At 38.3% G+C, this 141,464-nt stretch overlaps 5 protein-coding genes and 2 long non-coding RNA genes across 14 annotated transcripts; 2 read left to right on the top strand and 5 right to left on the bottom strand.

Moving 5' to 3' along the window:
• Positions 1 to 15,729: 15,729 nt before the first annotated feature.
• On the bottom strand, positions 15,730 to 18,094 carry LOC110068802 (forkhead box protein B1-like). The gene has a single exon (XM_020776212.2). The coding sequence runs from the start codon at positions 17,819 to 17,821 to the stop codon at positions 17,021 to 17,023; it is 801 nt and encodes a 266-aa protein (XP_020631871.1). The 5' UTR covers positions 17,822 to 18,094; the 3' UTR covers positions 15,730 to 17,020.
• Positions 18,095 to 29,053: 10,959 nt separating this feature from the next.
• LOC110068872 (apoptosis regulator R1-like) lies at positions 29,054 to 34,827 on the bottom strand. The gene is made up of 2 exons (XM_020776285.2): positions 34,248 to 34,827; positions 29,054 to 29,330 (listed from the first exon to the last, which is right to left on the bottom strand). The coding sequence occupies exons 1-2, from the start codon at positions 34,692 to 34,694 to the stop codon at positions 29,205 to 29,207; spliced, it is 573 nt and encodes a 190-aa protein (XP_020631944.1). The 5' UTR covers positions 34,695 to 34,827; the 3' UTR covers positions 29,054 to 29,204.
• Positions 34,828 to 40,650: 5,823 nt separating this feature from the next.
• Positions 40,651 to 56,414, top strand: LOC110068877 (uncharacterized). Of its 4 annotated transcripts, none has more exons than XM_089295828.1 (7): positions 40,651 to 40,919; positions 45,213 to 45,304; positions 45,740 to 45,810; positions 45,958 to 46,025; positions 47,682 to 47,753; positions 47,885 to 47,951; positions 50,460 to 56,414. In XM_089295828.1, the coding sequence occupies exons 5-7, from the start codon at positions 47,708 to 47,710 to the stop codon at positions 50,791 to 50,793; spliced, it is 447 nt and encodes a 148-aa protein (XP_089151954.1). In that variant the 5' UTR covers positions 40,651 to 40,919; positions 45,213 to 45,304; positions 45,740 to 45,810; positions 45,958 to 46,025; positions 47,682 to 47,707; the 3' UTR covers positions 50,794 to 56,414. The 4 variants fall into 4 exon arrangements, with proteins under 4 accessions (XP_089151954.1, XP_089151953.1, XP_089151952.1 ...); XM_089295827.1 differs by having other exon boundaries at positions 45,737 to 45,810; positions 47,685 to 47,753; XM_089295826.1 differs by having other exon boundaries at positions 45,737 to 45,810.
• On the bottom strand, positions 56,348 to 65,341 carry LOC110068807 (uncharacterized). Of its 3 annotated transcripts, none has more exons than XR_002298810.2 (4): positions 64,822 to 65,341; positions 63,555 to 63,614; positions 62,211 to 62,327; positions 56,348 to 61,418 (listed from the first exon to the last, which is right to left on the bottom strand). It is a non-coding gene; the product is annotated as an uncharacterized LOC110068807 (long non-coding RNA). The 3 variants fall into 3 exon arrangements; XR_002298811.2 differs by lacking the exon at positions 64,822 to 65,341 and adding an exon at positions 64,351 to 64,472; XR_002298809.2 differs by lacking the exon at positions 64,822 to 65,341 and adding an exon at positions 63,724 to 64,326.
• Positions 65,342 to 65,647: 306 nt separating this feature from the next.
• Positions 65,648 to 67,010, top strand: LOC110068144 (uncharacterized). Its single transcript, XR_002298724.2, has 2 exons — positions 65,648 to 66,152; positions 66,435 to 67,010. It is a non-coding gene; the product is annotated as an uncharacterized LOC110068144 (long non-coding RNA).
• A 1,238-nt stretch (positions 67,011 to 68,248) lies between these two features.
• On the bottom strand, positions 68,249 to 76,267 carry LOC110068866 (uncharacterized). The gene is made up of 9 exons (XM_089295825.1): positions 76,005 to 76,267; positions 74,227 to 74,458; positions 73,197 to 73,366; positions 72,761 to 72,847; positions 72,238 to 72,285; positions 72,028 to 72,086; positions 71,808 to 71,876; positions 71,197 to 71,375; positions 68,249 to 69,282 (listed from the first exon to the last, which is right to left on the bottom strand). Exons 1-9 carry the CDS (start codon positions 76,122 to 76,124, stop codon positions 69,074 to 69,076), a joined length of 1,173 nt encoding a protein of 390 aa, XP_089151951.1. The 5' UTR covers positions 76,125 to 76,267; the 3' UTR covers positions 68,249 to 69,073.
• Positions 76,268 to 77,242: 975 nt separating this feature from the next.
• Positions 77,243 to 111,196, bottom strand: LOC110068865 (ATP-dependent chromatin remodeler CHD1-like). Of its 3 annotated transcripts, none has more exons than XM_089295822.1 (34): positions 111,112 to 111,196; positions 110,226 to 110,427; positions 102,011 to 102,227; positions 101,449 to 101,535; positions 100,393 to 100,490; positions 99,274 to 99,588; positions 98,666 to 99,028; positions 98,302 to 98,402; positions 96,910 to 97,448; positions 96,125 to 96,214; positions 95,576 to 95,766; positions 94,473 to 94,614; positions 93,915 to 93,967; positions 92,974 to 93,127; positions 92,297 to 92,449; positions 91,834 to 91,905; positions 90,449 to 90,598; positions 88,021 to 88,172; positions 86,717 to 86,813; positions 85,907 to 86,002; positions 85,186 to 85,380; positions 84,503 to 84,702; positions 84,343 to 84,384; positions 83,825 to 83,967; positions 82,714 to 82,840; positions 82,310 to 82,460; positions 81,911 to 82,027; positions 81,303 to 81,560; positions 80,281 to 80,466; positions 79,433 to 79,531; positions 79,052 to 79,131; positions 78,829 to 78,934; positions 78,214 to 78,527; positions 77,243 to 78,103 (listed from the first exon to the last, which is right to left on the bottom strand). In XM_089295822.1, the coding sequence occupies exons 2-34, from the start codon at positions 110,417 to 110,419 to the stop codon at positions 77,725 to 77,727; spliced, it is 5,661 nt and encodes a 1,886-aa protein (XP_089151948.1). In that variant the 5' UTR covers positions 110,420 to 110,427; positions 111,112 to 111,196; the 3' UTR covers positions 77,243 to 77,724. The 3 variants fall into 3 exon arrangements, with proteins under 3 accessions (XP_089151948.1, XP_089151950.1, XP_089151949.1); XM_089295824.1 differs by having other exon boundaries at positions 101,461 to 101,535; XM_089295823.1 differs by having other exon boundaries at positions 110,226 to 110,535; positions 111,112 to 111,173.
• Positions 111,197 to 141,464: the final 30,268 nt, after the last annotated feature.

The following is a 141,464-nucleotide window of genomic DNA, read 5'->3' as shown; positions in this document are numbered from 1 at the left end:
TGATCATGATCAGCTTGATTTAGCGAACCTATTCAAGACTAGACACTGAAACCCCTCCCCTATCCCAGACTAGATATTTTCCAAGTAGACACTTAATCACTATCCAAGTCCAACATACACTAACTAAACAAACATCATACAAAGTCACTTTCGAGTTTCAATTTCTATCATAGAACCCTGGTTAAAGAACCCTATTTTACACTAAATTATGTTACCTTTCAGGTAAATTATATCCTACTCTAGATAAAAACTGCCTGGTTTTAGTCCTATCCCAGACTAAACTGTCCAAAAACCATACATTTTACAGTGGCATATACCCACGTATGTTATATATGGTAGTACCTTCTGGAGGGGGAGAGGTTATATCAATTGCGTTGGATGACAGCGCCATGTAAAGTATACAAAATACTTGCCGAGTATCGGACGTAATTTCGAACGATTTCTAACTTGAGGAATAATCTGCTTTAGTTCAACGTTAGTGCTATGCAATGCAAATTATTTTTCATATCAACTTGAGTCATTTTTTATTCAGTGACGTCATGCTTGGCGCCCAAGCCTTCAACATGGCGGCCAAAATGGCGGACATTCATCGAGTTCTCGCCACGAAGCTTTTGCTATCACAATCTGGTTAAAACGCAAGTATAAACTGTTGCTCACACGCATTATAGACATTATATGCTCTCATGAAAAAGAATTTTAAGAAAAAACTGCAAGAGCTTTTAGTAAAATAATTACTGAACTGGCAAAGCCGCACACTGTAGCACTATCTATGTAACCATATTGTTACGTACGAGGTGGCCTCAACTAAAAGCCTGATGGTTTCTAGAGGTCACCTCGCCTCACATTAAAACATTTATAAATACTGTAAATTAAGTAAAAAGACAAAAATAAACAGAATATCAAAATTAAACAGAATATCAGAAATTGCTAAAACTTCGGTCTTTTTAACCTTCCGTTTTCTTTCAAAACTTGAACCGCAAATAGGCCATTTTGCAGTTGTGTGCTCAGTTACCTGGCCTTTGAATGCAAGCGAGGCTGGAGGTGACCTTGCTTTGATACAGACCTCTCTGCTTTTCTCATTCAAATGCCAGCTAGCTAGCATGAGAGCAACTTGATTTACACAACAAAAGTGGTGAGGTGATGGCGATGCCTGTATCAAAACAAGTTCGCTGCCATTCAGAGGCCAGGTCACTGAGCAAACAACTGTAAAATGGTCTATTAGGGAGTTCAAGGCCTCGTCCACACGTATCCAGATATTTTTGAATCTGCAACTTCTTCTTCCCGGATTCAAAATTTTTCTCCGTCCACACGAAGCAAAAATATCCGGATTCGCTGCCGAATTCGCCGGATGCTTGTGGACGGAAGCCGTATCCAGAAAGAAAAAGTTGCGGATTCAAAAATATCCGGATACGTGTAGACGGGGCCGAAGACAACGTTGATTGAAAAAATGAATTTATACTTTGCCTGCAAGTTTCGCGATACTGGAGTCTAGAACCAGTCTGGAACACTGCGATAAATCTGAAATAAAAAAAGTCAAAGCAGAATTTGGTCATTTCAAGTTGTTGTTTTGCAGAGAACGGCAAAGAAATTTATCAAAAATTATAACGCACGCACAGCGCCATTGTTCTGCACATTAAACCTTTAGTTTAGCGACGTTCCCGTTTCCGTTGCCGTAGTGGTTTTCTTTAACTCCCTATTGAAATACGCCGCGTGCCAAGAGATCCAAACCAGTATCAGTGTAACTGAAAGTAAATTTTAAGCTGAACCTTTTTTAGCCTGCTTCTCCTCGATCAATTCCACAGGCGATAGTAAAGGGATTCAATGAGGGACTTGTGATTAAGCGCCGAGCGCAGGTGTTGAATGCACGAGTGGATGGAGGTTTACTCACCCACCCCTCCCTCCCGTGCATTAACGTGAAAAATATTTGTCCCTTCTTACTGCGACAAGAATTGGCCTTTTCACTAATGGTCTATTATTGTGTCCTGATTAATCATTTCCCTGATGGACAAGGTGTCTATGGAAAACACACTCGTGAAATCAGAGATGCAAGGTTCCTAAAACAGGATCTCATGACGATGGGCTCGTCATGACCCTTTTGATTTGATGTTTGGGAAAACTAATGTCGGGTACGTCGGTAATTTTCTGCCCGATCCCAATGAACATAGAAAACGCTTAATCATTGATAAATGGTAAGCGTGCAGTGGGCAACTATCGACCTTTTACGATACCTGAAAAAATTCTCGCGCGCTCATTGGCTAATTTCCCGGCATTGTCAATAAGCAGACAGACAAATGAATTTGTAATTTGTGCGATGCGTCAACGAGCGAGAGCGGACAATTTGACAATTTGTGTATTGTAAAAAACCAGAAGCATATCACCTAGTGATATGCTTTTGAAAAAACAAACTGACGTCAGTTTTTAATGCGTCTGTCCTGTTATTGACAATGAATTTCGTCATAACATTGTCAAAGTAGTCTGCGGATCCACGAGGCGATAGCCGAGTGGATCCACAACTACTTTGACATTAGCGAAGCGCGCGTTCTGATTTGGCTATTACGCTCGATCCATTTGCCCGTGGGTTGCACGCTGACACCAGTTTGTTTATTTGTACTTTTTCTCGGTAAATTTTTTCATCGATGTTGACACTTTGTAAAACATAATTCCTATTTTTCTTCTCCTAAAATATGGAAAAATCTAATAATTCTTCCGGAGATGAGGAATATTATTCCTGTAAGCTACCAAATTTCGAGCTTAAGTTTTTTGCTTGTTTTTGACTTCTTGCTCAACTTGTTGAACAAAGGCACTCCGTACTCGGAGACGGACCACAAAAACAACAAACTGGTCTGTATCAGCCTTTCGAAGTTAGCAATGCATTGCGAAAATTTTAGACAGAATTTTCTAGCGATTTTACGACAATAAAATTCAGCACAAGCTTTCACTGTAAAACTTTCCTGGCATCGAAAGCCACTTAAATGCTTTCGGCAAACAAAACTTGAACATGAGAGCTTTATTAACAAATCTCTGTTTTTGAAGTCTTACTTACCAAATCCTTCTGTTCCAAAAACGTTATAAAGGTAAGAGTTTTTCTGAGCTTTAATAGAGGAAGTTTTATCAAATATTAGTGGCCTCTGATGCATGAATTATTTCAGTTCCCGGGTTTTAGTTCTGCTCGAAAGCACGTTGCTCGATCGTAAATTGAACTCTTGAAGAAACAGCCGCTCGAAGAAAAGACTGCATTGTGTACAAATATAAGCTTACATTTTTCTGACATTTTCCTAAGGTCCCAGTCTTCTGTTCATTTAAAGCTTATTTTACCAAATCACGAAAATGACAGAGATCATTTTTAAAAGCCATTTATGTGTTCAAGTTCAGCCTTAGACGCGAAACTCATCAAATATTTAAAATGAAGTGGAAAGGAAAACGTAACCCACAAACCTGCTATTGAATAACTGACATCTCAAACAGCTCAAAACCAAGGGTGTTTGTTCCCTTTCTTCCCCACTCTCGCTTTCAAGAAATGTCTGGTTCCATGTTGTTCTTTCCTTTTGTCGAAGAGGCCGTGAAGGACAGAGAGCTCAACCACCAAAAGCTTCAACCATGTGCAGTTTGTTTCCAATTCTTCGGAAGACTGATCCAAATTTAAGCTTAACCAATTTTTGACAACTGCTTAGACCGACTGTAATTTTCGTTTATTGTCAGCTTGACATTTAGGTTAACTCAACATTTTGAAATTGTTTGTTTGAATCGGCTTACATGAAGTCAAAAGCGCGATAAACCGCGCGAAAAATGTTCATTCAAAACTCTGACAAAGCGACACATCAAAATTTCTCTTGGATCGCGCCGAGGTTGTAGTTCTCGGGCAAACAGACAATCTTAATCGAATCAGGTAATCTAAATATCAAGCTGAAAACAAACGAAAATTGCAGTCGGTAAAAGCGTTTCTCAAAGATTGGTTGAGCTTAAATTTGGATCAGTTTTCCGAAGAACTGAAAACAAACTGCACATGGTTGAAGCTTTTGGTGGCTGAGCTCTCCGACTCGTCGGCAAAAGGAAAGAACAATATGGGACCAGACATTTCTTACAAGCGAGAGAGGAGAAGAAAGCGAACAAACACCTCTGGCTTAGAGCTTTTTGAGATGTTCTTATTCAATAGCAGGTTTGTGGGTTACGTTTTTCTTTCCAGTTCGTTTTAAATTGATAAGTTGCGCGTCTACGGCTGACCTTGAACACATGAATGGCTTTTAAAACTGATTTCTGTCACTTTCGTTATTTTGTAAAATAAGCTTGAATAAACAGAAGACTGAGGCCTAAAGGAAAATGTCAAAAATGTGAGCTTATATTTGTGCACGATGCAGTCTTTCCTTCGAGCGGCTGTTTCTTCAAGAGTTCAATTCATGATCGAGCGCCAAGCATTCGAGGGAAACTAAAACCAGATAATTCATCAGAGGGTACCAATATTTGAAAAACTTCCTTTATTAAAGCTCAAAAATATTAACTTTAACATTTTTGAAACAAGATTTCGTATGTAAGACTTCGCAAACAGAGATTTATTAAAGCTGTCATGTTCAAGTTTTGTTCACCGAAAGCATTTAAATGGCTTTCGATACCAGAAAAGCAAAACCTAAACAGCAGTTGAAGTTGACGGAGCGGCCGGGAACAAATATGTCGTAGGCCTCTTTAAGGACCATGATTTTGCTTTACCAATGGATATTGGATGTATTGGATTAGCTCGATATCTCTAGTAAAATTCTCGATCACAAACTGTCCAAACTTAAAAACTTGTGGGCACGATTTAAAAATTGCCTGCTCATGTTGCAAGAGATAATTAGCGACTGATCACCAAATTCAATATGGCAAACCCTCAGTAAAAGAACAAATTAATCTGGATCGTTGGTGAGAAAGAGATCAATTAAAGTTAATGAACTTTGTGTAATTCGTGTAGGCTTTTGGATAAGCTGAATTTCTTTTCTTTTTTCTCTTTTTTTTTCTCAGAGCTTCAATGAGCTTGCCGAATTCTCTGAACCTTCCAATCTGATTGGTTCTAGGAGAGGACGGAAATTGACATCTTGCCCGCTCACACCACAATTGCGCCCGGGTTGATCGTGCCAAGGTCGACGCGAAGAAGTTCAGAAGTTTCCACCAGTTTATCGCTCTGTTACCGTTGTTATGTTATGGCTTGCAATTCTTCAGAAAGGTGAGTGTTCGTTTGATTTAGCCGATAAAATTTAGTTTTAGTGAGTTCACTGTTCGTGTTGTTGTTTAGAAAATCTTCCATGCCTGCCGTTTTCAAATTGTAAAACACCATGGTGGTTAAACTACACTACTCAGTTTGAACTGTTTATTTTTCGTTTTTGTTTTGCCCGAAACCAAATGTCTCTCAAATTTCCTTCAGCAGTCATCGAGTCTAATCATTTGAACATTTGAAAACAACTGAACCAAAAATAAATATAAATTAATTAACGACCTAATTAGCGACTTTGGACGACGCCTGCATGGTACAGAATACGCGCATGTTAGAAGATTTTGCAAAACAACTTTCCAGGCACTTTAAGGTTTAATTTCTTTAACTACCGAATAACCAGTCCATGTAAGGTATATTGGTGCACCAATATTCACTGCATATCAGTCACAACTGACGTGAAGATATCATAACATAGGAAAAAAAACTTTTATAAATCAACTACAACTTTCTCCTACCTGCCCTGCTGAGACATGCGTGTCTTGTTTTTCCTATTTACGTTTTCTACAGTTTTCACAACGGAAAACCACAATAGTCTGTATGAAGCGTCGAAAGGCCCGCCATGATTTCAAACGTCTTAACGTAGTGGTAGTAGTGGACAACTGCATTCCAGTCAGTTCCAACGTACTTCAAGTATGCAAGTCTTTCTTTACTCTGAAAATCGTTTCCAACTATCTGTCCTTTGCGCACGCAAGTGAAAACTTCCCGTTTTTGTTTGTTATGTTCCGTTCTAAACGTGAGGTAAACTTTACTTAAATGGATCAACCTCCTTTCAAACGTCCGGTGAATGTTCAACGAGGAGCAAGTGAATGTCTCAACGACTCTTTACGCTGATACAACGTAGACCACAACCTTTCGGGTTATTCCGAATATGACAAAAAAAAACTCACCAAATAATTGCTTTGACAATAATGATTAAAAGCTAGTAATGATAATAACATCAAGAGGCGATGTGGTCACGTGGTTAGAGCCCAGAATTCCTGGTTTAAGTCTATCTTATCCGCCAGCTGGTGCTACATTTGACGGTCTCGAATATCAGTCTACCTCTTGTTGGAATTTTTGCTATGAAGACCGTGAGTTCATTGTGGCCACGTCAAAAATGAAGATTGGTAATACCGATAAATATGGGTTATTGACCAAGTGTAAGGTCAAGATGGCTGGATATTGGCCAAGTTCTTTTTTTGCGTGTTTATGGACCGAGACGGAGTCGAGCTCCATAAACAAGCAAAAAAAGAACGAGGCCAATATCCAGTCATCTTGACCAAACAAGCTTGCTCAATAAAGGATTTATTATACGGCTTTCGGGGAAATTTTTCTTGCGGGACACGGAGGGTAGTCCCGAGCGGGCAAGATAGCTCCATCTTGCCCGCTCGGGTAGCCAATCACAGCGCAGGATTTGAGCGACGGAACAGGCCATATAATAATACACCTTATTCGTGTTCTCGGTATTGGGTTGGACCTAGCTTACAACTCAGGCTAATGTTGGGAGTCTTTTCATATTACAATTGACATTAATAAGAAATAAAACGCAAACTGCGGGGATAAACATGGCAATAAAACGCATGTTAAAAAACAAAGTTCATTTACTTGACGTTTCGTATGTTTCAACATACATCTTCAGAGGTGACCGTTAGGAATAGAAGTAACAACTAAATTTCAATTTAAAATAAGAAACTAATTAACAATGACAATGACAGAAGCTGAGAAAAATTTGCATATGAACAATGCAAACTAATAAAGATAAAGCCTTCGCTGCTTACATTATCATTTTGGGCGGGTTTTAATTGCCTTGTTAGTGCGTGTTATTTCTTATTAAGCTACGATGGCCAAAGAAAAAGAGTATTAAATGACATTAATCTCTTTTTAATGATATTCACCCACACGACCCCCCATTTTCAAGCTAGTTACAGTCCAATACCGGGAATATTGCGATATTTAAACAATGGATTAAATATATTCTAAGAAAAATTACAATTGGAGTAATTGAAAAGTGTTCCCTTTTAGAAGGTTAAAACGTAGACCGCAAATCAAAATACTTACTCGAGGCTAGAGAGGATGATGGGTGAGAGGGTTGATCCCCATACAGACCTTTATACAGAGTTATTTTTAGATCACTTGAAATCCCAGGAAGCCAATCATGTGACGAGGATTCTGATCACGTGGACAACCCAAGGCGGCTTTACACGCATTTTCACCCCCCTCGAGGACGTCCACGCAACGGGAGGACTGGATACTGTCTCTTAAAATAGCTTAAGAGGACTTATCTAGGGAGTAAGGCCTGTATGGGACAATCACTCTCAGTTAATCTCATCCTCTCTTGTACAAGGGTATAACAGCAGATTGCTAATAAACATGATATCAGCATGTTTTTCTTTTTTCTTTCCAATTGATACCTGGACTTGAACTATTAATTTTTAAAGTTTAAATTATTATATTGTTTTTAATAATTACCGCTATGATTAAGCAATAATGTTGAATGTTTTTTTTTTTCGTCTTCTATTTTTTTACCGTTTTATTTTATTTTATTTACTAATTATTTTACACATTTACAATTATTCTGAAACTTTAAAACAATCAATTATTCTGAAATTGTTCTTGCAAATGCATATTTCGAAGACACTTAAACGCGCAGTGATTTTCGGCTAAACTTCGTTGCTCGGGTAAACTTCTGCAGTCCTCGGTAGTTTTCGGCAGCTATGTTAGTTATTGATACCTTCTGTTTAATGCGTAAGCTCAAAATCAACCTGCCCCTTTCAAATTCAAAAGACTTGTTTGAACTTAATTAATTTTGACATTTTGAATACAAATTGCTTTGACTAAACATCTCAAGAACGTTAATCTTGTCTGTAGCCTTGCGGCTAAGAAAGCGGACTATAGATCTTATGAAAATTTAAACTAATTTTTATTACCAATATTTGGCGGCAAGAAATTGCCACAGGCCATCAACAGACTTTGTGAAGTGTGTTCCTTCTGTTTTCCGAATTGTATCATGTGACGCACGAGTGGCAAGTAACAAGTATGTTATTTCACACTTCTATAATTCTAATAACTATGGAATAAAAGCGAAGCGCTGTAGCATAGTGTAATTAAGCACAAGTTTATTAGTATTTGAAATAACTTTGTAACATATATCTATGCTTTTTTCAGCAGCAAAGTTTGAGTGAATTGAGTTTGATTCTAATTCTATAATACGTAAAACCGGAGCAATAAATGAATAAGATCTAAAGAAGGGTTTCTTTTTACAGCAAGTGTTTTCGGCGCGGCTTTTACAAGATGAAAATTTGTATTATGAAATTTCCAACAGGGTTCGATTAGAAGCGGCACGTTCAAAGGAGTCTTTCTATCACCGTTTAATAACGCAACAAAACCTGCCGCTCTGCATGCAATAGACGCACAGAAGAGGCAAATAAAATCGTCTTTCACTTAAGCAAACAAAGCCTGCACAATGAAGATGTCAGCCGACAGTACGAAAAGTTCTAAAAACAAACTTTCCCGCTGCGAAAAACTGTTAACCAAATAACATGTTTACCGAATACTTTGATATACCTGCGATAGGGAAAACTTATTCACAATCTTCGGCAAATTAGTTTGAATAAGCCTAAGCCGGTGTCTCTTTAAAATGTTGATTTTTTCCGCGCGCCGGCCATCCACACAAGGCACTTTTATTAGCTTTTCTAATAATCAATTTCAACATCCTTATTTTAATTAACGTGGGGTGGTGTAGATTTTTGGAATTAAAGAGCGCGCCCCATAAAGAGCCGATATTGATTTTTATTAAGTAAATATTTTCCCTAGGAATCTTGCCGACAAATAAAGCGTCAAACATTGTCAAAACAAGTTTTCCGTTATCATTTTGGGGAAAAAGTCTTGATATTATCAGACAAGTGTTGTCGTTTAAAACCTCGGTCTACGCCGTTTGTTCAATACGGGAAACCGAGTTGAAAAAAGCACTATTTGATTGCAAATTCATAGTTAAATCGTTCCTGGCAGCGTTTTCCGGCTGGTGTGAACACAAAACCAACGCGGCTTAAGACTGCCGTTAAGCTCGAGGGAAGAAATAAATCTTCTAAACATGACGGCTTCTCACAAAGACTGGTCGGTTGCCGTATTGTCAATTACCGCCCCCACATGATTAAGGCCTTTTTAATTAAACTGTGACCTGAATTTTAGCTGTTGATTTTTCAAGATTTGTTGGTTTTTTTTAGTTTCGGTCAGCTTTGTAGCTCGAGCGGCAATCCACTTTAACCGCGTACCGGTTTCGATTCTTACAAAAGCAGGTATATTTTCTAACCAAATGTTTAATGTGTGGTCGTTTTATAGATTATCCATTAGCAAAAAACTCTTGATGTATGCTTTCTTTTTCCAAAGAGGAATTTTCGAACATTTTTGAACGATTCCTCTGAATGCAAATTAAAGTGAATACGGCGTTGAATGGCGTTGTAGTTATTATATATATGAGGCTTTATTCTCGAAATCCAAACTTTCCCCTCGTTTAAACTGTTGCATTTATTTTTTCGCTTTTCATATTCTTTAATCGGCCCTTTTTTAGCGACCAGATCGAGCGATCGAGATGAATATATTGTTTTACAAACGACAGTTTTAGAGAGCTAAACGCCTCACCTCTCATCTTTTAAGGCTTGTTTTTCGTAATTCTAAGACAAATAATCTCTTTGAAATTTAATGACTGGTCTAGCTTTCCTGTTGTCACAAGACAGACTCATTGTCATCGTTTATAAGAACTTCATAGTGCCAAACTTTGATAATCCTTTTCTTTGTGACAAGCGAGCTCTCAATTCAGGTCCATTCACGCCAGTTGTAAGACATTCATTAAACTTAAAAGCCTGTTGAAAGGAGAAATTAAACATTTACGATCATATCCGTGTCATATTGACCCTTGTTTAATTGCTGCAAACCAAATCGATTATCAAATCGTACTTTCATAAGCAGACCGAAGAAAAGCCATGTAAGATTACTCCACTTACTATCGAACATAAGTATTTCCATTTTAAAGTCGAATATGCCTGGAAAACGCGAACCTATTTCTCCAGAATTGAAGCAACACAGACGCAAAAAGTATATATGAAATACTCGTCGACTCAACGCATGCGCTGTAGGACTGTACTGCAAATAACGTGACCTGCCGCGAACTTAATTGCTACTTTGTTTAAGAGAGCGTTAAAACAAACTAAGTTCAGTTTTAATGTTGGCAATAACGGTTTCGTTTATGAGACTTTTCATGTCGCTTTATTACAGTACCTCGAGGGGTTCTTTCCTAATTCGGTGTATTTCTGTGATAATTTAGACGTATTCTTTCACTTCTAAACCGGTCACCGATGCCTTCCTCGCATTAAAGTTGGCGGCATTTGGGTTTTTTACATCGGGCCACCAGACGGGTGGTCGATAACATGTTCTTTTCTCACTAACCGGAAAATAATTTGAATATTTTTCCCGAAAAGGAAGAAAAAAGCAATGTTGCCTTTTCTGAAAAATAAATGATTGACGTTTTCCTCCCGTATTGTAAATGTCTGCTGTTTATGTTTGCTACCAAGCTGATTTTTCGGTTGAATGAAATTAGTTCGTTCTAATCTGTAGTGCATGTACGTGCTTGATCAAAATCTCAATAGTGCTTAATTACAACCAATGACAGGAATATTTCGGCCGCGTTTAGTTGGTTGAGTGACACTATGTAACGAGCATTTTAACAATTTCAAGTTCTATCGGTCTTCCTGAAGATCACTCATGGTCGAAGAAGGTGTGTCTAACCCAAAATGTGTGTTTGTTTTCTTTCTCTCTCAGAAACAAAGTTCACAAGAGCAACTTCCTTTCGCTCAATAACATCGGTGGCTTTCGAGCCCTTACGCAGCTCACAAAACAAAAGCCCATATGGGTTTGAGGCCCTGCAAGGGTTATTAAGATTACAGTCGGCGAGAGAGCAAGCCATACTTCAAAGTAAGCCGCTGGTAGGCAGGGACAAAGATAGCTATTATTAGGTTGTCCCCTGGTCGGTCTACACTGCACGTCTGCCAAAAATCCCATTTAAAATTTTCACGACTCTGACGAAACAAACACGTTACAAAACGCGTGCACGTTCTCCGTGCGTATCTAGCGATCACGATAATATTTTATAGCGGTTGTGTGGTTACTAAAGCTAAAGGCATAACGACCAGAACGGGGAGAATTGATTAAATTTTGTCGGGTATTTTCATGTGCCCCGAAGCGCGAAGCTACAAAAGATTGCGACCGCTTTTTTTTAATCAAGTGCTCGCTTATTACTTCAAGATCTTGATTGGGGTTAGCGTCGCCGCCTCGGTTTATGGCGAAAACGGTTAATGAAAGAATGGACTTGATATTTGCGCTTCACAAAAGTCTTCAGTTCTTCCAAAACTGGGTACCACTTAAGTGCTTCACTGTTGTTCGAGTATTGGAAGGTTCGTCTAGTTCTGTCGTGCTTTGATGATTATTCGGGCAGTTAAACAAATGTTTGGTTTATAGAAAGTGAGCTCCAATAGGTTTCTTCCCGCAAGTTTGCTTCAAGAAGAAGTCGTACAATCAGTTTCTAAGGTAATTATTATTAGCAAAACTGTTTACCAGCGCTGTATTTTGCCAAGTTATGTTTGACCCGTTACTTCAAATTACCTCCGAAAAAGTGATTACATTTATCGTGTAACTCGAACAGTTTGTTGTACTTTTGCTATTATCTCTAAGGTTTTTTTTTTTTTTACCAGAATTTAGAAGCAATTGTAAGAAAAGGATGAATGTAAACGCGCCTATTTGTACTGAAGACTTAGACTAAGAGGATTGTTTTTTGAAGTTTGTTTCCGTCTCTTGCACGACTGGATTTTAGTGATGCCTCTTTGTATGTACTTGTGATTCATCTTTAAAAGCAATAATTTCTTTACACTCGTAAGTTTGCTCATAATAAAACCTTTATATTTTGTCCACAACTTTGATTTCCTTGCTTTTTTTCTGGCTGTCGGCCTTGTTTTCTTATAAACTTCCCCAGCTGTCTTCACAAAGAGGAGTACATGAAATATAAAATCCCGTTTTCCCACTATACATCTGTTGACATATTATACACAACTTCTCAGAAGCCATAACAACTCGAGTTTCTACTATAAATGTATTTAAACCCAATTTACTGCACGCGAAACTTGTTCCAATAGATAGGCAGATCGAAAGGGTTTCGTTTATCTGGTGAACACATTGATCCGTATTCCGGAATAGAAAGCCCAGCTGCTAAGGAGGGGAGCTCATAGACAAAACATCCACGGCAAATAAAGGTTATTCAAGATTTCTGACTCACTCGCTTCAGGTGTTTGTATTGTTCGGCAATCCTTGAAACATCAAACAAGGGGCGCCTTTTTAAATCCACTCTGTGCAGCTGAAACTGTCAGTAGGGTTAATTTTCATACGTTAAGAAAATGTATGGACGGAATTGGCCAGTTGTGGCATTTTATTCGCCTCGTAGCAGGACAAATGACATCCGTTGTCTTCAGCCCTTCGGGCATTGAGATATGAAATCTCCCGGTTGCTTTTTTATAAATGTTGGAGCATCGTTGACAATATTAAAACATTTTAATTTCTCATGACAGGTGAACCTTCCTATTTTATTAATAGGCAGCTAGGAATTTTTATTTTCTTCCCTGTAAAAGTGAAGAAGAAGTTTACTTTAAGATCAACACGATTACCGTCTGCTTGTCATATTTTCACTTGCTTTGCAAACAAGAAAGTGGGAAACTGACCTCAGTGGATGTCAACACAATGTAGCAAGCTACAACAACCGTTATTTCATCCGCGTTTGGTTTTGTTTAGTTTGAATTAAAATCTTTTCCTGCCCAAAATCTCAACTGTCTTGCCTTCTATTATAGTTTTATTCGCTAAACTCCTAAGCTAATTTTTTTAAAGACAAATGTGAGGAATGTGCAGTTCTGTCTGGCAGTTTATAAAGAACTTCTGAGGACAAAACATCATAAAAGCTGCAGTGAAATAAGACTTTTATAATATGTAATGTGGACTTTTTAAACGACAGACTGTAGAAGTTAGTCACAACAATTGTGAAAACTTGAATAAACAGTTCGAAAAAGCTATAGAAACAATATAATGAATGCAACAATAGAAGATACTTGGCCCAATCTGAGGTGGTCTCAAAAAAAAAACACCGTAAATACTTAAATCTTCAAGAATTTATGTTTACAAACTAAACATGAATTTTGAGGCCTGCGGGAGTGCACATGACTGGAGTTTATAAAGCTTAACGTAGTGAATACGGTGCCAATGAAAAATTGCACAAACGTTTTCTGATATCGAGTTTTTAAGCTGATTTTTCGTCTTTAGGTATGATTTCTGCTTGCAAAAATGCAAGGCAAGCTGACAGAATGTTGATTTGTATACTAGGGGGAAAATAAGCACTCGAAAACTTGGATGAATGGCTTACAGTTGTCTTATTTTCACTTCACTGGCTTTGTTCTGGTAAAAATATAAGAGCTGACAGTCGCTGCATAGTTTTAATATTGTCATATTAAACGTTTTCCTTCTAATTAAATATCTTTTATTCAACTGAAATATCGATATTGCTCATCGCTCAAAAATAACGTCTTAATACTTAAAACTTATTTACCTCTCAGTCGGTTTTGACAATATTCTCATATATCGCGCACTTACAACGATTATAAGTTGCAAATTAAAATGTCCATAAATCACGTGCAACCAAGATAGGGCAAAATTTGTGACTAAATCAATATTAGTTTTGTTTAATTCCACGACACGAATTAAGTTTTCCCCACTAGGTGGGATTTGCTACTAGTTCCATCTTCTGAAATTGGGTTGGATATCAATATTTTCGAACTGAACAGCTTCCCAAGATAAAATACAAGTTAATATCTGAGCAATATATGAGGAAACTAGTGTGACGTCCGCGCGTCTTGTAAATTTAAGGTTGACACACCGCCGATAAATAAATCATTTCATTGGCGCCTTGTTCAGAATTTTATGTTTTTAGACAAGAACACGCATCTAGCGGCCATTATGAAAATTCTGTCTGCTAGCACTCGATTTAAGCATATGAGATAAGCGGAAAACGTTCAGTTTTCTTGCAACGGCAGAGTTTTCGCGGCAAAAAAAAATCAAAGAATTAAACCGAAGGCTTAAATCAGGGTCGCGTGTATATTTTCCGTAGCAACGCCGGCGCGTTTATAAATCGTTCTCCGCGTGTTTAGCGTCGAAGATGAACGTTTTAATGACAAGTTAAGTGTTTTCATGATTCCTAACTCCACTGGGTTGTTGAGGCAACCTCGTCGACTTGGCTTTGATAATCGAAATCAATTGAGATTCTCTTCGGGTCTAACTTTTCTCTTAGCAACTCTGTGTATGCTCGTTTTGCAATACGACTCGTATTTCTCGCGTTGGATGCTCGGTCGTAGCGGGGTAGCTTTGAAGATTTAAAAATACTTATTGCGCCATTGTGCCCTCGTTCGTTGAAACGCTCGTTTTAATAAGAAAACAATTTCGTCAAGTGCGAAGATGCCAAGTTTAATACATCGTCTAGGAGGGTTTTACATTGACTGAAAATTCTTTCTGACTGTAGAAACCTTGTTTTAAAGTAAGCGTGCTTTGATCTTATAATCAAGTTTAATTATATAAAGGCACAAACTCAAAAGAGAAATGCTCTTTCTATATTACAATAAATAGGTGCAAAGACGAATGAATTTTCCCGACAAAGAGGCGAGGCGTTTGAATAAGAATTGTGTAAAATTTTTCGCGAGATGCACAAAGAAAGAACAAACAGGAAGATATCTTGATGAAAACGCGCGAAAATTAAGAGATCAAATGGCTCTCTGAAATTTCAGGCAATGAATTTGGATTAAGTGCATGATAGTCCTAGAAGACTTTCAATTTGACGCCAAGACAACTAGTCTCCCGCTACTATTCTGTCACTAACAACACAGTCACAAAATTATTAAGTTACCTTAGGTTTTTTGAAGTAATTTTCTCGGTCTGAGAATTTGAGGTTTTCTTACGCTGGCGCGCGCGGAAACTCAGACAGTTCTTTGGAAATCCAATGCTTTGGAGCAAGTATTTCTTTCATAATAACCGCTTCATACAGGAGGAAAATAGTTTATTCTTTCGCCGCCGGGTGGCCAAACAGTTTTACCGCACTTAATTCATATGCAGCTTTCTTCTTTAGTGTTTTCCGACTTTTTAAACAATCAATAAGGTAAACAAGTTTCGAAGCCGTTTAATTCCTGACAGAAGCTGATCGACAAAAGGCTTTAGAGAAGATGTTCTGTGTTTGAGTGGGAAGAGCCAGTGCTTAAACGATCTATAGGTGTGTAAAAGAGCTCCTGTTTAAGCATACCCCCTCCAGTTTCCAAAGAGGTTCCGAAAGCAAACCAATGTGCATAAGTAATCAAGTTTCATGACGCTAAACGCTTGGCAGTTAGCTTAACCCTTCGAGTTCGTTTTAACAGTTCTTATAAAGAAACGCGAGGACATTTTTCAAATACCTTTTAGATTTATTTACTCAAGGTTAAACAGCGTTCTCGTTAAAAACCAACAGAGATGGAAAATGCATACATGCTAAGAAAACCTTGCACAAATGTTTACAATTCGAAACTAGTTAAATATACGGTATAATCTAATAATTCAAATACTATTTAGATCTTTTAGAACGTGTACAATAAACACTTAGCGTTTTACCACGGTGGTCTGTAAAATGAACGAAAAAATAGAATAAAATGTTTATTCGACATCTATACTTACGTAAATGTTCGTAAATTTAAGTAACTCTGAAGCTGCTAAATCTAAAAGCTATATCGTATGTTAAAACTCAACTAAAATCATTTAACTCGGAAAGCTGTCTTCATTTCAAACACATCAATTTATATACATACAATTTTTGATTCAATGTTTCCCTTAAGTCGTATATAATTTCTTTCTCCACGAATCAAAATTTTTACACGATAAAAATATGATTTTTTATACACTGTGATTTGGAAGATGAATTTGTTTGGCTTTTTAGAATTACGCACATTACAAGCTTGCCTTCCATATGTTTTAGCTTCTGAATCTGAAAAAAATCTCGTGTTGTAGCAAAAATAGGCCTCTGGAGTTGTAATCTCGGCTAAGGAAGGCTTATTTAAGTTATTTCTGGGCGAAATAAAATTAAAAGAGACCTTGTCACCTAGTTGTTTTGTAACAAGGACCAATTTAAAACTGTCACCTTCATATTTCGCATTTTCACTGGTACCTTTGTGTTTCGAACATTTTGGCAGTTAAGGCACTTCTTCTCAAACCTGGCTTTATGAGCCTCTTAGCTTACAAAGAGACACCATTTCGCTGGATTTTTTAGGCGAAATAGTGCTTCAATTATGATTGAGTACGATCGCAAATGCTCCCAGAACTGACCAAAGTGAAGATATCAAGTGAATGTTGAAAGACCAGTAAATTGTAATAAGTTTCTTGTGATTTTCTCCAAGACACGACGTCGGGTTTAGAAAAATTGCCAGACATTTTCACAATCTGAAGGCAAGCTTGAGTTACGTAACCCGCAATGACTTTTCTTTTACATTTTCAGTTCATTTGATAGTAATTTTCAATAAAACTCAACCATTATCACTGAAAATATACCTGCAAGGTTTTAACTATTCGAGGTCATTGATGCTCACAACACCCCTTAAATTTAGCATGTGAGCTGTTCTAACCATGCCGTGTTACACTAAATGTTTCGTGGCGAATAAAGTTCCTTTTAGTGCGACGTTGCAGGCAAAATGTCCATCGTCTCGGTCACCGGAATATGGCTTGAGGAAGAACTGCCGTCGACACAGGAACTGCTCCGTAAAACGGCGCGAGTTCGCCGGCGTGATAAAACTGTTGTCCAAATCTTGCGATCTCGTATTCCTTTAAACGCTCGTGGTGAGTGCACGGTTTGGCGAAATACGCGCTTGGAACTGCAGACCAGAGTTTTCCTTGATAGCCCGGTAGAGCTGCGCTCGGAGGCGTGTTCATACAAGAGGGACATGTCGGAAGAGAAGGGATGGGGGTAGTCATGGCTGGGAACGACTGTACACTCTTGATGTCAGATCCAATGAGATTTTCTATGTTAAAAGGATGCTTAAAGCCTGACTGACTGACTTCAACGGGCGAGACACAGCCGCGAACTGCACTGTCATCTGTCATGTGAACTGCGCTATGTGCGGGATCTTTGGTCTCGTCTGTGATTAGCTTGGCCAACTTTGTCGTCCTCTCCTTCTCGGATTTGAAGCGCTTTCTTCGGCGCAGGAAGCTTCCGTTCTCAAACATTGCTCCGCAGTCTGGATGCAACGCCCAGAGGCTGCCTTTCCCAGGCTGATCAGGTCTTCGGGGAATCTTCAGAAAGCAGTCGTTGAAGCTTAGATTGTGTCGCAGGGAGTTCTGCCAGCGTTGCGTGTTTTCCCTGTAGAATGGAAAGTGATCCATAATAAACTGGTAGATCTCGCTCAATGACAGCATTTTCTGAGGAGAGCTTTGGATAGCCATGGCCGTAAGCGAGATGTACGAATAAGGTGGCTTTGCACTGCCGTAGCTATTCCGTAGAGGCCTCGGCATCGCGAGATCTTTCCCGTCCTTAAATGATCGCTGACACAGACGTTGGTTGGTCTTAACCGGCGGACGAGTACTTCTTAATCTTTAAAAACAACCTCGACACGTTCTGAATAAGCTTTGGGACAGATGTCGGGTTTTTGTACGCAGTTTACTGTGTACTTAAGTTATCGAAATAAATGGCACTGACTAAACACACCGACAAAACTTCAAAAATTTCCTTTGTTCGTCGCCGATTTGAGGGCTCGCCGTGCTCCAGGTTTCGATGTCATTCAATGTTGACACAACAGGTCGGCGGACCTGAACATTTCTATTAAATACAGAATAACTAATTAGCACATGCCTATCAAACCGAAACTTATCCAAATTACTCGTTAATTTTCTTATTGAAGTTTGGCCCACAACAAAAGGCCGGCTTTTATAATAGTTTAAATAAAATATTCAAATTTGGTTTGAACTTCTCTCACGTGTCACCGACCACAGCAGCTCACAAAGGCACCGTCGGCTCATTCTCCGAGGCAGGAAGTTTGTCATTCGTCGGCCTTGTGAAGTAATAAAATTCTCGTAACACGGACCGTTGAGTTCGTTCTGATTTAGCGTGCCGCTTGCTAGTTGTGGTCATTTTGTATTGTTGACAAGGCTAATTAAAAGCAGAGAGAGAACGTTGTAGTATTTCAGCTTACAACTGAGTCATTGATAAAAATATGAACCAGTTTATCGTTCAAAGGCAGTTCACTGCACTTTTATTACAATACATGTGAGCTTTTCTTTCCATTGTTGATCTGCCCTCTAGCTTTCCGGACACCGAACGCCGCTTAGATTCCTTTCCTTTAGGCAATAACACTCTTTGTGTAATAACTGTGGCCGGACGTTTTTCTGCTTGCAGTTGTATCATTGTCTAACGAAAAATTGAACACCAGTCCTAAAGTACATTATACGTTTTTTGCCTTATTACTTTTTTCATATTAGCGTGCACTAAATTGAGGGCTCATTTTGTAAAGCGCAAAGAAACGTCTATGTAGACTTTATTAAAGTTTTCTTTTGGCCATTTCGGGCATACTTAATAACTTGAAAGGCGGGCTGCGGCAAAGACCCCGGCAAAAATTAAACTAATTTTCAAAGTCTGAGAAATTGAAAAATGTTTCGCGGCTCGGCTGTTATTACCTCTGTATTCTAAGATGTAATAATCTGAATTGTTCTCGCCGATGTGAACGGCCCTAAATGTCCGCTCTTTACAAATTTGAGATAACGAAAACGTTTTCTATTTGTAAAGGTTTTATTTTGTTAAGGTTTTGTAACAATTACTTTAACAAAAGCATAGAGGCAACCCGGCACTCGTTAAAAAACGACAGTGGTTTCGCCTTAATGGTTTTTCGTTTAATTTCTTTCTTTAAAAGTGCTCAACCTGTCATTAAACATGGCGTTTCTGAGAGTAAATATTTTGAACAAATTCCGCAACGAGAAACTTACATAATCACTTTAATATCTAATGTCAATTTAAAGTGTCAATACCTCTGATGATTTTTCAAGAGAGTTTTAGCGTTAACATTTTATTCACTTATACGAAGAGTATTTATAATTTAGAGACTTCCCCAAGAAGAACTTAATGAAAAAAACACAAGTGCGTGCAACAAACGTGTTCCCACGACGTTTCATAATCTTAAGCTAAACACGACGTTAACATTGTTATAAATTGCTGTCTGTTTCGGCGTAATATTGTTCCTCTGTGGCTGTTGGCTATGTCACTACCTTGTTTAGTAATCAGTGCTATTATTGAATGAAAAACCTCTTGAATTTGCCGACAATTCTGTTTTGGTCTCGCAGGTGCCAGCATATATGAAACCCAAAATGAAAAGATCTATTCCCAAAACAATTGTGCAAAGCACGTTTGTTGTTTAGATTTAAAATGTAAACAATATTTTTTTTCATAGTTCGCGCGTATTGTGTTGTGAGACCGAAGTGCTTTGTTTTGAGAGGAAATCAATAGCGGAGGGGCTTGGGGACTCGTCATTAATGAATGGGACTCATAAAAAACACTCACAAAGCAAAGAATAGTGGAGCATCAAAGTAAACAACCTTTAACTTACATATTAAAAAAGATGAAAAGAATAAACACGTTTATTGCACCTTCCAACACTAAGCAATTTATCACTTTGCAGAAAATTGAAATGAAGAAAAGTTCATTTATAAGATCGGCGTTAAGTCGAAAAAGAATCTCTTTGATTTGTAATAACAGCACGTTTTTGAAGACGTAAAAGGCGGGTGGCAAGCTTTATCATAACACAATAAAAGATATCACGATTCTTAAAATATATTGAACATTTTGGAAAAAGAACACAAAAGTAAACGGAGAAACCATGACATTTGAAGAGGTTCTGTAGAGAATGCTATTATGTACGCTTTCGATTTTAAAACATCACCAACTGGGTTTATTCTATTGCAGATTTGATCAAACACGATAGCGAGTACATTTCTGAATTAAAATAAATATATGTTACTAGTTCAACCTTAAAAATGTCTTGTGTACTATCTATCATTCATGGTCAAGTCATTGTAACTAGTTTTACTTTGCCAGTTTGTAAACCACACTTGCTTGCGGTCAATAATAAGTGCGCTTGTTTAACAAAATGCACATGTTTAATACAGCTCTGAAGCTACAGTAATCTGAAAAGGCTTTTTTTCGGTGCAGACTATGAATCTACATTTTACGATGAATAATGGCCGAATTTGGGAGAGAATTGCTGAAATATTGACCAAGAATGAATGGGTTCGGATGTGTGTGCTCGTATTACGTACCTATCCGAAGTTTTTTGAAACGATGTCGTGATTTTAAAACCTATGAAAGCGCTACACAGTCTTTCAGAACTGTGCATAGTGATTGTCACATCTATCAAGTTATTAGCAAAATTGAGAAGTTTGCCAATAGATCTTGCTGAAATTGCCTTAGATCAGCCATTGTCTAACAACTTAAATGCTAAGAAACAGTTTCCCTTCAGTTAGAACTGTTTTTGCATGATACTGCCACTGTAGTCAAAGTTTCTCAAGATCTCGTGCGACCTCCGATTAAACAACCACTGTATCCCTGCAATTAGAAGCCCCATTTAAAATTGTTGATTTTTTGAGAGACAGGTCTTTATTTCTTTCCAAGTTTATTTGAATTTACTGATCTTGGTGGTTTTTCAGTCATATATAGCTTTATATGTGCTGATCTTTTGATAGTGAAGACAAAATTGATTGATGGGTCCACCGAGTATAAACATGGTGGGTTTAAGTGTTTGTACTTTTCCATTACAATGGGTGAACTTATCGCGTATTCAAAATTCAAAATCTTGAAACGTCTGTCGCCCCGTTTTAATGGCTCGTCTGTTTGAGATTACTTCTAAACACAAAGCAAGATTCTATAAATACATATGCATGTTGTACCATTTGCAATAAGTACTCGCTTTTTATGCACTTGGACAACCGAAGGTCAGCGAAATCCCTCAGGCAAACAGGTGATGAAAATAAAGACAACTCTCGACTAAGGGATATTATTTTGGTAAACCTAATATTGCAAGGAATTCTTGGCATTAGGTGTGGAGAATTCATATATCAACCTTTGGGCGTGAAAGAGTGAAAGCACTGCAATTGCAAAGGAGTGAAATTAAAGATTTTTTAAAAAGAGATTGAAAGAAGAAGAATTTCGTTCTAAGTAAGTGTATCTTTTAAGTCTACTTCAACATCCAACTTTTTCCGCGTGTTTTTCCGTCATATTGAGTCAGCTTGCAGTTATAAATATATTCTATTTCTTTATAAACACCTCACGTGTCTCTATAAATACATTTCAACCCACCTTTGAATGTCAACTGTTTTCAACCAATCAGAGCGCGCGTGTTGTACTCCAATGCTATTAAGAACAGAGAGTATCGTGGAAGATTTTAAATCTCCTGCAATTTTTAAGACAACAATTCACGCCAGGCCTGCTACGTTGAAAGTTTTCTTTTATGAACGAAATTTACCGTTTGAAGATTTCCTCACTACTGCGATGGTTAAAAATTTGCTCTCGTTGTAAACGGTACATGTTGTGTCCACTTTCATCCGCTTCCAAGCCGTATCGACTTTTTCAATTTTATACCTTTTCGTTTCTCGGATTTCTTTGCTACCGGCCCCAACTTGAGGATGAAACAATTAGGGTGAAAATATGCAACACAATCACGTGTTATACTAACTTTGGTTGAGAACTTTTAGAAAAAGGTGTAATTTTGTGCGTCTCATTAGAGTATCGTGTCCTACTCTGTTTGTCTGACGAACTGGAGTCTGTTTAATAGTGATGATAATAACAATAATAATAATAATAATAATAATAATAATAATAGATATTTTTTCAAATAATAATAACCCTAACCCTAATAATAATATCTGTTTCATCAGTCTTGTCTTTACAGTGATGCCCTATGATGTTAAACTAGTCTTAATTTCATGACATTTTCTTAGTTATAACCTATGTCGTCGCCCGTCACGATAAACACGGTTAATAATAGACTATTATTTTTAGTTTTATTTGAAGGTATTAAATAAAAACGAATGGTTCCATCAACATGTTATTCAACAGTTCGTTTCGTTGGATAAGTTTTTGCCAAAGATTTCAAAGTTTTACAATGGACATTTTAGTATTGCATCATTTATTCATTGGAAACTTATATAGTTTATTGGTTTATTTAACTATGTTTCACCATATTTCATAAGGCATACCTACAAAAAAAGGCTAAGAGTTGATACAAATAGAACTGAACTTACTTTACAAAAGGGTAAACAGAAAAAAGCGAAAAAAATACAAAATACGTTATTTTGATACATACAAACAAAGACGAAATTAAAATATAAACTATTAGCTAGAAATGACCACTTTTGTTACTTCCCGATCGATCTAACAAGGTGGCAATAAACGTTAACAAAAAGACATCAGAAAGTCACGAATAGATTGAAGTTAAAATACACGTGTTTTAGATAGTACAATTTATATGCCGCTTTTGCGGTTTTGCGTAGCTCCATTTGTTTGTCAATTTAAAACGGTGCTAGCAACTGAATGGTATCGGTAGATCGCCAGAAAGGAATTCATTCAGTAGTCATTCACAAGCACTGTGTCCCTCGTTTTGACGGCTGAAAACGCCCAAAAAAAGCAGAGGATAACCTCTTTTTGTTGTAAACTCACTGTAGAAGGGCATAATTTACGCTTAAGGACGTTCGCGCAAAAATTTTTCAACATTGTTTTCTTTTTTTCTGAGACTTTTACCACTGTTAGATAATGAGTTGTTTATGTCAGAAATGTAAAAAAAATTGGGGTCACCGACTTCGTTTTGGAGAGAACATGCCCGGAAGAACACCGTAAATCTGAAAAATTCGGGCTTGGTTAGCGAATAAGGCCACAGTGTCTGTAAGCCCAAAAATATTGCAATTAGAACTTTGAAGTGAAATTTTCTCTGCCCAATATTGTTTAAGTGGACCTATTAAGTGAATTTAGTCAACTGGAGAGGTTCCTTAAAGAACAAGTTCGCATTCAGCGACCATAGTTTCACGCGCCTTGCAGCCGCAAGATGGCAGGATTCGATGTCCCGTGGACAGAAATCTTGAAAATTTTTTTAACTTTCCACATTAATTTTTTGTTCATTTTTGGACAAAGTGGAGATAATTGTACATAAAATCTAGAAAGAAAGATAGGGGTCACCGAACGTCCAAGATCGTTAAATCCAGGCAAAGCTGTAGCAATGGCCATCTGCCCTATCATTGTTCATTTTATTACTTAGCGCGCGCTCATGCATGACGTGGCGTGTGAATTTGCGTGCGCAGTACGGATGTGCAGAAACAATTAGCGCGAACGTCCTTAAAGAATCGTTGACGCGCACAAATTGCTTTTAGCTGAAACCATTGAACTGTCCGGGGATCTTAATTTGTGTCTGCCGTCACGTGCCGTCACCGCCCAACTGATTTATAGTTCACTCACGTTCTCTTTATGATGCGTATCTAGAACTGACATTCAAAGTTCTTACCGCATTCTATTTTTATTAAGCTTTTGTCCGCAAGGAAACAATGCGAAACCACAATGGGCAAGGTCAAATAATTGCGATTACAGATCACGCGATGTGAAGATCACGGAGTACTTGGTCAGCTAGTTTTGGTTGAGCCTCTTTAATCTTACTACACGATTGATGTAATTGATTCACGCAACCTTTGACGCGTTTTAAAATCATTTACAGGAGATTCTAGATTGCATACATGGTTCTCGATATTTTAGACCACAATTATCTGCATTACATCTCAGCGATTTCAATTGTTAAAGCCCTGTTAGAAATTTTTTACGCGATCAAATCTATATTCACTAATAGCTGTTCTGAATGCAATCACCACTTCCCACATTAAGCATTTTGTTATTCTTAATTTCTTCAACTAAAACTTCTCTTCTGTAGTGTTTTCTTGGATAGACTGAGATAGAATAATACTGCACGGCTCATCGACCAATTTTTGTCTCATATAAGTCCTCTATCTTCTCATGGTGAGTTTTAGCGCTCGCTCTTGCATGAACTCGATCTCCTGACTAAAGAGGTAGTACTCCGTAACAACAATAGCGCCATTGTGAATAACAATCACGGTCTATACATCAGGGGTGGCGAATGGTCCTTCAAAAACCATGGGTCTCGCAAAATTTTCGCTAAATTTCACGGGACTCGCAGTCTCGTTTTTTAGCAGTTATGTGTGTCTCGCAGTCTCGATTTTTCTCACAAAGCTGTCTCGCAGTCTCAATTTTTTTAAGGCTAAGAAAGTCGCGAAGTACCGATTTGTTGATTTGTTGTTTGGTTAGAACCTGAACGTCTTCAGTTCGCATTTAAAACACTTCAAAGTCTCGGTCTCGGAATTGAAGAAATCAAAATGTCTCGGGCTCGCAAAGAAAAACGCTAATCTCGTCGTCTCGCAAGGTCTCGCATTTACCATTCGCCACCCCTTACATTGACTAACTAAGTAGAATGATTTCGTTGTTGGTCTCAATGACACAGTCCTTGCTTTAATTTATACACACTGTTGATTAAAAATGCAGCTTAATTTCTGTAATTGTCTTGTAATCAGAAGTGCTGCTAAAAGTTCTTGCGATCATGATTTTTGCGTTCCAAACGCTCAACTGTGTGTACGACCTATAATCTAAATCACACAAGGCTAGTTCGTCAGAGAACGAACAGGGGGCCCACCTACACTAAAACTGGCTATCCGCGAGCCAGTCTAACTGTAAAAATATAAATAGGAACGAAAAAGAAAGATCGACTGAAAGGTTGAACATAATTACAATAAAGGACGTAGGTAAGCGCAAAATAAACTGGATTCTCGATACCAGCTCATTCACTTCAAAAGAAAGAAAAGTCCGTCTCTAGATATGAGAATGGTTACCAACCCTCCTCGATTAGTAAACAAAATGGCGGATGAACCTGCGATCTTCCTCTTTGCATTGCTGGTTGCGTAGCTCCTCGCAAGGGTAGGATATTATCAAACCTTGCGCGAGTTTGGCTGGCTCTTCAGATGATTACTTGAGGTAAACTAACACCAAATGTCCTTAGTGCCCCTGCGTGCAGCTCATTAACAGTGCTGAGTGTGGTCTCAGATCGTTCGGCGGTCGCGCTATTGTTTGTGACGTTTTCGTAGAGGTCTGGGCGAAAATGAGTCATGATTGGCTAATGCTTGTCCGGCAAGAAAATGTCGCCGATGTTATCACTGTGACTATGTACAGCATAAAACATAAAAGGAACGAAACGTTATCCTTATGTCTATGCTTGGGCTTGTGCTTGTGTTCTGGCAAAACCGCAAAGCCTGGCTATCACTACGACATAAGCCAAACACAAGCATTATCATAACCGTAGTGAGGATACCCACAACACAAACATAAGTACAAGCAAGTGCACAAGTATAACAAAAAACTTAGTTGTCCTTGAGCATGTGCTTATGCTTATGTGAAGTGAGAACGCGCTGCTGTAAGTATAAATATAAGCCGGCATAGACGTCGTCCGCCATCTTGTTTTGCTGTATCAAGGGGGTAAGGAACAGATGTTTATGCTTATGCTTGTATTTAAAGATTGATTGAAGATTCTACGATTGGCAACCTTTCTCATTCCCAGTGTCAAACATTTTTATTTTTTATTTCTATTTTTATGTATGCCCATATGTTAATGTTTTATACTTGTCGCTCGCTTATGCTTATACTTGACCGAGCTTTCGCTTATGAGTTAGTGAAAACCAGTCTTTGTGTATCAGTTTAGTGTCGCGTCATGCAAAAATCTAACCAGAGTGTATCAGCTCTCGTAAGCTTTTAATTCTGTTCGTGTCAGTGTGTTGACAACCGAAGTCTCTAAAGCCTGGTTTTCACTAGCGATGCAAGCACAAGCGCAAACACGAGCGCAAGCATAACAGCTCTTATTTAACCGTGTAACGGCCTCGACGCAAGTATAAGCACAGATGCAGGCACAAACACAAGGATCAAAAGTTTTCTGTTTCTTACGCTTGCGCTTATGCTTGCGTTCGCTTTATGCCGCGTGGAAAGGAAACACCACATGAGCACAAGGAAATTTACGGCGTCTGGCCAATTAAAACACTTGTTCCAGATTGCCCCTCGTCTGAGCATTTGAACAAAATGGCGGGGGCCGCGGTTGATTTTGATGAAAGGTTTTCCGAGGTTGTTGGAACTATGGAATATTTTATGACAAAGAGTGTGGGAAATCTAAAGTCAGAAATATAATAGCGCAATTAAGTATGAAATAAAAGTCACGATCTCTAAGTCATAACTCCTGTACGAGGTTGGAAAAATCACCTTGGCTTCTTCTTTGTTAAAAAAAAATCCCTAATTCAAAAACGTGTCGTTTTACTTTTTTGCAGTCGCTTCCGCTTTCTTCGTCGCAAGAGTAGAAGAAAAAACAACACCCGACGCTTGAGAGTTTCTGTTGCCTTACTGGCCGAGTCGAGAACGGAGCGTTACAACTAGTAAACATCGTGTTCTCATGGTTTGTGATTTGCTTATACCGACGTTCGTTTCAATGACTTGGCATAAACCTCTATGCTCACGCTTGTGCTTGCGTCGCTAGGCTGAAAACCCGTCTTAACCAGCGCAGGCGGACAGGAAACAAGGGAAAGCATGAATCGTCTTCATATAGAGCCTTGATCAACATGCAAGCGTCGTAGAAGACGATTTATCGCTAGAGTGGATGAAGAGTGAGGGAGTTAATCCACCCATATCACGTTATTTTTAAATATGGTATCCACAGTCCTTCCGAGAATGATGTTATCAAAAGTGTCGCGTAGATGCTTTAACGGAGAATGAAAATGCGCGCGAAGTCGCTTGGGCTGTACCACGTGAGTAAAATCCGCGGCTGTTTTCTAGTGAGGATGGGTGCACGACACTGTGGGGTAAAGGAGGGAATGTCGTCTCAAAGAAATGAAACTAAAGGCAGATTTTCAAATCATAAGTATGCAATGATATTTTACTAGCAGCATTTCTCATTTTTCTTCGTGTTATGAGAAGTAAATTACAAAATAAGGGCCCTGTATTTAAAATCACCTTTGGAAATATGCGGCAATCCCAGACTGTACTATATACATTGTACATAAATATGTCTTTTGTATTGTTGTCTGCATAAATCATGATCAAATTCCTTGTAGAAATATAGAGTACGAAAGTACCAGACCTCGCGTATTTGTCTAATTACACAATTAAGATTATACAATCGTATTACAATATATTAAAAGCCAAATTGCATATACTAAACGCTTTGATAAAAAGTTATCGTACATTATTTTATGTACTCCTGGGTTCTTTTGCTGCCCAGTTTTCGATCATTTATTTCTTCTGGAGTTACTGTACTGTTTTGAGACATGTTTCAACGAAAACTAAAATGTAAGTCTTTTCAAATTCTAACGCAATCGCTAATTATGATTTTATAGGTGACCTATGATTTAAGAACAATGCATTACCAAATAAAGTCACCTTCGCAGACCATATTTGGGTCGTCACGTAATAGAGACAAATCACGTGACGCCACAATAACGACAGCGAATTAGATTGTAGAATTATGCTTATGAAATCTAGCTTCAAAAAAGTAACATTTAATAATATCTAGTAATTTCGTCCAATTAAGCAATAATTCGTTGAAGTACTTTTGCTTATAACTCCGATGACAATTGCATGTTGCATGAGAAATAGCATCAAATTTTGCCGAAAAGCAAGATCAATAAGATTATTATTGTGCTCAATCAGAAGTCCATCACTAGAGCGTGCAACTACCCCATATTCCTGTAACGGCGTTTTCACAGACCGATCTATTTTTAGTTTAAATTTAACGCGAATTTAGACCCACGCAGGAACCTCAGTGACCAATCACAAGCACGGTCTCAATTTTTAACTGACGTCATCATTCTACCGGAAGATTAAGTCGACATGTCTACCTGAAGTTCCTTACCGATGCGCGCTCGTGTAGACCAGAACTGGCGTATTTCGAGGGAAAAGAAGCCTAAAAATAGACCGATCTGTAAAAAAAACCGTGAGATACGCTTAGTATGGGAGTTGCTCGCTCCTAATGATTGGCTCCTGTCTCAATGTTCTTTGGTTAAATACTGGTACATTTGATATAAACAGTTCAGTATAAAAAAATTAACTTTGGTCGTAGTAGAATACCTCTTGCCCGGTAATAAAGCTTTTTATATCCCCTGGAATTCTTTTCTTGTTTCAGTTTTCTAGATTTTGAATAAGTTCTTCTAATAAATAAAGCTAGCTCACCACACAAATAATCGCATCAAGAAAAGCTATATGTTTCTGATTGCTCCAAGAAAGTGGTTAAACTATTCTGCAATTAAATCGTTTTTAAACAAGTGACTTTTGAACGCATTGAAGTAGAAACTCGCTAAAAATCATGCTCCAAGTTTATCAGATATATCTAAATATTTTATCGATTTTTTCAGCTGTTGTGTTATCTGTTTTTGTAACTTTTACTCTTTGAGATCAACGTAGCCGATGAAACTGAGTTTCAGTTCACAAACTCGATATGCCGTTTCGTGGTTGTTAAGGTATAAGCTTGCGTATAATTTAAGAACTGTTTTCACCCCCACCTAATTTTTGCAAAACCTCATAGTTTCACTAACGACGCTTACCAAGTGTTTTTTCCCGCCAAAACGACGTGATCACTCGCACAGCGGGAAATATCACTCTTCCTACCAGCTTGAACCAGCTTGTAAGATCTCTAACCCCGCTCACTGCCTAAAAAGTGTCCCTTTAGAGTATCAGTTCTCTAAATTTGAATACTTGCCAAACTGTTGTTAACTATAAGAACTGTACCACCGTGGAATAAGTTGCAAAAATATCGCGGCGATGTTTTTGGTATGCCAGTTAACTTGATTGTTGGTAGACCAGTGTTGCAATTGCACCGACGCCCACTGCTGCAAGACAGAGCTTTTTCCACCATGTTTTCTCTCTTTCCTCGCAGGCCTCTCCAAAGATCTGATTAAATGCTTCCTGTTGAAGAGAAAAAAGGAAGAGTAAATTTCTGTCGCATTAGAGCGAAAGTAATCAGGCAATTAGTTTGGTTTTGGTTTCGTTTTATTACGGTTTAAGATTGGCTGAGTTATCTAATTGGTAAGTAATTGGTTTGGTTTAGGTTTTGCAACATTGAATTGAAAACCGTTTCATATGTATGACTGGATTTAGAAAACTGTGTCTACGAAAACTTTGCGTTCCTTTGCACCAAATGTATACTCATTCTGATTTCACGACTCCTAAAGGCCGGCCTAAAAATCACTCCAAGATATAAAAATTAGAGAAGAATACGAAAAAGAACATGATATAAGAGAGTGGAGGGGAAAAAAAGATTGACATTCCGGCATTGAATTTTTACATCGTCTGCTTTGGAGAGTCTCTTGCGAGAAAAAAATACGCAAGAGCCGGGGCGAGATTTACTTTGCACTGTTTTCATAAATCCAGACTTGTGTATTTTCTTCATTTAAAAATTACAAATATATGTAAAGCGATTTAATACAGTTCTAGAACTTAATCATGAAGACGAAAAGGAAATGCGGTTTCGGCTCAGCGTTACTTGTAAAGCGCAATTTATCATCTTTGTTAACTCGCTTCACCCAGCCCAATCGTGCAAATACGAATACATTGCAATGCAATGCCTTGTATTGGTCTTGCAGTGCCTTACATCGGTGAGACGGGAACAACAAGGCCTAGTCTGTCTCCAAACTTTTCAATCTTCTGTGCTATCAGTTAACAATGTTAGATTAGGAACTCGAGATTTCTATCGCGTTATAGTTGATTCTGGCTGCGTCCTCGTCAGCTATCACGCTTGGAAATCGATAGCGAATAATCTAATTGTTTTAGTATAAATCTACTAGTCGTTCAAAACTTGATCTAAATCCTCTTCACAGACTCCTCAAAAACGAAAAGAAGCGGCTGTCATTTTTTTAACAAGCGCACACAGCTACGCTACTCACTTTCTTCAACAGAATAGATAGTGAGTAGCGCAGCCAATCGGAGAACGGCATTCGTGACAGAACGCTGGTAGATTTATACTAATCGCTGAAAGATAATGATCGCGCGCGCTGGTTTTGAAACTGAAAATTATTCTTAATTTTAAGCTTGAAATTGCAAAAGTTGTAGCTTTTGTGCTGTAATCCGTTAGAGTGTGTACTAAAACAATTAGACTACTCGCTCTCGTTTTCTCTGAGCAAATATTCAACTCGAGTTCTTAGTGTAATTGTTAATTAATGCTCCATCTTTTTATAGCGCTAAACGAAAGTTCTTTGAGGTATATACCCCTCGCAAAGTTAATTGCTTTTCACAAGGTCATAATTACCACTAGCTGGTTTTACAAAATTGTACCTCATGCCAGGACAATAAAATTTTATCTTAACCGTTATGATTAGTCTCCGAAGAGCTGACAAATATTTTATTATCCATAAAAGAGAGAAGTTTTAACCCAAAGATTATCGTTGTGCTCCAAGCATTTTTTTGTTGGGTCTTCACTTAAGAGAGAAAAAATTCTGAAATCGCGTGTATGTTACACATTTACATATAAGTATCAACAGATTATATTTATTCTTTTAGGCACTAACTTGCCATTGTTAGTTTTAATTAGCTTTTGCTTTTAAGCCAAAATCGACGATATCTTATCTTCACGGAATGGTTTAGTCTTATTTTTGCATAGTCAGCAATTACTTTTAGCTGAAATTGAGACGAACGGTATGTTAATCATTGATGTTGAGTTTGCTATTTTTGTATCTTCGCATCTTCGTTTATTAATTTATTCTGAGAAAACCGCAATGACATTATAGCAACGGGAATGTTCAACGAAATATCTGAGAAAAGGGCATTGATGCAATATCTTAATTCTGCATATTTCCGCGAAACACAATGGCAAACTTGTATGTTTGTTTTACAGATTGAACAAGGTTTTCAGTTACAAATTCTCTGTTAAAAAAGTACTTTTTCAAGGGATAGATGTACTTTGTTTCGGATGATTGCACCTTTCTTATATAACCAATTTTAATCGAATTGGTGTTATAAGACGCTATTGCAAGCTTCAGTTCCCTGATCAAGTGTTTCTCTCTATCATTTTCACATTAAACGTGTTACTCGGAGCGTGCGAGATCAATATCGTTGGCGTTTTCGTGTACTTGCGATATGCGTTGCGACATTTGCTATAAAAAGGCGTTTGTATCTGTATTCAAGGCACGTACTGGGCAGGTCTATAGCGTAATGAGTTAAATTAAAACAAACAAACAACAAGTCACAGTGTTGCTTTCAGTAAACAGCGAAACCCACAACATGCTAGTTCACGTAGATACAAGTAACAACCAAGAAGGTAACGATAAAAAAATTTGAAAAAAAGACTAAGCTAATTTTTCATGGTACCCAGTCCGTGACAGTTGCCTCCTTAAGACAGAACAAACCCTTCTGAGTCAATATTTACTAAAAGCAAGTCGACATGCAAAATAACTCCTTTCTTGTTTACTTTGATTTAAATCGTTGACATCTATACATGCTTACGTCTTTTATTTTCTCGCCATTGGAGACCTGTTTTATCAATTCAAAATCTCCCTCACGCGACATTTTTGCCGTGTCAGCAATTTAATAAGATTTTTTTTCATGAAACTTTTCCTTACACGTTTATTCTCTATCTTCCTGGTGAACTGAACTGATAATTACGATATCACGTTTCGTCGAGACGTCGACAAAGCGTGACTCCACTCACGTTTCTCAATTCTGAGTTCACTGAGCCGTTTATGCAATTCTGTACGTAATTCTGTGTTAATTTTATTTTCTTCCAGAAAAAAATACGCTACTTTGAGAAACGCAATTTTGCTCGAAAAATGATTTCAACGAACCGTTGGAATCTTGATTTTGTCTTTTTCTTTTTTTATTATTATTATTATTATTTTTATTATTTTATTTTACTTTTCAATTTTTTGGATTCAAGTTTAAGACCCAAGAGACCTTGTTAGCTTGTTCTCCCATTACACACCACGTGATATTCTCTGGAGAACTGTTCTTTTATCCATCTAAACATTATTCATTCGTATACGAGGGGAACGATTTTTTTGAAAATTTGAAAGCAGCAATTTTCAAGAGTATCATCAAATGCTCTTAAATGGGGCAACAAAACGTACAAGCTAAACTGATCTATCGCAATGAAAATCATGGAAAACGAAAAGATGTCCATTTGTTGGAAAACGGACCGGCGACGAAAATTATGGCTCTCCATACCAAAGAAACTAAAATGGAAATTTCTTATTTGCATTTTTTCTCTAAATAAGCCATTATCTCATAGCGTGTTTGCCGCCCTCCAGTGAATAATAACTGATCCAGTTTCAGTCTAAAAATTTTGCAAATGTGCAGTTTTCTGTGGGTATCTAACTACTAAATTAACAAGTTAAAACCAATTATTGCACGCAGCTCCCCTATGCCGGATACCCACCACTACTGTCATTACTTTTGTCACTTTTTTTCGGCCTTGTATCCAGTTTGTCTCATACTGCCATGAAATAATTAACCGTACAAATTTTTTGCTTTAACTTTGAACCGGTAACCTAGCAACGGTCGAGCGATCCACTTTTGTGTGTGGGTGATTTTTTTCTCATTCATATGAGACTTGCACAAAAAAAAAGGCAAGAAGCAAGTTGTCTATCTTGAGGTTACATTTTCCTTCCAGAAATGCAAGATTTATGGCGCAAAATTGGCCTTTGTCGAGTACTAGTGTCTGCACTCAATGCAAATGTATTGTATTCTTAAACTGTTTGGGTTTTTACCGGCCCAAGCACTTTTCGTATATGACAACTTGTTAATATAAACAGTGTGGTAAAGCTATTTATGTAACTGATAATCTTTAGCCTACAAGCCAGAACGTGCTTTGCAATCTTAATTCCCAGTACAAAATTAAACCTTACGTACCACTACATTTTGCTCCAACGCTTTTCCATATTTATACCAGGTTAAACCGAGGATATCTTCGAGGCGTTTCGCCTTAAGCGCTAGGTTTAAGAAATGGAGTTTCTGGGAACGAAGTGAGTGAACGGGCGAATTAAACTAAAACAACCTCGAATCAATAAATTCCAACTGTTTAAATATTGTCACTTTCCTTCATGTTCAGGAAAAAATATTTATGCACGTAGCCTTTTGAATAGTGATTTTCTAAAGGAGCTTGATATAGTAAGAACTCTGAGATGGTTTGTTATTTCCCTCAGTGGTAGAGTTTTCGCTGTTTGAGGCCTTCCGCGTTTTTTTTGGCTCGACAAATAAAATGATTTTGTCAGTTTTTAAAATATTTAAAACTAAAGCAACAGTTCCGAATTGCAGAAAACTCTTGTCTAATATGAACAGCGTCCCCTGCTCCTACTAATAAGCATTTTGGATACTAATTTGCATTTTGTATTGTATGGCCGAATTTTCGTTGAAAAATCAATATTGCCGGAATATTGCAAGCATAACTTATGCTCAATATAAAACAGGAAGTTTTAAGCTCATTGATGGAAAAAGTTTGCTTTTTAATATCCCCACTGATTGCTAATTTTTAGAGCAAGTAAACGCGTCTTGGAAAGGTGACCTTTAAGTTCGATAAAGTGGTAACAAGCAATTAAATAAAAGCAGAGATGATTCTGTTAGGCAGGACCTTGTAAATAGTAATTTTTCCGCGCTCGCTATAGAGATTGTAAAAACTCTGAGAGCAGTTTCTTTAAATATCTCCGTAAGGAAATTTCTCTCAAGCTAGAAGTAATTCAAAAATCTAGAAATGTAACTTTGGCAAGGCTGCGAATAAAATGTTGAAATATTTTCTTAACAGCTCTAAAATGATAATATTTTCTAAATATTTTATAATTTTGCTAAAGATAGCGCTTTTTGGCGTCTGTGAGTCAGACCCTGTTACGGGTAACTTACCCAACCGCCATGGGCACAGATCCATTCTGATAAGCTTGAAATATAATTTCCAACCCAGTCGACTATCTGGTCTACATCTTGTTGCAAGCCGTTGCCCATACAGTACTGCGCCAGTTTCGCTCCGAACGCAAAGATAGCCACAATTCTACCCCAGTTCACTCCATCGCGGAACACCTCGTCTGCAACCTGCACGAATTTCGAGTGCGCCGAGCCACTTAGAACATTTAATCTGCCGCACATGTTGGCGAGAACCCCTGCATGACGTTCTTCGAGCTCGTCGGAAAGTTTCCGTAAAATTGCAGCGCTTCGTGTCGGTGGAGGACTTCCCTTGCCTATACGATACTTAACGAGGTCGTGTGCTAAGCTGTGTGCTTCCAGGCTTACCCGTCGTATCTCCTCGCTGTCCGAATCTTGATGCGACAATCTGCTTTTCTGCGAGCAACTCATACCTCAGAATGACCGCTTCAAATGTACTTTGCTGTGCTTTTTCTTCGCGTTACAAGTTAATCAGTCATTCGATTTTACTCTTGTTAAAGCTGTACGCTCGCTTTCATTAAGAATGATTCGTAGAATTATTATCTTGCGAGGTAAACCCTTAACTCGCCACCTGTTACATGCACTGAACGGGTTTCCCAATTCTAACTGGTTCTTTCCATGGAATCAACGAACGTGATTGGTTCACGGCTGATAGATGTGTAAATCACTTTTCTTGTGGGCAGTATTCATGTTAAAATACACTGATGAAGTAGGTAAATATAAATTCATTCAATTTTTTTTTTTGACTGACATGGACTCGAATGACCTGTCGTCTTATTGGCTTGCGCGATTTTTAATTGCGCAAATTCTTTGAGTGGAATCATTCGTCTTGCGAGTTCTGTAAGAAATTATTAGCGAAATAAAAACCTTCTCGCGGGTAAAATTTTCATGTACTATTTTATCCCGTCCTTGGTAGATTTTAAGCGGCGGACAAAAAAGCATCTTTTGAGACAATCGATAAAAATTCAAATTAGGGAAAATGTCAGCGTTGGCGCGAGATTAAAATCCGCCCACCTCCAAAACTCGCTCACGTATAGAAGAGAAAAAACTTACCACGCAAACTAAAATCGTGTTTGTTTTGTTTGTTTTAACTCTTTACTGTGGAAAAGTAAACGACTAGAAACTTCAACTGTTACAAAGACTAATGCGATTGAGACAATTGCCCGTTCCTTGGGTAACGTTACTTCGAGTCAAGGCTGCTCCATTCATGAAAATTAATCGGGTTTCTTTTGCACGGAAACGGGAGAGCATTCGTGGAAGCTCTTTCAAGCATGCTGTGAAAAAAGAAAATAATGCAATTTAAACTGAATATTAAGTACTTTTTTGCTTAACGTATTCATGTGCAAAGTGGTTCTTAAAACGCATGAATAGTCTTTGCTGGTCAGTTGTTTAAAAAACCATTCTTGAGCCAGACCTTATAGTTGCGAAATATCGATCGCAAAATTAGCATTTGGAATTCACGCAAATGGCACGTGACAGGAAGCATTTGCACTTGACGATTCTGGGGGAGGCAAAGTCCTTTATTTTTCCAAGGTCATGAAAAGGGCTATTTTTACATGGGGCGCCATATATAGCTTGCTGTAGAGATTGTTTGCATAAAGAATCACTATAGTGAAAAACGATTAGTTACTGAATGGCGATGAAAACCTTTCGTGCTGAGAAATCTATGCCAGCCTTGAGCGTAGTCTGGAATCCAGTTGGATGTAAACAACTTGCACAATATTGCCCGAGTGACAAGGGTTAATAATCCCGGGTTAATAACACCTTCGTATAAACTGGCAGTACGTGTAAGGGTGTAAGGAGCCTGTCACGGAAAAATGAGTAAATTTTGAGTTTGAGTTGTCTTCAAATAGTGGCAAACTTCAAAGATAAAAAAAGCTTACCTCGGTGGAACGAGCAGTAATGAAAAATTCTTAGAGTGCGATCGGTACCTTCAATACATTTGAGAAATAAGTTTTCTTTTTGGGCGGGGGGAGGGGGGGGTGGGGAAGGGGGCGCTACATTCCGCCCGTTTATTTGCAGAACTCAATTACAGTCGAACCCCTATTAACCGGCCGCCTGTTAAGCGACCACCCCCTATTACGCGGCCATTTAGTCCCGAAATTATTGTCAATAAAGTATTGTAAATAAAACTCCTACTGACCGGCCACCTCTCTGAAGCGGCCGCGGCCACCTTCTGGTTGTCCCGATGAGGGTTTTCTATTGTCCTTTCCGCTATTAAGCGGCCACTCAAAATTTAATGCAGTACACGTAGTTTGGCCTTGTTTTGGAAAAAGCGATGGCAGATATCAGTCCGCAATTGAAAGCGACGACTGAATAAAACATTCAAACACACGTTTATTATAATTGTTCCATAAATTTATAACTTCAATAGAAATTTATCCATTTATTTATTTCAAACTTCATACGAAGTAATGCTTATAAAAAAAGTGACCTATTTGTAGCAGACCAAGTTCTTATAATATTATCACTCAACAATTATGAGCAATAAATTTATAAAAAGTAATTTTTGAGAAAATGCGTGCGATCAAACTTTTGACAAAGTCAATTGAATTAGTGCGCATGCAAGTCACAGCAGGTCACATGTTTTATGAAGGTCTTTAAATACATGAACTTAAACTGACCAGTTATGGCTTATATGAATACCTTTAGCATTTTATATTTAACAATTAGATTTCTAGCTCGAGATTTCAGTTGCGTAATAGTTGACGAAAGGAGAAGCCTTAGTCAACTATCACGCATGAAAACAAAGCGCACACTGCTACGCTACTCACTATCTACTAAAGAATTAGATTATGAGCTCGAGATTTCTATCGCGTGATAGTTGTTGAGGGCGCAGCCCGAGTCGACTATCACGCAAAGGAATCGAGAACGAATAATCTAATTGTTTTAGTATAAATCTACTAGTGGTTCTTTATCTAAATCCTCTTACGCTTCAAAAATGCGAAAAAGGGGCCGCCATTTTTTTTAACAAGCGCACGCTACTACGCTACTCACTGTCTACTAAACAATTAGATTATGAGCTCGAGATTTCTATCGCGTGATGGCTGACTCCGGCTGCGCCCTCTTCAACTATCACGCATAGCAATCTTGAGCTCATAATCTAATTGTTTTAGTTTAAATCTATTAGTCGTTCAGAACTTTATCCAAATCCTCTTGACAGACACTTCGAAAACGCAAAGAAGCGGCCGCTATTTCGTCAACAAGCGTACACCGCTAGGGAGTAGAGTAGGCAATAAGGGAACAGCATTCATGATAGAACGCTTGTAGATTTATACCAAAAGGTTATAGAAAAATTATCCTGGTTGAAGCAATAGAAGTGATGGCTTTGCTTTACTGTTAAACCAATCTGAGTTAAAAGAAATAGAATTAGAGAAAATAAGTCTAAATTACATGCGCTGGTTGTAGTATAGTGGTGACTGATGATGGGTACATTTGATCATGAAAAATTAGAAGTATATCAGATAGATATGAAAGGTAAAAGAGGATGGTACTTTTCAGTGAAAGTCACAAAGTCATTGATATTTTATTTTACAAATGACTTCATTCTTTTCTACGAGGGGTGGGTAAAGTTAAAATCTACAGTTAGTCTCACATGGTAAAATTTAGTGTGTGGCTCCCTTTATTTCAGCTAGGTTCACTTCAACAGGACATTTGATTTGATAGAAGTGGAAAAACACAGTGTGAACCTTTTGAAGTGAGTAATATTAAAGTTGTAGCCTATTTTGTGTACAATGTACTTTGATGCCATTATTATTATTATTATTATTATTGTCGTCGTCGTCGTTGTTGTTATTATCATTATAATAATAATAATAATAATTATTATTATTATTATTATTATTATTATCATGGCCTTTAACATAGGTCTGAACTAGGGAACTAATTATAACGCAGGTTTGAAACAGGGTATTGATTCAGTTAAGGATCAGGTCTTAAATGGAGTCTCCAAGTTTTGGTCAGGTCATAAATAGGGTAGGGAAAATCGCAGATTTTGGTCTTAAATAGGGTAAGGGTTTTGGAAAGTGGCCCCCACACCTCCACCCGATGCTTTTTGGAGTATCCCCCGGATATCCCGCCTGGTATAATCTTGAAGTCAAGCTACTCCAACCTTGGCTACCAAGAGTTTTCAACAAATCTTGGCAGGAGTAACTCATGCTGAGATCTGACTTTGAGATTTGATACTGACTTTTTGTTTGCCATGTACATGCATGATCAGATAATTTGATTGTTAACTGTTCAGAAGAGACATCATATTTTCTATTGGCTGCCAACCACATTCAAATTTCAATGCAGATGGAAACAAGCAGCCAGAATAATTTGAGCTCAAAGGAAATTTGATTGAGATGTATAACTGTAGGGGACACACACAATGATAAGCTATAATTGCACAACATCCATGAAGCCAGCTGCAACAAAAACAGTTTCGAAACCAGCAATAAAACAATGGTTTACCCTGAACTCATCTAAAAAACAACAAGCTATCTAGCAAATAAGAACTTTGATCTCAGTGCAGACCAAATACACAATTTGTTTTTCTATAAGAATATATTTTATGAGAATATCAAGGCTGAAATTTTCGAAATTTTAAGAATATTTTAAGCATAAACCTGTGTTGTGTGCTGAAAATTTGTTGATACAAACTGCTCGAATTGCGACTTCGTGTGTTGTGGCCAAAGCAGGACAGCTGTTAAACCTCCGACTCCGCTGCGGGTATGCCTTCTAGGCTTTCGATATCAAAGAAGGTAAAGAAGCAAAGGAACCTCGGCCCTCGCTGTGTTTTAGTAGATTTCGGAACTTTAATAGGAGGTTAAATAAAAGGCAGATGTCCCCTGACCAAACAATAAAAAACTAATGAACGGCAAAGAAATGACTCGCCAAAGAGCGCAACCAAACCTGAACAGATGATCTTAAGTGTAGAAAGACGCAAAAAGGAGTTAAACAACGACAACAGCAACGCCAAGGACAACATCAATTAAAAAATGACTTTATATTCCTTCGAATCTCGCAACAATTTCGACTCATTCAGTTCGTCCATCACTGTCAGAACTATCCCAAACTGAATGTGTAAGACAGCGTCAACATTTGAAAAAGAAATTTTCCGTCCTAGTTCACGCTCTCTGGAACACTGCATGCAGAACATGGTCCGGCTTGTAGGGAACGGCAAAGAAATGTAGCAAGAATTATAACGCACGTGCACAGCCATTGTACTCGTTGCCGTTGCCGTCGAGGTTGCCCTTGTGGTTTGCTTTTGCCCCATCCACCCTTCGCCGGAGAAATTTGAAAACGGCGTTTTCATTCGGCAAACGCGCATCAAATGTTTCCCGTCCACACAGCGCTAGAAATATTTGAAATCGCAATAATCACCGGTCATTTTGCATTTGCGTTTGAGTAAAAAACTCCGGCGGCGGAATATTATAATTATCGTAACGTCATCGCTCCGTATTCAAATTGCTTTCCGTCCAAACTAAAGCGCAAAGCCGGCGTTTTCAAATTCCTCTGCCGGTTTGAACAGCGTTTTCGAGAAGCTCTGATTTCTTACACCCCCAAACGAGTACAGAGCAAACTTAAACCCAGCCTAACAAAAAGACCACCGAGGGTGCAGAAAGCATCTGCGTTATGAATGAGTATGAATACACTCTTAACTGAATAGGCTTGATCGAATCATTACAGTAAGCTAGTAACGTACATTTAAAGTGTCCAGTTTTTACTATGCGCAAATAGTTTGATCACCTTCCCTTTCAAATCAGCGTGGTTGCAAAGGTTTATGTCAGAGAATAACAAGTGATGTGTCTTCACAGCGTCCTTTTCTTAGCGCCAAGGCCCCACCGGCTAAGAAAGACAGGCGGCCCTGGGACTTAACTTGAATTTGCATTACAACTAACCCACTCCTTTCCACGAGGTTCTTGGAAGCTTCTTCATTAGTCTGCAGTGCAGGCGTTATTTTGGAGCGGAACGCTAGATAAATCGGGTTTTCGATGCTGGGGCCCGTTTCTCGAAAGTCCCGAAAACTTTTCGGGCCCGAAAAGCCATTTGTGAACCTACCAACCGCTTGTTCAGGAAAGCCGATTTTTTAAACATGTTTTGAAGATAACAAAAAGCAAACTGACCGTAAAGTTTGACGACTTAAATCCCCTCCGTTCTTGAGATACAGAGGGAATCGTGACACCCGAAAATAGCCCGTAAAGTTTCGGGACTTTCGAGAAACGGGTCCCAGGACCGGTAGTGGGTTGGTGCAGAGGGTGAGGAGGCAGCGGCGCCGCCGGAGGGGGCAGCGGCGGCGGTGGCGGGGGGGGGGGGGTTGGGACACTTTTTTCCACTTAACACCTACTCCCTCGGCAAATATTTCCTCGCCCCAATTCTCCACAGTTACCAAATCCAAGATGGCGGCTTAATACGAAAATACGAGAATGTGCACTTGCGTGCCCAAAATACGCCTGCGCTGCAGGCTACTTCTTCCTTCAAACCTTTGCCTAACGGCTTAAATTGTCTACATTACAAGAAATGTTCCCAAACGTGTCCCAGACACAAACTTTTGGTGGTGGAACAAACTGGAGGGAAATTCGCTCAAACTGCCAGAAACACAAGAGAAACAGCAAGCGAGCTCAAGATGAGCAGTGTTGTCAGTTGACTTCGGTATGTATTGCTACTTTTGGTTACTTAAATGGTTGAAAAGACTTTTACATGCTTTGAGACATTTATTTAGCCAAATAAATCAACATTCAATGGCAACATTAATTTTTACAATAACTGTCTAATTTCTCGCACGCTGATTGGCTCATTTTTATCATCAATGAGAGTACAGACGGATAAAATTTTAATTTATGCAAGCTTTCAAGTTCAACGTTCAGCTGTCAAACTGTAAACTTTTTAACCAATGAGATTTTATGGACTTTTTTAAGTAGCCAATCAAAAAGAGAGAAAAGCTAATGACAATGTTCGCATCATTTGAATAAAATTCACTTATCTTTGTTTACAGCAAGTTTACGGCATGTTTTCCCCTCATTTATTCCCGGCTTTTGACCATTTTGAGGGCTTGTTGTAAAAAACAAATTGATGTCAGTAAAATTATAGACTTCTACTCAGAAGCTGACCGCTTTTCACTTAGGTCTAAGTACTTTTTAACTTTGAATAAGAAATATGCCAGATTTATGTCTTGAAGTATAGTTTTTTCCATGGAATAACTGACATGTGGAATCAACTACTGTTAGATATTTGTTGCTTTGATAATGTAAATATTTTTAAGTCTAGAGTTTAGAAATTTCTTAGCGATATTTAAGTACTTCTTTTTTTTTTCTTTTTTTTTTTCCATATCTCAATGTATTCTTCGAATTTATTATTTTTTGCATATTTATATTAGTTCATAGGTGATCTGTTTTTATATGTTTTTATAAATATATTCCTGAATTAAAATCTCGGCAAAATTAAATCTTAGCCCATATTGTGGTTTCAGGCAAGGTTTATGTAGTTCAGGAGGGGGGAGGGGGACTCCCAAAATAAGCTATATGGGTATGTGCCACTGTGAAGCGTATGGTTTTCAGGCAGTTTGCTGTAAAATCAAGCTGATCATGGTCTAGTATGGGGTAAGGGTTTTGTTGTCCAGGCAGCACACCCTTACCCAAAGATTTACACTGCACTCCCCCAATGTAGCTCACCGCTTTATTACAGTTCACTTGAGATGATTTCAGTTCATAATTTATGATGTCACAGTCAACTTAATTTGATGATGAACAGCTTTTGGACTTCTTATAACTAGTGTCTCACGAACAATCATACAAAGCAAAATTCATGGCACATTTAGTACAATACCTGGAGTGGTCAATCAATAAAAATCGGTAAATCAGACTTGATTGATTAATGATATTGATTGTATCAATCAATTGGTAGAAATTGATGTCACACTTGTTTTGTTTATCGATTCATTTTTATTGTTGCCGATTTCATTGATTTATATCACAAGATTTTTTTGTACCAGTGACATCAGCTAAGCATTGGAATTTTTGCTGTAATTAAATGACAACCAACATCATGTAAATAGTACTTTTATTGGCATAGGCTTATTCCAGAAAAAATCCACACCTCCCTAGTGGATTGGTTTCTGGAAATTCTCTCAGGAGGGAGGGAGGGGGGAGAGGGGAGGGGGGAGAGGGGAGGGGGGGTCAAAGGTCCTGGAAATCCAGGCAGAAAGGGGTTTGAACCTGAAAATGTCTTCTTCCTGGATCATTTCCAACCAAGTGTAACCTCAAACTTATAGATGTGTGACACGTGACAATTGAGCGCTCTCTCTTGTAAATCTGAAAAAAGTTGAAATCTTTCAGTTACATGTATATCTTTCTTTCATGATACACTTCAAGTTATCTACATAGGTTCTTCCATAATTACAGTAAACACACAGAAAGCATATGAAAAAAAGAAGAACATGACAAACACTGTCGTGACAAAGCTCGCTATGAGTGTACAATGCCTGACACTATTTGTAATTAAAAAGTAGTGAAAAACATTCTCTGGTCAAAAAGAATAAAACAAGAGCTTTTGGCTATCAGTCTGTAGCCTTAAACGAATGAAAATGTTGGCACACGAATGAAAATTTATATGAAAAGTGGTCCAAAAGGTTTATAAAACTAGAAGACAAAAGACGTGGGAAAAGAGCTACATGTAAGAGATAAAAATGTAAATGATGTGTGATTACAATAAAATGGAGTATTGCCTAGGCTACTTTTTTATACTGTTTCTATACAGATGTTCTTCACTGCTTTTGTTTTGTGTAGTTTGAGATTATTCAAACTCAAAACAGAAGGCTGAAACAATATACAGAAAACCTCACCGCAAAGTTACAAAACTCAAATCAAATTTCTCACTTATCCTAGGTTACCTTAATCGAGCTTTGAACAACCTGGCCCAGGAACTCCACTTTTAGGCTTTGCTAAATCTACATGTATATATTAGGGTGATTTTCAGAAATAGCTGTTTTCGGCTGTTTTGTGAGTGGAGAGAGACTTTGTTGTTGTGACTTGGCCCATATTTCTGGTGACAAAATCAAAATAAGACCAGGGCAACTGTTGTTTTCAATTTAATTTATTGTGTGACTGATGTTTTGAACAATTTTAAGAGAAACATCCCGGCTGCTCAGAATGAACGGTAGCTTTGTACGATCGATGATGATGACCGGTGATGGTTGAAAGGCTTTTTAATGGGAATTTTTAAGCTGGTGGAATAAAGTTACAGTCGGGAATTGCTTGTAATTCCCAGATACAAGGAATAAAGTCATGTGACAGATTAGATGGAAATGAACACTCCATGTTTAGGCACCCACTCTCTCCCGCACTCCTAACTTAGGTGCCTCATGAGACCGGGAAATCGTTAGGCAGCAGCCTTGATTAATTTATTTGTAAAGGTGGATCAGGAGCGTGTAATGCAGAATATTGAATGTTCCCTTTTAGATTTTGGAAATTATTAATTTAAATAACTATTTTCAGTTCTTTTCGGTTATAGCAGTAAAATGTTAAAAGTGCTCTATGAGCAAAACTGTGAATTTCCCATTAAATCATGATTGACATAGTGTAATCTTTGCTTTATATGAAGTTTCTCTTTTCATAAAACACCCCACTAATCTCTTAAAGAGGAAAACTTACGATAAGCAATAACCAAAGTTTCTTTAACCCATTGACACCTGTGCCGCCCATAACTGCTTGTGATGGGTGTTGGCCTTTGTTCCACTTCTAACGTCATCACCTTTGACCAAACTTGGCTTCACTTATAATCAAGTTCTGCAGGAGGAAGAGATCTTTCCAATGATACTTAGGTTAGAGTGATTGGGTCAATTGAGCTTGATATATGCATGAAAATGCTTAGAAATTTGAGTGGAAAACTTGGAGGAAAATTTCCCTCAACAACACCTATTGCTATTGAAAAGACACTAAAATGGCGTGAAACACATGATTTTCATGTACATGTATAACCAGTTTGTCACTTTTTTCTAAAATTACAAGGAAAATGGCCAAATGAAATTCTTTGTTACTTTATTTTCAGACTACATGCGTGTTTAAGGAGAAGTATAGTTTGGTAGTCAACATTTATTCCACTCAATCAATGAGTACATGTATGAAAATTAAAAAAAAAAAAAAATGGAATCAAGATATCTCACGAGCCAGCCTGGCAACCTGCAAGTGTGAAAAGTTAGTTGCCAGTGAAAAAAATCTGCTTGCATTGGCCATTCTAGTGGTCGCAACGTCAAGCTTCTGGCCTGAGCAAAAATGTCATAAAATGCAATGCTAGTGGAGAGAAAGATATGCTTTTGTATTGCAAATGAATTTGGGAGCAGATTGGAGCTAATTTAGTCTGTGTCCATGCTGGAAATGTCAAAAATGTCTAAAAACTGCAGTTTTGCCAAAAATCTCCAGGTGCTAATGGGCTAACTGAAAATAATGTTTCTGACAGTAAACTTTCACAATTATAAAGATCTTTTTTCCAGACTTTTTATCCACAACAGAAGGGCTATTTAAAAATCTTTTTTACCAATGCAGTAACTCAAAATATTAATTGCCAGACAGATATATGCCAACCATTCCGTGGCTTGAATTAAACCTTTTACAGCTTCTATGTCACCTTTGCCTTACATACACCTGAACAACTGAGATTATCACTTACCCCGACCAGGGGTAAGCTGGAAATTTTTTCCAGGCCTGCCCGACATTTTTCCTCCTGAACTGTTTTGGTTGTCTTTTCTGTGAATTTTTCCAGCCACCTCCTCCCCCTCCGAACAGTAATCTTAGTAATGGATTAACTCTTATTTTAATTTACACTTTCATTGGTTTGTATTGACATGATTGATTTATGGTTGTTTGAACGTTGTGGGCATATTGTTAAATGTACGTATTAAAAAAAATTAGACAGCACGTCACTTATTAAAGTGTCTGTATTACTTATCAGGTAAAACATGAAGCACCTGAACATAAAGTGAAGGGCCTGGAGAACTGAAAGGCCAGTGGTGGATGTGAGATAAAGCTACGTGAAGTAGAAAGGTAATTTTTTGTGTATACAATGTATATGGGAGTTAACAACTCCACATGGCAGCTACAGTAATACAGGTAGTATTCGTGTTAAACTACTGAATTTAAGTCTATGCTGTAGTCAAGTCAATGATGCCATGGATCGGCAAGGGCTTGGCAGAAAATTGGCTTGATTCATTACTGTAGTTTAAGGCCTCATTCAAAAGAACGCTGGATTTTTTTGTTTGTTTGTTGAGAAGGTTGAACGATGAGCTAATTTATCTGGAGAATGCAACACATCATGGGTTGCTGGAAAAATGTAAATAAAGCTGCTGTTCAATTGATCACTTTTATTTATTCAGCATTTTTAATGCAATTTTCAATGTTGCATGTAATAACTTCTACTCAACAGTAAACAGCAACTGTTAGATCTTTCACTGATTAGAAATATTTTCATTCATTTAGCAGGCTAACAAGAAGCAAACAACAACGTGGGGCAACTAAGATCAATGGAGGAGTCAGATACAGCTACAAATCAGGTCAGTTTATGTTTCTGGTACATCTGCGATGTTGTTCACAAGACAGTGTACCTACATCAGTCAAATGTACGACGCTAAAGCATACCAACAGTAAGAAATTGTAAGAAATTGTAACTAACTCAACAATATGTTTGTATCTCTTATCAGGACAAACAAGAAACACATTAAACACCAGATGAATTAGTGGAGGAAGTGAAATAAATTCAACATGGCAGGTCAGTCAAAGTTTTTCTTTACTTGTAGTCAGTGGACTAGTGTATCACTACAATTTTAATTTTATTACATAATCTTGGTGTACAAATTATCCTCTTTACATTACAATTTTTTAAAATTATTTGGAAGGAAAAATATATAAATAAAAGTGTGACCAAAACTGTTAATCAAGGATGGAAATTATGAAAACAACGACTTGAGGAGTGTTTTGAGTCTTGCCCTGGGTAGTACACGATGTGAGTGAAGACATTGTACTGTGATATTTTACTTCATATGTAGAAAGAATCCTGCTTTAACAAATCTGCAAAGTTCTGTGATCATTTGCTGTGAATCTGACAGAAGGCACTGCATAGATTCTCTTGTTCATCTTAATGCATCAAAGGAACATTATCATTGCACACTACAGTTAGAACTTGAATTTAACGCTACATCCAAGGACAACTAGACTTGAGGTCTGGACAAGTCAAATGAGAACTTCACTAATGTCCACTGGACAAATGAAGTTCAATTTTTTTTGTACCCTGAAGCTTGGAAAATTGAGTTGTAGTTGACTAAGACCTCATCCTAAAGAACACTAGGTTATCTTGGTGTGTTGAGAAGTTGAACAATGAGGTAATTTATCTGGAGAATGCAACACGTCATGGGTTGCTGAAAAAATGTTTGAAAATAAAGCTGCTGTTCAATAGCCCTTTCCACGGTTACCTTTGCTCATTTGCATTACAATAAAATCTAGCATGTATGCGAGGCAATTTCGGGCTATTTCGCAGTTTTAGCCCCAAATTGCCTCGCATCCACGTTGGATTACATTGTAATGTAAATGAGAAAAATTAACTGTGAAAAGGACTATTGATCACTTTTATTAATAATATAGTTAAATGGAATTTAACATAGTTAACGACTAGGAGCTAGTCTGGTCAGTAGCGTTTTTATGGGCGGTTGTCAGTGTCTTGGCCGTCTGTGAGCGTTTGGTTAGCGTTTGGTGCGTTTTGTAGCGTTTGATATAGTTCAATGAAATTTTACATAGTTTGTGACCAGGAGCCAGTCTGGTCAGTAGCGTTTTTTGTAGGCGTTTGTTAGTGCCTTGGCCATCTGTTAGCATTTCTTTAGCGTTTGGTGCGTTTCTGTAGCGTTTGCAACAGTCATATGGTCGTGAGAGCCCTGGGGCTGACATTGTCCAGCGGTATATTTGGTTAGTACATGTGTTGTCGTCCCATGTGCTCGCAGTGTGTTCATCGCTCTGTTAGTGTGGCGTTGTGGATTGAATTATAGTTTAGCGGTTCTCGGCGTTCCCTCCCTATCCCCCCCTTTCTTTTCAGCATTTTATTTTATTTATTTATTTATTTATTTACTTATTTATTTATTTATTCATTTATTTTCCACCAATGCCGTCTGGCTTGAGTGTGACGGGTGCCTGTAGGGGGCTTGGCGTGGGGGGCTCGTGGCTTGGTTGCGGGTTGGGCAGGCCAGTCGGGTGTTCTAGCGCCTTGGGGATGTGACTGCAGTTGCAGCCCCCGGGCTTCGTAGGTACCTTCCCTCCACTAGCGACTTGGGCGTTAACAGCATTTTTAATGCAATTTTAAATGTTGCATGTAATAACCTCTACTCAACAGTAAACAGCAACTGAAAGACCTTTCACTGAAATATTTTCATTCATTTAGCAGGCTAACAAGAAGCAAACAACAACATGGGGCAACTAAGATCAATGAAGGAGTCAGATGCAGCTAGATCAGGTCAGTTTATATTTCTGGTATCTGCAATGGTGTTCACAAGTTTACCTACATCAGTCAAATGTACGACCCTAAAGCATACCAACTGTAAGAAATTGTAAGTAACTCAACAATATGTTTGTATCTCTTATCAGGACAAACAAGAAACACATTAGACACCGGAAGATTAGTGGAGGAAGTGAAATACATTCAACATGGCAGGTCAGTCGAAGTTTTTCTTTATCTGTAGTCAGTGGACTAGTGTATCACCACAATTTTAATCACTTTGAGAACAGGTACAGTGTACATGTACCATGTATTTTGGGGTGTGAGTTTGAAAATTAGTTTATTGTACAATAATTATTTCCTAGTTGCTAATTTTCTCTGTTTTCATCATTTATCTGCTTGATAAAGTATTGAAATAATTTGCATGAAGAAAATTATTGACAACTGACATATGGCTCCAAATTTTTATTGACAAATCATGCTATGATGTTGTCATCTTCAATGACAACTAACAAATGATTCCAAATTTTATCTCACAAAATAGTACTTTGATATCAAAATCCTTCCTGATGACTGACAGATGATGTCAAATTTTAACTGACAATCATGCTTCAATCTTAACATCTGCACTGACAACAGACCAATGATTCCAAATTTTATCTGACAAAATCCTGATTTAATCTCAAATCCTTCCTGACGACTGACAGATGATTCGAGATTTTCATCGACAAAATCATGTTTTAATCTCAATGTCCTTAATGAGAAATCCTGTTTTTATCTCAACATCCTCACTGAGAAATTGTGCATCAATCTCAACTTCCATATTGAGTAGTTCCAGAAAATATCCGTACCTTCCCCACGGAAAAGATTTTTTCCAAGATCTCCCTGCCCCACCCCTTTGGATATTCCAGTTACCGCTAAACTTGATACGTATGGGTTATTGACCAAGTGTGAGGTCAACATGGCTGGATATTGGCCAAGTTCTTTTTTTTTTTTTTTGCGTGTTTATGGACTGAGACAGATTTGAGGTCCATAAACTCGCAAAAAAAGAATGAGGCCAATATCCAGCCATCTTGATCGAACAAGCTTGGTCAATAAAGGATTTATTATATGGCGTTCGGGGAAGTTTTTCTTGCAGGACACGGCAGGTAGTCCTGAGCGGGCAAGATAGCTCCATCTTGCCTGCTTGGCAGCCAAACACAGCGCAGGATTTGATTCATCTTGCCTGCTCATGGAGCTAGCCATATAATAAATTTCTTTACTGAAATGTTCTGATCTTAGAGAACCCGTCTCCCCCCAGAAATTTCCAATCCCTTCTGTGGGTGGAGTACAGTACATGTGTATCCATGGATATTTTCTGGAATTGCACAGCGACAACTGACAGATGATTCTAAGTTGTAAGTGAAAAATTGTGTTGTGATATCCATGTCCTACTGACAACTGACGGATGGATCCAAATTATTTTTTAACACTGATCTGTAATGGTATTGACCACTGATACATGAATTGAATATTTAAGCGGCCAATCATATTTCATTTGCTAAATCCTTCCTGGGACCTGACAGATGGCCTGAGAGTAACTGACGGGCAAGTCCTCCTTTGATCTCAGCATCATTGTTGAAATTTTAACAGACAAATCTTGTCTCAATAACAACATCCTTACTCACAACTGACTGATTGGTTCAAATTTTAAGATGATTCCTCAGAAGTGCATTGCACATCCTTACTGTGCAAGATTTTCACACAATATGGCATGTTCTCAAAAGCGTGTACATACACACAATCAAGAGATTTCCAAGCTAAGCTCTGCAGTGAAATAAATGCTTGTTTTCTCTCAAATGACCATGTTGACCTATGTTTTTTATTGCATAATTTTGGTGTAAAAATCATCCTCTTTAAGTTACAAATTTTAAAAAAAATTCTTGGATGGAAAAAATATCTGGCTAAAAGCATGCCCAAAACCGTTGCTTGAGGATGTACAGTGTAGATATTAATATGACCTTGAAAACAAAGACTCGAGGAATGTTTTGAGTCTTTTGGTTCCAAATTGTGTGATTGTAGTAGAAACTATTTATTACATTGTACCATGTGCTTGAGACTTTCTACCTATCAAGTTTTTCCTCAGAACACTTTGCTTCCAGCTACTGTAAAATGTAACATGAACCAACAAAATAATGCATGTGATTAGGCATAAATGGGGTAAGATTGGCCTATTGTATCGCTTTTGCAAGCATAATGTTTTTTTTTAATTCTATTTTTTTTTAAACAATGCTTGGTAGGAAAGGTTGAAGGAAAGTTTTTTGAGAAATCACCTTAAGATACATGGTTCATGTTTTTATCTCAACGTGTTTTCTGACAATTCATAGTTGTCTGCAAATAATTGTAATTGAGAAATGATGTTTTAATGTGAGAATTCATTTTGACAATTATCAATTGACTCCAAATTTTACCAACCAATCATGCTATCATTCTGCCTTGGCATCCTTGATGACCTCAAATTTTAACAATAACAACTGGTAGCTCACTGAAATCAGGGAAAAAAGCAGCGTTTTCTTTATGTATTCTCAAATGAGGAAATTCACTTTTTTGCTGAAAAGTTTTTTCCTGTGGGAACTCCTATATAAAAAAGACGGGGGTACTCGTGGTACCTTTTAGGTGTTAAAAAAGCGGTTTTGGAACCTCTTAGGGTCAGTCTCACAGCGGGAGCTTTTCTGTACCTTAAAGGTTCAAGGATGAAGGACAGAGGACCCAGGACAGAGGACCCAGGACAGAGGTCCCAGGACAGAGGACCCAGGACAGAAGACCCAGGACAGAGGACCCAGGACAGAGGACCCAGGACAGAGGACCCAGGACAGAGGACCCAGGACAGAGGACCCAGGACAGAGGACCCAGGACAGAGGTCCCAGGACAGAGGACCCAGGACAGAAGACCCAGGACAGAGGACCCAGGACAGAGGACCCAGGACAGAGGACCCAGGACAGAGGACCTAGGACAGAGGACCCAGGACAGAGGACCCAGGACAGAGGACCCAGGACTCAGAACAGAGGATCAAGGATAGGACTGAGGGCTGACAACTGGGGATCAAGGACAGTGGATGAAAGCAAGCCTTGAATGATGAATTTTCATAAGTTGAATTATATATATATTAAGGTACATGAGATATTACTAGCAGCAGAGATGGCACGGTGCACCTTGCCCTGAGGGTTTTTCTCCGGGTACTCCGGTCTCCCTCACTCCTGAAAAACCAATATTTCCAAATTTCAATTTAACAAAATTGCGAACACATTGCTGTGGGCCAATTGAGATGAAAATTTCTTTGAGTACTCAAGGTAAACATTAGGTGCACCTTGCCCTGAGGGTTTTTCTCCGGGTACTCCGGTTTCCCTCACTCCTAAAATTCAATATTTCCAAATTCCAATTTAACAGAATTGGCGACACATTGCTGTGGGCCAATTGAGATGAAAAATTCTCTCTGTTTATTTCCTAGTTACATGTGCACATGTGGTTTCACAGTCTCCTTTGCAGCTGTTATTTAAGTCAATGAGCAAATTGGGAAGTCACTTTCTTTATCTTCTGTCTTTTTCAAAGATATCTATTTTAATCATAGGTAAAGGGAAATTCCCAAGTCAATCAATCAATCAATCATTCAAACTCATTCAATCAATCAAACAATCACTCAATAACTCAATAGTTAAGATAAAAAGCCCAGTATATGCAGCTAACTAAAATTTATAGCAATTACTGACCTTTAAATTTATCTAGTTGCAATTTGAAGATCTTTAACAGACATAAATTCCAATACCACTTTGATGCACATGTAACTAGTACCCATATAAACAGAGTATTGAACTGACCAGTGTGTTGTGTGGGTGTTGTTCATCTGCAAATAAGTGGCTTGCTTGCAGATTCTCTCTAGGGGTATTCTAAGACTTTATTGTCACATGTTCCATGAATTATATAATTATTTTGAAACCAAAATATATTCCCTTTCATTATACTAGAGCCGGAAAATTTTGCCAATAGCAATCATTATTACTACAAATTAATTGAAACTCGAATACTGGAAAATCTGTTTCTGATGATTTATTTCTGTTCCTAAAAGAAATTGATTTCACACTTTTTTGGCATAATTATGTACAGGCATTTTGGTGTACCACTAAGGCAGTCAGACATGGCAGGATATAATCATTACAGTAAATTTGATTTTACAGAAGCCACTTATTTGCTCTTGAAAACCTAGTTCCTTCTCCTCACAAGATTCCTATTGAGCAGCTTTATGGTGAAATCTGTACCTTTTTTGTATTGTTCACTTCCATTGGTTTTCCTCAGACTTGAAAAGCAACATCTTTTGCCAACATTAACATAAGAAACCTTTTAAGGGGTGATGGGGGATTGGAATGTTCTCTTCATTTTGATGTCTGATTTTTAAAATATATCATATTTAAAATACTATTGCCACAGTGCGAAGCTAATTACCTTTCCTAACAAGAATTTTTCCTGTTTTTAGTGTTAAAAAAAAAACATTCTTGTAATCCAAATTGTTTTGTTTTGGGAAAGAAGCTGCTCATTAGGAAACTTGTGTTCAAGACAATATTTTACTTGTTTTTTTTGTAGTTTCAATGTTCATCATGCGTTAAAATCATCGGCCAAGTCAGTTTACACTGATCACAATTATTTTCTTTGGACAGGCAACATTTTAATTTTTTTTTTGAATTATTTTGTTTTATTTAGATCAATAGCATGATGGTGCTTGGAACTATAGTATTGCTTATTATCACCTTTGAACAAAGGAAGCTTCCAAAAACTATCCTTTTGTGGTAATGCAAGTAAATTCAATTGGCTGATCAAGAAATTAATAATTAAAATTGAATGCAATACCAATTGGCAGCTTTTCACAAATTTATTCAGTTTATTTAGTTTTATACAAAATCATTATTCTTCACTTGATCAGTCAAAAAAATTAGACTGAGCTAAGTTTTTCCAAAATAATTTATTTATCGTAGATTCAATTATTGAATTAAGAAATCATAAATCAATGCTTAGGATTTTGCAACTTTATGTTATGTTTTCCTTGTCATACAAAATTAATATTTTTTACACGATCAGTTTTAAATGACATGTTTTGACTTAAGTTCTGCTGAAATAATTTATTCAAATTAATTCAATTGTCTGATTGAGAAATAATTGACTGCAATACCAATCGGTAGGAGTTCACAATTTTATTCAATTTATTCAACGTCATCAAAAGCTATGTTTTACTCGATCAGTTTTAAACGACAAATTCTGAGCTTAGTTTTTCTAAAATAATTTCTTTGCCTCCTTTGTTTAAAGGTGCCACAGCAAGCTCATTAGCACAGAAGTAAACAAGTACTCAGCTAAGAAAACACCACAAATTTTGGTGTCATAAAGTCTTCACATTAGCATTGACACTAACGTGTTAAAGATGGCCAAACGTGGGGATAGTTAGAAGAACAGGGGTGTAGAACAGACCCTTCAGATCTAGTGGGCGTTCCTAGTCAGCCATAATAATTGGTATCATAGTACATGTATAATAGAGAGAAAATTAACCCTTACGGTTATTTTCGTTAGGGTTTCGATGCCGTAGTTTTCAGTAGTTTAAATCACTCAGGGAATCAGGCTTTTCAATCCTACTTTTCTCCAAAAGTGTTAACTAAGGCAGATTGAGTATGTCTAAGTATTATTACTACTTAAGTATCAATTCAATATCAGAACTTGTTAGTTAGGGTATAAGTTTTTTTAATTCAAGTGAATAGTTTTTTTTTACTGTGCTAATGAGCTTGTTAGTTTTTTTCTTTGCGGATTTGATATTTTCCTCTTAACTTAGTATATTTTAGATTATTTTCAGGAACTGAGATGGCCCATACACCCGCACACAACACAAATGGTCAGATTTAAATCTAGCCGATCGATGTCCCTGCAGGGTTGTGAAAACTCTTGCTCTGAGGACGGTGTTTCTGACGTTCCTCTGCAATATTCCAACTGAGAAATCCTGGTGAGTTTATCTGTTCCGCTCATTTTTGATGGAGGCACTTGGACACTTTGATGGTGTGGTCGTTTGCTCTCAAGTGGAGAAGGCATCATGGGGGAAGGTGAGAGTTTGCTTTTCATGTCTTTTCGGCTTTACTTGACTATGTCAGAAAACCACACCTTTATTCCAATTGGCTTGAAAGATGTTTGTTTTCAATCAGTGTTTCTAGTAGTTTTCTGTTGTCGAGGACGTAAAACAGTTGTGCTTTTTAGTGCAGGTCATGGGTAGTACATTTCTAGGATGCTGGGGTTAGTTTTGAACAATGAAGGTCACTGATCTGGCTTGACTGGGATTTCACAAGCAACGCTAGATTGAGCTGATAGTCATCTGGGATTCTCCTGAAAGAGCTGATTCTCGTTTAGGGCTTTTCTTAATTAAAAATAATAATTTTCTTTTCGTTTTAATTCTGAAAATAAAAAACAATTTAGGTATCGAATAAAAATAAATTAGTCACAATTACCTTAAGAACAGAATTTATTAACACTATCAGTCCACAGCTCCAAGAAAAATTAAGATTATTGATCGCTTAAATATAAATTACAATTATCTGGAATTACAATTTTGGTTTTTTTTTCTGATTAACTCTAGGAATTAGTTAACCTAAAAGAACTCAAAAGCAGTCTCCTGCGATGGCGTTACTTGAGTTGTCACGCAACACTTCTTCCCGGAGTGTTGCGCGACGATACAAATAACGCCTATGAAGGAAGCTTCTTTTTGGGAAATTTTAATCTTAGCTACTAAACATATAGGTACATTTTCCGTGATCAAAGTTCAAAGCGTGGGCCAATTGTTCATTTTGACTTCCAAAACGTTTAACTAACCTCGTAAACATTTTTTGTAACCAAGCATAGTTTGATAGGAATTTTGTACGCCTATTGTTTATCTTGTCTTCTTTAAATTACTTAATCTTAGGCCAATTGCTCATTTTGATTTCAAAAACCTGAGATTTACGGCGGAAACTTTATTATTTTACGAAGTACATAACTGTAAGCTAATTATCATTAGTATCATCCAACTAGTGGACTAATGCAAATCCTGCATTTTAATTGGCTACGCTACTAGAGGACTATTAGTAATAGTCCTCGAGTAGCGAAATTGGCGCAATCGAGCGTGACGCTTTTTTTCGTTTTATTCCCAAATAAATATTTCTTCAACTTGCATTTGCTAACTTTATTATTGCCTTTTCTGTCCGACTAGTTGGGTGATACTAAAACAATTAGACCCTTCGCCCTCAAGGGCCACGGGTCAATAGCCCATGAGCCTCATGGGCTATTGACCCGTAGCCCTTGCGGGCGAAGGGTCTAATTGTTAAATATTGCATTCCCATACTATAAATACAGCTTTTAAAACCAAGCATATATTTCGTTTTTTTTTTTTCTTAATTTCGTAGGTCAATTGTTCATCTTTACGAACCTAGGAAACGTTTCTCATGGTTTTTACTCTAATACTTGCTCAACTTCGTTGTAATCGTCGGGGATGCAGCGGCAGTTAATCGTGACGAGACGGAGTAAACCGAGCGGTAAAACCTTTCGTCGGGTCGGTTTTGCCGCTCGGTTTACGTCGACTCTTCCGACTTACTGCCCTAAGTTTCCGAGGATCCTTCGTTGTTTAATGTTATTCAAAGCCAAGATTAGCAATAACAAAAGCACAAATAGATTTCAAAATTCCACCGTGTCTGCTTTTTTTTTTTAGACGATTTAGCTGTGAATATTTAATAAGGTTACTATGAATATTTAAACTACGATTCTTTCGGAAAATATTTGGATTTTTTGTACAAATTAGACTCGATCGATTTTAAATAACTGAAATTAAATATCAAAACAAAGTTAACGCAATTCTAGGTGATGTGAACGGACGAAAATCGCCCGTTTGCTTTCGCATTAGTGTTTACTTACTTTAGCATTAGTGTTTATTTACTTTAGCAAAATACGCTTAACCCTGAAAACAAATTACTAGTCTTTCATCGCTTTAACTTTGATCTTATTTGAACATAAGCGAAGATCCCTAAACTTGTATCAGCTTGGACGGTAGAGTTTCCAGTGACTTGTGTTCTTTTGGTGAAGTTTGTGGGAGAACAGTCGGCAGGAGGTTTGGTCGGAGAGTCAGGTCAATGATTTTTTGCGTTGGATTCTTTTTCTTGGCATCCATGGGAATTACTAAACATGACTTGTACATTAGCACTTCCGTTTTTCTTGTCCTCCCAAAGGAAATTTCTAGATACAGTGCTTGGAACACGCATCTTAAATTTTACTATTTTGGCATTAACCTTTTCGCGCATTACTTACGGCTCTCAAAGCTAATAAAAATTCAAATTCAAATGGTGTGGTATTATGACGTAGTTGAGTGAAACCGAGGAGGCATGGGGAGCAAACTCTCACTTCCCTCATTATGCCATCTCCACTTGAGAGCAAACGGCCATATCATTAAAGTGGTCAAGTGTCATCATCAAAGATGGCGGAGCAGATAAACAAACCAGGATTTTAAAGTTGGAATATTAATGTGGAACAGAAGAAACACTTCAACTCAGAGCAGAGTGAAAACAACCCGACAAGCAGGGACAAGATCGGCTAGATTTTTTTTTATTAATTTTTTTTTCACATAATAAAAACGCAAATAAAGAGACAGAGATAGTTTTGTGTGTTGTCTTTTTACCCGCAATCCATCATAACTAACCAGGTAAACACTTGTGTCTATGACAAAGTCCTGATATACAGTGTAATCTGTCACGCAACTCGTCGCGCAATCTTCTCGAAAACGGCGTGACAAGTAAATGAAACATCGAGCCGTGTAACACAACGCGCAACGGACAAAACTTTTGTAAAACAAGACGCTTCAACGGTTACAGAAAGTAGAACTAAGTTCCAACTTTCTTCAATCGCTGTAGCAACTGTTTCGCATAAATTCTGTCCGTTACACGGTATGATAAACGACCCAGTGTTTCATACAACGCACTTGTCACGCCGCCATCGGAAACATTACAAGACTAGTTGCGTGAAAGATTGCACTGAATAACAGGACCACAAACCAAGTTCTGCTTATTAGAAAACCACTACTAAAAATAATGTCTGTCATAAAACTCTCTTTGTACCTCTATTGTGTTTTCGCTGTAGTATTTGCGAGTTGCAAACTGTACTTAGTTGCTCAAGAAGTCGACTTTAAAATGAGTTGGCCCTTCCCTACTTCACGTAACTGTCAAAGAACGTCTTTAGTAAGCGTGACGCAAGTCTTTCCAATTAGGCAGTCCTAATTTAATAGAAGCACGGGCGATTGAAAATCCCCTAGAGTTTGCGAGATGTGAACCTGTACCTCACTGTAGCTCCTTGAAAATAAACAACAAACCCTGCGATGAAATTTCAGCATGTAAAAGAAAACGCTAATTTTTAAAATCCGCGCGGAACGCGACAACGACTTTTTTGCCCGATGTTGCCGTCAAAAGCTTTGGTCCCGAAAAAAAACTAATAATCCGGAAAAGCCATTTTCCAAACTGAGCAACTAAGCACATTTTGTGCCTCACAAATACAGCAATGAAATGAGGTATTAAACACAAAGACGCACTACAAACGGGATTACAAAAACACCGACTGGATAATTAAATGCAATTTTAAATGGTGATAGTAAATTTCCAAATAATTTTAAGAATTTTGCAATACTTCGAGACAATTAATTTTGTAAAATATGAATTAAAGATTAAAATAGTATCCAACTTTGGAGACGACTACATCCTCAAGGAAATTAATGCATGTTTTTAACTTTCTTTGTAATTGTAAATTTTCAAATACTTTTAAGAAGTTTCAAGTATTTCAAGAAATTCTTTGAACATGAATTACAAATTAAATTGTATCCAAGTTTAGAGACGGCTAAATCCTCAACAAAATTAAGTGCCTTTTTAAATTTTTTCTCTGTAATTGTAAATTTATAATAAAGAATTTTGCAATATTTCAAGAGAATCTGTAAATATGACTTCGAGATTATATTGCATGGAAATGTAGAGACAGCTACATCCTGAAGTAGTGCATCTTTGTGGTTCTGAGAGCTTTATAACATACACTGCATTTCAGCAGCGATTTCCTTGTACCCTCATATCACTAACTTTACAGTAGCCCATATCATTTTGTCAAGAGACTTCACTTAAAACACAACCGAAATGGGGTGTAATTATTTTCATGGATTTTCTGGACCATAAAACAACCAAGACTTCATAGCCTAATTTCACAGGGATTAATAAATAGAACAGGTAATAGACATTTATTTTGTACTTATCACTTCAGCAAAAGTTCAAACAAAGTTATGAGAGTTTAGTTTAAAAAATAAATAAAATATCTAAATCACACAGTAAAATCCCAATTTTGATTTCTAAATTCATCAATAATGCATTGTAATAAATCTGCATAGTCAAAGAAATGAGAGTTTGGCAGAAATGAAAATTAAATCTTTTTGAAAACTTGCAACGTTTTTGAACTCCATAAAAAAAACCAATGATAAAACCACTGAATAGCAAAGTGGAATCACGATTTTCATTTTCTACTGATCAATAATTTGTTTTGATAAAGCCTTATTGTCAAAGTAATTGGAATTCAGTAGAAATCGAAACTAAATCTCTTTGATTGAGATGATACACAATTGACATTTTGGAACTTGAAAACACCCTGTAGAACTTTTGAAGACCAAAGTGCAGTTACTATTATTATATATATATTTTTTACTTCATCAACAATTCATTTTAACACTTGCACACTGCACGTAACTGGTGATTAACAGATTGGACAAATCAAAATATTTCAAACTTTTTTCATTGCCAGTTGTAATATTTTCCACGTATTTTACAGATTTGAATAACTTGTGAAATGTATTGTTTTCGAACTCATGCTGAAGGGATAAGTGTTAATAAATAACTGAATGGTGAAGTCACATTTGTACCAATGGGCCACTGTACAGTAACTATCAATACCACAGACATGCATAGCCAAACAGAAGTCAAATGAAAACTAACAGACCACAAACAATAACATGCATTCTAAATAAATTTGTTAAAAGTGGATAACACCTCAGAGAAGAATGTGAATAATAATGTGAATAAACATAAACAAAGAATTCTTCAAAAAACAGCTTTTCAAAGAGTAATAATATTAGTTACTCAGTGTTACTCCAGTTGTCAACTGTAAAAACCGCTGCTAAAATCAATCAGTCCTTAACATGTTTTGATGAGGAGTCTTCAATTTCACAGTTACTCAACTATCAATTTGCCAAATTATATTCACTTTCTTAGCAATTAATTTATCAAGACACTGTGGCCACTACAGCGGAGTTTTTGCTCAGCATGTCAATAAAAATTCATTGGACAACAAAATGAAGTCTCTTGTTTGTTGTTTTGAAGTGGTTAAAAAAGACGTGATGTGTTAAGACCAATCGTGCACGGCAAAAATATTTGATGGATTACAATTTAAAATATACATACACATGTAGAACAAGAATGAATGAAATGATAAGTCATCTACATTCAGAAGTGTTCTCACTCTCCTGAAAAATTACTGTATTTCCTCAGTTGGTCCCTTCCCTCTGTAAAGAGTCCTACCTACCCATTTATTTTTACTTGCTGCTCAGTACCCCTTTAAAGGATAAAAGCAGAATTATACACTCCACCCTCACCCCCCCCCCCCCCCCAAAAAAAAAATCATAATATTCTCTCTGTCTCTGTGTCAAAGATTTATTGACCCATCCATGGAATTCCTTCTTGACAACCTGCCTTAAAGTTTATCTGCAACCCTTCAACTATAAGAAATTGAAGTTTTGTAGTTTTTTCTGACGGCAAGAAAGCATACAATGTACATAACCCCAGGTGTACTTTGTTACATGTACCTATGAACTGACAAGATTGCCATGATGGATGTTGTAGTATTCTTCTCCCTCCCCCTAATTACTCCTATGCCAATCTATTTTTGATTCTAATGATCTAAATGATCTCCAATCTCTTTCACTAATCCTCAGGCCTATCTTTATAAGAGCACCAACCCAACGGTCCCTGGTCCAGTACAATTTTTCAACAATGATGAAAACGTGCAGTTTGCGTAAATGTTTTGGAAGGGGAGAAGGAAGGGGGAGGGAGTGTTAAATGATGAATTTTAGTCAGAATTTCCTTTCACCTCCTTCTATCCAGTATCCCTCATAATTAGCCCCAATGTCTTTCTTTTTCCTGTATTGATCCATATGATGGGTGATCATATTACAGTGTAGCGGTGAAACAGCAGCTCAGCACTCTTTCAGCCATAAATTTCTAAGCCCTTCCAGTTGAGGTCAAAAAGGATAACGATAAATTGTCAACAATAAATTTATACAGATCATCTGATTGTTTTGTGCAATCCCAGAACTTTGAATCAGAAGTATTGATTATATTGAGTCTCCATTCTAACAAGTCTATCCAAATCTCCTTTTCAACCTACAAAATTGCAGTTTTGATATATATGACTATTAAGCCCTTCTTGCAAAGAGCTTCCCCTTCTTATACATGTACATGTATGGGCAAAAATCAGGAAGTCCCACAGGGGTTTCAAGGAGGAAATACAGCAAAAACATAAAATATAACCAAATGAAATGTTATCCACTTTAAAAACTAATTTACTTACTGAGCCAATGAAAGCATTTTAAATTATTTACATGTCTGTGGTATTTTGAAATTAAAAGCAGAACTTGGTTTACATCGAGGAATGCAATGATCAACTCAAAACTAATCCTTAATCTGGGAAACCCTGGGAAATAATAGCGAATCATGACAAGGTTGGAGATTGGCTTGGGGGGGGGGGGGGGGGGGGCGGGTGTATGGGAGGGAGATTGAAGAAGTCATTATGTCCCATTCTGAGGTGCCCAAAGGAACAACTGTCAAACTGCCGACCACAAAGAAAAATAGTGGACAAGTTTCATGAAGTAGTTCGTCTAGTGTGAAAGGACTGATGCTTTGAGAACCTGTCAAGTCATTATGAAAAGGGTAGTAATCAGTGACTGATCAGTTATGGTCTGGTTCACCTGGTTTATTTTTGGTGAAGTTTGTGTTGAGGCTAGTTGAAGAACATCATGTGAGTTCTGTTGAGGTCAAGAAATACTGTAGTGACTACTGTAGGGGCAAGTAGTTGTTGGTATAAGTTAAGTAGTGTCTGTTCTTAGTTAGTTCGATGGTCACTTTTTGAAAGTGTGTTGTACTATAGACTTTAGTTTGAATGGAGGTAGTTCAGTAGTTTGGCCATTATATTTTTGTTTTCAAAGGTACAGTACAAAAGGGAACCTTCCCATTTTCTCCATTTATTCCCTGAACTTTCCCTGATTTTGAAAAATGAAAATTTCCCTGACTATTTTGGATCCTGCAATGATAGTGCATCAATTAAAAAAGGTGCATTTTAATTTTTTTCTGTTGTCGAATTTGATGACTTGGGTACCCTGTAGGGATACCCTTGGGGGATTCCCCCTGAAGGAACCAGGTTAAGTTTTGATTTGATCATTGCATAACAACACAAGTGTTTACCTGGTCCTGGATTGCAAAAAAATATATATATATCATTCTAGAATAAGCTTATGGATAATAAAAATAAATGGATTATGAATAATCCATTCTCCTCCTGTCTTGTCCTCAGGTATTTTGTCTTCAGCTGTTCAAAAGAAGAAATAGAAAAATTTATTTATTTATTTTGAGATACTGTACAATTTAATAATAATAATTTAGATACTGTACAAATGTTTATGGTGTAGTGGCATAACACCAGGTGAAATGGTCCCCAGATTAAGAAGCCTTCCCAAAGTCCTTGAGTTATGATCCTGAACACAGCACTTTACTCAAACAGCAACTTACATCACCAAGGATTATAAATGGATACCAGTAACCTACAGGGGAACACTGTTAATACGGTCACCAACGTGCCATGAAAATTTGGCCGTATTAACAGATTGACCATATTAATGGGGTAGGGTCAAATTTCATGACTGATCTAAATCAAGTGACGTCTTAACAGAAGTAACAGATATTAATATCGCAATTGCACTTCTGAACCACTGTTCCTTTATAAACATCCAGAATGCAGATAGAAATTTTAAAAAATTGAAACTTCAATCGGTTCATACAATATTTAGCCTGGAAAGATGAACATAGCCCTCACCCAAACAATCACACCATACAAACTACTGATACTTCTAGGTTTAAGCCATATACTATATAACTGGCCGAGTGGCCATGTAAACAGGGTAAGATTGTAAAGGATTATACAGGATGGGGTTTAGAGATGTGGCAGTTGGCCGTATTAAAGGCTGGCTGCATTTACAGGGTTTTTCTTCAGTAGTGACATTCCAAAAGTAAAGCCCTGGCCAAACGGACCTGCAAGTAGAGGCAAGCTCAAAACTTGTTGCCTACTTGTGACTTCGTTTGGCCAGGCCTCGGGTGAACTTACGTTGACCTGCGATGACTTGCACTCACTGTGGCCAAGATGACCTATGCATGCAAGTTGATGCAAGTTTTCACAGTTGGGCCGCCCACTGTAGTCAGCTACGTGTATCACATGTGATCACTGATGGAAAATAAACATAAAGCGACAATTAATAAATACCATATGACAGATCATCAATTATTCAACGTGAGGTGCCAGCACTTTTATCCTTCATCTCTTTGGTTACATTTATTTCTCTGTCAAGTTCTGGCATCAACTGATTTGTGAAATGTGTTGCAATTTACTCTACCACTAGTGAAAAATTTTAAGTGTTATTAAAAAAATTAGGGAAAACTAGTGGAATACATACGGTAGTTGGCAAAATTTCTTACTTTAATTTAACCTATCTTGATAAAAAATTGGCTGAAATGGTAACATCGCTTGCAAGCTTTACCTTGTGTGTACAAAACATTCTTAAATGTTGCTAGGTCTGACACAGCTAGAGCATTGATTTAAAGGTCAGGGCATTAATAGGGAAGGGAAATCATAACAGAAAGAAGTCGATTTTGCTCCTTAATAGGGTAAAGATTTTCGGAAGTGCCCCCATCCAATCTTTTTGAGAGTACCTCCTCCCCTGTGGGCATAGGGAGGAGATGTGGTGGTTTCAAATTGACTGATACAAATATGTACAATACAAGTAAAAGCGAAGAATGATCATCGCAGTTAATTTTCCAATTTAAGCAATTGGAAAGAAGAAGCCTGAAAAAATCAGGGCTTCAACGGGATCCCGTTGAAGCCCTGATTTTTTCAGGCTTCTTCTTTCCAATTGCTTAAATTGGAAAATTAACTGCGATGATCATTCTTCACTTTCATCTACAACTGCAGTTCATATATGCATTATTTCATATAAACTTCACATCACAAGTAAAAGCATTTAAAACAAACTAATTTCCAAAACATATAGCAGTTTACACATAAGCTTAATTGCCATGTGTTGTCTGATTAAACAAAGACAAATAATTCAGCTAAGATAAAATTATTCACCTTCTAAGGCAGATATAGCCATTCTGTTTAATTTTATCTTGTCTGCTGTGTGTGTGTGTGTGGGGGGGGGGGGAGGGGTGGGGTGGCAACACTCGCGAGAATACTGAAGATAGCGCCGGTGAGGGGGCAACACTCACGAAAATACACATATGGCGGGGGGGGGTGGGGGGGGGGGCGGTGGGGGGAACATACATTATGATGTTTCAGCAGAACGAAGCTAACTTAGAAGCAAGCTGGAACCCGATCAAAAGGGGAATAAATACATATTACTACAGTTAACAATGTAAATAAATCAAATATATTTTGTTTGTCCAAAAAGCTTACCTGCAATCCGAGTTCAATCGCTCACCAACAAAGCTCTCCAGCTCCAAGCGAAGTTCTTCCCTGAGTATACAACAGGTACACTGATAAGGAGAAAGTCCTTCATACGAACAAAGCATGAAAGCAATACAAGGAAAGATACTAAATACACAGTAAATAAGAACAAATTAACCTTTTAGTCTGCCTTTTTTCAGTCTCGTTCAACTTTCGCGGTTGAACAACATGGACGAACTGTTGTTGCAGAGAATGCTGGGAGCGTTCACTCATCTCGCGCGTTACCCGCGCGAGTTGGTGTCGTGACAATATCCATATTTCAACATCCATATTTTGCCCGGGTAGCGAAATCATTCATGCCTTCACGGATTGATATTTTAGTGAAATCTGTTGTGACCGGACCGAACCTCCCTCTTCGTACCTTCTGGCAGGAAATTTATAGGTAGTTAGGTAGTCAGCCATTAGGCATTTTTACAAATAATAACAACTTGAGTTTGTTAGCACGCGAGGGCAAAACGCGCGGGAATATTCCTCTCATGGCTAACAGTGAATTGAAGAAAGCTACAAGAACGAAGAATTCTATCGCACTGCTAAAACTCTTCAACCTGGTTGTAATGGCGTTTTGCTGCCTCGCGCTAACAAAGTGGGCTATCTTCCGGAAGGGGGTGTTCCACGAACATTTGGGTGACGATGTGCGGCGCGTCGACACTGTAAAACCAAACAATTCGCTATTTTCCCTACCCTTCAGATCAAACCTGATCCTTACATGTAAATCGGCATACAATATATTCAGACAAAGCCTTACCCAGCAAGTGCCGCGGTTTAGAGATCTTCAGACAAGAGACACATGAACTTAGCTTAAGTTAGAAATATTATAAAGTTCCACACTCTCGTATTCTCGGTTTCAGACTGGAACTAGCTTACAATGGAGGCTCCCCGCGTTAGCCTCAGCTGCAAGCCAGTTCCAGTCCAATACTGCGAATACAAATATGGTCTAATGCTGACCGGAATATGCAATCATTTATCAGGCCAAAATGAGCAAATTCAGACCAAACTGGCTTCAAAACTACAGGTATACCCTAACCGATAAGTCCGGTCTAACGAAATGTCCACAAAGAATAATTTTAAAACAGCTTAAAACGGCATTCAATAGAATCTACTGCCGCGGACTGGCTTAAAACTAACCTCTAATGCGCATTTTCATGCGACCAGGCAAACAGTTATAAATCACAAAAATGAATTGTTAATGTTATGTGTGATATGATCAATATCTTACCTTACAATATGCCATGCCATAGACAATTAAGCCAATCAGAACACAGGAAAGCCGTCGTACATTTGACAGCATTACATTCAACCTTCTCATCATGCGTCCCGCGTACGACGCATTGATTAAGTTAGCCACTGTATGTTCTATGGTATGGTTAAAATAGGAAGGCTCGCAAATACTGAAGTTCCTAAAACCCAAATGCCACCGTGAGATAAGAAAATTCTTGGGACCGCAATGAGCCGATTTAAAACTAACATATAATGCGCACTTTCTGATTATAAGCAAACAGGTATAAGTCACAAAAATCAATGTCAATAAGGTTCAAATTCAGGGTCAGATCGAGGCAGATCAAATAACGAAGCGCGCGAAGTCTAAAAATAGAATGCAAATTAATGAAACCCCGCGGGAGTCAGACAACATAAGCGTGTTCCGAGAGAAATAGGAGGAAAACGAACGCCAAATTTTCGTTTTAAAAGTTGTTTTAGGAACACTTGCTCAAGCGCTTGAAAAAGCGTCAAATCTTGTCTGAGTTTGTCTTAGTTATGACGTCACTCGCGCGCTTGGCTATTGCAAAATTACCGGAAGTGAAAATCCGCTCGTGTCTACGCTTGCATTACACTTGTTTGGTTGGGCAGAGGATTTCTTCGCAATTTAAACAAGTGACGCAGGACAGCAATGGGCCTTTAATCAAGCTGGTAACCAATATGCGGAGACAATAAATGAAGTGTCTTGAATCAGTACAGCGTGAACTTGTCTTTCCAAAACGCGGTCATTTCAACGTTTTATGCTTGGTTTTCAAAGCCGTAGCCAAAATTATAATTAACCCGCGAGTTGCCAGGGCCACCTTAACCACCAGGAATATTACATTGAGCATACGAAGAATCCTTACACAGGAATGCAGCAAAATTCGTGTCTGGTCACGCGTACATGATCGTTTTAGCACAAAAAAGAGCTTCCTGCGCGTGACACAATTTTCTGAGAAATCTTTTACTTCCTGTTAAGAACAAAGCAGTTTAAGGAAAGTTGCCTGTTCAAAACAAAGGACCAATCAACACCCGCCCGGTCGTGTTAGCAACGAATCAGTGAGCGTTATTTTCTAGTTTGACGTCAAAAGAGGCTCAGAAGGGTTTTCCCTTGACTCTTTCGCAAGGAACAAAGGTTACATGTAATACGTGCGTCCCGTCAAATGACGTAAGGGTCGTCAAAAAGGAAAGTAGATATAAAGGTCACGTTTAATACATTCTGAAATATACTTTGGCAAGAAGCACTAAGAACTTATCAAAACACAGTCAATCGAGGCAAAACGAAGCTCTCTGAAGCGATAAGCCTTTTTTCAGGTCAGTGAATCGATGTTATTACTTTGGCATATACTTGCACGATTGTTTGCAAAAATTATGAAGGTGTCGTGAAGACATTCGACGTGAATCTGATCTTTTTTCTTCGAACTTGGTCATTTTGCCATCAAGGAATTAATTTGTCTCACCGAAATTACAGGGTTACTTTGCTCGATTTTTAGCTTAAAACTAGCCGATATTTCTTCTCTCTAACGAAGATAAAAATTACAGGCTTAAATAAGTTACTAGTAACATCAACATTGATCTGTTATTTTCATCAAACAGGTTTAATGGGGTTCAAGTTTTTCAAGCGAACTAACAGCACAAGCCAGCCCCAGGCGAGGAGACGATCCTTAAGCTTTAGTTTCCGTCGAAGAAGCCGTCATGGCAGAGAGGAACGGAGTACAGAGAATGGAAACACTTTAGCAGTTCGGCAGCGAACAAACTCCGAGAAAAGGAGATCTAGAGAAGTTGGCGAAGCTTTGCGAGCTATCGGCGATGATCTCAACAACAGCACGTTGAGTCTTCACACTGCAACGTAGTGGATTAGTGGACGAGTGGAAATAGATTAAAAAGGAAATACTTCGCGGCCTTTATCGCCAGCTTTTGCAGTATTGAGCAAACCAAGTGATGAAAGATCTAGTGCGGTGCAGCAAGCAGAATTTTTACAAACATTGAAAGTAGAAACATGGACGAAAAAGCAAACAGTAACTTGTACTGAAATGGCCGCTTTGCCTAGAATGTTGATCGGAATGGATGTTGTAAAAAGTAATTTATTGTGAAACGACACACAGTGGATTTGAAAATGCTTTATTTATTGTATTTATGGTAAAAAAGTGAAATTAAACGTGTGGCAATTCACCTGACGTGTCATTAATTAAACATACGTGTGACGTGATGCGTGTCCACAAATCACGGGACATGTTAATACGAGTTTCCGGTTCCGGTTCCCTTTCCTGGATTGTTTGACTAAGGAGTTTTGAGTCACGAACGTTAACCAAGGCCCTGTTTCCCGAAAGCCCCACAAAATTTTCGGGCCCGAAAAGCCATTTTTAGCTAACCGGTATTTAAAGACAGATAGGTGTATACGCCTGAGACTTCTTGTACGGAATGGAACCTAACGTTCATATTAAGAATATGTAAATAAAACAGCTCTGTAATCGTATGGTTTGAGATTTTGCTACGGCTTACTAGGAGAAAATTTTTCGGGACCTTCGAGAAACGGGCCCCTGAAGTCGAAAGTTTCCTCCTTCTGTTGCGCGTATTGAGCATGAAAGCCATGGACCGCGGACGATTGAAATGAAAATTTAAAACCATCCCTTTTCTGATTTCAAATGGCGTTTTGATCTTAGTGGGAATCCATCATTGATTCGGAGGAAGGGGGGAGGGGGGGTTCTTTCTCCCTAGCTTGTTGTCAAAATGTGAATGAAAAGTCTGCCAAAGACAAGAATATCGCTTCTCGTTGCCCTTGCTTTTCTTACGTATGGTTCTCCAATCCTTGTGTAGCACAGCTCTTACAAGACTTAGAAATCACCTTGGGTAGTGCTAGCAGGCTTGGTTAACTTGTAATAGAAATTTCCCAATTATTTCGTTGAAACGTGTACAGGCATGCCAGTGTTATAAGGTTTCAAACCCCGTCCACTTTATTGTATTTCTTTTCTAATGGGAGAGGGGGGGAGGTTCCTTGTCCTCAGAGTGTTTGCCAAGGGGTAGCCTGGCAGTACTGACTTGCATTATTTAGAGGAAAGCTGTAGACTCTCTTCTGGGGCCATTTGATAAGAGTTTGAAAATTCATCCTTTAAAACCAGGATATATAATTATAATTATTTTCCCATGCTCACCTAAAAGCATTTGACATAAATTATTTCAAGTAAAAAAAAAACAACAACAAACAGACAAACAAACAAAACAAAGCAAAATAAAATTTCTATCTCCACTACTGAGCAAAACAATAATTCACACCCTTCCTGCCTCCCCCAACCCCTCCCCCCACCCCTGGTCACCCACTTGGGAGAGGAATTCACATCCTGCTTAAACCCCAAAGGTTTTTAAAGAGACAGCTTTCAGCTACATCATGGCAAAAACTACTTTCACAAGACTTTCTCAACCATAATTTCTTTATTTTTTTTTACAATTTTTTTCCTTTTCTCCTTATAAACAAAGAACTTTAATGAAGTACAGATAGAAGAGTGGAATGGTGCATGTACTCCTACTTCATTAATTACCAGGACAGTGCATACATTGTATATATTTACAACACAGTTATTTTGATAACAAGACGATGTGCATTAGGTTTTTGTTATACAAAGAATACATGATGCTATGCTCCCAAAAAATTTTCTGGCAGTCTTTCATTACTGAAAATAAATTTAATATTATCCTTTTTGTTTTTGTATACCGTTTATTACAAAAATGTCTTCCTACTGAAAATTACTAAACTTCCCCGTCTCCTCTAAGAGCAATATATTTACAACAAAACTCAAAATAATCAAGACTATGTAAAGTCAAAGGAAGAAGAATGGATAAAATAGCAATGCTATCAAGAAATTGATTTTATAGTGAATTAGTCTTGTCTACAAGGTTCACTTTTGACTTCTGCCAAAAAATTGTTGAGTTCCTTTGGAATTAGCCAATCCTGATTCACTTGGTGGGGTTAGAGTTGCAATAGAAACATGTTCTTGCAGGAAATATGACACTTGTCACCTAAACTTCACTCTGATCAGTCTTATAATTTAATTGGTTAAACCATACAAAACCCATCAAAGTGCTGTCAGTGAGATGTCAAAAATGAACCAGAATCCTTGCACACACAAAATGTCAAGTGACATATCGTTGCAACGGACAATATTTTATAATACAAACAACTAATCTAAATTACATTTTATGTCTTATTTACACAGCTTTGCATGTTCCATAGCCAAAAATTACCGCTTTTGAGTTTTTATTTTATTTTCTTGACTCTTTCTCTCAATCTCAGAAACCTCTAGTGTAACTTCCCCAAGTGATGGCATGTTTTGTGATGGGAGGGGAGATGCTGCCTTCAGATAATCAGAGCTGTTCAGATTAAATTGTGTTGTGTCTGGGAGTTCCTCAGTGTACTCCTCTTGTACCTGAAGAAGTGTGCGTGATCGAACTGCAAGGAGTGATAAAAAATGCAAGGTCAAACACAGTACATGTAAGACTGTGACAGATTTACATGTCAATATAAAAAAAACTATTCTGGTCTTGACTGGAAAATACTCTCTTGGGACAAGTTGGGACAAGTTGGTGTCATCTTTGAGTTTTTATTGAGGTAAAAAAACAGAAAAACAACAGAAATGTTAGCCTGCGTAGCAAGCGTTTCCGTGGGGTTTGGGGGCAAAGAAAGACCGAGGAACAGGATTTTCGGTGTTTTTCCCGCGCGAAAAATGGGGCGAGGGCCAAAAAACGAAAGAGAGGGGTGGGGGAGGGGAAGGAAGGAAACGCTTGCAGACAAACCCCTGGATTTTGAAAACCTCCGTTCGCCAGCGAATGGAGCTCATGATTGGCTGGGCTAGTCGAATATTATTGACATGTGTCAATCAAACGTAAACTTCTGAAGCGTTCGAAGGTTGTTTACAAAAAGCTTTAACTTTCTCACCGAATGAGGATTGACTGACAAAGTCTTCCGTAAAACAGCTCTTCACAGAAGGAGATGTTCTTGCTGTGTGTGAAAACCATTTATTTGGAGAGAGACTCACAAGCGATTCAGTCTTAGGAGGTTTTCGTGGATTGCACTGCTGTGGAACAGTGCGGCAGAAACCTTGTAGTGCAAAGCCGACGCTTGGGGATTTCGAAGCCTGCACATTATTTCAGAAGCAAGTGCCTTCGGGAAGATTATCTATATTCAGATACTTGTCAAGATTATCGTTATTTTACCTCTCAGATGTTTGAAGCCTTTCCCGGTCAAATTCCAACGTTTTCCGAGAAAACTCTCCGTTGTTTGATTTTGTCACAGGTGATAGTCCGCGATAACACTCGAACCGATTTGTGGATCGGGCTTTTTCCCTCTGGCATGTCCAGCAAACGCTCCTTTGCTGGATTGTAGGAGTTGACTTGCTAATTTTACCTTGTATCGATATGCAGTGAACCAAGATTCCGATTCTTGCGATCACAAGGATTTCAAACGCCAATTAAATACTTGTCATGTATTACCACTCTGGCAGATTAGTGCTAAAACTTCACCCTTGAAGTTCTTCCTTTTAGACGGGTTGAATTTTATTTTGAAATTGCAATTTCAGAGACTGCATTAGTCGCTCGGATTCATCGAGATTTCTCTTTTCCGTGAGATCGTTGTTTCGGACATATTTTGACAAGTCCTCGAAAGTTCTGACAGCTGATGACAACATGTGCGCACTCAGACATGAAAGGTCACGTGAGCGGTTTTCAAAATCCAGGGGTTTGTCTGCAAGCATTTCCTTCCTTTCCCTTCCCCTCCCCGTCTTTCCTCTTTTTGGCTCTCGCACCATTTTTCGCGCGGGCAAAACGCCGAAAATCCCTTCTTTGCTCTCCAACCCCACGGAAACGCTTGCTACGCAGGCTACAGAAATGTCAACATACAGTCAAACTTCCGGTTGCAACCACCTCTCATAAGAGACCACCTCTCCTCAGCGAACAGTTTTCCAAAACACCAAAAGTTTCCAGTCAAATCACTATAGTTGGAACCTCTGGTAAGTGACCACCTCTCATAAGCAACCACGACCACTTTTAGAGCTAAAAGTTTGAAATTTTCTTCTGTTGCTAACCTCTTGTAAGCGACCAACTGACAGATACCATAGATGAAATTGGAAGAAAAGGCAGTCTACACGTAATTAATTATAGTACTTGTGGTCATTTTATTTTTATTCAGCTTTGCTCTTTGTGGTACATTGCAATCCTTTTGCATCATATTCACATATCGGGTGATCAACCAACCTTAAGTTTTAGTTCATTAATTTCATGTGTCAGACGTGACCAGGTGACCGCGAATTGTCACCCCCGAAGGCATCTAAAGTAAAAAAACCTCTTGTTCTAGAACAGTTCAACTCACCAATAGCTGGAGCATAACTTGTCACAGACGTCTTCTGCTCTCCTGGCATTTTATTGATGGGAAAGAGAACCAAGCCAAAGGCCAAAAACAGCACCATCAAACATGTTCCTGCTTGGGCCTTTGTCGGGTGGGTTGATGATACTAGAGCTTGGAGCTCTTTCAGCTGATCAAGAAGGGACCTAGGGAGTCATTCGTACATGTATTTGTATCAGTTGCTAGAATCCAGCAAGAGTGATTCTCCGCAGTTCAAATACATGATCTTTTATATACTTGCAATCTTCATCATCATTTTATTCTACAGGTATATTATGAACTTGAACAATGTGACCAGCTCCCAGTTGGCTTGATAGCTCAGTTGGTAGAACACTGCACTGGTGTCGCAGAGGGCATGGGTTTGAATCTTGTTCATGCCTGAATGTTTTTCAGGCTTTAATTTCACAGCTGCTTAAGTCATGTGACTGTATAACTGTGATGATCAGTCATGACTTCATAAGAGTGATTCTGTTGCATCATTCAAATAACTGGTCACTGATTACTATTCGCTTATCTGTAAAAAAGAGAGTGTGTGTTCCCCTCCTGTAAAAAGTAGTAAATAACGGCATCAGACTCACTTGTTTTGTTTCTGTAAGTTGTTCACTTTCATTGTCAAGTTATGGTTAAGCTCTGTGCAGGCCTTGACCCTAACAAACAAAAACACCACAAATTAACAAACAAATGAGCAAATTCATAGACAAAGTAATGCCTTCATTGCAAAGTCATGTACAGACATTTTCTGTAGCATCCTATAAAATGAACAAAAGAGTTACTATAGTTGGGTTAACTTATGCAAACCTTTTCTCTAATCCATCAACGTAATCCTTCTTTTTTCTTCTACTTTCTTGTGCTGATTGCTAAAACCAAAAACATAAGGTGCATGTCAAATATTTGAATTTAAAAATTATATACCACACAACACCCATGTGGTATGGCTGCCCACCACAACAACATACTTAAAAACAAAAATAAAAAACAAAAAATGTAGAAACCAAAAGCACTATTTACCTTGTTCTTTATCTTTCTCCTCACTTTCTTTAGAACTTTTTCCTCAGCCTACAGTTTGAAAAAATAATGATGGCAAACTTGGACTGCTGGCACCAATATTAAAATACACTGTGTAATTTACTGAGATGTCTGAGATGATGGACAATCTCAATCAAACAACATATTCACTAATGATTAACAAGAGATGTTTCTTTTAATGTTACATGTACATTGTACAAAATAAAATATAAATATATATATATTGAAAAATAAATAAATTACAATAATTTATCAAAAGAAGGAGGAAGCAACATCAGCCTTAGCTGGTTTCATGCAGGTCCTCAATCCTGGTTGAAATAGAATTTGGAGATGCTTGTGTTTGTGGAGGGACGAAAACATGAGAGTACCAGTTGAAGGCAAGAGCCAACAACACTGTGCCATCCCTGCTCCCCATGTTATGTGCACGCACTTTGAAAACTTTGACCTTTAAGATCAGGGCACTTTCCCATACTGTAGCTGACAACTCTCATCATATTATAAATACCTTAGTGAGTGGCAAATCTGTGGGTAATGAAACACCTTCCATCTCTAGTAATCTCTGTTCCTCGCTTGAAAGAATCAGAATCTTTGACTGAAATGTAAGACAAAATGATGTGACGGTCAGTTAAAAAGCTGACGTAATTGTATCCATTTGCAGTAGTGGAAATTGATGTATTTAGTAAAGCCTGATTTTTCAAACCTCTAAAGGAAATGAAAATTGGTTTGAAAAATCGGGTACAGATTGGAAACCTCACAGTGAAAAATTATACCAAGGGCAGTGAAACAACCTTTGAAAGATTGAGGGTTTGGAAAATCAGGATTCATCTGTACTTGATTATATATGTAAAAATAAATGTCTTATCAATTTTACTTGGAAGCGAACTTTAACAATCTGACCCTAACAGATATATATAACTGTCTGCCTGATATGCTTTGCATACCTTGCTAGTGCGAGAGGAAGTGGGTGGACACACAGACATCACGGATTGACTGTTTGTGACTATGGATGATGTTGCTGTTGTTGGCAGGGTGGAAGTGATGGTGGTTAACTCTGAATTACCAGTATTGATGCTGTCTTCCAAGTCAGGTAAATCAAAATCAACATTCCAACCTACATGTATCATAAAATATTTTGTCAATATAAAAGTGGTCAGTGTAAGACGTACGCTGCAGACTGCAGACTGCAGACCTGGGGTAAAATGCAGACTGCAGTCCGGGGGTAAAATGTAGACTGTAGACTTTTAAACTGAATAACATTTCCATCATTGAGAGCTAACCGTAAACAGACTATCTGGAGCATTATTCAGGCTAACCCCCCTGGCTAACTGGAGTGCAGACTTTCACTGCAATTAGCCTGAATATTCCTGTTTGTGGTCAGCACTTGATAGAGGAAATATTATGTAATGATAAACACTCATCAATATTATGTAATGATAAACACACTCACTACATGTATCATAAAATATTTTGTCAATATAAAAGTGGTCAGTGTAAGACGTACGCTGCAGACTGCAGACTGCAGACCTGGGGTAAAATGCAGACTGCAGTCCAGGGGTAAAATGCAGACTGCAGTCCAGGGGTAAAATGCAGACTGTACACTTTTAAACTGAATAACATTTCCATCATTGAGAGCTAACCGTAAACAGACTATCTGGAGCATTATTCAGGCTAACCCCCCTGGCTAACTGGAGTGCAGACTTTCACTGCAATTAGCCTGAATAATCCTGTTTATGGTCAGCACTTGATAGAGGAAATATTATGTAATGATAAACACTCAAAAAGTCTGTAGTCTGCAGTCTGCGTTTTACACTGATCAAATATAGAAGACAGCTAAAAATATTCAGATGTATGTGTAAGAACTTTTCCAGATAACAATTAAAACATGCAATTTAGAAATACTGTTGTTTTTTGCACTTCTTATAGATCTCTTACAAGGTTAGACTTTTGAAACAAGAACATTGTTGCACTTACCAAGGTCAATTGTAAAATCCTCACTATTTTGTGGTAGACCAGGTGATGCTGATGTTGAGCTAAGGATTTCACTCAACTCAACATCATCCATGGTATTGGGACTGGGCATCATGTCTGAATCTGATGATGTGCTCTCACTGTGAGGGGGAGAAACACTTCCAAAGTCTGGAAAGTCTTGTCCAAACAGAAGATCCAGAAGACCATCTTCATCGCTGTTACTGGTGTAATTATCCTGTGAAAATTTAGAACATGAACATCAATAATTACAAGTCTACTTCATTGTTTGTGGAAGAACATGTCCATGTAGAGGGAGAAACAACACAGTCAGAGCAAAGACTGTTCAGTGACAAAAGATAAAGACAACAGAAAATTAATAAGATTAGTTTTTTTGTGGTATTTACAAAAAATTATATAATCCGTCAAATATTTTCGCTTACACACGATTAGTCTTAATGCACTATGTGCCTGAATATTCCCCAGCTAAAACTGGAGAATATCTGTGTAATATTCCCCAATCGTGCGTGTCACAAAAAAATATGACAGATAATAAACACAATAGTCTCCATTTGACTTTAAAATTATGCTCAGATATTTATCCTAACCCCTGTTCCTCAAAAATCACAATTTTCCTCAAGCTTTTATATCATAAAACATGGGTTGGTTTGCCAATACAAAGAAGAACATCCCAACACTGTATTTACACTGTACACAACATGTTCGCTTCTCAGAACAGATAATGTCCATGGACAAATATCTGAGCATATTTTCATGCCAAATGGACTGGCTATTGCTTATTTATCAAGAGCAGGATAAGTGATATCAGTTGAAGCTGAACTTTATCCTATTATTTCCATAACAATTTTCATGTCTTTGCATTTTCGTTCAATTATCATACCTCCTTCGATACTTTGGCGCTGTTTTTCGCGTGCTCTACATCAATAATTTGTATCGGATTCCATGTTTTTTGTTATTGCATGGTTGCAAATACAATCACAACAAAAAGGAATTAGCTATGTGGCCACACTCAACAAATGGCAAAATAAACAAAAGCTGTATGATAAACTTGATTGCATTTGCAGAAATATTTATCTGCAGACTACTGCAGTGCACAGCTCACATGTTTTTAGAATTTGGTTTATAAGCCCAAACAAACCGATGTTATTTTGTTTTAAGACAACAAATTACCACAAGCAAATAGCAGCTGGTGCTTGTAAAGCTTCCCTTGACGGGAACACTGCTAAATGAAGTGGATATCAAAAAACATGGCTTGGTTTGCCAATACAAAGAAGGACATCCCTGGAATGTAATTAACCATGTCAACCTCTCACTTCACATATTGCTAGAGCTTAAGGTCTAAATCACCTTGTATGTGGATGATAAGAGCTATGTATGCTGCAATCTTTGCAGTGTTTTCGGCATACAAACCAGAATTCCTCAAGCTTGTGTTAGCATTACATTGCATGTTGACCCAATTTTGCAACCTTGATTTCCTAAATAACATTATTATATAAGGCTGATAGAGAAGATCTATAAGCTTGATCATGAGCTTACAGACTTTCAGCTGTCGTCCAACAAAGTAAGAACTTGATGGAATTTGGAAAAGTTATGTAATGAATCGAACGTGGAACGAACTATATGGTCGATCTATGGTCGGCTGTGAAACATCGCTCACATAAACAAACTTCATGTGTCTGTAACAAGAGACACTTATCCGCTGAAAACGAAAGATTCATCTCACAAACTAGTGGAATTTAACGATCGGAAGTGTACCAACTTACTTGAGTCCATGTGTCGAGAAAATCCGAGGCGCTCGAAAATATATCTTCGTCCAGCAAAACATCTTTCTTGGCGTACAGGTGATCCAAAGTCACCGTGGAAGAAGAAATATCTACCACCATTTTGTCGAATAACGAGTATCAAGTGTACAAAACCCTGCCAACAACTACAGCTTCTACGTGGAATAAAACAGTATTTCACTTATTGTCAACCGGGAGTTCTAATTTTAGTAACAACGTCATGTTAGGAATTGAAATTTTCTGACATGTTGGAAATGGTGACGTGGCAAGTCCGCACAACCGGAAATTAAGGACACTTCATGGTATCATAGATGTAGTACTGATCCAAAATATTCCAAGCCAGGCTCTTGCGCGGTCAAGAGCAACCGTTACCATCGACCCAGGGGCATTTCACGTATTGGGCTCCATGCTCCACTAAAGCTTTGCTTAGAGAGCGAATTAATACTTCGTATAATTGGAAGATTCGAAAAATCGACGGTTCGGAATCTCGATCGGCAGAGTTTAACTCGAGAGATTTTTTTTTTTAAAAAGCATCTCGCCACCTTATTTCAGTACGCTAAAATCTGACTGAAAGTTTAATTTTAAGACTCCCGCCATCCCGGGTATTCAGAAGACACAGAAAAGAGGATCTCCATATGACTCTAATGTTCTCTAATTTACAAGACCAAGGATATTATGGGATTAGATTCTCAGATGAAAGTTTTTCTTTTGTTACACATGGAGGGTTTCTCCGGAGTATAAGGACTATAATATGAAGGGTAGAATGATGTCCGAAGGACTTTTCTTTCCATTCCCCCCCCCCCCCCCCCCTCTATCTCGCCAATAGGATTCTAATTTTATAGTGATCAATCAAACTTTTCTGGAAGATGAATGGGTTTCGGCTAGCATGGTACAAAACTCAGGCTCTTGCAAGCATATTCTTTGTAGTACACAAGCGAGGTTTTGATCACGCGTAGTTCCCGCGGAGGAGTGGGGAGCTTTCTTCCCATCGACCCACGCACGCTCATACGCCTGTGTTTCAGTAGCCACAATTAGCTTAAAAGTCTCAAAAATCTGTGTTGTTTTTAACACACTTTCACTACAGCTACTAGTAACAGAATTTGATCGGAAATTAGAAATAAAAAAAATAAATGAGACAGGAAGAGAAAATACGGCTTCTTTAGGAATGGGACAAATAGGAACGATAGTATCGTTTCTTGTCTTTAAACTCAAAGTAAACATAGAAAACAACCCGCATTTTATTTCCTCTCAAGTTGGCGTTTTGTCATCAAAACTGTACAGCTACATACATTTGGAATTTATATTTTACACACGGATGCAAAATAGGATAAAAATACGAATCTACCTTACATTACAAAACTTCCACAACAAAACTCACGTTCTATGCCTGCATAGCAGTGAACGAGACAAACAATCTTCAAACTGTACTTCTGCTTTTGAAGTAAACAAATCAAAAGTTTTTAACAGGAAGGGTCAGTTCTACGAAACACTCCTAGGTTAGCATTTTCATGAAAATATATTACATACATACACCCGATAGTCTACGAACAAATACAACCAATTTTATTTTAGAAAATAAATAATCAACTTAACACTGAAATATCTCGACCGCGTACTGGGTTTGAATTTTGACGCTTTGTATCAAGAATGTGCTAAAAAATCTACTCTGAAGTTCAGTAAAATAATTTGAAATCAGAAGCTGTCATCTTTTCTCCCGGTCAGTCTCAAGGCCTCGTTTCTCTTCTCCATGTCTTTTGCTATCGTGTACAACGCCGGACTTGGGCGAACTCGACGGATTTGCATGACGAGACGTTGAATCGCTGTTCCGATCGCGGTGCGAATGGTACCGACTTTCAGACGAATAATCCCGAGCGCTACTTCGGTGATGGTCGTCTCTCCGGTCTCGACCTTTCTCGAAAGATCGGGAGTGGTGATCCGAGCTCCTCTCGTAGGAAGATCGCGAGTGTTGGTCATGGGAGCGACTGTGATCCGAGGATCTGTCGTGTGTTCGGGAGTAGTCGGAGGAGTGATACGAAGGCCTGTCGCGGTGTGAATCGTGGTATCTGTGACTGTGGTCGTGTCTGCAAAAGAATGAAATGTTTTAATCATTTAAGTAAACAACCATAAGCATTTTGCCTAATTGCCGGGAAACGTCAGAAATAAGAAGACTCATCACAAACATTTGACGAACCCGTCACGTGATCTGTCCTTGTTTGATCCACCAGTTCTTTCCGAGTGGCTGAACGAGGACCTACGGGGATCGTATCCATCCCCGCTCCCAGAATGCCGTGCCCCACTGTGGGAACTTGACCCTGAGTGTGTACGGTCCATCCGGGCTATCTTTCCCCCAGGCCCTACGTGAGAAGAGCCGACGCCGTCAGCTGGTCTTTTCAGCTCGCTGGACCGCTGAGGCGCATGATCGCCTGGATGCTTTTTGGAGAGGGGCCCTCCTGAAGAATCTTGAGGTGGCCGCTGTGAATGAGGAGCCGGCTTGTGCTGGGAACGCTAAAAAAATAAAAAAATAAACAGGCTTAAATACTACAATAAATATGATATCACTTTGGTAAAACGTGTTGTAACTGTTAATTCCCCTAAGGAACTCTCTTTGAGGTCACTTCTTTCGGATGGTCGTTACTTTCGAGATCTGCTAACAAGCGTGAAATACGGTAAATCAACCGTAAATGCGACTAAGTACCTTAATGTAACGGGGTCGAATTATACAGCTGCCCAAGATCTCTCTGCCTTTTTTTCTTAACACCTAGTGCAGAAGGGACAAGATTATATTCTTAACGGAACCTATTGGTACCTCTTGTAATTTTGATTCCTCTCTTTTCTTCACGGCGTGCTTGTAAACCTTGAAGAGTTTCTTAGCTTCAAATGACGTGAATTTTGAAACAAACGTCCACAGATTGCTTAATAAACACAAAAAAAGAAAAAACAAAATTAGCGGCTATTTGAAAGCAAAATATCTCGTTGACTTCAGTTCGACCGACTGTACAAAAGGAGGTAAAATAAATCTTTGTTCTTACTTTCTCCAATCTGCAATAACATCAGCGTCTTTGTAATGAGACGTAATTTCCATGATGTGATCTCCAATTTTAAGCAAGCACTGAAAGAAATTAAGATGAAAGTCAACATAGAAGGCAAAAATCATACAGCAGCCACCCGATAACACAGTAATTTCTTACGTTATTACTAACAGTTTTGAAAACAAAGAAGGAAGTAAAAGTCGAAAGAGGATAAGCTATTGCTTAAAACCCTTAATGATATGATAACGTTTTTTTCCCGCAAGAAATATCGGGTTGGGCTTGATTACTAGCCACTGTTCGGGAAAGGAACCCCGGACTCGAGAGAACGGCGGAAATCGAGCGTTCAAGCAGTATACGTAAAATGGAAATCTTTGTTTTTACCTGTTTTGTTTGTGTTACTTGATCCTTTTCACTGGTGTTCTCTTCGGGATTCTCGAGCATTTTCAGCGCTCGTTTCACTGGGCGCATCTTTTCCTTGCACTACAACATGAAGCAAAACAATCAACAACAATAACCGGGACTTACAATGGTGCTGCTAGTCTCGCAACGATTTACAAGTGTAGCAGCTCTTGTTATTCTATTTGCTGTCATAGTGTAGCAGCTGTTACTGTTTTGTTTCAATATTTAACCTTTACTTCCATGAGTAGAAGTCTTTGCGAGCCAAGAGATCTACAATCTAGTCCATCGACCTTGATTTCAGTATATCTATCTATAAAACACCTGTTTCCGCTAACCCCTGTAGTTGTTCCAGGCAACCAGTACTTTATAATTACTCAACTTCATTCTGTCTTTAAAATATACGGTTTTTTGGAAACCATGAGTACAAATAAAGGTACACTGTTTTTATGAGGAAATATAAAAAAGACTCCATAATATCTAGTTTTTCCCGCGATATCGATACAATGACGAACAAACATAGGAATTCGTCTGTCAACGAGCTCACATAAACTGCCTCACTTCTACCAGTTTCTAACAACCTTCTTTTTCCTTCTGTGGCTTTTTTTTTTTTGATACTATTTGTTTGCGTTCTTTCACAGTAGCGAACACATTTGACTACGAGTAGTCCCTTTTTCGCTTTCCGTCGATCGTGACCGCAAATATAGTGTAGCGCTTCGCGCCCCCAGAAATACGCGCGGCCATTTTTTCTCGAGCTTTTCTTTCGCGCCACGCACGACGGACTAAGCGAAAGAGGGACTACTCGTAGTCTAGGAACACATGATTTAACATACCGCGTCAAATGTTGCCTTCTCCATATCGGCCAAGGCATAAGACCCCTTGGGTTTGGGATCTTCCTTGACTGTTTTACTCTCTTCTTCAATTTGAGGAGAAGAAGGTTCTTCAGGAACTATGGTTTCTTTTGGTTCCTGTTTCTTCTCTTTGGAAACTTCCTTCTTCTCTTTCTTGGGTCTCTTTGGCTACAATGGAAGAACAGAAACATGTCATGCAATTTGAAACCACTTTGCAATACATTAAGACTATCATAGTTTACTCTGGTAGTAAAAACACTGAAGATGTTGCGAAGTTACAAGATCCGCCATATTGAGCTGGAACTACGGTGCCTGAAGAAGAGCAGTAAAACTTACTGAAACGTCGCATTTTAAAAACATTTTAATATCAGAAAAGTCCCGTGCAGAACAAGATTTACATGATTCATTTCATGTGTAAACATGAGAGGTTCCGGGAAGTTTCAGAAAAAATATTAGTTCAGAACAAGTTGTTTCGCACTTATACATTGGACTCTCAGGAAAGATCATCGCGCTTCAGCTAGCTGATCACGACCTTCCCGTACAGGAGATTACGGAAACATTCGCCAATTGATATATAGATTGAAACGAAGAAAAATTAGAATATCGTAACTAACTTTATAAAGTACAGCACCTTGTTTTCTTGACATTACTTTTAATAGAAAGAACAGAAAGCGGAAACGTGTTGAAATGACCACAAAAGTTTGCAGGTTTTTTAAAATCCTTTTGAGGGTTAAGGATATCTGCAAATAAATCCAAGTGCTATATAGTTTGGAAGGCGGAATTTCTATTAACATCTCCCGTAGACCTTACTAAGTTCTATTTGATGCCAGATGCAATGGACAGCGATAACTCTAAAACGTTGATTACAAAAGGAAAACCATTACCAGATACGAATCGTACAGTAGGGCTTAAACAACAACAACAACAACAACTTTTATTATTATGACTCGCATATTTACAATTACTACATAATTCTATTGAACCAATAGAACGTTATTGCAAACCTTTTCTCCTTCATCTTTGGTATCCTCCTTCTTTTTCGAAACCTTTCTCTTCTTTTTCCCTTCTGTTGCCTGCTGCCCCTCCTGAGTCACCTCAAGAGCGACTCCATCTTCTTTATTCTCTACTCCATCAGGGGGGGACAACACCTCCATCGGCGATGGCGCAGCGCTATTATTCAGCGATTCATCTGAATGCTGTTTAACTTTCTTTGTTTCTTTCTGTTTAAGTTGGCGAATTTTTGACTTGAGCATTTGTGATGACTAAGAAATAAGAAAAACACACTCAAATTATTTAATTATTTTCTCTATCATATGTGGTAGTACTGCTCAATAGCTTTCACTTGAATGGTCACACACTACGGTTTGATCAAAAGACTTCAAAGTTAGAACCACCTTGTACGGCATAATAAACAGTACCACATGAAAAAACTGCTCAATAGCTCTCAGTCGTATGGCCACACACTAGGATTTGATCCACAGACTCAAACGTCAGAACCACCTTGTACAGCATAATAAACAGTACCACATGAAAGTACTGCTCAATAGCTTTCATTTGAATGGTCACATACTACGGTGACCAATCAGAAATTCCGTTATACCAGGTTGCTGACCTTTCTAAGCTGTTCTGCCTTGTCTTCTATAGCAGCTTGCTTCAGGATTTTGATCAAGTATTCCACTCTTGTCTGCAGATGTTTGTCCTGCGGCTTCAAAGTTCCAGGAGGGAGGATCTTTGAAGGAAAAACAAAGATAAACATCAAAATTAGTTTTAAAAGGGGAAAGATCCATACAAAACTGAGTGCTGTGAAACCAATGTAGAACTCATCTTGTGACTTGGTCCCTTGTCCAAAGTTTGCAGAATGGACTAAAACAAGGGAGGCGTCCATTGTACAAAAATAGAATATGAAGGAGGGGTACTTAAAAGCCAAAATTTCAACTTTTTTATGCCGCCTAGTTTATAAACGCCCCACCCTCAGATGTCAAACTCTAAATGACTGCCGCAGTTGTTTTACCTTAGATGACAATTCCAAGCTCTGATCAGCTTTGATTGCCTCCCAGCTTCCTAATCCGTACTCAAATATGCCGACGAGTAACATTGAATCATCTGGAACATCCCACGGGACCCCCCAGTGGACACTTTTGGCAGGTGCTGTCAGACGGAATCTGAAGGAATAACAAATAGTGGTTCACTAAGAGAGAAAAACACCAAATAGATAATGATAAACCATAAAGGAACCAGGATGGTTAAGGATAGAGAAGATTAACACGGATTACAAACAACAAATTTGAAAAATTTGGGCTTTGCTTCTCTGGATGCGCAAACCGTGCATAGCTCCTTCAAGGTAATGTGCCTAGGAATACCGTCTCTACAACGCCTTCCATTTAATAAGCATGAGCCGTATCAGTAATTACTCACTTTCTTCTGGCGTCATAGTCTGCTGGCATGAGGGCAGCAAGTGATTCAAGTTCTTCCTCATGTTTCAACACTGATGGCGCATTGACTGTCACATTGCTGAGTCGCACAGTGGCTCCACGCTTTTTACCTGAAGAAAGTTCAGTGACTTAAATATAACGTTTCTCAGCCAACTCGCATTTGAAGAATTTACATTTAATTTAGCAAAACAATTTGCTGAAGAACTTTCAAGTTCGCATATGAAATAGAACTTAGCATCTCGCCCCTACCAACCAGGATCCTGTCGCGATAACATCAAGGCTTGTCAAACTAGTGAACGCAGTAGCTCAATAATTCTCTAGAAAAATCGAGCGGTGACAAAAACATGTGCGTACATTTCTAAGGAATGATTGAAATTGACCATGCTGCGCATTTAGAAATGTTAGAATTTAGTTGCTGTCGAAATGCACCTAAACATAAAAGTATGGCATTGGAAAAAAAAAAAAGCTACCTCTTCTTTTAAAAAAGAATTAAAAGGAATGTAAGGAGTTGGATAAAAAGACACTACTGTACTATATGGACGACTGCTTTTGAGCAGGAACTGCGGCTCGTGGTTCCACAGCCACTTTGACAATGTTATGATGCAATTTATCATCAACGGGAAGACAGACGCATAAAAAAACTGACGTCAATTTGTTAAATAACTGGCGTTTTTCCCGCTACAGCGCGCCCATTTATTGGCTAGTTCATGGTCACATGACATCTAACAATGAAACTGTTTCCCGCCAAATGCCATGAGCGGGCAACATTGCGAACGGGAAACAGTTCACTGTTACCCGCGAAATGTTGACCGCTGTTGTACGTCATTTGTCAATAAAGTGATCATTTGGTTTCCACCGGTTTGACCCATTTGTTTTTGCAACATGTGTCTATGCAACATGTTGCGCGCATTTGGCAAACAACACCCAACATGTCGCAATACGTCGCAACAGGGTGGCCAAACGCGCGCAACATGTTGCGCCCAACAATGCTGCGATATGTTGCGTTGAAATGTTGCTATCGCTTGGTCGGGGCTTAAGATTTCACATGAAATCACGCTGAGTGGTTAGACGAGGAAACACAGTATACAGCTTACCATCAAAGTTGGGATCTTCTTTGAGCTTTTCTTCATATTCAGCCACCGCTCTCACACAGCCATTGTGCAGAATATCTGCCAGTCTGCTCAGATCTTCTTGGGGTCTGTCCTCCAGCTCAGCATCAGCGGCGATTGCGTCAAGTCTAGGATAAATTTACATATTTAACGTCCTTAATGTGACAATACTCACAATAAGCCAATGAGAGGAATCGTCTGCTGACTTGATTTCCTGTGATATCAAGTTGCAGACCTGATATCGCGGGATTTTTTTACCTAACTGGGGTAAAATTAATTCGTTATTATACCTTTACAGTGCGCTTTGACAGCATATTTGACAGCAGTGTCCCCAGTTAGCACATTTACAGGTGCTAAATAAATTTGACACTTAAATAAAGTTATTTCATTTTTTTTCTTTTTTTTTTTTTTACACTCATTAGGTCTCACCAAAATACAAGTCAGTGCTTGAACAAACTTTTTTCAAGAGCAAACTAAAATAAATACTTGAAACACGTCATTACCTTGTCCTTGGTCTACCAAACTTCTTGTAACTTTTCACAAACCTAAAGATTAATTACCACATGGAACATTGTGAGTACACTGGTTGAAACTGAATAATTGAAATTTCTTTGTATCATACTTTACACTTTGAACAAGTGACTGTGGAAATTCTGCTCCAACCTTCTTATTTCAGCGTCATTGAAGCCTTCAACATCTTCCCTCTTTATGGTCCGAGGCCTTCCTCGCTTTCTCTTTGTTTCTTTGCCTTCCCCGCCAGAATCGTCGTCACTCTCCGATTCAGATTTTTTCTTTCGACTTGTTTTCTTCCTGTAGTTCTCCTCATGTTCACTGTCACTGTGATTGGGTTTGCCGTAATTCATCTGTTGGGAAAAAAAAGTTTATCATGTTACAGACTGATTCTAAACAAAAGTATTATGTTTTAATATAATAATCCAAAAGCTACTCACAGTTTGCGCATCTTGAAAAGTTTAGCCTAAATTTTTCAAGTTTGTCGTTTGTAATCTGTGTTAATCTTCTCCATCCTAAACCATCCTCGTTCATTTATGATTTATTACTATTTCTTTGGTGTTTTTCTACCTTTTTTAACTATTATTTTCAGGTTTCTTTCAGTTTAAAGGTAATTTTGCACATGTTTAAGCATCTTGAAAAGTTTAGCCTAAATTTTTCAAGTTTGTCGTTTGTAATCTGTGTTAATCTTCTCCATCCTAAACCATCCTCGTTCATTTATGATTTATTACTATTTCTTTGGTGTTTTTCTATCTTTTTTAACTATTATTTTCAGGTTTCTTCCAGTTTAAAGGTAATTTTGCACATGGCCAACATGAGTCAAAATACCATGATACCTTTTTGACAGTTTTTCGGTTTCGTGGTGGCAAATACATCTCAAGCTGTTTTTTCTGCTCTTCCTCCTCCTCCAGCTTTTTTCTCTCAGTTTCAGGAATTATGTCTGCCCAGCTTTTGCCTTCATCTGTTGTTTTGCTCTCTTGATTCACAACAGCAACCCCATCTTCATCAGCATCCATGGCAATACTAGCAACCTGCCAAATAATATATTATGAAAATTATAATAATTACGCTAATTATTTATAGTTGTATAATAATTTTTATAAAGGTATAATAATTATTATAATTGATCAAATAATGGAATCATTGTAAGTATCGGCCTGTAGAGCCATAGTAAGTGATGCTCCTGTGCAAGCTGAATAACAGTCTCCAGAGCGTAGATCCATGATCTGCTAAGATCGACGGATGCTGACGAGTGTAAGTAGCAATTGCTGTTGTGAAGCAACTTAGCAACTGTGATGAAAGCCTATAAAAACCTGAAGGGTTTTGTGTGTGATTCTTCTAAATGTACCCCTTTTATCCCTTGAACTCAAGCCAAAGTGATAATGTTAAAAACTGAAGAAATCAAAAGGTGTTTTAAGGACGGTAAGTCTTTACCAGGCACTGATCCATACAGTACAATTTGCAAGCAACTCTTTGGGGTTGGAAATACACTCTAAGGGCTGTTCTGCGTCTCAATGACCATTGTCCATGTTCAACAGTGTATAATCACATACATACCTTGAACTGTGACAGTAGTTCTTCCCCTATGGTGTGTGGGTGGTCATCTGAATCCCTGGTTTCCGCTCCTCTGAGGATGTCGTCAATATCCATTTCCTACAAGAAGCACACTGTTGCTTAATAATGCTCAGTCCTTAATTTACTTACAGTTTTGCTATCACCAATGACACACTCCCAAAATTACACAAAACATGTGCATAGGAACCCAAACGCTGTATGGATCAAACCTAACTCTACTAAATGGCCAATTTCATTTTATGAAATAGGTTACAGCAGTAACTTCAGCATCACATGTTGAATTATTTCCAAACACTGTTGCCCCATTAGCAGGGTCCCTATCCAGGCATGGTGGCCTCGTGGTTAGTGTGCTTGTCTCCAGATCAAGAGGTCCAAGTTCGAGCCCTTGCCGGAGACATTGTGTTGTGTTCTTGGGCAAGACACTTTACTCTCACAGTGTCTCTCTCCACCCAGGTATATAAATGGGAACCGGCAAACTTTATGTTGGGGAGGGGGGGTAACCCTGCAATGGACGAGCATCATATCCAGGGGGGAGTAGAAATACTCCTTGTCGCTTCATGCTACAGAAACCAGGATAAGCTCCAGCCTGATGGGCCACTTGACTCATATGCAGACTTAAGTGCAGAGAAAAAGGAATCCCAGACACTGTTGCCCCTTTTAAAGGAGGGTCCCTATCCATCTAAACACGCTTGTTTGTCTGTTTTTCTGAGGTGGTGGCATTTGTTTTAAATAGAGCATATAGGATTTTATCACTGCTGGAGATTGACATATTAGTGACAGAATAATGCAGACCTGAAGTTGAGTATCCTCTCCATCTCCTTCCTTAAAGAGTTCTTCTGCTCCAAATTTCAAGATAGCTGCAAGCTCCTCTTTGTTAAATGGTGTACTCCTTTAAAGGGAAAAATATTTTTACTAATTAAATTAGTCTAAGTCATAAAAACATTTATGTAACACTTAAATGTAAGGAAAACAGTGAAACAACGCCAAGGCATAAGCATTGCATCAGAAGCGCATAAAATGCAGAATAGAAACAGAGGTTGGAATTTCACCAAGATGCTTCTTTCCTCTACCTTCTAACAGAGTAGAGAAGAATTGCTAGAAGAGTTAGGGGAATTAAGACTTTGTATGCTATCTTTCGTCTCTGTGTCAAATTTTCAGGTACTCGGCCTCCTTGCTTGGCCCATATGTGGGCATCCATTCAATGTTTGATTCCTTGTTGGTAAATGACTTCTTCCAACACACGCCTTTAGCCAGATGGGTGTCTAGGCTAAATTGTTCATTGAAGAAAAAACTTAGCATATTTTGGACACCCACTTTTCAAATCCTGGCTAAAAGTTTGTTCCAAGTGAATGCACAATAACTGCTTAGCGCAAACAAGAATATTCTTGCTTTTACATGTTTCTCTGGTGGCCTGTAAAATGTCTCTTTCTATTCAGCATTTTAAGCACTTACAATACAACCTTCTATTCTTCAGTTGATTTGAGTTCCATTTATAATGAAACAAGCTGGTGTATCAAACATCATTGTTGTTAACTCGAGCCATGAGTGATAAAAGGTATGAACAAGGGACATCAGAATATTGTTGTACAAATATAACAAATTCCTGAAACTTATAGAATTACAATATTAGAGGTCATTGGATCGAGAACTTCTCCAAGAAAAGTCTCAGAGAAAAACAAACTTGTATGTCCAAGCAATTACTTCCAGTTGAAAGGTGCCATCTTGTGAAACTGTTAAACCAATACTCAAACAATCCCAGGGATAAAAATAAACCTTGTGTCACTGCAAGGTTTAATTTATTCAGAGATATATTTCTAAACCCCATCAAGGTTGCTATGAATCCAAGGTTGCAAATTTTCTGGTCTGACCATCTAAAGGAAAGCCTTTCTTACAAATTAATAAGTTTCATTTGAAAAGTTTTGCCTGCCAGTGTAAAATCCAGTCGCTCTCCAGTTGGTAACATTAATGAAACCCCTCCATTTGTAAATCTACAGAGAATTCTACTTCTGATCAACTGAACAACTGTATGTTGTTCCAAGAGACAATTTAGTTATCTGGTTGTTGAATTAAATATAAAAACTGGTGTAAGCACTTACGATGAGGGAGCTCCAGATGACTTAGACAACACCTTCCGTCCGGTCGTGTCCATTCTCTGGATAATAAGATGATCCAAAACCATCTTGCGCTTAGCTCGTTCCAAAATGTCTTCTTCAATACTGCCTTTCGCAACAAGCCGATAAATATTCACCTAGTAAAATGAAACGTCAGAATTACATTGTAGAATGGAAAAAACTGCTTCCACTTGGTTAACCAGTGCTACTGTAAAGAATACTTACCTTCTGTCTAACTATACATCAATACAACTACAGGTAGACAAGTATGTGTGATCTTTCCCTATCAGATTGTCTAAGAGAACTCACATTTAGAATTTCGCCTGGTTAAATTTTATTTTGTTCCTAAAAAAAACATACAAAACTGAGACAATTGTTTGACTGCATGGCAACTTAAGCGAAGTCTAGGAATCTGGCATTTTTTCAAAGCAAAATAATTTATTATGTTCAATAGATCATTTCCATGTGACATCATCACATTTCAAAATCCTAAACTAAAGAGCCATGAAAGCTTTTATCCTCATCTGGCATAATGAGATCTAAATTTATCTCTGTTTACAACTTTTCGACTCAGTAGTGTGCTTGATTTGGAAACCGGCGAATTTTGAATTTCGGTTATGGCGGTGCGTGACATTAAGCTAGGATCGCATTTGTCAAAAAATACATACTTACATACATTACTTAGTGTTTGTGTAAGTGTTTTTTGGTTCAGTTTAGATCATCAGTCGACCAGATAGCCAAAGTAAGTTCCAGATGTTTACACTATCTTCTGACTGCCATATAGGTGGACCAAGGAGCTCCACCAACATGGCGGCTCCATACTGGGCTCTCTAAATTTGCACAGCACATTTCGATGAATATCTCAGGGTCTGAAATTAAATTTTTAAGGCAGGTGCCAACTGGCGACTGAAATTTTTTTTTCAGTCGCCATATGGAATAATGTGGTCGTCAAAAAGTGTCAATAAAATTTTTCCTTTGCAGCGAAACAGAAACCAAAATTTTTGGGCGCCATGGGCTTGCCGGCAAAATATTTGCAATTGATGTAATCAGGAATCAAACCAGTACGCAAATCATCTTTTGACTACTTTGACAGATCTACATTTCCACCTTTTGACACCCAGAGAAGATCTAAATCTTCAACTAATTTCTTCACAGATGTTCCGTCTCCACCTTGTAATAAATTATGGAAAGATTTCAGAACATCTTGGACACCAAATCGCCTGAATAAATATTTACGGCGAAAGAACGCACGTGGCCTCTTGCGCCTGCAATACGTATATTATGGGAAACCACTGAAAAAACATGGCGGCGAAGCTTCGCACTGATCGTAGCTGTGAAATGTTGTGGTAGATTTATAATGAGGAAAATAAATGCCCAATTGGCGGGCGGCTTTGAATTTTATTTTAATCGATTTGGCTGAAAATCGAAGTTATTGTATAATTGGCATGAAATAGTTAATCACCCGCTGGCGACCAGTTGTGAAATTCTGGTTGCCAGAGCAAAATTTTTAGTCGCATTGGTGACCAGGAAAGCGCAATTTCGGACCCTGTATCTGAAGTGTGGGAAAACGCAGAGACCTAAAACTTGGAGAAGTGTCTTCTTTACGTATCTCCTATAACACAACAATTTCTTGACTTTATCCACTATTTTTATTTCCCTTTTTTTATTGTTATCTATTTTTTATACTCAAATTCAAAATAAATTTAACAGGGGTTTCATTAAGGGCTGGGCCCCGGAGGCAAATTGACTGGCTCTGAGGATGATTTTGCCTGCCCGGTTTAAGCATTTAGAGGAATGTTTTTCTTACAAGTTCTCAGTTGTTTTGCCTTTCTGTAAAAACCTATTGCCGTTCTGCTGAAAGCTTTAATGAAAACATCAAGATTAATTTAGTTCCTCTCATTTTATTTCCAACTCAGAACAAAATTACAATGCTTTCTAACATCGACCACTATGAAAATGACAAAGGAACTTTTAGACAGGAAATAAACTTTTTTTGATAAATTTTTTAGACAATTTTGGGTGGATCCAACGACACAGATTTTGACTTGCATTTATGACTAATCTTTCAATTTTCCTATAGCATCGACATACTGTTGAAAGGTTAGGGCAGCTGAGAATAATAACTGCGCTCAATTTCAGGGGTGGCAAATGGTCCACAAAAACCATGGAACTTGCAAAATGTTTGTCAAATTTTACTTAGCAGTTATGTGTGTGTTCGTTTCTTGATTTATTGCAAAGCTAAGAAAGTCTTCAAGTACCAATTTGTTTGTTTGCTATTATAACATCTGAATGTCACAGAGTCTGAATGTCTCATGCTTGCATTAAAACACTTTGAGGTTTCAGTCTTGCAATTTTAAAAGTCAAAATGTCTCAGTCTCGCAACAAATTAAAAAACACACACTAAAAAACACACCTGATTTCTCTGTCCTATTCTGTGTGCACGAGCCTGTGCTTGCAAGTCATTCTGGGGGTTCCAGTCTGAGTCAAAAATGATGACAGTGTCAGCTGTGGCCAGGTTAATACCCAGGCCCCCAGCACGAGTGGACAACAGGAAACAGAAATCCTTCAAGGAAATTACAAAACCAACTGTCAGTTCAACAGTAAAAGATTGAAGTTCACTATGTGATTCATTGTACTTTGTATGCCATACAACTTGTTCTTGATTCTGCTCAATGATTTTCCAAGAAACTATGATTTCTACTGCAAATCTCACATATGCAATTAGTCCTCTTTAATCATAATATTACACTGAACGGTAAGGTTAAGCCTAAGTTATTTAGTTCAACAAGGTGCAGCTGAGTCAGCTATCACTGTAAATTGCAAGTTTACAACTTGTAGCAACTATTTCAAAAGACACTTGACATATGATTGTTAACGCCCAAGTCACTAGTGGAGGGAAGGTGCCTATGAAGCCTGGGGGCTGCAACTGCAGTCACATCCCCAAGGCGCTAGAACACCTGACTGGCCTGCCCAACCCGCAACCAAGCCACGAGCCCCCCATGCCAGGCCCCCTACAGGCACCCATCACGCTCAAGCCAGATGGCTCAGTGGAAAGAAAAAAAAACTGCTGAAAAGAGGGGGGGGGGGGGGGGATAGGGAGGGAACACCAAGAACCGCTAAACTACTATAATTCAACCCACAACGCCATGCTCGCAGAGCAACAAACACACTGCAAGCACATGGGACGACAACACACGTACTAACCAAGAATACCACTAGACAATGTCAGCCCCAGGGCTCCCATGACCACATGACTGCTGTTAACGCTGCAGAATGCACCAAACGTTTAACAAACGCTAACAGATGGCCAAGACACTAACAGACGCCTACAAAAAACGCTACTGACCAGACTAGCTCCTGGTCATAAACTATGTAAAATTTCAGAGAACTATATCAAACGCTACAGAACGCACCAAACCCTAAACAAACGCTAACAGACAGCCAAGAAACTAACAACTGCCAACAAAAACGTTACTGACCAGACTAGCTCCTAGTCGCTAACTATGCTAAATTTCATTTAACTATATACAATAGAGTGGAATGCTGATTTTTTGAACCTCCAAGGGAAATGAAAATTGGCCTGAAAAATCCACTAGCTGGAGAAATCAGGGGGGAAATTATAAGCAAACATCCTTTGGTTCAAGTTATTGGGAGGTTACAAAATTGAGTGTTCAAGAAATTGGTATTGCACAGACTGTGCATACACCCGTAAAATTGAAGGCTTCTAGCAACAATCTTCTGTACATGCTTGATAGTGAGAAGTCTAGACAAGTTATATTTTATTGATTTATAATGTACCTCGGACCCTTCAGCATTAAAGTGGTCTAAAGCCTGCTTTCTCAAGTCTCCTCTTATGGAGCCATCCAGTCTCTAAAATAACAACAAGGTAAGAACAACAACTTAAAAATTTCAGGATGTTAACAGCTCACTTGAAATAAATTCTATGACAAAAGCAACATTCAGATTAAAGTCTCCTTGACTTAATAGAAACTACTGAATGCATAGTTACATTTAGCAACACGATGTGTTCCTTACTTGAGATTTCAATCATAATCTTGAACCTTTTCTGTGCTCATTGATAGATTAACAAGGAAATACAAAATGATAGGTAATTATTTTGCTAAGGTTTGACATATGTTTCCCACCCCTTCTTGTTTTTTCTTCTGGCTTTAATTTTGGCTGCCAAATTTGATTACCACCAATTGTAATTTACCTATACCAGTTGAATCCCAATCAAAGGAAGCCCTGTGCAGGAATTTACCTGAAAGAGGAAACGGCGTTGTTGAAGATACTCCGCTAAGATGTCCAGCATACGCACCATCTGCGAGAAGATAAGGACCCTGTGGCCTGTCTCCTTCAACCTGCACAGCAGCTTGTCAAGCAAAAATAGCTTGCCACTACCTCTGATAAGGTTCTAATAAAACACAACATTAACCAGTTGAAACATAATAGGAAACTATTAATTTCAAAAGTATTAATCAACCTGTATGCATATTCACAGGTCAGAGTAAGTGTAAAACACAGTGTGTGATTTTAATACTGGGGTTGGGAGGCAAAAATGTTTCATAATGTAAAGTTTCACAATGTGTCTGCATGGAATCACATCAGAAGTCACAGAGGTGTAGCCAGGATTTTTCAAAGGGGGGGCATCACACTGTGTCAAAGTGAGGGTACTCACCAGATTGCCATGTCATTTTTGCCAACTGTTATAGGTTGTTTGCTTAAAAAAGACTTACAAAAGGGGGCATCATGGACACCCCAGCCCCCCCCCCCCCCTAGCTACCTCCTGAGTCAAACAGTTTAAAAGACCAACTATACAGGTAAGGAAAGAAAGGGACTTAATGACAAGTACATGTTAGGGCATAATAGCTTATACACTACAGAACATTTTTTCTGGAATTGGATTTGAAAGACAAACTATTAAATAATACACAGTACCTGCAAAGGGTCGGTGGTTGTTTGATAATTATCAGGCCTGATCAGCTGAGCATGATTACAACATTTCTTCAGCTCCATCACAATGTTTAAAAAGCTGTTTGCATTTCCTTTTAAACCTTTGTTTAAAGCTGCAAAGTTTTTTGTGAGGATCCACCTAAAAGAAAGGAAACAGAACGTAAATCCACTTTACAATTTAAAGACTTGGGGAGTGGAGCGAATGGAGTCTTTTAGCCCGTGGATAGAATTTTTTTTTTCTTGTTGGCTACTACTTTGCTATGAGAATTTTTCTATCTGCTTCTCCAAATATTCTGATTTGATCTTAGCTAGAGGACTACTTACAGTATAGCAAGCTCTGTGTCAGTGATGACTTTACCATTAATAGACACTGCAAAAAGGTCGTCTGCATTGCATGTGGGGTCTACTGAGCTTCCCTTCTAGGCTGATACATTAGTGATAAACATCGGTTTCTCAGAGAGATGTTTATCCTGGAGGTTGGGGTTTACTCCTTTACATGGGCTATATCAAGGTATGTGCGGCCCCAAAGGGTAATTGGTTTTTGTGCAGTTTTGGTCTGAAATAGGGTATGTTATTCACTCTGACTTGGCATTGGGTATTTTGTTTACGAGGAACTTTTTTTCTGCAGCATCAACATTGGCTCATTTGTAGCTGTGCCCTTCTTGAATGTTTATGCAAATGGAAGCCATTTCTGGTTAGCTGAGGTCGTATATAAAATTAGAGCCATGTACTAATTCTGGAGGTCTGAAATTGGATATTTTTTTAGAGGGGGTGGGGGGCAGAGTGGCTTGGAAAATCACACATTTTGGCTTGAAATAGGGTACAACTTTCAAGGTCTGGGCCACACACCCCCACCAAACTTTAAGGAGTATCCCCCCCCTCTGGTGTTTATCCCTCACAAAATAGCTACATCACAGATAACTTACCTATAATACTGTTTCTGAATTGATGACATTTCCACTCTCAAAATCTGTTCCACCTATGTGTGTAATAAAAAAAAACATTCACAAACTCGATATTGATAATTCAACCACTTAAAATTAAACAGGACTCAGTGCTTTTCTACAGGGAAGTATTCTGAGTAAACATGAATGTTCTTGAAAGGTTCTGTTTCTCTGATTAACTAGTGAGTTATGCACTTTTGACATTTCCCAAGGGTGCAATTAATGATGTTTTGTGGCTAGTATAAACAGCATTTTGTTCTATTAATTATACAGATTATACCTTTGTCGTTCATAATTATATCATAATTACTTCGATGGCAGTGACAAAAAGATGAAGCTGAAGAAGGAGAGTAAAGTAGACCAATTGCCACCTTGCCTTTTCTACTTTCCTGATAACAATGTCAGCAAGGTTAACTAACCATGAGGTCGCCACACCTCCACTAACAAATGATGTACAGTGCATGCATATAAACAGACCGATCTATACACTGTAAGTATAGTTCAACTGAGAATAATCTTATGAAAGACTGCAATCTGTACCTTGGCTGGCAAGGACTTCTCCACATCTTTCTTGACTCTTCTTAAAAGGAAAGGTTCCAGCTCTTTATGAAGAGTTGAAAATCCTTTATCTTTTTCCTCTTGAGTGGCATGCATCCTCTCAAACTCATCCCAGGAATAAAACCTACATGACAACAAGTGATGACAAACCTGGCCAACTTTTACATTTTCAACTAGATCCCAGCCCTGGTCTAACAAATATAACTTATCCTCAAAGACAACATTATTACGAGCATATTATAAAGAAAAAAGATAACTTATTGGAAAGAAATAATTAACTTTGAGAATTGAAAATAAAAAATAATAAGAAAAAATCTACACATCTTAAAAAAAGAAATGGAACATAACTACAGTTATATATATACATTTTGCTGATAAAAGTAAAATATAAAACGTTGAGGTAAAAAGCTGTTAATATTAAGAGTCTAAACGTTTGCAATCTGTTTGATCATCATCAGAGATCATCTGATTGATCATTACGTGATCAATCAGATGATCTCTGATGATGATCAAACAGATCGCAAACGTTTAGACTCCTAATTTTAACAGCTTTTTACCTTAAAGTCTTATATTTTATAACTATAGTTGCACTGAAAAGAAAATACATGTACTGAGTACCTATAGTCAAAAAAAGACATTTGGGTAAACTTAACAACACAGTGGAATTCTGATTTCTCAAACCCTAAACTTTTCAAAACTCCCAATAACTCAAATCAAAAGTTGCTTCCCTCCCGTCAGTTGAACACTGTCATTCTCCCCCAATTTCCCTATTTTTCAAACCAACTTTTGGTTCCTCTGAGGTTCGAAAAATCAAGATTCAACTATAGTAACTGTTGCAATTGAAAATTAACTAACAAAAAAAACGTACTGCAAATATACACTAGCACTTAATGTTGTCTGACAGCTTGTTCCAAAGTTGCATTGCTCTGAATTCTTAGTTCTTCCTCAATGTCCAACACATTGAAGCTAATTTCTACCAATTTCTAAATAAACAAACAGCTTTTAAAATACCCTTAAATACATGAAATATTTCTAAATAAATTACAGCAAAAAGCTTTATTTTCCCCTTGGATTTCACAGCTCACCTGTTGGGCATGATGAACTGTAGTAATGCCCAGAGTTCTTTAAGAGAGTTCTGCAGTGGAGTGCCAGTTATTAGCACTCTGTGATTGGTATTGAATTCCATGAGAGCTTTGTACAACAGGGAATCGTCATTCTTCAGTCTGTGAGCTTCATCCACAACAAGACAACACCAATTAACAGTTCCTAAGGTTTGCTTTTGAAATTCAAGAGGAAAGAAGTGTTAATTAAGTGAGTGTTTCAATGTTTTTTGAGTTTTCCTAAACTGTCACGAGTGTTTGTATAACTTGAAAGAAACACATAGAACATGTTTTCTATTTCTTTTAGAAATCACTGCAAAGAAAAAAAGAAAAACAAAGTCTTGTTTGCTTTGATCATCAAAGTGTAAATTCCCTTTCCTCACGCTATTATCACGTCAACAGCATGTCCTAGTTCTGTCAATAAATTATTTTCTTTGAGCTATTTTCTTAAAGATCAACACAAAATTATTCCTAAATCATGTAAGGGAAGTAGTAATGATCAACTTGTGCTACACTGTAAGTCTTCACTCATACCTTGTCTTTTAATAAGATTTCATAAGTTGTCAAAAGAGCATTGAATTTTATTGACTTGCTGTTAGCACGGTACCATTCATATTCACGGATCTGAAAGAGCAAAATTGCATTGAAATCAACTGAATGCCATCAAATAATGATCAAACTTAACAAAATAATAAAAAAAACATGCTGAAAATTACATTTTTAGTTGATCAAAAAAGGGTAATATGTACTGAAAATGTTTCTGGACTTTGGAAACATTGGACACTGGTAAAGATGACAATATCTTGCCTTTCCATGCCTCTAAAGAACAACTTGATATAAGTTTTGCAGTAATTAAAAAAATATATAACCATCCTACACTTCTGGCACAGTCTAGGATGGAAACATCTCCCCAAAAATATGCGGCATTGGCAGTATGTTTTCTCAGTCGTTCTCATCAAGGTAACACATACTTAGCACTTTACTGAAGAATAAATTCTGTACAATTGCATGACAGAAGAGAAATAAACTCAGACTTTACAAACGGGGAAGGAAGTGCGGTTAGGAGGGGTGGGCCAGCAGGGCGTGGCACAAGACAGGGCTGGTTGGAGAGTGAGAGTTGCAGTCTTAATGTACCTCATGATCCAGAGCGAGCAAGTGAGCGGACAGAGTGGACAGACAGACAGACAGATAGGTGGACAGACAGACAGACAGACAGACACATGAACGAACAAATTAATTCTGAGATTAAGAACTTCTTCTTTCAGTTTTTTTTTTTTAATTTTACAAAATGCTGCTGTTAATTTAGCAAACTAGCTTACCTTATTTCTACTTGTTACATCTCCTAAATAAACCACCACATTCATTTCTGCAGCCCATAAGCCAAATTCCCTCTGCCAAGCAGCCATTGTCGACAACGGCACAACCAACAAGAAAGGTCCATAAAGGGATTGAGCATTATACAAATATGATAGAAAGGAAATAACTTGAATTGTTTTACCAAGACCCATTTCATCTGCCAAAATCACCGAGTGACCTTTGCACCAAGAATTAACAAGCCAATTTAACCCATCAAGTTGATAATCTCTTAGCATAAGTTCATCATTTCCAAGGAAGGATGGCTGTCTTTTTATAGGAACAAACTTTGGTCTCTGACGATGCACTTTTGCACTCTTAATGGGGATTTTTTCGGATCGCTGTCGGTTGAGATAAGCATCAACCTTCTGTTGATGAAATCTGGAAATTAGTCCTCCGTCTTCCCATGTGCTCTCGCCATATGGTAAGCCCTGCCATTTGCATAGGTAGTCTACTTGATTCACAACATTTCCTTTCTCGTCGAGATTTTTCACCATGGTATGAGCTATAACATAAGAACATTTACACCTGTTACGAACTCAATTGTGTACATTGTCCCAGGAATTATCCTCTTTAGACTTAGACTTTTGGTTAGTTAGTTAATTAGTAGATTAGATAGTTTAGCTAGTTAGTTAGTCAGTCACTTAGTTAAGTTAGTCAGTTTTTATTTAAAGGTTTTAATGATTCCTAGTTTTACTTTCATTTTTACAGCTTAGCTATTTTATTTGTTAGTAATTTTTTATCACTGATGTAAATTTTTAATGTAAATTTTATTTTTAATAACATTTTTTACTGTAAAGCGCCATGAGCCCTGGATATGGCGCTATACAAATCTATTATTATTATTATTATTATTATTATTATTATTATTATTATTATTATTATTACTATTATTTTATTCATCCTTTGCAAAAACAGCAATGCAAAATGACTAAATGTTCTGTCTTCTCTGGAGAATGAGAGAAACTAACAGCTTTTCTTTCTATTCATTCATGTAATTTGTTTAGTTTAAGCAGGTTTTTAGAACACCAGTCATACTGGACAGATGTAGAGAATTGCAAAGTTCAATTATTTCCACTAGACATTGCTCTTGGCATCATCGTTGTCATTACTTAAGCTCCCCGTATCATCACACCACAAAACTTGTGGAGAGAAGATACATTTATTTACAGTGATGGGAGTCAGCTATATACAAGAAAGAAACTACAGTTGAGACACAAAATCAGTGTACTTTGTAAAGTGTGATTCAATCTCCTCCTAAATAATTTGTGGGTTGTGGCCTGTAAGAGCCTCACTTTCTACATTAGCATGGCTCCAGACTAACAACTACTGTGCATACAATAATCATTCATACATACCTGTTATTCTCTCAACTTCTCTGTATTCATCAAAGAGATCATAGTTCATTTGTAACTGAATGTTGAAATACTCAATGTCTTCTGGAAGAGCAAACTTTTTCCTAAAAAAAAAAAAAATATCTGAAGTGTGATTCAATTTTTAATTAAGTCTCAAAAACTAAAAATATTATTTCTCCTTACTAAATGGCATAATTTTCTTCTGTATACAGTTCTGAGAATTTAATAGATCACCAAGCTAAAAGACTGCCTTCTAGTTGATGAGTTTCTTAACTCTCCCCACCTGACTGCTTGATATTGTATTGAAGCTGTAGGGAGAAACTAGATGTTGAAACACCTGCATATCTGTAATTTCTAGATTTCTTACCAGGCTGCAATATCCTGCTCCCTCTTGATTAAGTTGCTCAGTTTTTTCATTCCCTTCACATTCTGATCTGTAAGGCTTTTTTCTGTTTCCCATGTGTTATGTAAATGTGACCAGCCCTTCCACTTAATCAAGAACTGTACTTCACTAGGTTCACCTGGCCCAGGCTCTCCTCGTTTCTTCATTTCCTCGTACTCCGGTGCGTAGACTGTAGTTATTGCTCCAATCTCTCCTAGTCTGCCTAGACGGCTGTACAGTACTTTCTCAATGCACTCCCTGTCATCTTCAACATATTCTCCTGCGGCATCATAATCGTGTTCAATCACGTCATCAGAATCAGTTCCATCTTCACTCTCTTCTTTATAACTATGTTTGAATGAACAACACAAGATTGCCTCATTTATCATGGCTACACAATGAAACAAGGAAAAATGTATAGGAAATGGCAGGTAGGTGTGATATTCACAAGAAGTAGTGGTTGTCACAAAACTTGTGCATAGCTGAAGAAGTAATATGATTTTTCACATTGTTTCTGAGTAAGAACACTAGTGATGCAGATTCTGCACCGCTAGCTATCATTATCAATTGCAAAGTCAAGATTGCTCTTCTACCTTGAAATAGTTACTGCAGCTCTTCTGACGGAGTTCCTGCTGTTTTCATCATCATCATCATCATCATAATCATTGTCGTCATCCTCTTCAGATTCCTCACTCTCTAACTTCTTTATCCTACTGGGAACTTTCTGTGGCGAGGGTGCAGGAGCTTTCTTGCGAGGAACAAAATCCTTAGGTTTGGGTACAACTGGCGGCACCCTTGCATTAGCGCGTGGCACAGGTCTCGGTCTGTTCCTGACCTCCTGTTCAGGAGTGTAGTTGTCGCTACTTTCACTTTCACTACCATTGCCATCTGCCACTGACCAGTCTTCACTGAAATGTGATATTTTGATGCAGAGAAAAGTGAGATACAATCCCTGTTACAATGGCATGTTTCTAGGGCAAATAGAGAACATTTACGCCCAAAGTTTACCATAAACTAAGATATCTTTAGTTACCCTTTTAGCCCTGACCTTAAATGTTAGTATGAAGGTTTCTGTAAATGCTCAATTTAACTACCAGGAGAAGTTTCCCTTTTTCGCACCTTATAGGAGGGTGGAAGGGGATAGGGTCAAAGGAGGAAAGGGGAAGAAAGAAGTGAAAGAGTAAGGGAGAGAAGGAATGAAGGAGAAAGGAAGAAAGCAATGTTGCAAGGAAGGGAGAGAGAGAGAAAGAAGGAAAAAGGAAGGAAAGGAAGAAAAGATGGTAGGAGAGGAGAGAGGGAGCATGGGAGAGGCAGGGTGGAAGAGAGAGGGAGAGATGGGAAGAGTGGAGGGCAATGGAAGAAGGAACAGAGAGAAAGAGCAAGGAAAGTCTAATTATTGTAAGGGTATCTCCCTCAGGTAAGAACTTATGTTCTTAATGGACCTTTGAAAGGGCAATACATGTACATCCCACAGATGTTATCCATATACCACACAACACGGTCGCCTCAAAATAGTTATTTTTCCTAGCCATTATTGTATTCAATTTACTAGTTGCTTGCATGCTTTAATGGCCCTTGAAGCTAGAGGCCACTGGTGAAGACTATACATATTAATATTGACACGCACTATCAAACATCAAGCAAACAATCATTTATGCTATCACACTAAATTAATATAAGTTACCATAAATGTATAGCGTCAAACCTCTAACCTTGTGGATGAAATCCTTCTGTTCTGTCTTCCTGAGGACCTCACTTTCCTCTTTCTAGGCATTCCTTCACTCCTCTCTCCATCCTCACTTCCTGATCCCTACAAAACAAAACAAGGTACACATCAATACTACAGAGGTTATGAAACATTTCTATCCAGGCATGGATCTATGGCGATTGATTTCCAAAACAATGAGTCTCAAAGGTTGAAGCGTCTAGAGGAGTCTGGGACCATGCTCCCTCAAAAAATTTCTAGCATGGGTCCTGAGTAATTCTGAAAAATCTGACTGATTTCTACAAAATGGTAGAAACTGGTATAGATCCACCCCATCTATCATTAATCCATCTTTAGTTAACTGTACTTAGACCAAACATGATAATAATTACAATAATATCAAATGATCAAATCATCTACATTCAAGCCACAGCTGGGGACATTGAGTGGTGTTCTTCCTTTTATTCTCACAGTGCTTCTTGTCACTCAAAGTAGTAATACTCTATAAATGGGTACAGGCAAATTGTCATACCAATCTTAAATGCTGAGGCACTAGTAATGACGAAATAGCCTACTTTGTTCTAAAATTCATCTATTACTATGAAATACAGATGTAGTCAACCCAGCCTTGCCTGGTTACTTTGTGATGGCTTTCTCGCAGTCCTCTTAATAATGTTCCATAATTGATTTAAATAAAGTATTTATTTAACTCAATGACATAGCTGTCACAAACAACCAGGGAAAGCCTTGCTTTCTTTGCTCAGACCACATGACTCTAAACAACAGATTAACCTTAACAAAATATTGAGGGCTAAGAACTAGGCAAAACCCAGTCTAGTTATGTGTATGTTGTGATTCAACATTACCCTTGAAACAATTTCGTATTTTCCTTCATTTTATATATTACATTACAACACATTATCCGAACATACAGCAGAACGATAAAAGCGAAAGACGTTTTATCACTAATTTTTTACTTGCTTGTGCTGCATTACAAAACCTTTGCTTATATGTACAGGAGAACAAAGGAAAATACCAACTTGTACCAAGGGTAAACTGCTACCTCTTGTATTACAGTAAATCTTTCTGGTTCCTTTCTTGATCTTCCTGATCTTCTGACTCCATAAGTTTCTGGATCCTCTTCCCAAAACTATTTCAAACAAAAGAGAAATTGGGTGTAAAAAAAAAAAAAACTGCAGGCAAAAATATTTCCAAATATTTTATTATAATTGCAAGTATATCCTCAGGGCTCCAATACTTAATTAAAAGTATGGTGTCGCTGTGGAGTGGTGTATGACATTTGCAAACTGCAGCCTATTTATCAACTACACAAACAGTAATTTCGAATTCTCATTACCATCAACAAGATCTAGAGCCAACCATAAACAAATATCATATTCCCATTTCCATTACCAAGATCAGAGCTAACTGTAAACAAATACCCTCTTCCCATTTCCACAACCAAGAGCTGACCATAAACAGAGTAACTTCCTCACCTAAGTGATATCCAGGCTAACTGGAGTGTTATTCAGGCCTTAAAAGTACTCTACAGTCTGCAGTCTGTAAATTAAATGTCATGCACCAATTGTGGAATGGATTGCATATGTTTATAATCTTATACATACCCTTTCTTCAAACTTCTTCTTTTGCGTCGGGGTGGTTGGATTGTTGTTAAAGGTGTGCTGCAGTTGTCCAGGTGACAACATCTGGCTTGCTGGATGGTAGTGTGATAATGGAGGTGGCTGATGGCGCTGCATCTCATGCTGTTCATTTCCATCATCGTCAGACTCAGATTCCGACTGACTGCTGTCTGAACCTTCAGAACCAGAGTCACTGTCCTGTCTGTCAAAGATCGCATGTCCGAGAATTCACTGAGGTCATTGAAATCCTCACTATTTTTAGCAGTAACCTATTTAACACATTAAGCCAAATCTACAGTGCCATACCATCAATATGAAATTTTACGATCAAATCTCTGACTCTCTAACGCTACAAGCTTTTAAGACATGAGAAACTTCAGCCTGTACATTGCTTTGTACATTGCTGTACAAAGCATATTATTAGAATACATGGGATGTCGCTCATTTGCCAAAACTTTGACACAATTTTGTATAACAAAAAAAAAAAACTTAACATATGCGGAACATTATAGGACTAAATAAAGCATTACAACATTACTTTTTAATAAATCTTCCTGCAACTTCATTCAGTTGGCTCCAAAACTTAAAGAAATAATTCAAATTAAGCTAGATTTATTTCTTTAAACCTTGAAGCCAACCGAAGTTAGAATTTAAATACTAACTGGAATTAAGTCTTCAGTCCGAAATTAAGTCTTTGGTCCAATTGGTCAAATAATTTAGTTTACCCCAAAAAGTCACCTTCCTTCCACAGATATTTTCTAATGGAAAGGACCTTTTCACATTGGTTTAAAATGGCTGGAATTTAGTTAACAAGATTTGTCTTATAATAAATGCTCGCTATTCTCATAACAACTTGTCCCTTGATTGGCTCAGAAAACTAGTTAACTAGTAGTTATTATAGCTACTTATTTTCATGGGAATTAGATAATTTATTACAACTTTTTGCAATTGCAAACGAATGGCACGTTAAAGACCTACAAAAAAGTTAACACAACAATAAAATGACCCAAATTCAAAACCTTGCCATAAAACCTCTTCACGTCAGAGTACATGATCAACTCCGGGGGAGGGGGGAGGAACTTCCATATATAAAGAAAATCAACAAGAAGGTATTTGAAGCAATCATCTTTGTCACTAGTAAAAATTACGGAAGTGTCAGTTAGTGCGTTGTTTTAGAATTGGTGGCTTGTAGGGATGAAAAAATTTCAATCCACGCCCACAGAACAGGATTTTGTTACCTCTCAGGGGTTCTTTTCAAAATATCCAACAAGCACCCCTTTCCTTTTCAGATGGGAGTTCCCCACCCTGGATCAACTTTGTGTCTCATTGCATTATCAGCTGCACTGTGTCCTGTGTTTATATTGTATCATGTGTACATGTAAAGTGCCACACACTATCTTAAGTGTTGGCTTGCAACACTTAACATCTTAACAACTTAACAACAGCTTGCTGGTCATGATTTAAGCCAAAACGTTAGAAGGTTCTGTAACTGACGTAAAATACCGGCTGGACTTTTGAGTGTGATGACTAATACAGGATTTTCCTTGCAAACGCTGGAAAACTGCGAAAAACTATATACATTTATTGTTTGTAAGAGGACACAGTAACAAATCTTGCAATCTGATTAGTTCTCAGTGCAGTTTGGATTTTCCTATCTCTGACCACATTCACGGTAATACATGCACGATGTGTGCATTGAAAAGGTCAACAATTATAAAAGTGATTTGGGAGAAAGGGAAAAATGTCAAGTTATTTAACGGCTTAGGGTCGGTCAAAATAGTTAAAAACTGTCTCGTCAGGCTTGAAAATGCTGCCCTTAGCCTGTGGCCTCAGGCAGCATTTTCAAGACCTCAGTCAGTTTTTCACTATACGGACTTCCCAGCCAGCAAATAACATAATAATATATAGGTACTTTAGTCAATGTTTTAATATAAATTGTGAAAAGTGCCTCAAAAACCCCAAAACCCTAATTGTCATCATCATCATCATCATCATCATCATCAACAACAACAAAATTCTTAATTTTGCGGAAAACCAGAAAAGTGAGAATTATAGCAAAGAGTGCTGAATAGTCAAAGTTACCCTGAAAGGCATCTAAGTTAGCCTAAACTTAATAACATTCTGGTTAGCCTTGATTTAAGTACTAGATGATACATTAGTTAACAGTAACACTTGAATCCCAGTGTTATGAGCTAACTACTGTCCAATCAGTGCCTTGAGGCTAACTGGAGTCATTATTCAAGCTAACCAGAAGTATTCCCCACTGCTTACAGTTCACCAACATATTAGACATTATGTAGAAAAGTAATGTTTGATAGCCCATGGCTGGTGGATTTTACAGTTGGGCAAGTAGATTCTGTCCTTTACTTGCTAGACAGGCTTGCAAAGGTTTTTGGGGGGTTATATTGTGAAAGAAATTCAAATCACAGTAGTACTGCAGAAAGAGATTATTATTTTTATAAGCTCGGAAGAATTTTTTTGGATGGGGGGAGGGGCTAGTAGGAATAACTTTCAGGCTAGTGCATCATGTTACACCTTGCCAGAAAGCTAAGCTCAAAAATTAGTTTTCTTTGCACCTTGAAAATGCTTATATTTTTCCTAGTCCCATCACAGAGGCAAAAAAGTTGAGTGCCAGGCAAAACGCTGAGGTGTGTATTTTAGAAAATGGACAATACCCTGTAAGAAAGTACAGGCTTAAAGGGACACAGTCAGCTTTGGGACCACACTGACCTAGACACTGGTTTTCTCACTTTGGAAAAAGTCCACCTCAACCTTAAATCAAAGATACGTGTCAACCACATCTAGAAATCCGCTTCAATCTTTGCAGTGTTTTGCTTGATTTTCTATTGTTTACCGAAAAACCTGTTTTTGAGTGTGCTTTTGCTCATTTATATTATTTTATCAGATTTGGTTAAAAACAGTATGGGTCGTGTCTCTGTGACATGCAAATTAGCTATGAAATGTGTAGTTCCAGAAAATAATTATACCTCCCCCACAGAAGGGATTTTTTTTAACACCTCCCCAGCCCTCTGGAAATTCCAGTTAAGTTTCATACATTTCTTTAAATTTTTTGGTCTTCCAGAACTCCCCACCCCCAGGAAATTCTAATCCCTTCTGTGGGGGGAGTATAGATATTTTCTGGAACCGCACAATGGTATCTCATGTGTATGTGCACCAGCTGACTGTGTCCCTACACAATCATTTGTGCATTCTCTTTTCCCAATGTTTGAATACTACCGGATACTGTTCCCAAACATTGTGAACAGCCATTCGTTTTTCAGTTGATTACTAATTTATGGTGAAATGGATTTACATGTATCATCAGCAGGCCAAAATCCAGGCCAGGTGAGGGGTGATACCATTACCATTATTTGAGAGTTAACTGGTTCAACCCGTTTGATCCAATTGCTATAGACCATTTTACAGTTTTCTGTTCAGTGTCCTGGCCTTTGAATGGTAGCAAGGCTGCAGGTGACCTTGTTTTAATAAAAAAAAACTCACTGTTTTTGATGTGCAATTAATTATAAGTTGTTCTTATGTTAACTACAGTGGAACCCCATTAATCCGGACACCAACGGGCCACAAAAATCTGGCCGTATTAACGGGGTGGTCATATTAAAGGGGGTCTGTAAATAAGAAAATGACTGACTGAGCTTTCCTTCAGGCCAGAATAAAGTGGCCGTAATAACCAGGTGGCCGTATTAACGGGGTGGTCATAAGGCTGGGTTCCACTGTAATTGGCATTTTCATCAGAAAAGCAGAGAGGTCTGCATCAAGACAAGGTCACCTCCAGCCTCGCTTCCAGTCACAGGCCAGGTAACTAGGCACACAACTGTAAAATGGCCTATTGCTTATGTCAAATGAACTTGTGAAGACTACTGGGAAACTCAGCATGGAATAGAGATTTGGTTAATAGTTAAGATGATTTCCGAAGAATATTCAAGCAATAATGGCAAAAATAAAGTTACCAAAAAACCCTCACAGCATGGTAATATTCTGAATAAAGGTAAGAAGATCTTATCGAGACTTAGGCTCTCAAGCTGACCCCATGAGAGAAAATTGAACTTGCAGTTATCCATATTTCAATAAAAACGGACGTTTTGCATTAGTTGAAAACACAATAGCACACGCATTAAGCATTCTTACGAAGTTTGACATTAAATTTCTCGAGAATACTTAGGGATTTAATTGCGGAGTCACCTAGAGAAATGAATTACGGCGAGATGTTTTAAATAGTATTCAAAAAGTTACCATGCTTTGAGTAGATTAGTACATAATTTAATTTCTGTCATCAAAAAACGGTAAACACAAGCATAAATCACACAGTACAGTACAAATCATTAGATGCCAGTAATGGTGGGCAAGGCCAAGGTGCCCCTTTATTAGTTTACCACTTTATGGCTCTAGCTTTCCCCATTAATTTTCCATTTTTATTAGACGAGGTTATATTTCATTTGAGAGTTTTTCACAAGAAACCGCAGGATTGGTAGTCTTGTCGTGAGGCCATAAGAAAAGATGAAAAAATTGTGACACTCATTGCAAAATCGTGAGAGTTGGCAGGTCTGTTTATCACTGGCAAAGTCTACCAAACATAACTGGCCCAGGGGTGGAGTGATTGGCTGTATTTTCACTAGGCCAATTAACTAGCTGAACATTCTTTCTAGGTGTTTGTTTACAGACAAAAATTTGTTAGTTAAACATGACATCTGTTTTCACTGGAAATTTAACCAAGAATTTAACCCGCCGACTCAGAAGATTCAAATTACAAAACCGTGCAACTTTCAAAAATGGCTGAGAGAGGAAGCGCTTTTAATGACTTCTCTTGTATTGACTCTAGCTATATTTATGCGCAGGAGATCGAGAAGGCATTTTTTTTCCAGAGGATGCGGTTAATGTCCCCAGAAATGAAGAGGATGCAACGAAATGTTGTAATGCAGGAACTTGTTCTACACGTCGAGCGACGCTGTGTCCTTGCCAAGGAACTGGAGAATCTAGCGGGACCGTAGGAATGGTAAACCAAAATAATTGAGGAGTGTTGAACTCGTCTGCCGCTTAAAGTTCTGTTTCGCAAAATGAACCGCGATACGAGTGTCTGGTAAATACTATTGCCAAATTCTTTGCAGGCGTCTGTCACTATGCACAATGTGATTGGCTGTGGCATTTACCGGGACAAGTTATACCATCTCTCAAGGTAGTATAACTTGGCGTGAATTTCCGGTCATATCGGTGAGATAATCGCTTCTTTTTTCTGGTGAAAACAGCTTGAATTTTTAATGCGCTAAACTGAAGACAACCTGTTTTCACTGCATTTCCGGACTTTTCTGACTTTATCTAGCCAAAATTGTCCTACTGAAAACACAACCATCGCTTAATAAAATGTAACTTCCCAATGTATTTGGACTCTGGTTAAAAACCTGGGTACAAATGTTTTTGTACATACAGTATATGCTAGAAAAAAAAGGTACACCATAGTTTTCTCTCAAATAGATTTAAGTAAAGGCCCATTTTTACTGGCAATTTTTGATGCAATTGCTGTTGCCACCACTCGGTGGATGGGAGAAGGGTGGATGGGGGGAATCAGAGTGTTGATTTGAGAGCATGATAACCTTATGCCCCTTAAGAGAGAGGAGTGGTTGATGATAATGATGATGACGACAATGGTTTGACCATTTCGAGGTTTATCATTGGGCGAACACCTTAAACTAGCTGGTTATCTTGTACCACTAATATTTGTTGCAAACATGACCCTTTCTTAGCGTTTGAGGGGGTTTGAGGAGGGGGGGGGGTCTGGGTCTTCCCTCACTTTTCACTTTAAATGATCTTTCTCGATCAGCTCATTTTAAAGCACAGAAAAAAAATTGGGTTTTGCAGTCTAACTGCAGTTTTGTACAATCATCCAGAGAGCACCTCAGTATTTTTAATCTCACATTGTGGAATGGCAGTAGTCTCCAAACCTTGGAGATGTAGCATGTTTGAAGTATTTTGGTAAATGGTATTTGTTAGTGGATGTTTTCTCAAGGTCTGCTGTTGTCTAATGTAGACAAGATTGAAGCTAAAATGAAGAAAAAATATGGCTGTCTACATGGTATTTTGGTGGAATCTGATTAACAGAAGTATTTATTGACCTGACCTGAACACCACACTGTTTTATTTTTCTTTTTTTTTTTTTTCGTTTTCTTTTTCCTTTCTTTCTTTCTTTTTTTTTTTTTTTTGAGGCACTAGGGAAAACACTGTTCTTAAGAGGGCAAGATACTTCTGGTCAGCTTAGTAAAAGACATAGTAAAAAGTTATGGTATTCCATTGATTGTTACAGTGTTTGCCAAATGCCTTTGGGTAGCTTCTATAATTAATTCAATCTCGACTTCGAATTAGTATCCTTCTGTTGTTGAAAAAGAAACAAGAAAAAATTCCTTATATTGCCACTAAAAAAGACTTACTAGATACTTTGCTTAAGAGAATAAAATTAATTTCCTGGCAACATATCAATTGCTGGTAACATTTCAATCTCATCAATTTGACCGAAACAGTTTCACTGCCTATAAACTCAAAGCAAATCAAATGGTCTGTAAAGAGAAAAACACAGCTGAACATATGATGTGACTGAAAAATTCTCAAAATTGTCAAATATGGAATGAACCAAAATTTGTTTATGTCTTGTTACTCTGCTGAAAACTCTTTAACAAAACTTCTGCAGCTCTATGACGACTTCATTATTATTTTTGTAAGTTTTCCAGACTGAATTAGATTAATTGGGTGTGAAAAAAAAAAGTCATCTGTACTGTATACACCATTAATCATAATTTCTAAATGAATTTTCTCCTTTCAAACAAAGCTATATTTTCCAGCATAAAATATTACATTATTAACAGGAAATACAAAATGCCTGGATGCCTGACACCACCTTAGATGTCTTAGCTAGTAAATTTTATTCATTGTTATTTGGTAATTTTGGCTACAATTTTTTAGAATAATATTTTGGTACTATTCAACTTACTTTGAAGAGGTCAATAGAACAGTGGAACATTTGTACAACATAAATATTTCAAGTTATGCCTAAGGTTCTTTCCACGGGTCAACAAATATATGACAAAAATATTCAATAGCTTTTGACCACCACACAGGCTTTGTTAAGCAGACACAGAATTGCTCTGAACAACATAAAGCTCTCAGATCCTGAAATGTGTATATCTCTAACAAATGCCAACATCCCCAAAACAAAGAAGCTAGATGGAAAATCGTCCTTCGATTCCCAAATTCCAGTGTTTGTAATTAAATTAAAAATATGAGAAATGCAACGAGTACTATTTTTCAGTCTTCGCCATACACTTTAGTGGTCCAAGCAAATATATTTCATCCAACTTCCAGACAGTACATAAAGCTTTGAAAATATATATTTTTTTTTTCATACAAGGAAAATGTTGATTTGAGAAGACATCCCCCTTCAGACAATGGGAATCGCCCACGAGAAATAAACATCAACGAAATAAGGAAATCAACACGATCAAGGAAACAAGCATGTCGATTTCTAAGGCTTCAGAATTGCCACATCGAAAGACAACAAATCCTTTCTACATATCGAATGATTGAGAACGAAATGATGGCAAGTACTAGCTATGGGTTCAGCTGAAACAGTGAAAGCAAGTTATGGTTACCTTTGATGAATCATGGTCGCTTCAGCTTGACTCGAACGACGAAGAGACGAAGGCACAATACAACGAAATAAAAAAAGTCAACAGCCTGAAATTAAACAATCTGAAGCCAACTGGGCGTTGTTTTGAACATGTATTTCACGCGAAAAAAATCATGAAAACAAACTTATTTCAACTACTGGCGAGAGAACACACAGAAGGCAAAAGGAAGGGAAAATGTTGGCTGGATTGTGTAGAGATTGCGAAAATGTTTCACGAATGAAAAATGCCCTAAAAACCTGGCCAAATGCTTTTCACTTCGCGACACGCAACGAATTGAAAGTGAAAAAAAAATATAAAATCCGATCAAGCCTGAACAGGACTGAGTTTTACACGTCCCTCGGAAATCCTCGACATCAAAATGCCGCTGTTTCTTTGAGCCACACCAGTATTCAACAATTCAGTTACAGAACCTTCGCTCGAACAGAAACATGCTACGTTGCACAGTTCGATCAGGAAGACAAAGAAAATATGGCGGCTGAAATGGGATCTAATTTGTAAGAGGAATTTACCTCGTGTTGTGTTGTTGATCAGGGAACGAAACTGCCGTACTTCCACGAAGGCTTCCGATATGTCCAAGCGAAAAGGACGAAGCTTGAGGAAAATGGTGTGTAAAATGTTCTCCAAACATCACAGGCCTTCTTCGATCGTCCACACTTGAAAGAATATCGACTTCTTCGTCGCTATCGGACTCATTATCCGCCATTTAGTTCGCTGTGGAAAATTCGAAGCACTCCTTTCCAGTGAACTGGTTTCAAACACAGAGCTGGGATCGAGAGGCTGTACCCATGTTTCAAAAGGGGTATTGCTTAGAGTAAACAGCTAAAAGAAGGAGAGAGCCTTCGAAAATTGTTCAAAATGGAAACCAGGCTGTATTTGTTAAGAGATGGGTCAAAGAGCTCATCTCAGGGACACGTGTTTTGATGTCAAAGAGCCCACGGTTGGAGAAGGACATCATTGCCCAAAAAGGGGGGTAAAGGAACCAGGGAATACCCTTACAACGCCTGGACTGTCGAAGAAGCGAAAATTCACTGTATTAAACCTTTCGGGAAGATGGCTAAAACTACAAAAGAGAACAGATGTTACTTGGGGCATACCGCGTGATTTACGAACAATGAAACCAACACAACGACATCAGCAAACGTAAAATCGAATTCTCCCTTAAAACAGCCCTCAAAACGAGATCGTGGGGGAAGGAAAAGATGGCTACCGAAGGCCAGAAACGAAAGACTATGAAAAAACCACGACAAAATTAGGCTCGATCCACGCGACTTAACACTCCCTCTACACCGCTAAGACTTGACTTAAACAACACAGAAACTTGATAGAGTAAGACATTTATGTAATAACGTGATCAACAGCACAAAAATAAGAATTTATCACGAGCAAATCGCTTACTTTGTTCCCTCTCTGACTCCATCTTGGTAAACGTGCCGCTCCCTGCTCGCTGCTTGTCTTTGTCTGCCGACGCAATGCATTCTGGGCTGCCATCCATTTGCGCATGTCGGCTTTGCCATCACATGGTTTTGCGCCAATCGCATGAGTTTTCTTGTCATTGTTCTCGTTTTCATTTTCTTCAGTTCAGTGCATTTTCATTATTTCATATTTTTATGCGAGTGCACATCAAGGAAAAAATACACACAAAGAAATCTGATGTCTTGATTCAAATCCTTGCCAGTTTTTGGGACACGTGTTACCAGCCCGAAAACAACCTGAAATCTTTGGCCTTTGTATACTTTGTATACACTCCCAGTGTGGATTCTTCGGTTCTTTTGACGCACCATGATTCGAGAGATCTTGGATTGATCTGTTTAGTAAAGAAACGCAAAATCTGTTTTCGGATTCTTTCAGATTTAAGAATCCAATCTTGGATTTTCTTAAAGAAACGCACTCTAAATGATTTATAACACTCGTTATTTTGCAGGTTGAGCCAACAAAACCTCTTGGGCCATAGAATCGTTGCTCTCTACCTATGCCCGTGCCGGTTCGAGAGGCATTGCAGTCTAGCCTGTCGCAAACAAAAAATAAAATAAAATGAAATAAAATAAATCCTGGCTCAAGCTCAGAGAGAAAATGAAAATGTGCGCAATATGCTCAGACTAAAGAATACGACAAAAATGACGTTTTTTTTTTTTTTCAGAAAGAATCAATGAGTCAACAAATTTTTCATTAAAATACTTATTTTGAAACCGGTTCATTTCTTGCCAAGCACGTGCGCATGAACTTAGACACGAGCCCCACCCTCCTGAGAAGACTGTAACGTTTTACTGGAAGCATGCAGCTTAGAGTCCAGCTGAATTTGGGGATAAACAAACGTCTGAGTAAAAACAAAACAAAACAAAACAAACCGGGAAAAAAACCGCTATTGGACGTTTTCCACATAATTGGAAATTGGTTTTTGAAAAGTCAAAATATTCTACACTGTATTACGCTTTTCGCTCAGTTTAGAGACAAAGTTTCATCTTTAACGATATACACAGATATTGTCTAGTTTGTTCATCGAAAATACAGATTCTAAGTCAATGATGCATTTCTCAAGTGATACTGATTCTACTGTAACGCATGTTATCACGGTCAATGCAATGTAAAACAGAGACAGACATCATTATATTGTCAGGTCAGAGATAGGGTGTTTATCAAATCAACATGTTTCAAATAGCTAAATTTATGTACCATCATCATAACAACCTTTTGCCTCCATTGTTTTTCAACCTGTTTTTTCACAAACAGTCAAATTTATGGCTATAGCACCAGAACAGCCATTAATTATCGCGTGCATCATTGCCGGACTGATCTAAAAAAATTCACAATTCTTTACCAAGATCCAAAGATCTGGAATTCCCTTCCTGTTACAATCACTTCATTGTCAAGTTTTCCCAATTTTAAGAAAAACTGAAACTGCTAGAGTTTTTAATAAAATAATTACTGAACTGGAAGAGCCGCACACTGTTGCAATATTTATGTAATCATATTGTTACGTACAAGGTGGCCTCAACTAAAAGCCTGATGGTTTCTAGAGGTCACCTCGCCTCATATTAAAATATTTATAAATACTGGACATCAAGTAAAAAGGCAAAATAAACAGAATGAATGAATGAATGAAAAGGGTGGCAAAAATCAAAGATTTTGTTCACAGATAGGGTAAGGGTTTGGGAAGTGGGCCGCGCACCCCCACCCAATTTTTCTGGAGTACCCCCCCCCCCCCGCGCCCGGGCGGCGATACTTGCCAGATAGTCAAGATACAGATTAATAACTCAAAAATACGTGAAGTAACAATGCCATCGAAAGGGTTTAGCCGATAGTCGTAGAACCAATGCAGTAGTGGTGTTGCAATCGGTCAGAAAATCCTACCAGTGCGCCTATCACAGAAGTTTCACCGGCGCCCCCAAGGGTCCAACTCTGTTGCTATTGCTGCAGCCGGTTTCCTACAAAGCTGCTAAAACCAAGCACACAGTAGAAACAGAAGAAAATGGCGATAAGTTGTAAAGGAATCGCTAATATAATGCTACTGCAATCTACAGCGGAGTAGCGGTAAATTCGTCGTTGTGGATAAATCTATATATGCCATTTCCATTTTGTGCTCGACGCTCAGCATTCTTGCCTAATATAAACCATGGAAAGTCTAATAGCTGAGGTGATGACAACGAAAAGAAAAATATAACATTTCAAAGTGTTCTCCATGTTCAACTCAGTGTTACTTCGGCGTCGCTAAGTGAGCCCAGCGTTCTTTGCTTGCAATAAAAAGAAAGTTATATGTACCTTCGACAGTCGACAAACTCCAGGTTTTGGCTGGTTTTAAAGGAAAGTTTCCGAGACTGATAGACAAGTTGTGGGTGTCAAAGTGATTTGGGTATCCCTGTGTTTTGGGAACTCATTGTTAACAGCTTAAACGAGATCTAAATACTATAACGGGCTTGATTATCAGCGCTGTTGTTCTTAGAAATCAGTGATCCTGATAAGTTTTCACCGACTTCTTGCTCCTTTGTTTCACTTTGTTTCACTGTCAGCTGCGCCAGGCCCTGAGAAACAAAAGTGTTTACATAGGCAGAAAATAAGTTGAACTTATCCAAAACCGTACGCACTCTTTTATATAAGGTAATTTTAATTTCAATTTTATATCCAGCCTGCAGATTCAACAGTTGTAAACGCAGTGGACTAACTCAATGAAACCCTGCGATGATCCTACATAACTTTCATCACCCGTAAATTCCTACAGTTGCATATTTCAATAACTATAATTTTCATATATATTGGTTTAGTATAATATTATCGTTATTGTGGTTTAGCCCAATTAGTCTGAAGTTGCTATTTAAGTGGCATGATTTCTTTGCTCAATTTAAGCTTTACTTACAAAAACCATCTTACATTAAACACGGAAATTATCTTGTGAAAGAAACATAGACACTCAAGACCTGCAAAAGTCAATTTCTGAGTGAGGGTGGGGGGAGATGCAAAAGAAAATACTGGATGTTTGAACTTTACAGAAAAAGAGATTCACACGACTGAGATGAAATTGTTGTGAAGTGGACAACAACAGAGGAAATTGTGAACTAATCCATATTTTTAACACGGAATTAAGGAAGTGTAAACGGTCACCCTATCTATTTTCCTTACTGAGGAACCGCTAGGCGGGCAGTTCTTTTTGCTCACCCTTCAGTCCATGGCTTACATTTGCATTTCAGAAAAAAAAAAAAAAGAATGGTGCTACATTGTCAGGTATTCATTAGCGCTGCATTTAACTTGATTCCAAGTCAGGAATTTTGTCTTCCTTCGAATGGCGTTAGTAAATTCGTTCACGCTGTTAATCTCAGAGTTCGTCTCTCTTAGACCTGACACAAGTTTGGCTTGTTCTTCTGTATGTCTTGTTTCACCATCACCCTTTTGACTCTTTCCTACTTTGGCTTTTCTCTGTAAGTCCTGCATATCCTCCATTTACGGCAGTTGAACTCCGGTATAACCACTTCACGATTTCACTCTCTGTTCTCAGCTCGCTTTTGTTCAGAAGTCTCTCACATCAAATTCGACATAAATGAAAGCTAATCTTACCATCTTTTGTCTGTGCGGTCATTTTGAATTCTAAATAACGTAGTCAGTTAGCGAGAGACCGTCAGCGCTAGCTGTTTTTTAAGTTCCAGAAGTTCGGATGAGGATTAAGCCAAATGTCCATCTTCAGTAATTCCTTCTTGATCTCTCTTTGATCTGTATCGGGTGCCGGGTCACGCGTTTTCTCAGGCCCAGTTCATACGTCGCATTTCTGCCGTGTCGAATTCAATTCAATTAAGTGCGGCAGAAATGCGACTGTGGATTCATACGTCGCACTTGTGTCGCACTTAATTCAGAATTTATACTCTCGGGTATGTTGGCCAGCGGAAAATGTTTTAAACGTAGAGTATTCAATATGGCGGACGAAATTACTGAGCGACGAAGGACTTTAATTTTGCGAAAAATTGTCCGCCAATGGAACGAGAAGGAGAAGACTGACAACGGAGCAGTATGTGTTGCAATATGTTCAGGTTGTATTGGGTCGAGAATGGCCAGGTTTCTCCTTTTTCTTTGGCGGGAAAACATGTACGCATGCTCAATATATTAACATAATGTATGCATTAGATTCGACACGGCAGAAATTCGACGTCTGAATCGGTGTCGCATTTCTGTCGGATAATGCGACAAGACCAGTCGAACGTGCGGCAGAAATGCGGCAGCCGATTTAGACGTCGAGTTTCTGTCGAATTTAATTCAATGAATTGAATTCGACACGGCAGAAATGCGACGTATGAATCGGGCCTCACAAAGAGTCTGGGATTTCATCCCTCAGTAGCGCTACAAATTAAAGAAAGCCAAAATATAAATCTTTAACTTAGTACTGAACTCTTTAACAAATTTAACTTTAACTTTACAAATTATTATAACTTTAAACAGGTTCCAAGTATGCGGAACTTATTAACCACGGTTAGACCTCGTTATGTCAAACTCGGCTATTCGATCGAATTCCATGCTTTCTCGAATTCAGATCATCACCCTGGGTATACTTTCGTCAGTCATTTTCTATCGATCAGCCAGCTTGAACCCCGTCCTGTTTAACAATTTTTCGTTTCTGCCATTAGTGCTGGAGAAATTCATTGGAGAAGTAGTCAGCATGCATACTATACCTACATGGCATGCATGCTGGGTCGATGCAGGTTTCTTTTTAATATCAGTTTCTTAGATTTCTCTTGCCGTCACCATTACGCATTTCTACAACTGGACGGATACATGTTTTCAGTTTGCAATAGCAAATAACATGCTTAATACACCTAGTCAAGAATTTTCTCTTGACCTAGTACAGTCATCACTTACCGGGTGGGTTTATATCGTCATCATCGGTAACAGCAGCGTGCAGCAGCACCAGCAGCAGCAACAGCAACAGCAGCATCAGCAGCACCAGCAGCAGCAGCAGCAGCAGCAACAGCAACAGCAGCATCAGCAGCACCAGTAGCAGCATTAGCACCATCATCATCATCGTCATCATCATCATCATCGTCATCATCATCATCATCATCATCAACATCATCATCATCTTTTCTTTGTAAGGTACTGTATGGAACGTTTGCAGTGATGCGTTAAATAATAGAAAACAAAAATACAAATAAGTACCGCTCCGTGTTGAAGATAAGATGGTAGTAACGACCCTTGATTTATTTTTGCTCAAAAGGCCTTTTTAGTGACGTTATGAGCTCCAACAAACATTGTAACTTAACTTTGTGCGCAATCAGGTTGCTGTATCTGATTTTATCGGGTTTCAACTCCAACTCTGAGATTGTTGCGCGTAACGTCAGTGCGCGCTGTGTTGGAGGCTGACTACAATCCCTCCGGGGAGGGAGGGTGGGGGGCAGACTTCAATATAAAAAGGTCGGGGATGCTCGTCGGAACATTTGAATTAAACGCCTAAAGAAGACCAACATAACGGGATCAATTACCAGTCGCTGGTCAGGAAAGGAGCGCGCGCTAGCAGACCTGACTTGAGAGAGAGCGATGGAAATCGAGCTTAAAAACGGAAATGAGAACGTTTTTTTTGTATCGTTTCTCCGATTGCACCCATAAGGATAGGTACTTTGACAGCTAAAATTAGTGGCGTTTCGTCATGAACACCGCAAGTGAGACCAGAATTCTTGATTTATATCCCTAAGCGAGACGACGAGAATCAACGACCTTTCCACTTGAGACTACTTCTCTAACATTGCGGGCGATGACATAATTTAACGGGTATCCATAGGCCCATGCTTCGATTGTAGTCTGCTAAAATGGTCTTTCACAATCAAAGTTGGCGATCTCAGAATCCTTCGAATCTCATTAATATGACTGACTGCATGTTCTACGGACAACACTGACGCGAGGGTTCGCAAGAGTGTTTCTAGTCCAGCAGACTGGAAAAGAATTTCAATGGCCACGGATAAAGGAATCGTATCAAGAAAACCGGCTCAACATTGATAACAATAAGCACTGTTATAAGACCTAAAATTGGTCTTATATGGTCATTTTGAACAATGGCGGTATAAGCTTCTAAATGCCCGCGGGAGTTTTTGAAATTTCCGATTACCATACGAGCGCGAAATTTAAACGATCGGAAAGACTGAATGGAAGACAAATTCTCCCGAGGGGAGATGGTATTGGTATAATCCTGTCGGTGCAAATAGTTGCGGTGGGATGGCTGGTAGGGTGACGGTTGTACACATGTATTTAAAAGTGAAAGTAAAAGCTGCCGACAAGTAAGACATCTTTTTGCTTTAAAATTGCTCAAACCTGATAAACTCACCACGCGTGGGAGTGAAAGTGAAGTTCGCATTTGGCTAGATTGCGAACAGGCTCTCTTTCGCTCTAAAACCCATAAGATCAGTGTAGGATGAACGCGAAAATAGCGAGCGCGATAATCGAGCGGCAAAGCTGCTCGCTTCGCGCTCCCGCTGTTTCCGCGTTCGACCCACGGATTGAAAAGCAGGAGGAGAGACTGCTTTCAGTCGAGCATTCGGCCACAGATTAATAGCTCTTAACAGCGCTTCGAAGCTCGCGCATCTTTCCTCGCCGACCGATTGATGTCCACAGCGATTTCCAGCGGAAAGAAATCAGGGAACAAATAATTAAAATTACAGACGCGATGTTTTGGGTAGCGTTTATCCGCTCTTTAATAATTTCCGCTTTACTCTCAACGTATTTTTTGTGAATCACGACTCCACCGTTCTAGATTTGTTTACTAAAATTGAGTTCATTCAAATGCCGCGCTTCATTCATCAGGTTAAAGGCTGGTTTCCATATGATCGTGCGTGAAAAGCATTATCCGCGCCCTCTCCCACTATCTCCTCCCACTGGCTAACGCTTTTGTAAAATCATTAATCAATCTCCTTCAAGAAATTTTAGTCTTACTCAAATACTTACGATATATTTTCCCCGTTTAACCCTGAGTAAAATTTTTAAGTTAAACTTGAACATAAATTATCAGAATTCGGTTGCAACGGTCAATTGCTTTGGTAGAGATTTATTCACGAGAAGTATCTATTATCAGTCTATGAATAGAAAAAAGTCACACCTCTGTCGCGTGCCGCGCGTTTCAGTGATTGAAATCGAAGAAAAACGCACGCGCTCTTTGACCAAGGATATATATTTAACATGAGTTTTTTTCAGACAAATTCATGAGTAAAACTTTTTTATTCGTTAATGGTCACATTTTTAGACTGCTTTTGAATGATCATGGGAGCATGAGAATAATCCCTTGCTCACGTCACTTCCGAGAGTGTAGGCGTTCTTGCCGGGTTGTTTGCCTCATAGTGAGCTGACAGTACAAAAACATGTTGAAGTAAACGACATTAGTTTAAGCTGTTTTATGCGTCTAGGTCACGACCCAATCAAAATCTACATCTAATTTTCCGCTTCACCATCAAGAAAGGACCGCGTGCAAACCATGTGGCGGTGACGATTTGTATTTTGAGGGTGGCTAATTAATCGATTTTTCGATATTTTGGTTGAGCAGCAGGTAAAAGTTTAAATGTATTCTACTGATACGACCGACACAAACAAGCTCGATCAAGGCCGGATTGCGAGCCGGGCTCCGAGCTGTATGAAACTTTGATTTGATGCACTGTCTGAGAGGCGTCATTGGCCACTGTTTGCCGCCGTTGCGCATATTTGATTGAGCCAAAGATTCAAACATATTTCCTGTACTTGCCTACCAAAAGAAAAGAGCATCTGGATAGCAATATTGACGGTGGTGTCATTGAAATCAGTGAGTAAAGATTTCAATTTTTGTTCTTACTCATTGACAATATTAATTCTTATATTTTAGTGTGCATCAAGCGCGTGAAACATTTTATCGATCTTTAATTATATGTATTTTCCGCGTTCGATCGTTTTTTTCGTTGTTGAATTCCTACTTTTTCCGTGTGCCTAATCTCTTTATATAGCTCAGAGTTCCTTAATCGATTATATTGTATTGCCTTTTTTTTTCTGAGGCAATAAATCGCTGTGATGCCGGCAAAGCAGCCTGGAACGGTCTAAAAACTGTAACATTGCTCGACAACCCGGAATTTCCATACGTTTTCGATCGACAGAAGGTCATATAAATATATATAAACCTATCAAGAGTATTCTAGGTTTGTTTGAAATTGCTAAGCGATTGCAAAAATCTATATATTTTACTTGATTTTCTGCTTGACGAATGTCCAAGCTTGAGCGTACTTTAAGATCGCCATGTTCTCGAAAAGTTATTGCCAACTGAAACTAGCTCACAATTTGAAACTATATGATTACAGAATTTCGAATTTCGAAAGACATATTCAGACCTCTTAAAAGTAAGTATCCATGTATATTTAGAAGTATTAAGTGATTCCGAAAGCTAGGTTTTTTCTGTAGTTGTCGGGCGAATCTTGTGAGCTTGGGCATCGCCCCCAAAATCTCCTTGTTTAGAGTGATGATGTACAGAAGTCTTCAGTCTTCGGTTGTATTAAAACGCTTAGCTTGTACGGGAGATCAAATCTGAGACTTTCTTAGCGTTACAAAAACCTCAAAACTCCGAGACAACTTTGTATAACGATCGAGACTTCGAGACGCACAGCTAGTAACCGTTAAGGGAACGAGACTGCCAGACCTGTGAAATTTGACTAAAATTTTGCAAGACCCATGCAGAAGTTTTGAAGGACTCTTCGCCACCCCTAACAAAGCCTTTAGGGGGTTTAATTACAGAAGTCGTAGAAATTCTTCAACAATTCAGTCAATTTAAGACCGTCACCGGCTGTGGGCTTACATTCACTGTGTAAATATAAATTTATGGTTGTGTTCAAAGTCTCTTGCTTGGACTTTTAAATTCTGTCCTTATTTATCCGGCACTGGCCGTCAGTTATGTACCCGTTTCTTCCTAGATTGACTAGCATTCAAACTTGAAGAATAATACAGTGGAATTGACTGAATTTTGTATCACATGTCTTTCATTAATAAAAAGAGAGGAAAGTATATAGGCTGTACACAGAATAACAATGAGCGACCATACATGAATCAAGAGGCAAATAAAATCAGAATTTAATGGGCGTCTCAAGTTTTGGAACTGAATAACTGAACGATACAAGATGTCTCGTTCTCTCTTGAAAACAGCGGTGTGACTAAATGACCAAACTCTCGTTTTAATGGAGCATATGAAGATGTGAACCGAGGATTTGGAGCTCTAATTTCCTACTGACAAACGTTGCAATTACATTTTTACGTCCAACGAACATAGTCTAGCAGAAACCCACCGACAGTGCGTCGTTTTAACAACGTAAAATAGCAATGGATAAATACTTTACCAAAATTTATATACCAAATCAGAGCTGCCAAACGTTGTTGGTCGATCTAAGTAAATGAGTGGTTAGATATGTTTAATTTGGTGCATCTTGAAAGCGTTCATAAATGAACCCTAATCGAGGATTCACATGGAAATACTGGAAATGAAACTTAGCTTTTACTGTCATACAGAACACATTTAAAAAAAACTAGTGCGATTGCCTTATGGTTAAATCATTACTTTCCCGGCTGAGTTTTATTAAATGGCTATATATAACTGTACTTTGATGTTGTTAATTATTTAACGGTAAAATAAGATCGCGTGAGCCGAGCTGCAGCTTCGGATAGACTGCGAAGAAATGACGCAGGCTGCAGAAATTCGATAGAAAGACATATTAAAACTTGCTAAGAGTATTCTATGTTTATTAAAAAACACTATTAAGTGATTCCGAAAGATGTTTGTTTCTGTAGTTTTGGAATCTTCTTAATAGCTTGGGCATACCAAAAAAAAACTTGCCTTGCATGTTTATTTCAAACTAACTGGTTGTAGGATTTCAACGCAGCCAACTAATTCGATAGAAAGATAGACAACTCTTAAGTATGAATCTATTCTTAAAATTCTCTGAACCACCGTTGAATGCTAGGCATTTAGTGCATTTGAGGCCATACCAGTGAGTAAAAATGTTCAGTTTCAGTGTCGAAAACATACCGCGTTTTATGATATGATTGAACTCGGAAAGTTCGCCAACTGCAAAACGAAAACAGCGATCCTTGTAAGTACTAGACAGTTCTAAACAAAGATGTAAACTTTCAGGGGGCTTATACGAGTCATTCCTTCGAAATTCTTCAACATATTTCGAACAACTATAGTCAATTTAAGACCTTTCCCGGCTATAAGGCATATAGTCGCTGCATAAATAACATTATGGCTGTCGGTGTTGAAAACTCTAACCGGCACTTCTGTCTTAATTTTCGCCGGGCTAGGAGTCACGTACACCCATTTCTCCCTAGAGTCCCTAGCCCGCCCAGCATTCGAATTGAAGTATAATAAATTGTAATTGACTGAATTTTGTACCACATGTCTTTCAGTAATAGAAAGAAAGGAAAGTATATAGGCTGTGCACAGAATAACAACGAGCGGCCATGCATGAATCAAGAAGCAAATAAAATTAGGGATTCACATGGAAATAGTGTGCGGAATGCATGAGGATCTTGCATGAATGTTTCAACATATTTCGAAAAACTATAGTCAATTTAAGACCGTTCCCGGCTGTAGGGCATATAGTCACTGCGTAAATAACATTCTGGCTGTGTTCAAAACTCTCACACTTCTGTCTTAATTTATCGCCGGGCTGGGAGTTATGTACACCCGTTTCTTCCTAGCCCGTCCAGCATTCGAACTTGAAGTATAATGAAGTGTAATTTACTGAATTTTGTACCACATGTCTTTCACTGATAGAAAGAAAGGAAAGTATATAGGCTGTACACAGAATAACAACGAGCGGCCATGCATACCGGAATCAAGAGGCAAATAAAACCAGAATTAAAGAGGGCGTCTTCTGGAACTGAATAAATGAACGATGCAAGATGTCTCGTCCTTTGAAGACAGCGGTGTGACCAAATGACCAAACTCTCGTTTTAATGGAGCATGTGAACAGATGTGAGCCGAGGAGTTGGAACTCAATTTCCTATTGACAAACGTTGCAATTACATTTTGGCCTCCAACGAACATAGTCTAGCAGAAATCCTTCAGTGCGTCGTTTTATTACCGTAAAATAGCAATGAACAAATATTTTACCGAAATCTATATACCAAATCAGAGCTGCCAAACGTTGTCGGTCGATATAAGTAAATGAGTAGTTAGATATGTTTAATTTGGTGCATCTTGCAAGCGTTCATAAACGAAGGTTAATTAGGGATTCACATGGAAATAGTCTGCCGGAATGCACGAGAATCTTGCATAAATGTTTTAAACACTGGAATTGAAACTTCGCTTTTACTGTCATACAGAACGCATTTAAAAAAAAAGAAAACGAGTGCGACTGTCTTATGGTTAAATCATTACTTTCCTGGCTGAGTTTTATTAAATGGCTATAACTGTACTTTGATATTGTTAATCATTTAAAATAAGATAGTGTGAGCTGTTGCTTCGTTATGACGTCCAAATATTTATTACCAGGCTACAGAAATTCGATGGAAAAACATATTGAAACTTGTTAAGAGTAGCTAGGAGTATTCCATGTTTATTTAGAAAAACTATTAAGTGATTCCGAAAGATTTTTGTTCCCGTAGTGGACGAGTCTTCTTAGCTTGGGCATACCAAAAAAACCCGCCTTGCATGTTTATTTCAAACTAACGAATGTAGGATTTCATAGTCAAGCAGCAATCCTTCAGTGCGTCGTTTTAACGACGTAAAGTAGCAATGAACAAATACTTTTTCGAAGTATATACCAAATAGCTACCAAATGTTGTTGGTCGATGTTATTAAATGAGTTGTTAGATGTTAAATTTGATGCATCTTACAAGCGTGCATATAAAATGTGAGGCTAATCAACACAGCAAGCAGAGTGTCGCAACATATCAGTCAGGATTTGTTTTAAACACTCGAAATGAAACTTGAGTTTTTTACTGTCGTACAGAACTTATTTCAAAACGAGTGCAAATGTTTTATGGTTATATCATTACTTTTCACGCTGATGTTTGTTTAAATTCCTGCTGTTAATTACTTAAGACACTCATTTAACAATATACTTCGATCACGCTTCCAAGTGGCTTGATCATTGTAACAAAGAACGGGACGAGTTAACCAAGTAGAATCAGCCACATTTGATCTGTTAATCAAATTGTGTACACCTGATAATATCAGTCATACAAAATAAACGCGAGGCTCCCAGCTGCAGGATCGAACATAATCTTGCTAACATTGCAAAAGTTGTTGTACATTTGCCGCTCTAAAATAGACATATAAAGTCAAGTGTCGCGAAACCAAGCAGCTTGTAGCATCTAACTGACAAGGCGAGAAAACTGTTGCTTGTGATTCATTACCTGCACGTGCACACGTACCTTTACTATAACAGACCCCTCTTTAGCTCCCTCTTCTAGTGCCAACAGTTCAACTGCACCTACGTGTTCTATGCATTATATCATATACTAATTCATGGATACACATGGGTAAGCAATATCTAGACAACGCCCCATTCAAACTATGTCTGGTTGAGTCAAGAGATTATGATCTTGGTTGACGGACTGATTTGCCGTTGAAAGTTTTAAAGTGTAGAACGACGGAGAGGTTAGTTTACCAACGGTTATTAAATTCTTCAAATCAGAAACCCCTTTTCTAGACGTACAAGTGTACTTATTACAACAAATTCTCGGTGATTGAAACCTCACAGATCTAGACAAGCACCAAGCACGATATCAGTGCTAAACTGCTCGTAACAAACCTACGATTCTATTTAGTCTTGCTCCTGTTGACCTCACGTTTACTCCGGGGGTACTCCCTTATATGGGCGCCAAAGGGTATGGTTTTCAGCCGTTTTGGTCATAAATAGGGTATGATTTTAGCACTCTAGTCTTGAACTGAGTATGTTTGTTAGACGATGCTACTTTTTCATCATTATCAATAAGACGGTCAACAAAAGTCCTTCATAACTTATGTTTAGGGTAACTGTGCCAGCCGCAACGGTCATAAATAGGGTATCGAAATTTTGGCCAGGTAGGGTAGCAAAAATCGCAGATTTTGGTCATAAATAGGGTAAGGGTTTTGGTAAGTGGGCCGCACATTCCCACCCATTTTTTCTGGGAGTACCCCCTCCCCCCCCCCCCCCCCATCACCGGACGTTTACTCCACAGACATTTTCTTTTTCTTTAATAAACGCTCCCATGAATCTATTAGCTCTCTAGAATCACTAGATTGCAGTCTCCGCGTTCTAAACATGAGGCCGAGTCAACCGTAAACCACGACCACAGAACAATATCAAACTCCATTTGTCAGTACCTTGTCATCTCTGCTCCGCTGTATTGTGCCGCTTCCTCTACAATTCTCCTTTCGACGCAAACAAACATTTTAGGTTCCAAACATAGTGGGTTATAAACCTGGTTATAAACGAAGTTGTATCCTACGTGATCTTTTGATCAGAACAAAGTTGCGTGACCGCATGCCAGCCAAAATGGCGCGACATTCACGCCACGACAAGGCTTAAGGTAATTCCTCTGAAATAAAAGTGACAATAGATTTTTGTTCAAACTTTGTCCACTGAATATTTGTCATATGATAACTTCAATTTTGAAATAAAAAAGGGGGGTGCCCATGCTCATTAAGGAGCAATGAGGCATTAAAAATGCCCCATTTTGGCATTATTTAATGCTTATCATAAGAACGCATTCCCAGTAATTGTAACGTCTTTGTGAGCCCGGACTCATAAGAACACGCATTAAACTACAGTCAATACAATGTGTCGGACACAAATAAACGTTTTAAGTGTGATTCAGACGGAAAGCCAAATCCTTGATTAAAAATTTGAACCAAATTTCTTGACGTGGTTACCGACTGCAAAATAGAAAAGACCACAGTGTATCTGCTATTTTTCTTATTTATTCAATTTTCAGCAATAGAAATTAAATCAGTCTTTTCTCACGCAAAGCTTATGATTAGTTGATTACAATGACTGGAAAAAAAATTGGGGTACCCGTGCTCGTTGGTGAGCTAGAGCCATTTTTCAACTGACAGAGCTCAATATCAAGGCAAATCCGTCATGTTTTCAATGTGCGCGTGCACGAGCCCGCGCTAATGACGCAATAAATTATGCGCAGTAAGGATGCGCAATGCAAATGTGAGGAATGACCTTAATGAGCAGAACAATGGCTGTGCCTGTACGTTATAAATCTTTGTACATTTCTTTGCCGTCCACTGCAAAACAACAACGTGAAATAACCAAATTCTGCGTTATCTGGAGAACTTGAACCATGACGGCTAACTGTTTTTAAATTTTGGTTTCCCCGATGTGTCCCAATTTCGTGTAGCTTTGACAGTGATAAACAAAGTAAATGACTTCAGGGTAGAGTGAGATTCGTAAGTATAATCATAAAATTATTTTGTAATCGACGTTGTCCTCGGGGTCACTGTCGTGGTTTCGTAAGCTCCTAATAAATGAGGTCGTCTTTGGGGTTACTCACGCAACGCTCGGCCAAAGTGCCACAATAAGAGAATCAAAGGCCCCTTGGGCTGCCTCATGTCACTAGTTTTAGGAGGCTCTCTGTGGGTTTTTGGCTTTTAGGGCTAACGGTTCCAAGCGTTAAGTTAATTGGGGCGCAGCGCGAAACACAGCGATCGAAAGAATAGGGAAAAGAATTTTTTCGTCGCGCTTCCCCCTTATTTTTGCGCTCGCCATTTTTCGCGTTGCGCCTGAACGCCTGAAAGAGGCTTGCTGATGGTTAATATTTTGTTTTTATTTTTTTTACGGCTAACGATTAATTTATTTTCTTAATTACGGTTTACCAAAATCTTAGAAATTAATTATCGTTGTTTTAAAGGTTTTATGAGCATTACGGGAAGGAGAAAAGATATTATCATAAGAATTGTAGACTATTAAAGCTTACATGCAAGCCGCGAAAAGAGACCCAAAAAAGTCTTGACAAGCGATCTTGACGATTTTTACGCCTTATTGCTTAATTGTTTGCTCGTTTCACGGCTTACAATTAACCTTATTGAGACTCTCCGTTTATAGAGTTGCGCCGGACATGTGGGCCAGTTCTTGGTTTCAGTTTGAACTCCATCCTTTGCAACTACAAAATAGCAATAGACCATTTCCGAGTTGTCTTTTGCCTCAGTGTCAAACCGAGTCTTCGTGCGGAACTATCCGTATGAAAATGAGTTTGCCTACACGTTCATTTTCAAGCAAATCATTCTCATTTTCATATGAAAGGTTTCGCGCGAAGACTCGTTTTGAAACAGAGGCACAAGATAACTCGGAAAAGGCCTAGTTGACTACACTTGTAGGGGGAGAACACCACTAGTGCACGGCCTCCCCCCTTCCCCCAACTACTGGGTATACGCAAAGAAACAAAGATACACCGGTATTTTGAGGAAGGGTAATCGAGACAACATTTTGTAGACGGGGGGAGGGGAGAGGACATAGCTACCAGTTTGGGAGGAAGGGAGGAGAACAACCATAGCTTGACGAGTAGCTCACAACTGACGAACAGCGGCAGTGAGAGATGTGGTGGGGTAGCGCATGCCATGATCACGTGCGAGCATAAGTGGAAAACCACCGGGAGTTTTGCCATACGAATTTCTAGAGAGAAATATAATTGTTTAGTGTTAGACATAGCGATACCTATTCATAAATGGCTGCCAAGTTAAAATTCTTTTTTGTGCATTTAAATTAGCCCTACTAAACTCGTTTGAGTGTAAGAATTCTTTTGATTATCAACTCAAAAACGAGGTTAGTTGGGCTAATTTTAATACTTACAAAAATAGTTTTTAATTGACAGCCATTTGTGAAAAGAGTCTATCGATCCCGACCTATTGCACAGTCAGTGGCGTAGCCGTGCGTTGGCAGGACTATCCAATAATGCCTTTGATGTAAGTAAGTAAGTAAGTAAGTAAGTAAGTAAGTAAGTAAGTAAGTAAGTAAGTAAGTAAGTAAGTAAGTAAGTAAGTAACTTTATTTAATGAGGGTAAAAACACTTTACAGTCATTGACTGATAAACTCGTGGCCCTCCCTTAAACAATTAAAATATAAATCACAATGATTTTAAAAATATCTAACTATGAATAATAATAAGTATAAAACTGGTAAAATTACTAACATCAATAAAATGGACTAAAATCTTGTTGGTGCATGCGATACAAAGAGTTAGAGGACACTAAGAAATTGTGAAATGTTCAATATTTGCATACCCCGTCTTTATAAGCTTGACGCATTTCTCTTTAAAAACATAAATGCTATCACAGGATCTTATGTTAGGAGGTAGGGAATTCCATAGTGAAGTTGATGTAGAAGCAAAAGTTTTTCATCCTTCTGTCGCTCTGTTGCTCTTAGGGCATCGTAGCGTGATGTGACTATAACGCGAGGATCTTACCGATATGTCACTCACACGTATCAACTTACTAGATATGTATTCTGGGCATTGACCATGTAGACATTTAAAGATAAGGCATAGCTTATTAACATTTTACTTCCTTTATTGCATTGTTTCTATTAATTGATGTGTCTCGTCTTTTATTTTTGAACGTGTCAGTGACCAACACGATAGCATATGCTTCTTTGGTCACTGAGCACATTTTGTTTTGGTTTTATTATGATTATATTTTCCTTATTTTAATTAATGAATTTTTTGTAATAGTGTGTGATAGTGAAATATGTCTGTAAATAGTGTCAATTAATAAAAATCTGAAAATCTGAAATCTTGCTGTTTTAACATCCAATATTACCCTGGCCGCTCTCTTTTGCAGTCGAAAGACTCGTCTGATATTTGCTTTAGATGTTATACTCCAGACTGCTCCGCCATACAGAAAAAGGGGCTTTATGGTTGCATTGTAGAAGAGTATACGCTCATTTAAAGGTAAATAATGCCTAATTGATCTCAAGATACCGATGCGCTTAGTAAGTTTCTTACATAAATGTTCAACATGCTCGTTAAAAGAAAGGTCCGGGTCAATATATACTCCAAGTAGTTTATAGCTTGTAGTAGTTTCCAATACATCTCCCTTGCTGGAACGGATTTCCATCTGGTCGCAGTGGTCCATCTTTGCACTCAGTCTAGTACCGGTTACGAACATGGATTTTGTTTTGGCTATGTTCAGCTTAAACCGGTTATTGCCTGTCCATTTTTCCAGTTCTACAGTACTTTGACATAGTCTGGAACAAAGTCCAGGGGTATTTGTGTAAGGTGAGTGTGAGCTCAGAGTCGTGTCATCTGCGAAGATGTCCACAGTAGTGGGCTGCGATACTGCCTCCAGGAGGTCGTTTATATGCACTAGGAAAAGAAGAGGAGAGAGTACGGATCCCTGTGGTACTCCATGCGTCAAAGCCTGGGGCGAGGATTGTGCACTCCGGATAACCGTGCGCTGCGTCCGGTTTTGAAGGAATGAACGCACAAGGACCAGGCTGTTTTCCTCTAGAACATAAATGCGCAGTTTTTCAATCAATATCTCATGGTTAACAAGATCGAAGGCCTTCTGGAAGTCGGCGAAAACTAAGCCATTTATCCGGTTGTCATCAAGATTTAACAGCATTCGGTCGACAATGTCTATTAAGGCTGTCTCAGTCGAGTGGTGTTTCCTAAAGGCAGATTGCAATGAATATAGGAGATTATTGTCCTTGAGAAAAGTAGATAGAGAGTTGTGCAAATGTCTCTCGAATATTTTTGAAAGTACAGAGTAGGGAGCCCATAAATGGTATAAATTGCAGTTTAAATGTTTAATTTCTAATTTTCGTCACGTTGTGGAACGAGACGATGAGAATTTTTAGTACTCATTCACCCACTTACGTCACTTATGCCCATTGAATCTTGCTTTGATGGAAACCTACAATTCCGGACAAAAGTAGTTGCAACACTTGAGCAGGATCAAGTATTCCCCATCCTCCCTAATCAATGTTGGCAAATATCGCGTTTTTTTGCACCAAAAACGGAAAAACTCACCTGATTATCATCATTGCCAGTGGGGGAAGGGGAAAACTTTGCTTGCTGTTCCAACCCTTTGGTCCGGGATTGTAGCAACAGCCCTGTCAAAAAATGCAGACCCAAACCTTACCCAAAGTTCTCATTACCGTTAATTAAGGCGAGCCTCACTCTTCAGCAGGCGTCAACATTTTTCTAAAGCTTTCAGTAATATCATATAAAAACGGAGACGTTAAGGCACCAGTGTTTCCAGAAACAATTATTAGTCAAAGCGTGTTTAATCGGGTATTTTAATCCAGACCCTTTGACCAAGAGCAGGGATGTCGGTAAAATGATCCTATTAAAAAAAGTTCCGCGTCGCGTGTTTCGCCTAACTTATCTGTTTAATAAGAGAAACTTTACAAAAATGAATACATAAACAAGCAGACGAACGAACGAACAAACCACTGAATGAATGAATGAATGAATGAATGAATGAATGAATGAATAGAGGAATGAATGAAAGCTTCATTGAAATGTCGAGGTATCATGTTTCTCCGATGAAAAACGTAAATCAGGCATATGACTGCTGTTTAGCTTTTTAGTTTTAAAGGAAGGAAGCCGTCACAAGACCGCACAGTGAAAACTACATTAGTTTTGGCCTGCCGCAAGATTGTCCAAATTCAATCAAAACTACAATAATTTCTGTTCAAGTACATCCGATAATAAGCGATTTAAGTAACCGCTTGTTCGCGTGCTCAATTTGCCACAAATTACACCCTTGCCGTCCAAGGTCCAGTGACTAAACCGCAAATTTGAATATAGCCGCTTTGCACGTATTGGTCATGAAAAGCCGAAATCCAAAGTTAAATTGCAATACATAATACATAAATCGGTATGAAACCTCTTTACAAAGGCATTGTAATGTGAAACATGTTGTTGTCCATTTGGGACAAATTGTTAAACCCCGTGCTGTAGACACTGCACCCTTAAAAGCTACTAACCACGGCTTAATTGTTATGATTGCATATGAGGCAAATATGGTATGATTTATACTCTGTCCCTAGACTACGATACTATCTTGCCAAAAACAGTTCGGCAAAACATTTCCTGAGTTCGCGCGCTCAACACTTCTGTGCTTGGTACGTGGATTCATATCACTGCACGTGCCCTTATTCTCCAGAGTTCTTTTGCATCTGGAAAACTTATTTAACTATAGAACAAGTGGTGGCTCGGTGGTGGCTTTTTTATTGAGGAAAACAATCAAATAGGCAGTCGGGAAATGCGCAGCAAGTTAAGCCTAATTAATCGCCAATGTCGCACGTGCCTTTAGGATATCTTTATTTTTCGGCGGTGCGGAAATTTACTGACCATGAATTAAAAAGAAAAAAAAACATGCAACAGGTCCTTGCATATGCGTAAATGAGTCCACTGCCATCTTCTCTGTTGTTACCTGCAGGTGAGCTTTCCTATAGCTAAAAACTAGTGTGGAAATACTTTTGGATAATTTCTCCATTTTGGTTGACAATCGTTTACTTCGTTGTGAAAACTAACTGACCAATCAGTTCATATGACAATTGTGACGTACTTCGCACTTTGCTGGTTAGGCCGCAATGGCGGGAAATGGTGGCAAATGGGAAAGACTGACCAGCGAGCTTGCCAAATACGATCTTAATTTTTATTACAAATACCCGTTCAAAGTAATTTAGGAGATAGATATAATTAGAACTTAGTTCCCTAGAAGTGACAACTTCTCAGAACTTGTAGGTAACTTCCAATGTAGGTTGAGCTACCTTGATACTAGAACTTTGCAATTGTGAGTGCGGTACATACGTTAAAGAATAAATGTAATGAACTAACTACCGGGCAAGCCGAGTTAGCTTCAGGAAATATAAGTCAAGAAACGTTTTCTTGTTGGATCGAACTTCAACAGAATTTCTTTGGGTAAGTTGTATTTCAAAAAGCTTTTTTTTGGTTAAGTCTCTATTGACTGACGCGACACAAAACGCTTTAAAAAATACAACACATGCTGGAGAGGAAGGCGGTTTGTGTGTTATTTGCAGTTTAAGTAGAACCAAGTCGACTCCTTTTAAATGAGTTGTATTTCAAAAAGTGTTTTGTGTAGCGTCTCAACTTAAGCTACACAAAAAACTATATGAAATACAACACACGTTCCGGGCAAAATTATCAGGAGCTTTCTAGGGAAAAGAGGCCCTGTAGAATGAAAACTGGACTTCAAAGAGCGGCATACTACACAAGCTGGAATGGCGGGCAATGAGTGTTTCGCGCTTTGATTCCAATGTTTTTGTTTCGCGTTTCCAACAATTGAGACACGCTAATCTTGTTTCGCATTCTAGCTTGCTTCTTTGCTACTTTGCTTTCTTCTTTCACTTTCAGCTAGATTCCTGTCGACACCTTTGTCGAATTTCCAAGCTTGACGCTGCAATCAAGTAAAAAGAGAATCATTTTGCTACAAGGAAGCTCAATGACCTTACCATTGTCTTAATTCTAACAGTAGCAGATTTAGCCAAAAATCTGATTTTTGCCTCGTTTTTAAGTCGCACAATCTGCTATTAACCGAAAGGCCGGGAAGAGTTGTGCAGTCTTGTTTGCTGGTAAAAATTGCAGTCTTTTAGTGTGACATTGTTTGCAGTGACGTAACAGTTGAGTTAATTCTTCGTTAAAGAGTGCACGCGCTTCTTTCGAACGGCGGCGCGCGCGCACTTTACAAATAATTGAAGATAAACAAAGAAATTCAACGACAAATTACGATTAAAAAAAGGAATATCAAGGAACAGCAATCATATTCAAAGAAATCTATAGAAAAAAAAGCGAAATGGGTTCCAAAGAGATAAGCAAAAGTAATTCGAGCTGTGAATTTTTTTAGCCATGACGTCACCTTTTCGGCCCTATTCAGTGACACTACTAAGTTGTAGTATAAAGAGGTGACCATTTGACTGGATAATTATAATTTGTTCCCAACATCTCTCCCTTGAATTGACAACACGCGGTTGTTTAAAAAAAAAAACCAGGATGTTCAGAGAACACAACTCAAGAACATGTCTTAAGGAATTGAGCATTATTAATTTGTGCTACTTGTTCATCTGACGTTCAAAGAGAATCAAATTTATTAGTTTCTACAGAAAAATACATTATTTGAAACCCTTTCAGAATATATAAAACCAGCACCTTTACTGTAAAAGGTTTCCTTGTCATACATTCGTTCTTTTATGTTGCATTCCGGCAATGGCTGAATCGATTGACTTTCAAATGCTAAACAATTTAACGTTGTGTGTTCTGGTACGTATTTCAATAGTATACTCAGCTTTCAATAATAGTTGTTTGGAACAGGGCCAAAAAGTACTAGACCACTATAACCTTCCTTCGTTCCAATGCAGCTTAAAAATGCGACATTTTCAACTTAATCATACCAAATAACACTCCATGTCATGCTGGGGACTTAAGTTCGCTTTAAGCGATAGAAAGGCCAAGGTGTGACTTTATCACCCTAAAATACCCGCGAATTCTGAAATTTGTGACGTACATGAGGAAGATAAGTTGTAGTATTTCACTTTGCCTTCTGCTCAACGAAATGTATATCTTTTGTTTCTTTTTCGCGCCATAGACGCATTTTGGTAATTTTAATAGCTTCTAATTCAGCATTTCAACGAGCACGTTGAACGAATGCGGTAGGTCTCCTTATTCAAACGGAAAAGGATTGTCTGTCGTTGTAAGTGCCATTGTTAATTGTGGTGAGACACCGCGTCATCGAAATGATTGGATTTACTGTGACAACAAGGACCGCACAACATGAAGCCCATGAACGCCTTATGCTTGGCTCTGATAAACAAGTTGAGGATTTCTTGAATGAAAACCTAACCTGTTAATCTGTCTCAGAATTCTTGGTTACACCTGCGTTTGTCCTGGGTTATTCCTTTCCCTTTGCCATCTCTATGGGTGGTGCATTTTGTTGTATTTCAATCCACCAACTTTTTGACAACCGGACCTAATAGCTAATGTGCCAAACCTTCTACAAGCAGTCAAAATTGACAGGACTCTGAGTCTCGCTTTCAAATAAGGCTTTATATGACGTTAAAATGCTAACAATCCTTCCTTGTTGACAGACCATAAGTTTAAACATATTATTTGAGATGAACAGGTTCCAAATCTCAACCCCTTGCACTCTTGCAACGGAGTACACCCTTCAATTCGACTGTACTCTCGCAACTGGCGTGTTTCTGGCAAAGCATATCACAGAAGCTGAGTTACTTGAATACGTGAAATATTCACAGGATGTTTCACGATTTCATAATCTCTCGGTAATTTTGTAGCTCGTGGTAATATGGAAATATAAAATGTGCGAGGTCAAAAACTTGATATGTCCCTCAGGGGCGGTAATCGTCGGTGGGAGATTTCTTCTTACGTGAAATTCAAAATGTCGGTCAGAACTGTTGGTGATAGAGAATATAGACTGCGGCTAAATGGGTTAGACTTTAAATATCGTATAACAAATTCTCTGCGAATAACTAAGCAATGTTAAGGTCTACAAGAACTGAAAATAATGCAACAAACACTGAAAACCAGATGAGAGGTACATATGATCTTATAAAGATGACTCCAGACATGTACATAACAAGTTTGTTATATTTTTAGTTCTATTTCCGAAAGTGTCTTACATGGATTAAATTATCACATGTCCTGGAAAATTACAGATGCAACTAAGATTTTGCTTACGATGTAGAAAATTCGTTAAGCACCGTAAAAATCAACGCTGTTGGCACTGCTACAGGCATGGCCATTCATAGTTCTTCGTTTACTGATAGAAACACACATGGAGAGCTTTCACGGCCACCATATTGAGAATTGGTGTTTCGAAACAATAGAAAATTTTTCCGTCAGAAAATAATTCCGATCTATTTTCCAAAACTAAGAGGAATGACATTGTTTGGAGGCAGTCATAACTTTGATTATACTCAAGTCTCTAGAATGCCATTTTACAGACAACCTTGTTGTTTTCTCTTAGTCGAATGCGAATGAGGAACATACTTACACTAGACACGCGTGGGAGGAGACTCGACACGCGATGAAACTCGCGTGTCAGTCTAATCACGCGGGAAAAACCAGCATGCGAAACAAGGCTCAATAAAATGCAAGCAAATTATAAGTGACAGCCAAATGGTATGAAGAGGAAAAGAACACATTCTAGAAGCTGGGTGTGGTGTTTTTCCCCATAAATCCTGGTATTCTTAGCCTATAATGGTAACATTTTCTTTAAAAAAAAAAAGCGTTATTGCAAACCTGCGCGCGGGAAGCAAACATTCGCGAGTGAAATATCGCACTGTTATTATTCATAACTAAAGCAGTTGATAAGTTCTTATTACTGAGATGTAGGTCTGTTCTAAATTCAACATATTACTGTGATATTTTGCGACAGGTGTTCCTATGGGCGAAAAATATGCGATGTTGCAGTCTATTACCATAACTTATGGCATTAGTATTTGACTGATAAGTAGGTTTGATATATCTTAGTCATGAGTTTATTTATGTACACATATTTTTGATCTGAACCTCAGATAACCCTGCATATCTAACTAATAAGAAAGCAAAATACGCTGTTATCTCATGCAATATCTCGTGATGTGATTGAAATAATTATCATATCAGCACGCTCGACATCAATAGCGTTGTAAGCGTTTCCTTATTGCTCGAAGAGTAAAATTGTAGATCTTATTTTCTTTGTTATTTTAAGATCAATTTTATTTGGGATCAGGAGAAGCGCTGAAGCTGATGGTCAAAGAAACATATCTTGGAATTAGGATGAAAATATTTCTGAGCTTAAATGGGTTGAACCTGATACGTTTAGCGTTAGATTATAGGCCGTATTTCAGCATTGTTTAAGGACCTTTTGAACTTATCATCTCGTTTTGTTTGTAAAAATATTACGCTGTTAAAACCAGATTGAAATGGGTCACCTTGCTTACGCAAATCGGGTGAATAATTGAACAAAAAAATCTAATTTTACAGTTGTTAACTAAATTTTCTTCATATGATTCAATGTTTTTAAAATTCTCATAGTTAAATAATTCTTTAAATATTTACAAAGATTCACTGTTACTCAGCTTAATTCAAATTCCCACTCATCTGTGATAATCATTAATCTTGCATGGGGTCAAAATAGTGCCTGTCGTAAAACGAGCAGTCAAAAGCGGTTTTAGCTACTTTTTCATCATCATCAATAAGACGGTCAACAAAAGTCTTTCATAACTTATGTTTAGGGTAACTGTGCCAGCCGCAACGGTCATAAATAGGGTATCGAAATTTTGGCCAGGTAGGGTAGCAAAAATCGCAGATTTTGGTCATAAATAGGGTAAGGGTTTTGGTAAGTGGACCGCACATTCCCACCCATTTTTTCTGGGAGTACCCTCCCCCCCCCCCCCCCCCCCATCACCGGACGTTTACTCCACAGACATTTTCTTTAATAAACGCTCCCATGAATTTATTAGCTCTCTAGAATCACCAGAATGCAGTCTCCGCGTTCGAAACATAAGGCCGAGTCAACCGTAAACCACGACCACAGAACAATATCAAACTCCATTCGTCAGTACCTTGTCATCTCTGCTCCGCTGTATTGTGCCGCTTCCTCTACAATTCTCCTTTCGATGCAAACAAACATTTTAGGTTCCAAACATAGTGGGTTATAAACGAAGTTGTATCCTACGTGAACTTTTGATCAGAACAAAGTTGCGTGACCGCATGCCAGCCAAAATGGCGCGACATTCACGCCACGACAAGGCTTAATGAGCAGAACAATGGCTGTGCCTGTACGTTATAAATCTTTGTACATTTCTTTGCCGTCCACTGCAAAACAACAACGTGAAATAACCAAATTCTGCGTTATCTGGAGAACGTGAACCATGACGGCTAACTGTTTTTAAATTTTGGTTTCCCCGATGTGTCCCAATTTCGTGTAGTTTTGACAGTGATAGACAAAGTTAATGACTTTAGGGTAGCGTGAGATTCGTAAGTATAATCATAAAATCATTTTTTAATCGACGTTGTCCTCGGGGTCACTGTCGTGGTTTCGTAAGCTCCCTATTAATAAATGAGGTCGTCTTTGGGGTTACTCACGCGAAGCTCGGGCTAAGCGCCACAATAAAAGAATCAAAGGCCCCTTGGGCTGCCTCATGTCACTAGTTTTAGGAGGCTCTCCATGGGTTTTTGGCTTTTAGGGCTAACAGTTCCAGGCGTTCAGTCAATTGGGGCGCAGCGTGAAACACGGCGATCCAAAACATAGGGGAAAGAATTTTTTCGTCGCGCTTCCCCCTTATTTTTGCGCTCGCCGTTTTTCGCGCTGCGCCTGAACGCCTGTTTTTTTGCGGCTAACGGTTAATTTATTTTCTTAATTATGGTTTACCAAAATCTTAGAAATTAATTGTCGTTGTTTTAAAGGTTTTATGAGCATTACGGAAGGAGAAAAGGTATTATCATAAGAATTGTACACTATTAAAGCTTACACGCAAGCCGCGAAAAGAGACCCAACTGAAGTCTTGACAAGCGATCTTGACGGCTAAGACCGGGTTAAAATTAATTTTTACGACTTACTGCTAAATTGTTTGCTCGTTTCACGGCTAACAATTAACCCTATTGAGAATCTCCGTTTATAGAGTTGCACCTGACATGTGGGCCAGTTCTTGGTTTCAGTTTGAACCCCATCCTTTGCAACTACAAAATAGCAATAGGCCATTTCCGAGTTGTCTTTTGCCTCTGTGTCAAACTGAGTCTTCGTGCGAAACTATCCATATGAAAATGATGTTGCCTACAGGTTCATTTTCAAGCAAATCAAACTCATTTTCATATGAAAGGTTTTGCACGAAGACTCGTTTTGAAACAGAGGCACAAGATAACTCGGAAATGGCCTAGTTGACTACACTTGTAGGGGGAGAACACCACTAGTGCACGGCCTCCCCCCTTCCCCCAGCTACTGGGTATACGCAAAGAAACAAAGATACACTGGTATTTTGAAGAAGGGTAGTCGAGACAACATTATGTAGACGGGGGCAGGGGAGAGGACATAGCTACCAGTTTGGGAGGAAGGGAGGAGAACAACCATAGCTTGACGAGTAGCTCACAACTGACGAACAGCGACAGAGAGAGATGTGGTGGGGTAGCGCATGCCATGATCACGTGCGAGCATAAGTGGAAAACCACTGGGAGTTTTGCCATACGAATTTCTAGAGAGAAATATAATTGTTTAGTGTTAGACATACCGATACCTATTCATAAATGGCTGCCAAGTTAAAATTCTTTTTTGTGCATTTAAATTAGCCCTACTAAACTCGTTTGAGTGTAAGAATTCTTTTGATTATCAACTCAAAAACGAGGTTAGTTGGGCTAATTTTAATACTTACAAAATAGTTTTTAATTGACAGCCATTTGTGAAAAGAGTCTATCGATCCCGACCTATTGCACAGTCAGTGGCGTAGCCGTGCGTTGGCAGGACTATCCAATAATGCCTTTGATGTAAGTAAGTAAGTAAGTAAGTAAGTAAGTAAGTAAGTAAGTGAGTAAGTAAGTAAGTAAGTAAGTAAGTAACTTTATTTAATGAGGGTAAAAACACTTTACAGTCATTGACTGATAAACTCGTGGCCCTCCCTTAAACAATTAAAATATAAATCACAATGATTTTAAAAATATCTAACTATGAATAATAATAAGTATAAAACTGGTAAAATTACTAACATCAATAAAATGGACTAAAATCTTGTTGGTGCATGCGATACAAAGAGTTAGAGGACACTAAGAAATTGTGAAATGTTCAATATTTGCATACCCCGTCTTTATAAGCTTGACGCATTTCTCTTTAAAAACATTAATGCTATCACAGGATCTTATGTTAGGAGGTAGGGAATTCCATAGTGAAGTTGATGTAGAAGCAAAAGTTTTTCATCCTTCTGTCGCTCTGTTACTCGTAGGGCATCGTAGCGTGATGTGACTATAACGCGAGGATCTTACCGATATGTCACTCACACGTATCAACTTACTAGATATGTATTCTGGGCATTGACCATGTAGACATTTAAAGATAAGGCATAGCTTATTAACATTGATTTCTTCATAGAAGGGCAACCAGTCCAACTTGTTAAATAAGTCAACAGTTCGTTCATCCCTTGCTGTTTTAACATCCAATATTACCCTGGCCGCTCTCTTTTGCAGTCGAAAGACTCGTCTGATATTTGCTTTAGATGTTATACTCCAGACTGCTCCGCCATACAGAAAAAGGGGCTTTATGGTTGCATTGTAGAAGAGTATACGCTCATTTAAAGGTAAATAATGCCTAATTGATCTCAAGATACCGATGCGCTTAGTAAGTTTCTTACATAAATGTTCAACATGCTCGTTAAAAGAAAGGTCCGGGTCAATATATACTCCAAGTAGTTTATAGCTTGTAGTAGTTTCCAATACATCTCCCTTGCTGGAACGGATTTCCATCTGGTCGCAGTGGTCCATCTTTGCACTCAGTCTAGTACCGGTTACGAACATGGATTTTGTTTTGGCCATGTTCAGCTTAAACCGGTTATTGCCTGTCCATTTTTCCAGTTCTACAGTACTTTGACATAGTCTGGAACAAAGTCCAGGGGTATTTGTGTAAGGTGAGTGTGAGCTCAGAGTCGTGTCATCTGCGAAGATGTCCACAGTAGTGGGCTGCGATACTGCCTCCGGGAGGTCGTTTATATGCACTAGGAAAAGAAGAGGAGAGAGTACGGATCCCTGTGGTACTCCATGCGTCAAAGCCTGAGGCGAGGATTGTGCACTCCGGATAACCGTGCGCTGCGTCCGGTTTTGAAGGAATGAACGCACAAGGACCAGGCTGTTGTCCTCTAGACCATAAATGCGCAGTTTTTCAATCAATATCTCATGGTTAACAAGATCGAAGGCCTTCTGGAAGTCGGCGAAAACTAAGCCATTTATCCGGTTGTCATCAAGATTTAACAGCATTCGGTCGACAATGTCTATTAAGGCTGTCTCAGTCGAGTGGTGTTTCCTAAAGGCAGATTGCAATGAATATAGGAGATTATTGTCCTTGAGAAAAGTAGATAGAGAGTTGTGCAAATGTCTCTCGAATATTTTTGAAAGTACAGAGTAGGGAGCCCATAAATGGCATAAATTGCAGTTTAAATGTTTAATTTCTAATTTTCGTCACGTTGTGGAACGAGACGATGAGAATTTTTATTACTCATTCACCCACTTACGTCACCTATGACCATTGAATCTTGCTTTGAAGGAAACCTACAATCCCGGAAAAAAGTAGTTGCAACACTTGAGCAGAATCAAGTATCCCCCTTTCTCCCTAATCAATGTTGGCAAATATCGCGTTTTTTTTCCACCAAAAAGGGAAAAACTCACCTGATTATCATCATTGCCAGTGGGGGAAGGGGAAAACTTTGCTTGCTGTTCCAACCCTTTGGTCCGGGATTGTAGCAACAGCCCTGTCAAAAAATGCAGACCCAAACCTTACCCAAAGTTCTCATTACCGTTAATTAAGGCGAGCCTCACTCTTCAGCAGGCGTCAACATTTTTCTAAAGCTTTCAGTAATATCATATAAAAACGGAGACGTTAAGGCACCAGTGTTTCCAGAAACAATTATTAGTCAAAGCGTGTTTAATCGGGTATTTTAATCCAGACCCTTTGACCAAGAGCAGGGATGTCGGTAAAATGATCCTATTAAAAAAAGTTCCGCGTCGCGTATTTCGCCTAACTTATCTGTTTAATAAGAGAAACTTTACAAAAATGAATACATAAACAAGCAGACGAACGAACGAACAAACCACTGAATGAATGAATGAATGAATGAATAGAGGAATGAATGAAAGCTTCATTGAAATGTCGAGGTATCATGTTTCTCCGATGAAAAACGTAAATCAGGCATATGACTGCCGTTTAGCTTTTTAGTTTTAAAGGAAGGAAGCCGTCACAAGACCGCACAGTGAAAACTACATTAGTTTTGGCCTGCCGCAAGATTGTCCAAATTCAATCAAAACTACGATAATTTCTGTTCAAGTACATCCGATAATAAGCGATTTAAGTAACCGCTTGTTCGCGTGCTCAATTTGCCACAAATTACACCCTTGCCGTCCAAGGTCCAGTGACTAAACCGCAAATTTGAATATAGCCGCTTTGCACGTATTGGTCATGAAAAGCCGAAATCCAAAGTTAAATTGCAATACATAATACATAAATCGGTATGAAACCTCTTTACAAAGGCATTGTAATGTGAAACATGTTGTTGTCCATTTGGGACAAATTGTTAAACCCCGTGCTGTAGACACTGCACCCTTAAAAGCTACTAACCACGGCTTAACAGTTATGATCGCATATGAGGCACATATGGTATGATTTATACTCTGTCCCTAGACTACGATACTATTTGCCAAAAACCGTTCGGCAAGACATTTCCAGAGTTCGCGCGCTCAACACTTCTGTGCTTGGTACGTGGATTCATATCACTGCACGTGCCCTTATTCTCCAGAGTTCTTTTGCATCGGGAAAACTTATTTAACTTTAGAACAAGTGGTGGCACGGCTTGCAACAAAAACCACGCAATATAATTAATTTTTTATTGAGGAAAACAATCAAATAGGCAGTCGGGAAATGCGCAGCAAGTTAAGCCTAATTAATCGCCAATGTCGCACGTGCCTTTAGGATATCTTTATTTTTCGGCGGTGCGGAAATTTACTGACCATGAATTAAAAAGAAAACAAAAACATGCAACAGGTCCTTGCATATGCGTAAATGAGTCCACTGCCATCTTCTCTGTTGTTACCTGCAGGTGAGCTTTCCTATAGCTAAAAACTAGTGTGGAAATACTTTTGGATAATTTCTCCATTTTGGTTGACAATCGTTTACTTCATTGTGAAAACTAACTGACCAATCAGTTCATGTGACAATTGTGACGCACTTCGCACTTTGCTGGTTAGGCCGCAATGGCGGGAAATGGTGGCAAATGGGAAAGACTGACCAGCGAGCTTGCCAAATACGATCTTAATTTTTGTTACAAATACCCGTTCAAAGTAATTTAGGAGATAGATATAATTAGAACTTAGTTCCCTAGAAGTGACAACTTCTCAGAACTTGTAGGTAACTTCCAATGTAGGTTGAGCTACCTTGATACTAGAACTTTGCAATTGTGAGTGCGGTACATACGTTAAAGAATAAATGTAATGAACTAACTACCGGGCAAGCCGAGTTAGCTTCAGGAAATATAAGTCAAGAAACGTTTTCTTGTTGGATCGAACTTCAACAGAATTTCTTTGGGTAAGTTGTATTTCAAAAAGCTTTTTTTTGGTTAAGTCTCTATTGACTGACG

The sequence above is a fragment of the Orbicella faveolata genome, unplaced genomic scaffold, assembly GCF_042242905.1.
Source record: "Orbicella faveolata isolate gen_17 unplaced genomic scaffold, um_ofav_v1 contig_26, whole genome shotgun sequence".
In the NCBI taxonomy this organism is placed as follows: Eukaryota; Metazoa; Cnidaria; class Anthozoa; order Scleractinia; family Merulinidae; genus Orbicella; species Orbicella faveolata.
The sequence above is the reverse complement of the archived record's forward strand: the minus strand, read 5'-3'. Positions and strand labels throughout refer to the sequence as shown.

Bases quoted from the DNA above. Each gene is read 5' to 3' on its own strand.
- LOC110068802 (XM_020776212.2), bottom strand. From the start codon at position 17,821: ATGCCGAGGCCTCTACGGAATAGCTACGGCAGTGCAAAGCCACCTTAT.
- LOC110068872 (XM_020776285.2), bottom strand. From the start codon at position 34,694: ATGAGTTGCTCGCAGAAAAGCAGATTGTCGCATCAAGATTCGGACAGC. The intron at 29,331-34,247 runs GTAAGTTACCCG...TCTCTTCAACAG, and splicing joins TCTGTGCCCATGGCGGTTGG to GAAGCATTTAATCAGATCTT.
- LOC110068877 (XM_089295829.1), top strand. From the start codon at position 47,708: ATGGGGCAACTAAGATCAATGAAGGAGTCAGATGCAGCTAGATCAG. The intron at 47,754-47,884 runs GTCAGTTTATAT...ATCTCTTATCAG, and splicing joins GTCAGATGCAGCTAGATCAG to GACAAACAAGAAACACATTA. The intron at 47,952-50,459 runs GTCAGTCGAAGT...TGTACCTTAAAG, and splicing joins AAATACATTCAACATGGCAG to GTTCAAGGATGAAGGACAGA.
- LOC110068866 (XM_089295825.1), bottom strand. From the start codon at position 76,124: ATGGTGGTAGATATTTCTTCTTCCACGGTGACTTTGGATCACCTGTAC. The intron at 71,376-71,807 runs GTGAGTCTGATG...ATGACTCCCTAG, and splicing joins AACTTACAGAAACAAAACAA to GTCCCTTCTTGATCAGCTGA. The intron at 69,283-71,196 runs GTGAGTTGAACT...CACTCCTTGCAG, and splicing joins AAGTTATGCTCCAGCTATTG to TTCGATCACGCACACTTCTT.
- LOC110068865 (XM_089295822.1), bottom strand. From the start codon at position 110,419: ATGGCGGATAATGAGTCCGATAGCGACGAAGAAGTCGATATTCTTTCA. The intron at 82,028-82,309 runs GTAAAACAACTG...TTTCCTTCAAAG, and splicing joins GCTTGGAATTGTCATCTAAG to ATCCTCCCTCCTGGAACTTT. The intron at 79,132-79,432 runs GTAAAAACAAAG...AATTTCTTTCAG, and splicing joins AAGTAACACAAACAAAACAG to TGCTTGCTTAAAATTGGAGA.